This window comes from Puntigrus tetrazona, chromosome 18 (genome assembly GCF_018831695.1).
Source record: "Puntigrus tetrazona isolate hp1 chromosome 18, ASM1883169v1, whole genome shotgun sequence".
Classification (NCBI taxonomy): domain Eukaryota; kingdom Metazoa; phylum Chordata; class Actinopteri; order Cypriniformes; family Cyprinidae; genus Puntigrus; species Puntigrus tetrazona.
Window position 1 is genome coordinate 24,831,042 of NC_056716.1, and position 144,179 is coordinate 24,975,220.

At 36.1% G+C, this 144,179-nt stretch overlaps 3 protein-coding genes across 4 annotated transcripts in view; 1 reads left to right on the forward strand and 2 right to left on the reverse strand.

Annotated features, from left to right (window-relative positions):
- rassf9 (Ras association domain family member 9) overlaps positions 1–3,759 on the reverse strand; it is an 8,627-nt gene extending 4,868 nt beyond the window's left edge. The window contains exon 1 of the mRNA XM_043216681.1: positions 3,542–3,759. Within this exon, the coding sequence (XP_043072616.1) occupies positions 3,542–3,588 (47 nt within the window). The 5' untranslated portion in view covers positions 3,589–3,759. The remainder of the gene's footprint in view (positions 1–3,541) is intronic.
- Positions 3,760–5,205: 1,446 nt separating this feature from the next.
- On the forward strand, positions 5,206–9,115 carry nts (neurotensin). Its single transcript, XM_043216493.1, has 4 exons — positions 5,206–5,509; positions 6,136–6,197; positions 7,388–7,618; positions 8,690–9,115. Exons 1-4 carry the CDS (start codon positions 5,419–5,421, stop codon positions 8,831–8,833), a joined length of 528 nt encoding a protein of 175 aa, XP_043072428.1. The 5' UTR covers positions 5,206–5,418; the 3' UTR covers positions 8,834–9,115.
- A 12,443-nt stretch (positions 9,116–21,558) lies between these two features.
- mgat4c (mgat4 family member C) lies at positions 21,559–113,893 on the reverse strand. Of its 2 annotated transcripts, XM_043263930.1 has the most exons (6): positions 113,312–113,893; positions 73,092–73,181; positions 45,765–45,812; positions 26,567–26,718; positions 25,613–25,760; positions 21,559–25,197 (listed from the first exon to the last, which is right to left on the reverse strand). In XM_043263930.1, the coding sequence occupies exons 4-6, from the start codon at positions 26,693–26,695 to the stop codon at positions 24,041–24,043; spliced, it is 1,434 nt and encodes a 477-aa protein (XP_043119865.1). In that variant the 5' UTR covers positions 26,696–26,718; positions 45,765–45,812; positions 73,092–73,181; positions 113,312–113,893; the 3' UTR covers positions 21,559–24,040. The 2 variants fall into 2 exon arrangements, with proteins under 2 accessions (XP_043119865.1, XP_043119864.1); XM_043263929.1 differs by lacking the exon at positions 45,765–45,812 and having other exon boundaries at positions 113,312–113,892.
- Positions 113,894–144,179: the final 30,286 nt, after the last annotated feature.

The window sequence follows — 144,179 nt, forward strand, 5'->3', positions numbered from 1 at the left end:
GGAATTTGTTCATCTATAATTTGCTTGATTACAGTAAAAACCTTTGCCTCTGATATGTCAAAAAAAGACAAAGAAACCTAATTCAGTGTTTTTTTTGTAACACTAGAAACATATGCACATATTTCATTAAATAATGCCTCACTTGTATTTTTAAACCTAACAACTTCTAATACAACATATGTTTGCAATTATCAATGTAATCAATCAAATAGTTAAGGCAATAACTATTAGTTAATTTATTTACCTTATTCACCTGCAATGTCTTGCCTTAAATATACTTATACAGGTAATATAAAATAAAAATACAGGTCTTTATCTTAGATGGAAAAAGTATACAAACTAAATTACAAACTAAGATAGCTATTTGTTAAATGTTAGTTGACATAACTTACTGTATAATGCTATTTTTAACATTTAATCTCACATTTACACCTGTGCTTGTAATTCAACATGACATCATCAACATGACATCATAACAGAAGTGTACAACCCTAGCATTTACATAATAAGCAAGTAAAAGTATACAGTAGCTTGTCTACACATGTCAGAAACTGAAACAGACAATATGCTACAGTACAATGCAAGAGTTCAAACTGGTGAACAATGTGCTTTCTTAGCTTTCCATTTAAGAGCGTGTTGTCTACACTAGGAATTCAATATTGTTTTCACGAAATGGTCTATTTTATTTAGTCTCTTCCAAAATTGTCATGAGTTCAGGAAACAAATGAGAAGGAATGGAAGCACCTGTGTTTGTCTTGTGGGAAAATCAATGGTGACCAGCAGCATCCTGTTACATACATCCTGCCACCAAGTTCATGTATTGTGAGGCAATGGAACATTCTGAATTCCATTTAATGGATAAAATGGAAAAGAATGGAGTAACAAACATGTACAAGCCTGGTCTGAAATGTAGATTAGCTGTATCTGTTGTGCCCCAATAATCACAACACCAGAGACATTGTCAGAGAACCACTGAAGGTGAAAAGAACAGAACACTCTGCGTCTCAACTCACAGAGCAAACACAGACACGCGTGTGACCACCAGACTTGGGCCTTGTACTACAGAGAACACGCTGTATCCTTCTGCAGACTCAACACAGTGACTGGACAAGGAACATAATCTCCTGAACTCAGTCTATCGAGGGTTATTAGGCTGTCCAAAATGATGCTTGGGATATTAAACACTGATTTAACAAAGATGTGCGGATTACTCAGTGCTAAATCTCATTTCCATTATTCATCATCATTAATAATACAAAGTTGTAGATATTGATTACATCATAAATCTTTAAGAAGCAGATGTAAAATTTGTGACCATTAAGAGCAGATGTGAAATCATATTACATGGGTATTATTGCCTGTGTCGACTGATTCATTAACAGGTATCTGAGAGATTTTAGTGAGCACATGTCAACCAGAGAGAGGCAAAAGTGAGGGGAAGAATTCATAAGTGAAACGTTCACAAAATTATAATGTTGTCATAGACAAAAAATATGAATGGAGCAAGAAGTCTTGCTACTTCTACTTGCTACTTGTTTGGCAAGAAGTCTTTCTATTTTCTACAAAAATGCAGTGGTTATTTTTCTTTGTAATCAACAGTGACATTTTCTAGCAGTTTCTGTGTTTTTTGTGTGTGTAGCCACAGTAAAACAGAGGCAGTGGTAAATTTAAAAAGCATGAAAAATGTTTGATGAAAAAAAGAATTCTGAAAGAACTCCACTTGACATGAGTCACTCAGAAGACAGAACATCTTCGCTTCATGTTTAGGTGGAAGAGTTTGCCTCAATCGCTTGAGCAAAGCAAAATAATGCTGGTCTAGAATGTTCTTATTTAAGCCTCAGCAGAGTGACTTGATGTTTTGGTGCACTAAAATGCCCATACAATTAGGGCAGCTGAGTTTAATAACCACCTCCACCTGTTGTTGTTAGTACACAAACCTTTGTATGTTTGCAAAAAGCATAAATTTATTCAGCACATAAAATGTTATTCTGCATGGACCACATTAAATAAGGCAGACATAGAGTTAGATTACCTTTGATTAGATTTCACTCTGAACATTTGAGATAATTACAGTTGGCTTATGCTTTAAAGGTGATTTTACAGCATCGTAAAAGTATAATGTCCCCTCAGAGAGTCTCCAGCTTAAAAATACTAATTAAAGACAGCTAAAATGTCTGTTTTGTGCAATAAATCGTCTGCATAGAACATGCATATAAATAGATAAAATGTTGAAAGCCATAACCTAAACCCTGATGCAAAGCACTGTGGCATAGCCATCCAAGAAAGACTTCTCTTTAATCAGCCCACAACAAACACTATTGAATAATTAACCATTTAGACAAGCCAACGTGAAAACGCGGAGACATCAAAAAATAAAACACTTAAATGGCAAAGTCAATTACTATGTTGATGACATGAACCTTAAAGAGTGCGAACTTTTAAAAAGAATCGGCAGTAAGTTATAGGCTGAAATGAAGTCCATTTCAACAACCCGTTTTTTCCAGGCCATAGGGCGTAGCTTTACGTCGTACACAATATTTTTGACGCCACTGATTCCCGTCAACTACACAATATTTATAAACAAAAATGTATGCTTTTTGTCCTAATATTCATTAAGTGTAGCCTACGTCTCCAACACTGCCGTAAATAAACACAATATACTTATGTTTGGTTACGTACAGTTCCGTCGTTACTGACGGCGAACTTGCAATCACGGTTGCTATGGTTACCTGCTTACGCAAATTTCTGTTCGCGTGTTTACACATTTTTACTGACGGTTATGTTATTATTTGAAATACATGCTTGCATTAAAAAATGGCACTAGCTTTTAAAAGCTTCAAACCTATTCTTGGACCTCGTTTTGGGTGGTTCGAGCTTTAGTAAGGAAATCTATTGCTTATGGTTCACACACACACACACACACACACACACACACACACACACACACACACACACACACACACACTCTAACAGTATTCAAAATTACATTCCCTAACGTACTCTAAACAAGTAAACTAAATTAGGAAACAAATAATGCTACATGAATTAACTTAATAATAGTAATAATAATAGTAGTTAAGACCTAAACAAACTAAATAGGTCAAACAACATTTATCCTTTTCAGCTTATTTCATCAAGCTCAGGACGCACCGTCACGCACATCCTTCGTCGTGCAGGAATGAATATTTTGAGAAAAAAAGGACTCATTGTGGAGGCACTAATTTTGCGTTACTTAACGCCAGCTACCAGCATCCAGGAGAGGCACCAGTGCAAGCCGAACAACAGCATTAAGTGTAACTCGACTCTCTGCGACCATGCAGCGAAACACTTGAGTGAGAGCAAGTGCTGTTGTTACAGTGACGAGCGTTCACAGCGCACAACAGTAACTGTACGCGTGTAATTACTGAGGAGAAGAAAAAACGCAGGTATAATGGTTTCTCGAAATTTCGAACTTCAAATAAATACGTATTCATATGTCGCACGAACGGCTGCTGTGGTAACGCTGCGCAATCTTAAATGAAACGGATGGTGTGAATCATACCTGTTCTTCAAACGCGCCTTCAGAAAGTTTTTTCCAAAAGGAGCCATCGCGCGTCAGTATGATTACAGGTCAGATCCAAGACATCGCGTATCAGAACCGAGCGCGTAAACCTAATCAAGAAAGTGCCGCTGGAGTGCCGGCGGTGGAAAAAGTTGAACAACTTGCGAACTTCAAAGTAAGAGGAGTTTCGTGCAGGGCCGGCCCACTTCACACGAAGGGAGGCGACAAAACTCGCCTGTCGGGGAGCTGTGTGAAGCTGATTGCATCTCTGCCCTGTTTTCGAGAACGGGGAGTGTTGTTACACATTTTGTTTCAGCGTCTGTAACTCAGTTTTTTTTCTACGCCACGTCTCTCTGAAAATATACGTATACTAACCTGCATCAATATGAATCAGTTCCGTCAAAATAAACTTTCTGTTTAAAATGAATTACAAACTGTTAAAGAGCGTTACAGCCTTATCCACTACTTTAATGGCTTGTAACAACAACAGCAAATATTACACGAAAATGTTTTTTTAGCCTATTTTCATTCTGGCAATGCCATTCTCAATTAACACTACACTCTCTTTTAATTTTAAACGTTTGATTTAATAATAATCAATTTCATTTGTCATTAGATTCATATATATATATATATATATATATATATATATATATATATATATATATATATATATATATATATATATATACACACACACACATACATACATATATATATATATATATATATATATATATATATATATATATATATATATATATATATATATATATATATATATATATATACATACATGCATATCTATATACTGTGTGTGTGTGTGTAATGAATCTGATGACAAATTTAATTGATTATTATTAAATCAAACGTTTAAATTATACAAAATATATTTACACTATACAAACTGGGTACTATTTGTCCTTTAATTCTTTCAAATTTTTAAGCATAATCTAACACACCTCAGGAGTTTGGTGGTCGTGTGATATTGATTTGTCAGTGTCACAACGCTCTCTGGTTTTTAAAGCTGCATAATGATAATTATAACGTATCATAATAATTCAACCTTGACACTGGCTATCTGGATATAATAATTGTTTTTGGAAGAAATCAAAAACACAGACTGTTTCTTTACAAACTGTACCGAGCAAATCTTTCAAGATTAAGCATCACAGACTGTTTTCTCAAAACAATTGACATTTTATCTCAACACAGTATGAGCAACCTGTAAGAACTGAAAGAATAATGGAAAATTAAAGTTATGATTGGATTAGTGTGCAACTGAACAAAACGTTCTAAGACAGGTCATTCTTGAAGACTGTCAATATCAATAAGTTCAGATGAAGGCATTGCGCATCCTCTCCAACTTTAATCATCACGCTTCTCTAAAAACTAATCACAAATCCACTTCTTCGCTCACCCTCCCTCCACCAGAAGGAAGAGAGCAACATCAAATGAGCATTTATGAAAGTTTTTGACGTCAACAATCAAAGTGGTTTCTGAGGTGTTTGCTGATGTCATTGTGACACAGGACAAGGGGGCATGGAGAGAAGGAGGGATGGAGAGAGAGAGAGATATGGAGATGGATACGGGAGGGGTAGGAACGATAGTGCGCTCCTCTGACATCATAGAGGCTCTTATATACCGGGTGGAATGGAGCCCACCATTCCTCACTTCACTTCTGAGAAAGCCAAGAGAAGACACAGCGAACAGGTTGGATAAGAAACCAAGAAGACAGCATCACGACTTCTGCAGGACAAGCTGCAATTTTGTTTCTCTGTCTCTTGTAACGCTCTTACAACTTATCTCTCATATTCTTCCATCCGTTTTCATACCATTTTATGACCTTTAACCTTATGGACTTGGGCCCGGCTTGAATGTGCAGAAAGTGTGGGACTACGAAGAAAATGCAGATGCAGCTGACCTCTGTTATTCTCCTTTTTTTACTGTGTAATGGACTGTGTTCAGGTAGGGGCACTTTTATCAGTTTACACAGACTGATTTTACTTCTCTAAAACAATTATTAATTACCATTCAAAATGACCAATCTTTAACAAAGTAACATTGTATGACGATGATATTTTAATATTCACATATTATATTCTTTTATGGTCTTTTACTATGATGATGCATTATATTTTAATCCAACTAATAGTAAAATGCTCAGCACAATATCAAGATAATTGTATTAGTAACTGAATAAAAAAAAAAAATTAACAATACAAGTTAAATTGATGGAATCTGAGAGACACTTTGCCCTTTATTTTTGGTCATATTTGCTGAAGTGAATTTCTTTATATGGCAGAATCATGATTTTCACTCACTTAATGCTCTAAATGTCTTCCTGACATTTTAACCTTATACATTTAAACATGATGCTGAGCAAGTGATGTATCATATGGTTCTACCCATCTTGGAATATATGAATGTGAAATACAGAGATCCATTTCACATTTTCTTTAGATCTTATTGATTTACAACAGAATCGCTGCTGCAGACAAGAAAGTCTTCTGGTTTCTCTGTACTTTGATGCGTATATGCTCATTCACACCCTTAAAACATGTCAACATTGTGTGTTTTCTCTCTCTTTATAGATATAGACCAGGGAAAAAGGGCAATAGAGGAAGAGGTACTGAGAAGTCTCCTCACTTCAAAGGTACAATCTGGCTTTTAAAAAACCTGAGTGCAAGCCTACAGAGGCAATACTGGCCTTATAAGGGGCCTTAATATAGATATGCCCTTTTACTGAGGCAGCTGAATTTTAAATGAAACCTCATCGTTTCTGGTTTTGAGAATACTGCATGGTTTCGAGAAAAATTATTCTTTAAAATATTCTTTACCAGCTTTAAATTTTACCATCACAATCTGTTCACTAAGATATTTGGAGAGGCACTTCCCCAGTGAAACCAGAATATCATAAGCATTTATAGTAAAATAAGGTTTGCGCTCCAGCAATTCAACAATTCAGTGGCCCACAAACGTAAGTGCTAACTGCTGTTTAATGTAACACAAAATTACATGTTTTTATACTGATTAAAAAAAAAGAAGATGTGCTTCCAATCAGGCAGCAAATCAGAAGCAGTGTACTCAAAAAGCAAAACGGATGAAGCTTTTACGCTCTATTGGTGGACCAAATGATGTGTCATTGCCTGAAAGGACGCTCAGCTGCCTCCATTCATTGAGCAATATTCTGCACTGCATTAACATCCATTATCTATCGTCAGTACGTCTGACTGCTATTCATTATCAGGAGAGAATTGTGTAGAATCACAGTGTTTTTTAACCCCGACCACATTTCTGGCTTTTGTAACTTTCCATACTGGCATCCTCTCTACTGCAGAGTTAATTAAAAATTATGACTTTGAAAAACTGGAATTAAATATGACGTCTTTAAGGCTAATGCCTTTAAAATATCATCCAAGTCTAATAAAATGTAGTGAAACAGTTACTTTAATGGCAGACAGCTGCAAGCCTTATGCAGGTGACATTTATATAAAAAAAATCGTTCATTTTGAAATGTTTAAGTCAATAATTCACAACTCAAAGGCAACTGTGTTTTTAAAGAACAGTATAAGGCTTTGAAACACTTACAGCCAACAGGTTGAAAACTGATTTCCAGATATCACACCAGGCCTTGATCTTGTTAGACTCATCCTGTGAAGGCCAATAAAAACACCAGAGAAAACTCAAAATGCGCTTACCCCGGTATTGGCACCCTGTAAGCGGGCTGAGAATAAAGTAATGGCTGGAGACAGCTTAACTTTTTTATGAGCTGAAATAAAGCTGAGAGTGAAAGCGAGTTATTGAAAGTAAATATTTTTGCTCTCTCACCGTGTGTGTGTGCAGGTAAAACAGAGCAAGCACATCGCCCCCCTGTGGCAGCTGCCGCTCCAGGACGTGTGCAGGATGATGGACCGTCTCGGGGAGTCGTGGCAGGAGGCCTGGGGCAGCGAGGAGCAGCAGGGGGAGGCAGACATTCAGGCCGACTATGAGCAGAGGGTTTCAGGTTCCCTCGCCCAAATGCTTGAGGAAATGCATGACCTTCAGAACCTCTGCAGGGTCCTGCAGCCTAGAGAGGTGAGAGAAGACGCATACTGAGACGACGACATGCTCTGATTGGAAGTCACCTTAGCAGTTAGCTTATATTTATTCTTCAGTCACCTAACGGTTTATTAAGACCGTTACAGTCACATAGTGTGGTCCGTGAATAATTCATGCAGATTTATGCAAAAAGAAAAAAAAAGAAAAGAAAAAAAGCTGCATGAAATTTAACATTTGCATATTCAAAAGAAATGCTGCCAAATTGATTACAACGCAAGCCAAAAAAAGATTACTTACCTAAAGAGGCCAAATGGTTTAAGAACGTTCTAATTTTTGTCATTTAGCTGATAGTTTTTATTCAATAGCACTACAGCACTAATTTAAGACAGTGTGCATTTTAGTGGGCTATATGAGATAATATTGTAGATTTGATTAATGTTTTTTTTTTTTTTTTTTTTTTTTTTTTTTCAGTTATTTTAGTACAAGTTGAAAAAGAGAAATAAATAACTATAAATGGGTAGTTGACAAATAAAAATCGGACTGTACACTATGGTGTGACATAGCAAATAAATGTACAAAATAAACATTTACATACAAATAACATGATAAAAATACGTTTAGTTACAAATAGCATGAGAGAGGTTTATCTTCTCTTATCTTAATATGTCAACTACCCCTATAGGTAGTTAACTACACCCCATATACATTTTTCTTTTTTTTTTCTTTTTTTATTAAATAAATATGAAAAAAAAACAAAAAACAGATGAACTACCTTTTTTCGAAATTAACTGGGGAGTTTGGTAAATCTCCAGATCGTGGGTCACCTCACAGATCATTTGCAAATTTGCAAAAAATTGCCATTGCCTTTAAAGTGTGTCCCTATCATTTTGAGAAGTAGACTCCATCAGTTATACATCTTATTGAAGCACACTTCAGTGAAGCTCTGAGGAGAAATGAGTAGAAAGAGCCGGGCGATGCAGTAAGCATCAGTCACGACATGGCAGTTGATTGACAGCATTGTCCACCCGATTACTGTGATTTTCAGCCCTGTAATAATCTGAGTGGTGCTGGGGAGGAACGGCTCAAACATTCTGTCTTTCATTTCAGCTTCAAGACGACCAAGAATATCTGGAGCTGGACCAAAACAGCGACAGTCCACTGAAGAGGAAATCTCCATATATACTTAAAAGGCAACTGCGCACCAATAAATCAAGACGGCCGTACATTTTGAAGAGAAGCGTGTATTACTGATGCTCAAGACCCACCGACGGAAAGACATTTTTACATTTTGTGAATATGTGTCTGTTTTCAATGTTATAGTGTTACAATAGAGATATAGTAATTGTATGTTCTGTTTTGGCTAAAATTTTATTTATTAATGTGCTTCAGAAGTCAATCCCTTCTTCATTATGGGATGGACGGTGTAAATAAAACAGCAGTCGATTCAAGAGTTATTATATTTATTTATTTAATGTATATTTATTTTTCTTCCAATGTAATTAAATCATACTTATTAAAACTCTTTATGAAAAATCTATTATTATTTCACAAAAGGAAGCCTCTGAAAAGAACATTTCTGAAGTATTTAGAGCATTTAAATACAGAAATCAGTTACTTTTAGTGTATACACACACAAACATATATATATATATATATATATATATATATATATATATATATATATATATATATATATATATATATATATTAAAAACAATGGTTTATAAACTATTTTACTCAGAAATTTCAGAAATAATTATAAAGAAATGGCAAGTAGAAAAAAGTAAAAATATTTGGAAAATATTTTTGTTGCTGAACAAATAATTTATGCATAAACAGATTTTAACCAATCACATAACAAGAAATGAAATTGGATTGGATTGCAAGACTCTCAAAGGTAACACTGATTGTCTAAAATCATAAGCATAAACAAGTTGGAACCAAATTAATTGTGCTTGGACTTTTAGTTTAAGGAAATGAGTTAATTTGGATTGAGACTAATATGAGTTAATCAAAACACATAATTTGCAATTCCATACTAGTACAACATTCTTATGATGATAGCTATGTTTTGGTGAATCTGCTTTCCAAGAAAAGAAAAACTGTCTAAATAATGTCATTTAAGCACTCTGCACTCTAGCTGAAAAAAGTAAAAGCAATTAAAAAATAACAGGGGGATATATTTCATTACTCTCCATTAAGAAAATAAAATTCCTCTAAAAGACATTTGACTTATTTCACGAGTAACAAAACAGTATCGCTCTGATGAATGCACAATGATTTGTCAAACCCTGAGCTGTACGCACAACGCTTTCATTAATGAAATGGAAAAGAGAAAGCTTGTTGGTTTCCATTTCTCTAATTGACCACTGCTAATTAAAAATACTATCGCAGCTAAGTGATTACCTCTGAAAAGTGCTGAACAACTCAAATAGACCAAATATATTTTTCTCTGTGGCCTTTGGACACTAACTGTGGGCTGCTGCATACGTAATGATCCTGATACAATTATCAGTCAATTCAAAGTCCAAATTCACAGTATACTAGTTACATATCAACATAAATGACAAATGTACACATCAGCAATATTTTACAGATAATTCAGCTAGTGATCAGAGCCTGTGCACCAGCAGATGGCAGTACAGTCTAATGCAACACAGGCCCTCACAAGGCAGCAAGTGCTATCTTTCAAGTGATAAACATTATTTTACTGTATTTTATCATCAATTACATTTCTAATATCAAAAGACATAAGTTATACTTTACATATCAGTGTACTTGTGCAATTCATTAGGAGCAATAACTATCAGTTCTATGATTCAGTAGTGCCCAAATTAATCTTTCAGTTAAAGCTGTAAGCACGCAGATGAATGTGCCATTTACATAGAGAGGGATAACTATTTGTCATTCTCCGAAAAAGGAAATAAAGTTGTCCCTTTCAACTTGCATGGTCTAAATATGGTAAAGCAAAAAGTTTTATTACCTTTGCACTACTTACTGTATGCTACTACATAACTGAGATGATTATAAATAGTAAGACATCTGTGAATGTTTTCACTTTAAGTCACATGACATGCTTTTATTGATGCACATGTGTGCCGTCCTGTTTAGAGAGTGCTTTTCTCTCCCCCTTTCTGTGTGTGTGTGTGTGTGTGTTGTTTTTTTTTTTTACCATTTCTGCAGGCATTGATCGCATATGGCTGCTTGTCTTGTTTGTCACTCACTTTATTGCCTGCTGCTGAAGTCTAGGGAAAAACAGCCGTGTCCTTCGACAAGGTCCCACACAATACAGATAGGAAGACAGCCACATATCTCTGTATTTACAGAACACTGATTATTTGATGGTCGTGTTGGTATGCTGCAAAGTGTTTGATATTTGAGCAAAGCGGCAGCTGTTCCTTTCTTCGTGTCCTCAAAATACACGGAAAAAGGCGATGCTTATCAATATAAAACTTTCATGAATTAAAAAAAAGTCTGTACATTTTCTAATTCTATATATATTTAAAATGTTTATTTAAAAAACACAATATATATATATATATATATATATATATATATATATATATATATATATATATATATATATATGCATGCTATCCATTTCAGAAAAAAAATCTTAAATAAGACTTCACTCATGTAGAAAAAGGTCACAACACTTTGAAAAAGGTCATGGATTGTGAATGGACACTGGGGAAATGCAGTCCTCCTAAGCATCATCTGTTGTGTCCACGCTAGTGCTCCTTAATTGTTTTGGCCACAATCCAGTGCTGGAGCTCTCTTTAATTTAGCTCAAATTTTCCAATAGAAGCACAGATTGACAGTTTAACTTAGCCACGGATCTCTGCCGCATCCCTGCCTGATGCAAAATGAAAGTCATTGCCTTCATCTGGGCTGGGCGGTGCATCTCCTACCAGTCGGTTACATCAAGATAATTGCTTGTGAAAGAACGAGATTAGTTCTCTTTGTGAGAAATCTGATTGTGTGGATTGAATCTGATTGTGTGAATTGGATGATGGTATAACAAGCATGACCTTGTTCTCTGCCTGCAGAGTAAATAATTAGGGCCTGCATATGGACAGTATTACCCAGCTCAGAAGTGACAGCTTCTAACAAGAGAAACTGAACTAATCGAACTTACTGTCTTCTTGCCGTGAACCAAATTGAAGTGACCTCCCCCAAAGCAAAGACAGATCCTCATCAGAATCCCCATTAAAAAACAAGCCGTACTTATGAGTTACAAACTAACTTTACATGTAAGGTAATTTAATTACAAAATAATTAATTAGTTATGTAATTAGTTACAGTTACTAAGAAAAAATGTGCAATTAAATTAGTTACTTAAGGACTGTTAAGGACTGTAAAGGGGGTTACATCAGTTTTTTTAACACACACTCACACATACAGATTTAATTTATTTATTTTGTAAACTGCAGTCACTGCACTAAAATATGAAACAGCAATGTTCCAAAAGTGTATAACAGTCTTATCAGGTAACTGCTTTTTTTCCTAAGGCATTGTTAGATTACAGTGTTTCCTGTCAGCTATTAAAGTATTTCTTGTTATAATTTAAAAAAAAAGTTAAATCTCAGAGTGACGTTTATTTTGTGATGGCTGTGCTTCAAAGAGGACATTAGATGCCCATTTTGAAAATGGTTCCATGCTCTTTCACAGCAACTCATTTAGATGCAAAACTTTTACATGCTAATGAGCTCTGATCGTTCTTCGCCACGTCGATTTCTTTTGTGGAACAGCAAAGTTTGCATCCAAAGTCATTTTAAAATTAAAATAATATTTTTTTTCAAAAGTCTGACAACAATCAGTGTTCAGTATTACTGTAAGGTTAACCCTGCCTGGTTTAACATGTTTGAAAACGATTAACAGTTCAAAATATGAAAAAAAAAAGTACTGTAATGTAATTACTTTAATAAAGTAATTGAAAAGTTACACTACTTATTACATTTTCAGTAAGGTAACTTGGAACATGCAACCTATTACATTTACAAAGAAACCTTTCCAACACTGCTTACAAAATGAATATACTGGTGGCCTAACAAAGCACAGGACGCCTGTATGCAGGGTATGTGATCATTATATGATGACACATCTAGAAATTTTGTGTTGAGTTAGGTGTTGACTAGTTGTGTACGGTGCACAAAAATGTCACTATTGGCAGTTTCAATAGTTCCACTTTAGCCTATTTCAGTACATCCTTCATTGTACTTCGTCCATGCTTCTGACACAATTAAGTACAAAATTAGTATTTAGTATATCAGTTAGTATACTTAAAGTGCAATTTAAGATATTTCATTTAGTACATAAATACATAGATGTGTTTACAGTATGCTTTGCGTGAAATAAATGTAATAAATGTTGTATGTAAAAGTAAAAGTAAATAAATGTAAAAGTATTTTTTAAAACTTTTAGGCCATTTTACTAGGTGCAGCAACTATAATTGTATATCATATAATATATGAACATTAATGATATGCATTTTGAGTACAAAGTCTGCATGTTTCTACAGTCATACAGTTTCTTTCTTAGTAGGTGGTTCTTGGCCATGATAAGAAAAAGTCTTGTTAAGAGTTTGGATTATGTGTGGGATGGCTGGAACTTTCACACTGATTTTACTTTACAGTAATGACATATTTTATAAAGAAATATAAAAAGCCTCCTACCCAAATCACCTAAAAAAGCAAAGAAACAAATGTCATTAAATACGCCCATTGACACAGAGTGACAGAGCAAAAAGCAACATTTCCGCAGCAAAAAGCAACCTTATCCAATTTGTTCCTCTCCTGTGCTGGCTCTTTTTAAAGCTCCCTCTAGAAAAGGAAGAAAGAAGCCTGATGGTCTTCGACAGGCTCCAAGCAGAGCCATTAAAGAGCCTGATGGAGACGGCGCCAGTAATTGTCACACGGGAGGAAAGAAAGGTAGCCACTACGCAGGCTTTTAAATGAGCTGATTGCATCTCTTTGGCTGCCAAAATTGAAATGACTACCCTCAACGTCGCACCTCTATTTTCACAGGCTCCGCTCGGTTATTACATGGCCTGCTATGGGAAAGTAGGAAAGGGGATAGGCCAGAGTGCCTTTGTTCTCCGTAGCGCCGCAGTCTCTCCTGTTTTTAGCGCTCCCAGCAGTGCTGTGCTTTTAAAGAAGAGCCTAGGGAAATGAGTTATCTCCACTCTACACGCAGGGAAAACCCTGCCATTAATCTTTAATTAAGGCTGTTACAATGGAGAGGGACACTGCAGTAATAGGAGAGAGAGAGCAAAGGGGTCCGCTATAACAACAGGAGACAGACAGCGCATGAGTACATTAGTATGAGCTCATTCAACCATCATCAAAAACACGTCCTCTCATCATCTAACAGACTTTGAAGAGGACCCGTGCCACTTCAGCAAATACCAGGATAATTCTAGTATTGTTATACTGCGTATTGAACTTTCCCAAATATTGATGTACTACGAGGTTGTATCTGTAATGGATGTATAATATTTCCACGATAGTGTGTTTGTCGTATTGTTTACACCCGCAGGGGAGAAACATGGATTAATTTCTTGCCTAATGGCTCATTGCTTGCAAATTGATCCTTAACACTTTCTATCCTGGCTTAGAGTCGAATGCAACACATTAAATTCACATTTTAAGAAAAACTGTAAAAATAAATAATACCTTAAATTAAAGTCCTGAGACAACAACAACAACAACAACGAATTAGTTCAATTCATTTTAAATGATTTTTTCAATAAGCACGATGTAAGAAAATGTAATCTTAAGAGCCTGAAAATGCCAAAAAAGAAGGAAACATGATCAAAAGAAACACTATCATTAGTGAAATTAACCAGACATTTTAAAAATAAAATAAATAACATCAGAAATATTTAGTAAAGCTAAAAGACCTAATAATTCCAAATAACAATTATGAAAACATCCTCATACTTTGACCAAAACACAAGCTCCAAGCTCCTTTAATGGACCCACTCAGTAACAGATGCAACAATATCCATTTTAAAGTAATTTGTATTTATATACACACAAAAGCAATCTCAAAGTTTCTAATTCAGAGACTAAATGGACAGTCCAGGCCTTCTGTAAAAAAACACGGTTTACTGGTTAATATAGCAATTGTTTTCATCTATATGGTAAATATACATTTTCAGTATTTACATTACATTAATGCATTCAAAAATAAATATGAAAATTTCAAATCGTCCATCAAAGGTTAGCTGTGATACTGCCACTACTATCAGTTTTAAATTGCATCCACATTACTAAGCATCAGAAAAATGAGCATACCTCAGAGTCAGTAACTCCCAAACTTGACATTGAAAGGTCAATTAACCTTTAAAACAGGTGCATTTAAATGTCTCCACACACTTAAACAAAGGTTATTTGCATCATTTTAGGTTTTGATGTTATAATGGTAGTATTTCAGTTATCCCAAAGAATGCAAGATTTTCCCTTTTTTTTTAAGCGCAATCAGTTCAACGATCACGTATCTTCTCGCTCCGTCTCGTGTCAGAGTGCCTCTCTCTGGCACCGGCAGCAGAGGGATCTATCAGCTGCTGCAGAGTGATGGGCACCATCAGTTTCATAAAGCTGCTCCATTGAGGGAGAGTGTCATCAGACAGTAGTTAATACTTATGAAACTTTAATGGTTTACTGATGAAAGCTGCGTAGAGGAGCAGGCAGGAGCCCAGAGCAACACTCCAAGGGGACCAGCAGGATAAATGAGACTAATTATTGGATGAGGGTAGATCCGGTTCCAGCGCCTCTAGCATGATATGTGACAGCAGCTGAGAAGAGCCAGATGTGGGTCTCTACCTTGGTGCATTGCAGTGATGGGATATTAAACCACAGTGGCCCAGGGGACAGTAAGCATAGCCAGAAATGGTCCATTCCAACACCTGTGGCATTGTGTCTCTGGGCCCACAGATAAACACCTGCTTATCGGTGTAAGGAGTGTGCTAACCAGCTAATGATTGCCATGAGACGGATCCTTTGTTCTTATCGGACAGAGACAACAGGTCTTGTTTTACTCCAGGTTTATCCTCCCCCCTCTGGATTCATCTAAACCACTTGCATCCATGCTGTAATTGACTCAGGATTGTCTGTAAAAATGGCACAGCTCTGTTGCAGGGCTTGGTCAGTGATACATAAAAATGTAATGCTGCATCTAATTCTTAAAGGGATAGTTCTCGTGTTCAAACTGACAAACAAGACAATCTGGTCTCATAAAAATATGTACCCCTATGCACTTTTGTGTAATGTTTTTATGTGCCGTAGTGCACGTTTTGCTGTAGTTTCAAAGTGAAATGTCCACTGAAATATCACTTCAGAACTGAAATATCTGATTGGGATCTGGGATTGTCGCTAAAAGTTAATGCTCTATCATGTTGGAAAAATTCCCTACACCAAATCCAGCCCTAAACCTACCCGATAGTCTCAACAAATGCAAAACTGATAAAAATTTGTTGATGTAACCATGTCATTTCAGCTTCCTTTTACACAGATTTGAACTGTTTTGTCAAACCGTAGTTACATGGGATTTGACCCAGAGCTTCTCACCTCTCAAGTATGTCTCTGCACTCTGCGAGCTACCGAACAAAACTGTGAAAACCCACAGATACGAAGCTAGATATGCGTGACGCTATTGTTCAAAAGCATCAGTTTTCAAATATCCCAGCATTTTAATATTGTTTGGAAGCCATAGCACAATATTGTTCAAGTAATTGTGTGAAAATTATCCTTTATTAATCGATATGTAAATTTGTACATTTGTGTGAAAAGGACTAAAAAGGTGTCAGAGTTTTACTGCCTCTATTGTTAATTTCTTTTGGAAACTGAAGTGATATGTACTTGTTGGTACGTATTGTGTGTCTCGCAAAAAGTGCACAAAGGTATGTTTATGCCATAAGACCAGGTAGGCAAAAGAACGTACAGTACTTTCTAAGAAAAATTCAGTTCCACAGAAAAAATAATAGGTTGTTCTTTGTGAGATAAATGATTACAAAATAGTTATGGGGTTAACTACACCTTTAGACTCAGATGCTATTCTGTGGCAAACAAAATGGGAAGCACTTCAGGAGTTGGCATCTGGTTGGTTAAATTCACAATCATTTGTGTATATTCATATTATGCCAACTTCAGCTACTTTAAAGGATCCAGATATTATTATCATTCTTTAAAGTTTATGTAGCACATGTTTGTTCTTTCGAACAGTAGTGCAGAGGTGGTTTGATGGAACGTGGCCCTTCTGTCTCAGCGACTGTTTGTTTCACAATGACACACCCGCCCCCAAACACATCAACACACAGATCACATCCTTGTCATCGCAGCTTCCCCGTGAGCGTGAGAGCGTCTAATCGCAAAGGGACCTTAGATCAGTGGCCGTCAGACAGTCGCCGGCTTATTACAAACCATTCATCACCCACATCTCTGTTTTGAGCTCCTCTGCTCCTTGGGGAACAGCTTTTTACGGCCCTTTGTTTACCCATCAATCTGTTCATGCTTTTCTTTTCCATCCTCTTCATCACATCTTTCTCTGACATCCATATCACTAGGCCCTTAAACCATTCAAAAACTCATATGCATGCCAGCAACTTCCTTTGTTGCTTTTGGATGTTGCACCACAAAACAGATCAAATACAATTACAGTCATGCCTTGATTGCTCTTATAGGGACAGAATAGCTGTTAAGTGGAGAATTATTTTACAGACAAGCTATATAAAAGTTAATAGCTAGCACATTTAATTTTTAGGATGCAATAGTGTTTGTTTCATTGCTAGTAATGTGGTTGCCATTCTAATAAATATCTTCAATATCCACAGATTGGGGGTAATCCAAGCCACCGGAGAGATGTGAGGTGCTGGGTTCAATAAAATTCAATAAAATAAACATAATTCACACGTTCGAACATATTTTTTTCCTCCACACGTTTAAAGTTTTATCTAAGGGTAATGTTTGAAAAAAATCCTGGCTGGCAACCAAGAATAAACCTCAAGCACTGCAGGCGTTTTACTTGGAAATGCTTTCAATGCGGCAAAACTGTTTAACACTCTTTTTGTTGTCAATCATGGTTTTAAACAGCTAAAACTTGTATTAAGGCAATCGCAGTAACACATTTTGGGTTTGTGTGATGTTTCCATGCATTTAGTTTCACAGCAACGTTTGGTTATCCATGGCTGACAACCTTGCAAAGTTACTGTCCTCCTTATAGCTCAATCACAAATGTTTAGGTGATGTGACGTACATGCTTTTATAATCCCTAAAGGGGTCAACTATTTAAAGCTTTTATTAGCTCTTCTGCTTAGACGTCCCTAAGGCAATTGTGGTATTATTTCTATCTTAAAGCGATATATATTTATCTTTCAGGCTAAAGTTCTGCCGGAGAGATGCCTTTCGTTGCAAATTCAACCCCCATGCTGTCACATTAACGGTGTAATATTGAGGTTCTGATAAATCTATAGTTTCACTGTAGTGCTCTGGGGCTTAATCAGCTTGCAGTTTGAGACAGATCGAAGTGGAATTACTTTCATATGAAACTCAGCTGAACTTTTTGAGTAAAAAACAATCGATTGGTTCCCACTCCCTGCCTATTATCTTCTGTCTGCCTCTCTGAAGGTATTAACATCCATAATGATTTTTCTTGGGAATCAGATGGTGTGAGAGATCCTGAGCACGGCGGATCATTTGGGAATAGGATAAGAGAAGCCTCTCCGCCTCAGATGCACATCATCTGATTGTATGGTTTGCTACCTTATTTACGCAGACCGGCTGCCATGGAAACCTTGAATCGATTGGGTGATGCTCCGCGCGGGGCCAGGAGTTATTATGGCATATTGGTTTTTCTGGACCATTCTGACACCTTTTAAAATGCACATTAGCTACGGTTTCCCACATATCTCGCCTGCCATATGGACTCACCTCAGCATTAGTTCCACTCCACTTTGAAGGGCAGTGCTGCTGTGGCCTTTTCTCTACCTGCGCTGAAAATGTGGAAATCGCTGGGTCTGCAATAAAAAAGGTCTTTCTAGTACACTCTGCATGTGTGTTTGCTTAATGAATGTAATGATCTTTTGAGATACAGGTGTTGAGACGTACATAATTATTATGAGCGCTTCCTGTACATGTTAATGTTACCTATGAGTATACGTCGACTGCAATGCCTGCAAACTGTACAAAATATTGTAAGGTTGCTCTGTTGTATGGAAAAATGAATGATTAGGAAGACAACTGTAATAATATCCATCATAAAGCACAGATTATTGCAAATTTGCGGTATAAGAAACATTTGTATGTTCCAAAGGTAAATGTAACAGCACAGTGGTTTAAAAAGAGAATGATTTGATTATAATGTAATACAAGAAACCAAAGTTGCAATTTACAAGCCGACTCTGAAAAAAAAAAACTATTAAGCAAATATGTTTTCATACATTAGTGTTTTGCTAAAATATTCTCATAAAACAAAACAAAACACTCCTTTTTCAGGCAGAAACATATGCTGAATTAGTTTCATCACTCTGATTTATTTGTGATTGAGTGTGTTACAGTTGCCTGGAGTCTCTTCTACTGTACCCATCATTTATCATGGCAAAATTAATTTTATTATACAAGAAAGGAATTTGCTAAGTGCTGCAAAAGCTATTTTCAGTTTAGCTTTCATTTTTTCTTTCAAAAACCTTTGTGTAAAATAAAAGCAATAACAGTGCTAAAATTTCTATGAAATGTGCATTACTTATTGAGAGCCGGCTTTGCTGGTAAGGTGATTCACAGTAGCTTTTATTAGAGTGATTGGCATTTTACAGAGCCTACGCTTTTTCAGAGATCCTTAAATTTATTTCAAGTGTTTTGTGGACGGGTGGAAATAAAAGAACAAATTACTGCAGAAGAACGACTTTCTACCATTATCTATGAAGTGCAACTAAACTTGCTTCCAAGAACCAAATTTTACACTGGACATCAAGACTGAATACAAAATCAGAACAGTCTATCATGCGGTCAATCAATTTAAAAAACAGGCACACAAAGTGAAATTTATCACTATAACCATGAAAAGGTCAGGGTTAACAACAATAAATGTAACAATAAGGCAGAACAGGGACAGCTAGGAAACATATGAACTGCAGAGGCCTAATAATATCCAACATTATTAATTAGGAAACATACAGCATGTCTAATAATTCACTTTGTAGTAACATAAACAATGCCAGCATTGTAATTTAGTTTGGTAATTTACTTTGGTTTGCATCAGTTGCATCAGTTTGTTTTACTGCATATTGAACTGTCAAAATCTATAATTTTTACATATATACAGTATCATTAAAGAGAAAGAAAGTAGGTTGAATGTACTTTTTGTGAAATTTTCCACTGACAGTAATACAAGAAAGCAAATCAAAACATGCACAATCAAATCAGGGCAGAGGCAATTTATAATGAAATCTAAAAAAATCTGCACATACCTGTCAGTCATGTGAGCTCTGGTGAATTCGTCCAGCTCCATTAGGGCTTTTAGTCTTAATTGTTTACCTTAAAAACTTAATGGATTACTTTCCTTACAAAAAAGTATGGTTTAAGTATGCTATTAGTATACTTCTTTTGAACTGAAATTAGTCTTCTTTTTATGTACTTTTCAGAAATGGGCTTTATGTACTTCCAAGGAATGTACTTAAAATGACATTTAAGTATATTTCACTTATTCTTGTGCTACTAGATTGTGGAAGGGGGTGCTATCACACATCTTCTGTGGAAGACGAAACCTAAAAAAACAGACGCTTCCACATTTAACCTAACATGATCTTTAGAATCAAAACTGTAACGGAATTAAAACTTTAGAATCAAAAACTGTTATGGAAGAAAATGTCTAACCAATAAAGAGGTAATAATGACTGTCAAGTGTTTAAAAAATTAATGTCTGAAGCTAGAATAAAATATAACAAAATATGCACAAATTAATACCTAAATAAGGACATAGTAATATAGTTAAGGTATGATGTAACATCACTTAATGAAAACTTATGAGTATACCTAAAAAAAAAGTAGTTTACTGAGATTTTACTTCATAGTATCATAGTAAAAATGCTACTACAAGTATAGCTTTTAAAAAGGTGACAGGTTATCCATGCACAATTACAATGTTAGTCGCATTATATTATTTTAACTTACTGTAGCTTTTTTTCATCGCTCCCCCGAAAGACCTACAAACCAGTTTCTGCAATCCACTGGTTAATGATTTTATCAAAAAAACAATCTAAAATTTATCAGCAATTGTGTTGCAAAATCCTTGACACTCATCATAAGAGGAACACTTCCAAGATTTACTCTGAGGGAAAACACAGCAATTGCACAGCCTTGAGGAAACATTTGTTTCACTATGTCAATGTTTGTATAATTTATATACGATGATGTTTGCCCTTCTTTTTTTAACTCGTGCAACAACCAGAATCATTTTAAAAGAAAATCATATATTGTTTGTTTCTACAAAATACTCTAAGTTGAAGTAATATACTAGAGTAGCCAAATAGCCTAAGCACTGTAAATTCATTATGAATGTATTAACATGACACAAAGCATATGAATAAACAAATAAATAATGCATGAGCCAGCTACTGCTTTGGGCCACGGTTTGATAGAATCTGACATCTGTGATCATTTCAAGACTCTAAAATTACTTTATATATTTTATCACACAAGCTAGTGTTCATTTCCACAGCAGTGAGGATTTTTTGAACAGGGTGGCTTATTTGAACTTGTTTTCACCTGTATACAAACAAAAGCAGACCTATGAACTTATAAGTCAGGGAATATTCAAGTGGATCCACGCTGGCTAATACCATGCATCCAGACAGTTTACTGCAGGAGAGATGTGTGCATCTGCATGCAAAAGTATTTAGACCTCTACTAAAAAATATTTTGTTTTCCCAAAAGTGTTTTTACTTTACAATCTCCGGATTTCCAATGATGAAATGGCATTCATTTTTGTCAACTCAGCACTTGAGTCAATGTATATTTAGGTACAATATACAAGGCAAACAGTTCTAATGATAAATGTAAAAAAATATATGTCATTTTACAATATAGTTACAGTACCATGTGACAAACAGTGTGGGAGAAATACAACAGAACTCTACATCATAACACATTCTCTTCACCTATGCAGCACAATATGTGAGATGTCCATTGCTGTAAATGTAGATTTAGTACAGTAAAATTACAAATCAAGTACAGTACAATGCCAGTCAAGTTCAGAGTAGACACTTGAAAACAAGTCATAAAGCCTAAAACCGACAGGCGTACTAACACTGCGGCATTCTTTCTTAGCTCATGCATGAACAATTATTTAGTCAGTTGTTTTATTAGGAAGACAAAACCTTCCAATATTTTCATTTGTAACATTTTATTACACCGCCAGCCCTAAAATTTAGCTGGCTGTTTGAAAAAAGGACCTGTGCTTTGCTCACAAGAAAGCATTACAAAACTATTGAAAAACATACTGTGACATTAAATAGCCATAGAACTCTGAAATGCATCCAAAAGACCATTCACAAATACAACTGGGCAAGAGGTATTCACTTCCAATAAACTGAATCTTAAAATAAACTGACAAGGAAAGAACTCAGTTCTGACCTGGGATGAAAATTAATGTATACAGCAATGTAACACATTTCTAGCCTGAGAAAAAGTGCTAGTAATGGCTTCTTGATAACTATGGCAAAGTTAACTTTTAACACATGTCGGTGCAAAGCACCTCTTAATGCAACGTCAATTTTGTATCTTACGTGTTGTTAAAGACAACTGCAAAGATCATGCAAAGTATTTTTATGATACTAAAATAACTACTACACACGTTTGAAGTATGCAGTATTATGACAACATGATAAATGTGTTGTTTTCAATGGAAAAAAAGCCTTGTCTTATAATAAAGAAAGAAAATCTGCCGATAAACACATTCTGCAACATTACAGAGTCATGTAAACAGTTGTCTTATTATTGCATTTTTCATGTGACATGTTCAGTCTAAAGGAGTAATTAGATGGTTGCGAAACCAAGTTTTAATGTCTTTCAAAACATCTTGTGACAGAGTCATTTGGGTAAACAAAGAGTAAAGTAGTGACAGATATGGTCTATAGTGCATACACTCACACAAAAACACAAAACTGCATTTCAATGGAGCGGCGAACAATACCAGCCAGAGGTTTGCTCCGAGAACGGTCTGCACTAGGGTGGTTGTTGCTGGTGTAATTTTATGGGGGAATGAGCCAAACAAAATCCAATTTACCCTGGTAAAATTGCACTGAGCAAAAGATAGGAGGAAAATACTGAAAAGGGGAAGGAGGTTTACCTCATTTGTCACTGTACTGTCCAATCACAACACTTCAGAAGATGGGCGAATAGCCACACTGTTCCAATCCATGCCTCTGAAGAAATGCACAAACAAAACGGAACTACACTAAAGAGACCCTTTTGGCCCAAGGTTGATTGAATAACATTTTTTGTTATCATTCAGTGGGGAGATGGTATGAAATGTTGCTGAGTAGATTCATGCCACAATACATTGTATATTCAAGGCAATATTGACCCTGTGTTGGCAGAAAGGAGAGCAGGATAAGCAAATATTTAGAGGTATAGAAGAAAAGAGCAAACAAACAAACAAACAAAAAATTAATTAAATATCAACTTAACCCGAATATTAAGTGCTTACAATTCTGCTTAAGCAACTTTTTCAATGACTTAGAATAGAATGTCTGTCTGTTAAAATATGGAAAACAGCTACACTGTGAAAAATAATTTCTTAGTATGTATACAAACATTTTTTAAAACAGGACACATTTACTTAAAGCAAAATTATGCAAGATTTTAAGAGTTGTTTTTCATGAACTTTTTGATTTAGAAGTTTACTGAAGTAATGAAGTTTATTTTTCTAACTTCACTGGCAAATGCTTCTCTTTTTTCTTTTTAAGCACAAACCAAAACAGAAACCAAAACCTCTGCTTCAAGCAAAAATCTGCATGTGTGTGTATATATACATACATATATGTATGTAATTTTACACATAAATGGGTCTGGGTTGAATCTAAAAGGGCAAAATGAAAACTAAACCTTACATTATTGTACAGTGTATACCTTGGACAAAGGACAGTCAAAACAGTGTAGCTTCTCAGAGCTTTTTTTTTTTTTTTTTGCTGAGGAGTACACATTATGTAATAATAATGGAAAAGAGGGTACACAAATATGTACTCTAAATGTCTTTATATATTAAAAAAAAATTGTCTAAATAGTTGATGTCAGAATTGGCTGAAATGCCGCAGATGTGTGAAATCTTAAATTAGTCTGAATAAATGAATAGATTTGAATAAATAAAGATTTCTCAGGTGAATAAATAATTTAGAATTGCAGAAATAAATAAATAGATAAATAAACAGATACTTGTGCCTTTAGCTACGGTTCAAAAAAGTTCTCATTGACTGGCACCTTGTGTAGTCCAGAGGCTTATGCTTCTAATGATAAGCCATTCTTTCTGACTTGCCGTTACCACAATACGAACACACTCAATATCAAACGCTATCTTGTGGTCCACATCATGAACCTCAATGTTTCCATTTTTAAACTCCCCTAAAGTTATATAGGAGGAGCACTGCCTTCCCTTTTTGGTTCCTACTAATTTCTCCCCCACTTCCAGAGCTCCGTGATGCAAAATATCATTCTGCCGATCATCTGTTCCCGTGATGATCTTGATTTTGCTGATTTTTGTTGCCTTGTTGAACACTATTACATAAAAGTCCCCAGTGGACGGAGCTTTGCCCCAGAAGTACTCATCCACGCTACTGTAAGCTTTGGCAGCATCATAGCTCTCAAATACATTTATGTTTGTATACAAACTGGCAGGTGGGTTGTCTGGGATATCAAGGGAGTCTTCCTCAAAGTCATCATCCTTAAGTTTGTTTTCTGCCCCCTTATAGGAGGAATAGTAGCCCATGTGCTGGAAAAGGGAAGGCTTGAAACGAATCGCATCCTTCTGGGCCAGTAGGCCTCGGAAATGGATAAGAAGCCAATCGCAAGGCATCTCCTGATAGAACATGAGCAGGAAATGGGCAAGTCTGGGAAGGTCTCGTGAGTGGTACAGCTTCCCTATGTAGCCCAGTTTGGAGAATTCCAGCATCACCCAATATGATCCCTCTCTAGATGCCACCACTTTCTTCAGGGCAGTGAGGAAGTTTCGAGAACAGCGCACATCATCCTCCAACATCATGTAGAAGTCTGACAGGTTGGTGCAGAAGTTAAGCAGGAAAGCGTAATCTACATTCTGTTTGGAACGGAAGCGTACTCTGTCTTCTGGATCATTGTAATTTCTCTTCAGCCCATCCAGGGACGGGTAGTACTCCTCGGGTGCATGGATAACTAGAAGACGTCCTGCAATGATATGATGGCCGAACTTTCTGGAGATTTCCTGAACTAGGCTCTCACACCATGCCAGGTCAAAGTCTGCCAAGTGGACAACCACAATGATTTCTTTGAGCTCCTCGTAACTTGACTGATCAAAAATAGACTTGATGGTTTCCAGCAAGTAGTTTCCTCGTTTTCTTTTTACAGATGACAATCCAATAGTGAGATACTCTGCAAGAACACGAAAAAACAGCGTAAATTATAAAAAGTATTCATTTTGTTTAGAAAGTAAACTGATCCAATTTTATTAATGTTCAGAAGTTGCTGTTTACTTTTTTTGACAATTAAGAAGCATTTTTAAACAAATTAATCTAGACAAGTGGGGCCTAATTTATAATAGCATACAGCATAGCATTTTGATTTGTGCATTAATTCTTTCTTTGGCTTCCGTATGAATAGGGGTATATGAGTGTGTGCCTATGCATGCACAAATGAATAATAAAATAACTCAAAATGCTAGATCATAAATAATAAAGTTGTGCAGTTTTGCATATTGTACATAATTATTTAACTTATTTGTTTAGAATTTTTTTTAAACCAAGTGTGTACCGATAATACTAATGTGTACAAAGAAAAGCAGTCTTACTCTTTCGAGGCAAAGGTGTTCCAGCGAGGTACCGATAAGTCACATTGATTGTTCCAGAAAAATTGGTGATATCTTTAAAAGTATGAACATATCGCTCTGAGTTCAGAGGATGCATTGAGGTTTCTCGTAATTGGCGTTTGTCTTCCTCCTGAAGCACAAGACAGACAAAAGTAAGTCAAAGTTTGTCACAGCATTCCTAGAGCTAGAAAGAGTCTCCAGAATATATGGACATGAAATCCTAAGACTCCTTTTGCATCTTTCAGTGTAAGTGCTGCAGGTCATTATTTTTAGATTTGGCAATATTCTTGCACACTCTTGTATAATCTCATTAAATGTAAATGATGGCCTTTGAATAATTAATTGTACACACAATATTACTCACTCAACTTTTTAAATAAATGATCTTGTATTAAATGATGGCATCGTTGCTAAACTTCAATGTCTTTTAGCAGACGTGAACTGTTCGCGCTTATGTTTTTTTTTTTTTTTTTTTTGCTGGCTGTGACGGTGTTAGTATTTCAATTAAATGGGGGTTATTTAGAAAAGTGACTTAGTCAAAATGGGTACAACCTTTGAATAATTCAACAGACAAACACACGCGACATGTTATGATCACAAAGTTTTGATCATAAAGTTGGCCTCATGAATAATAAATATGTCTCTTGCATTTGGACTGCCTCTACATCATGAAATTTTAAATAGGCTGCAGCGTGAGCTCTGATAATTATACATGCACAACACAGCACCAGCAGTCTTACACGCAACATTTGGTAATTAAAGCATATAAACAAAATAACTTTTCAGCACAGTGATAATTAATGCTAAATCACATGCAACAACAGTAGTCAAGTTGTTGTGAAGCCCACTATTGTCTTGTTATCTGCTCCACTGATGTTGTAAATAAATTGACCTCTGTAATTTACCTGCTGGATTTCAACAGGTAAACAAACTCACCAGCACATAGCCATCCTCGATGTAGAGGTTTATGAAGAGCAGGAAGGTAATGAGAGCCACCAGAAAAGGAATGGTGGAACGTTTCCGGAAGCACCTCATCTTGTCCAGATACTTCAACACCAGTCTCATGATGAAAACACTGCCGGTGTGATCTGACAGAAAACAAAGAAATACAAAATACTACATCAAGATTTATCAATAATATGCTACATTTCATAGATAAATAGATATATATAGTCATTTTATTGTGCTTTTTGGAGCTGGACAGTCATTAACATCTCATAATGTATAAAGTAAACAAGTAAATAACAAATCAATCAATAGTTAAATTAGGACTGTGCACTGACAATGAATTTCAAAATGCGGTAACACTTTATTTTGTGGTTACACCTATCAGTTGCTACAATATTAGTCATTTATTAGTGTTATTTAAGCAGCTTATTCTACATGACCTTGTTCTACATTCCTAATCAAACCCAGTACCTAAACTTAACAACTACCTTACTAACTATTAATAAGCGGAATAAGAATAATTAAGAATTTATTGAGGGAAAAGCCATAGTTGGCAGTTAACAAGTGTTATCTATGCTAAAGTGTAATTCCAGTTAAATTCCTCAGTTTTAATTGAATTTCAGCTAAGGTATGAAACATAATGAAAAGACGAATATAAGAAAGTAAAATTAAAATGAAATGAAATTCAGAGATCAAGACACATTAAAATAAACATATTCAATGGAATTCATACAAAAAACTTATTTATTTGTTTGTTTAAACAGAAAAACAAAGTGAAATGGAAAGCACAGGCTTGATAAACTTGGAAGTTTTAAAAGATTTCAAAAAACCTTGTAGACAGACAGATTGGATGACTGACAGCTTATCATATTTTATAAATGTTTTGTGGACCAGGCATTTCTCAGAATGCTGTGTTGATTTGCAATTCAGTAAGCTCCTCTTCCTGTCATTCCAATTCAGCTTCCTGTGGTGTGTGGCCAATTCAAATTCACGGTTGAACTGAATATGAGACAGTTTTTCAATTCTGAATTTGCATAACCCTGATAGAAGTATAGTTTTTAAGTATAGTTTCCTGGCTAAATCCACGTCTTTTTAAACAAAAATATTTCTGTAAAAAACTCTACAGTTCAGCTCACTAAAATGATCATGTCTTTATTATTCAGGAAAAACTGCCACCAATTTCTGGCTGTGAAGCAATCAGAGAAGCACTTCTTTTTGTATATAAGACAGGGCATTCACTATAAGGTCACACTAAAAATAAGCAGCAGGCTTGTGTGCCTCTAAGCCCAGTAATTAACCCGACAACGATGTAGGTATAATACAGACTTCAGCTGAAGAACACGCTGCGAGGTTAATATCCCGACCTTGCTCACCAGGCATTAGCAAAGCATGTACTCAGGGCCTTTAAGTCCTTTTGTTTTGTCCTTTTTGAGGTCTGTGCATCAAGTACAAAGTATGGTTCTTAAGAAGCAATGCTGCAAAATGGCATTTCAATTTCAACCATCTTCATCTGATGAAACATAGTCGGAATGACTGCCTTTGAAACAGAAGAAAAAAAACCCATTTCAGCTATGTGCATAAAATAGGCCCCAGGCGTTCTTTTATATCTGACCTCAAATTACACAGAGTAATCCAAGAATAGAAAAAAGGACGCAAGTGTTTTGGAAGGCTTGCATGTATCAGCCTTTTTGATGGCTCCTGCTAAGCACCTTAGACCACTAATGGTATACGAAATAACTTTACAGCCGATTCTATGACCAGATGCGTATCGATTCTGCCCACCGCCAACCTGTTTCAACTGGGGATTGTCAAACCCATATTCTGTGAGCTCTTGCTTGCACTTAAAAAGCTGTGACCACGCACATTGAGAAAACACACATGTGGTTCTATACATTATACCTTTTTGGCTTTGGAGTCTTTTTTTAAAGAAATTAACACTTATAATAAATACAGTATTCAATTGATCAAAAGTGACGTTTAATAGACAGTTCTTGAACAGCAAATCACAATATTATAATTATTTTCTGTGGGAACAAGTTGAGTAATCACTGCTGAAAATTCAGCTTTGTATCACAAGGATAAATTACGCTTTAAAATATATTCCAATAAAAACAGTTAATTTAAATAGTAACAATATACAATCCACTGTATTTTGACAGATAAACATGCAGCTTCTTTCATAAACATTCCATTTACAATATTGAAAAATAATGGTAGCATCATATCTTTTTAATGCATTTTCTAAACATATTTCATAGGCTAATCACATTCTTGTCAAAGAAACATTTCATTAAGACAAGAAAATGCTTTGCATTTGTACACAACAACACACAGCATTCTTGTCATTTGTTGTACAAATACTACCAATGCAAATACCAATGCACTTACTATAATAGAACTGATAGCACGTTTCATTTTCTTGGGCATTTAATTACACAAGTGGATGGCTTTTAAATTTTCCAGTTCAAACCATTTTGCATTTTGATACATGCAGGTGGATTCATGTAATGTTAATGCAGTGTATTAGCAATGTTGGATTGATTCAGCCTGAAAACCTGCTTCATCCTCCACTGGCGGTGAAGTGAGGAGAACCAGAGCAGACCCCTAACAGACCACCGATGGATTTGCATAACATCACATGCGAAATTTCAGATTTTAATTAAAGTTTTTTGTTGTTATTATGGATGGTGATATGAATGCTAAAACACAGCGAGGCTGCGTTTTTAGTAGCAAGAGGTGAAATAAAATGATATATGAAAAAGAAAGAAAATTATGTCATCATTTACTCACCCCCATGTCTTTTTTTCTTCTTCTGCAGAACACAAATGAAGATATTTTGAGGAATGTTGGGTCTAAGCAACTGTAGAGCCCACTGACTTTCATTCAAAAACAAAACAGCCTTTATTCAAAATCTTCTTCTGTGTTCCACAAAATAAAGAAAGTCTTACAGATTGTAAAACAACATTAGGGTAAATGATGACAAAATAATTTCATTTTGGTGAATTATTCCTAATTTCATCAGCATACCTTGCACAACCATTTAAAGCCTCAGATGATGAAAAAAGCGAGCTCATATAAAAAGCAAGCAAGAAAATTCAATGAAAATGCTTTCTTGAACTGACCAGACAGTTAAAATGGTATTATGAATGTTTCCAAATATCTTGTTGCAAAACTGGCTGCATTTCCCAGGTATTCTTCCACCCCCTCAAATCTCCAAGTGTCCAAACACTTCAGACGCACCCTCAGGCTGAAAATAAAACATCCATTAGAAATGTATTAAGCTGAGCTGACATTATCCCTCCTCCTTTCATGGATGCAGAGAGCGGAGCTTGTTGACAAACACAAAAAAATCAATTCTGAGCTCAGTAACCTAAAACTCCTCAAAAAACGGTAGAAAAACAAAGATTTAATAATGACTGCATTTCTTCCCAGACTAAAGCCTGCATATTTAGTTTGTAAAAGGGAAAACCACCAGCCTGGTACCTTCATCTGTTGCGTAATTACACCTGACAGGGTCTGATTCTGGAAGAGTTGAAATTACAGGCAGACGCAGAGCTGCATACAGCTGCCAAGGATCGCGCTTTTGCCGAGGCTTCATTTGAGGGAGTGCTGACGTAAATAACCTGAGGTTCATTCCCACTTCCTGCCGCTCTGTAGATCATCACCTCCCGGGGTGAGCAGCCCTTTTAGCAGTCAATATAAACTGGCCATTTAGATTGGCACCGGCGTGCTAAACGAAAGCAGCTCAATTAGAAAACGAGTGGAGTAATCCAAAGAGTTGATTTCATAAAAACACAGGCAATCCAGATGGTCCCTCTGACTAACATCAGCTTGTTTGTGCATTTCGCTGCGTTCGCTAATGCGAACTGCCACAGTTTTCTCAAACTCACAGGAAGAGTACTTATAAACACCCATTCATTTTAAAGCGAGAGCATTGTGCTGGAATCATTTCGGGCTTCGCATTTGCAGATATTTATCCACCGTTCTTATCTTTTCACTCTCCTCTTGGTGACGGAGGGAGTGTCATTTCTCCCAGGGTGCCATCTCTCTCTTTGCCTTGGTGACATGAAATAGAGAATAAACTTCAGAATGAGAAACAAGAAGCTCCCTGGTGAGAGGAAGGCAATTACAGTCATGTCTGATGTGCCGCAAGACCCCATGAATAAGAAAAACAAATCAGTTTACAGAGTTGGAAATGGCTTAGAGAGATGTTTGAGGAAGGATGTCTAGTAGATTGTGAGACTGCTATGCAATTTTTATTATGTAAATGCACTATGAGAGAATGTGGAATTAGAGAGCACTTGGTTTGATTTGGATTTAATACAAACACTCGCTGCATCTCGACTGTAAAGAGTGAACCTACAAGGCCATGTACACAAGGGTATTGTGGCTGTTTCACTGGTGCAAATCTGCAAGCAAGCGAGCAAGCGAGTGTTGTGTATTTTCCATGAGCCTGATCCTTCAAGGCAAAAATACAAGCACGTTTGAGTCCCCAAATGTCCTTACAGCTCAGTTTTAAAGTAAATTAAGTCTCTAAAGCATCTTGTCACTGAATAATTCCAATTCTAATTCTTAAAAAGCAAGCCAAAACGCAGCTAAACCCTTTCAATTTCCCTGCCACACACAGCTCCAATGCTAAGCTAATGCTGAAATCATGAGCCACCCATATTTTTTTTAAAATCAAAACAGCTTCATAAAACCTCCCTCAGCTGTAGCTTTTATGCTACTTGGGACGCAGAGGCGTACCTTGACTTAATGCGAAAACCTGCATAGAGGAGAGGGAAAAAAAAGCCATTTTGACTAAGAGAGAAACAGATTAATAAAGCTGGCAGTAGAAAGCAATTCTTCCACATTTGATCTTGTTATCTGTTTTACATTATTTCCCAAGGGTATGCTGCACCTCGCTGATATACAGCTCTGCGCAAATAATCAATTAAGCTAGCAGATTCTACAGCTTTCTGCTCTTGCTTTGTGTCAGAGCTTCAGCCACTTAAATAGATTTTTCTCTTCAACAAAAGGGCTGAAAAGCAGAAAAAGAGTACCGGCTTCAGACGATAAGAAACACCGCCTCTAGATGAACACTGTGAGCCTCAGTTCTGTGAATGAACTTTTGTTAATTAAATGAATTTCTTTGTGTTAATCAATTTGTGTGTATTGCAGCCTTGTTTACCGAAATTTGGCCTTAGGCTTGTTTACAAAATAAAAAAATAAAAAAATACAATTATGTGAAGGATCATAGATCTCTGTGGAAAACGTGCAATCAAAACCCTTGAGGAAAAAAAAAGCCTGGTTCCTCATGTTCCTAGTTGTAGAAAATAAAGGGTTATGATTTATGACTAATGTTATTAACTATGCTCATAGGAAAGCATTGATTAATGATTTGCAACTGCCCAGGGTACTTTAATCACCTTTATTTATATAACACTTTTAACAATACAGATTGTGTAAAAGCACTGAACAGCATCGAATATGAGAATAGAGTAATAGTAAAGTATAATGACAAGATTAAACAACTACTGTATTGATTACTGACTAAACAGTGGCAATTATTAGCAGCTGAAAATAATCAATAAAGCAATTAAAAGCTATAATTCGATTCTATACAGCTTATTATTAACCCCTTATTATTAAAATTAGGATAACTAAACATACAAAAGAATCCAGAGCATAATATAATATTAGTCCAAAATTTGTAAACTGACCTACATATGGTTAATCTATATTTTGATTTCATTTATATCATAATATAATCATTAGTAATCATACATACACACATGCATATAACAGATAATTACAATGCAACATATATATTTTTCTAATAATGTATAAATGTTATGCATATAAATATTACAACAATTACAAAAAATACTTAATAATAATGTGATTTTCCGCCTATTTAAATATTTTAAAAAGACTAATACTCACTATTTTGCAGTTCTGCTCATGAATATAGATAACTTGCTAAGTAATTTAATCCAAACTCTGAATATTTCATCATGTTTTCCATTACAAGGCAAATTAGTTTTACCTACGCGGTTTAAACCAAACTCTAAATGTAACCAAGTGAACTTTAGTGCAATCTGCTTGCTTTGAAACGAAAAACATCTGTTAACGAAAAGCAAAAAATAAAAAAATAAATAAATGATAAAATAAAAAACTGTTAATTAACAAAACCTAAATGCTGATATACAAATTGAGCAGTATGTCAGCATACTTTTATTATGTAGCACTAACACAGCACATCTTTCAATAGTCTGCCTGCCAGCGTTTGTAAGTGTCTGCTGAAATGGCACCTCCTGACATCGGTTTTGCTCATCAAAACATTCTTAAAGCATAAGATGTTCTCTGGAGAGTTTGCAAGCTTGTAACTGCAGAATCTTCACTAAAACACATGAAAAACATTGTTCAACTATTGCTGACGCTGTCAGAGACAAAAAACACACACAGAGCCGCCCACATACACATTTTCCCCCTTTTCTTTCAAGTAGACAAGAAATATCAAGTCATAGTTTTCACTAAACCCTTCTTAGTCAAAATAATTCTTGTTTGTTCCTTTGCAGCAGACTGGGAAAGCTGAGGTAGGATTTCTGTTTCTGGGTAAGTGACAATATGTAAACACAGTGCGGACACTTGTTGTCTAGAACGTGATAGCAGCACATAGAAGGATCTCTTTCCTCACACCCAGGTCTCAAACTTTCCTCTAAAGCATATGACATCTCTCAGTGTTGCATGAAGTTTCGTACTTAAACCTTTCTGTGAGATAAAAGAATATGTTTGTTTATATCCCCATCCCAAGTCTTGGTGAAAGCCTATTTTTAGTGACTCTCCTGCACAGAAGTATTGGTGGTGGTGCTTTGCTGTGAGGATCTGCCGAATGTCTCTCTGTTTTGATGTATGAATAAATCCAGCCCCCCGCTTGGATTTGGGCACAGTCCAGGCTGCAGCAGGCACCAGCTGCACAGGTGGCTTAGCTTCAGGTTGGAAGCTGTGTGAAGAGCTGGATTGATGCTGAATACAAAGCAAATTCTATAATGGTTTACACACGCCGGTTTCCTTAATTGTAACAATAAAGGACCCAAACATGAGCAAGAACTGAGCATGCTAGCAAATGGAAGAGATTGCATGAATTATGCTTTTTATTCCTATTGCATTCCAAGCTTTTTGATCCTAAAAGAACAAAAATAACTTCTTCAAGACATAAATGCATGAATGAATCTATAAATCAATAAATTTGTAAGGATTTACAAATTACACACTTTATTTTAAGGTCCTTAAACTATTAACTATGACTTCTGTCATCATAAACTAATTTGCTGCTTAGTTTGTCAGAAGGAAGTTGTTAGGGCAAGGTATTGGGTATGATTAGGGATGCAGAATATGGTAGTCCAGAATTGTGCTTTATATGTGCTAATAAACAATCAATGTGTTAATAATAGGTATGATAATAAGCAACTAGTTAATAGTGAGAACTGGTCCCTATATTAAAGTGTCACAGATTTAACTTCTATTATTAACCCAAAAACAACTCAAACATAAAAGTTAATTAAGCACAAATATCACTTGTTAAGCACACATATCTTGTTATGGTGCATAATTTGTGTTCATATACATTTATATTGACTCCCTTTAGTATTACATTAATAGTTCATCCAAAAAAGAACATTTTCTGAAAATGCATCACTCAGGACACTAATGAGCTTTTTTCCTCATCATCTCTGTCAAAAGGTAGCCTTACATCACTAACAAATACATAGAATTTCACTTAACGAGAAATGAATAGATGGATTAAAGTCACGTGGATTAAATCTTGAATGGCCCAAGGGTGAGAATTGTAATTTTTGGGTAAATTGTTTCTTCAAATAGTAAATTCATAAATTTAATACAAGGTTGTCTTCTGTAGCTGTACTGTATGTTCTTGATATTGCAAACTGGTATTTACTATACAATTTTAACATATTGTTGTAATCATAAACAGTTATTCACCTACGGTGGCCAATGATTCATAAGTTTCACACCTTTACAGGAAACAGCTTACTTCCACATTAAAAAATAAGGTAAATATGGCAGTGTAATTATGCTTAATAAACAGCCTTTGCATGTGAGCGTATCTGTGATGCTGTAGTTTTTGGAACTGAGCCACTGACCTCACAATATGTGCAAACCGTTCTGGTCTACGTAGTCTGACATTCACACATTTTTAAAATCACAGTGTGGCTTCTTGCTTAATATGAGTGACTAATGCTTACTCAAATCTCTACCTCTCTGTGCCTTTAGTTATGTGGCGCATCTTACAAGGTTAGCCTGTTGAGCGAGTCTCTGTCATTGCCGTGAGGCAGAGTTTTACCTTTAAGGTCAGTCAGAGACACGGAGGCCTTTGAAATTCTATCAGCAGAGAGTGTAATGAGGAAGAGAGGCATGAGAAATGATTCATGTGCGAGCGAGCCTCTCACAGGCGCCTCTTAGCAGTTAGCACTTTGACCCAGATTATAGCACCAACCCAAACCTCAAAGGGGAGCTCTGGAGATGGACCTCAGCGATATGACTTCCCCCGTTTCCACTATAAGAAGCACAAATACACCGTACAGTCTTTCTCATTCTTTTGTTCAATATTATCATCTTCTTTTACTCGCTTCCACTTTCTTCCTGGTCTTCTTTTCCACACTTCGCTTCCATTTTCCTCAAGCACACTCAAACAAAACTGCTCATTGGTTTTCCTTTTCAATATCCTTTCAAATATAACGGCCACTAAATAGAGTATGTATGTGGCATTTCTGATAAGGGAAGTATAGGTAACACCTTAAAATAGGGTACACTTATTCACTATTAACTATGACTTTTACTTCAATAAATTCCTAATTTGCGGTTTATCAATAGGAAGTTGATAAGTTTAGGTAATGGGTAGGATTAGGGATGTACAATAAGGTCACGTAGAATAAGGCATTAACATGTGGTTAATTAATACTAATAAATGGCTAATATTGTAGTTTTATGCATGCTAATACTGTATGAAACTAGCTAAGAGAACCTAAAATAAAAGTGTCTGGTATAAATTCATGTTCCAATTTCAGTGCAATGTTTGCATGCTTATTAATATTAAAGGTCACCTTCTTTTTGGACCATTAGACAACAAATCCTCAGGAAACACCACAGCTTCCATTAAGGCCACAGAGACAGAGACAAACCTTTAATTTCACTAAGTGCTTGCTGAAAACCAGCGTAATCATAGATCATCATTTCATGTAATTTCAAGTTCATTTTAACTCAGATGTGAACTAAAGTGAAGATTGTACCTATTTCCACCTTTTTGATCCATGCAGACTGATTTGTTGCACGAATGTACCCACATTACAACCATGCTACACTTTAGCACTCCAGTGAAAACATAATGGACACAGGGGACACATAAAAGTCGGTGTTTGTCTTTGAAACATCCTCTGCTTATGTCAATTTTGGACAATATTAAGGTGAGCGTGAGCCCACATTAGCAATGTTTCCCAGACAAAAAAGGTTCACCTGTGTAGAGGCTTATAAATTACAGATCACCAAAAACAACCCCAAAAAAACACCTTTACTTTTAAAAAAACATTAATCTTATATTTTCTAATATTTATAAAAATGAATACAACTGTAATAAACACTTTTTTCCCTCTTTTTTTGAGGAGCCACTGATTCATTCCCTCCTCAGAAAACAATCCTGATGATGGTAGTGGTAAATAAAAAAATATATTCCAACATAAGTTATCGTTCAAACTTCAGGTGATTACATGCTTTCTTTTTGCCTTTTTTTTTCAGGCAGATACATTTTGACATCGCAGGGTGCTTATTCCATTGACTCTATAGGGAGAATGACTGTGAAAGCCATACCATTGTGCAAAACTTCCCTCCCTCTCCATTTATGAGAGAGGAATGGTGGGACAGCACTCTTTCCTAAAAGCTCTGTAAAAAGCCAAGGTGACCGCTGGGTCACAAGTGAGAAATGGGAAAATGGCTGTGGGGTGTGCGTCCAGTAGCAGATAACATGAGAAAGCACTATCTCCTCTCAGCACATTTTTGTGCGAAAGAAAATCCAATGCTATAGCATTCGCAACAGAGACTGTTCCTTGCTCTCTGTCTCTTTCTCTGAAATGATGGACAGTTCATTGTTTATCTACTTACAAAAGATACTGTGCATCAAAGTCAAGAGAAATGCTCTAAAGGGGCTCAACAATGCTGTTTCTGCTTTTGCATGCTTCGTTTGCAAAAGGGCGGGTCTAAGCGGACCCACTTGAAATTTTTAATTTACAACCTTCAATAAAAAGTCCACAGCATAAATTTGACTTGAATAAGCAGCCAACATTCTCATACAAAAACATTAATGCGAAGAAAACTAAACTGACATTTACAGATGCAATAAACTTCTGAGTACAAAATATGAAACAAATGGAATTGTATTGTGGATAATGTACAGCTTATATTGTGTAACTCTGCTGTAAAGCAAAGGTAGCAAATAAATATGTAGACAAGAAATACGGCTATCAGTCATAATTGCTGCATTACTTGTATATGAATAAATCTTCCACTAAGAAAAATCTAAATGTTAACTACAACATTGAAATATTACTGTATAGTAGTAGGTCACACCAACATTACCAAACTATTAACTTTTGCCTCAAACTCCTAATTTCCTGCTTATTAATATTTAGTAAAGTAATTGTTTAGTTACTGGGAAGGACTAGGGATGCAGAATACGGTCACGCAGAACAACAGCTAATATGTTATGCTAATTAATAATGAGAATCTTTATACTAAAGCGTCACCATAGTAATAATAATACTGCAGTCTTCTTCAAAGTTGTTTTCCAATACAATCAATAACTGAGATGCAGTCAGTAAATGGACGACAATACAAATTTGGAAATGTCGAACCACTGAATGCTGCATGTCACCAATCAATGCAAACGTTTCAGTATGTGCAACTCTCATAAATAACTGAACTGTGTTTGTGAATGTAATCCAACTAATCACAAATCAATAAAGAATGCACAGTTGGATTCCAGTATAATTTTTTTCTGTATTGCATAACCATCATTATGTATTATGCTGCTTGCAAGTAAAATCTATAATCTCTAAAGTCATTAGCATAAAGTTAATTATGAAATTAACATGAATCTGGACAGAAACGGATAGGTCCAGATTTCTTTTATTAGTATATAGTTCTTTCTTAGCTTGGAAAGCTTTTTTTCCTGTTGAACCAACTGAACTGGTAAGGAAAACATCTTCACATCACAGTGGGCATTCATTAAGTATTCATTCTCCTCAAATCTGAAATATGACCTACCAAAATTATTCATACTAATCCATTACTTTTCATTATTTACATGACATTTTCTCTATTACTTATTTAAATGAACTACACTGATGTTTTTCATTTCATTGAATTTTAATTGTGGAAATACAAGGAAATTAAAAACGATACAGTATGAGTTACAAACTGTTGATTTGTGCCATTTAGCGAAACTAACTGGAAAAATTGGGAGGAAACAAACCGCAATTTATTTTTTTCCCACTGCTGTAGAAATATAAGTCTTATCTACTTCAGTAATGCCTGCTTAGGGAGATGTTCATATGGAGTCAAATGAGGCTCTAAGCCATTTGTAACCCAATCAGTCCTTAATTAACGAGCACAACTCTGCTCACTGACATTTATGCTTGTAGCTGTGTGGAATAACTTTCTGACTTCCACACAACAGTTCAGCCATTTACAATTAAATTCCCCATTCACACTTTTAAAATGAACACTGTCACCGCACAACCTTACATGAAAAGTCACGGCCATTACAACCCAGTACATTCATTAATCACTAGTCTAGTCATAAAGTTCTAGTTCTTCCAAAACTGGAAATCTAATAACATTCAAGTCATCCAAGATTTAGATCAGTTTCTAAACCTTAAAAGATTTGGAGAAACTGCACCCCTTGTATTCTCAGAGTCCGACTTAGTGATTTTGTCTGCTTTGTCTTTAAATTTGCTCCTACTAATGACTGAAATCAATCTTTGATATGCACATATTGCAGAGACGTTGAAGTGAATGTATTGTCAGTGATTCTCTTGTGAATCGTAACACATTGCAAGTTTTTTGGGGAAAAAAGAGAGGAATAAATAAACATTTCAGAATAAACTTGCTGCTGCAGCTGCCTCTTCTTTTGGCTTCCAGTCTCTCTGTCGGCTTTGAAGTTTCCCAGCAAGCCTGAGGTAAAATAAAACGCCGAACTTTTTTTCTTACTTAACAAAGGTAAACTTTCAGCGGAGTTTCAAACCACAGGAAGAGCTCACGCTTGGCATCTTTCTGATGTTTAGCACACGCAGCACATGTTCCCTGGTTGCTTTAAGAATCAATTTTGTGCATAGTCTTCCAGCCTTTCAGAACTGCTCTTCCACACTAATGGTGGGAAAGAAGAACAATGGCCTGTTCTATTGCAAGCACAACAGAATATTGAATCAGATAGCTGTAAAAGCCAAGGTTCTTTAATTATTGATGATAACAGAAAGGATTTAGAAATTGGAGATAAACCCCTCGTTGTGTTTAGACACTCTCATGCACACAAAACACATTCTTTTCTTTTTTGATTCTCCCTATCTGCTCTCATTTCACTGTCTATGTATAAAGATAAATGTTTATATCTTTCAAGCTGCCATATTCTCACAGTAGTCAATTTTTTTGCCAAGATAGTTTATTTCTATGTAACCACTTTCGACCATGTTTATTAGAATTAAAGGAATAGTTAATTTACAAATTTTCTAAAAAGTATTCATCCTCAAGCCATCCAAATTACAAATTTGATCCTTCATCAGAACAGTTTTGAATAAATTAAGTGGCGTTACACCACTTGCTCACCAATGGATACACGGCTGTGAATGGGGGCCGTCAGAATGAGAGTCAAAAAAGCTTATCAAAGAATCACAAAAATTGACGTAATAACTCCAGTAAATCAATTATCAATCAACAAAAATTGTTTGTAAGAAAACAAATCCATCATAAAAACATTTATTTAACAGCCTCCGGCTAAAATACAAGTCTATTACTTCTAGCAATATTATGTCTGTAAGGGGTGAGAAATATGCAGAGATCAAGTACAATTTACAAAGTGAAAAACAAAATTGGCAGTGGATTTTGATAAGACACAACAACTAAGAATGGACTTTTACACCGAAGGAGGCTTTGTTATGGATTATGGTCTTATATTTGAGCAGAAACGATTGGATTTTTCTAAATCTGTTCTAATAAATAAACAAACACATCTTTTAGATGGCCTGAGGATGGCAAACAGGATACATTTCAGAAATACTCTGAAAAAGACAGAGATGTAACCTCCGTTTATTGCATAAGAGCAAGAAAAGATTCTTTTTTCAAAATGTGTTCCCTTTAAGTATCCCAGAATAACAACCTACACAGGCTCTGTCTTGAGGCAAAGCCCAGCATAGTTCAGGATGCTGAAGTTAAGGAGGCCCAGACTTCAGGGAGCAAAAGCAGCGCTCCTGTATTACACATTCTGCTTGTACCCTCACAGCAGCCCAGATCCACCTTTGGCTAATTTCCCACAATTTCCAAGCTTCCTGAAAATGAATATGCATTACAGTTGCAGTGAATCCATTTGCACGGCAGAATAATAATGAAGAAAAAGTGCTCTCAAAAATGCAATTAATCTTATGTAAAACGCCTGCTCAATGCCTCTAATTAGATGCCATTTTAATAACTGCGTATGTTGTACAAGAAAGACAGTTTAGCAAAGGTGGTAAACACCATTGTTCATTTGTTTGATGACATAAGAGCAAAAGTAAATAGATTTTGTGCACCAGAATATAACCAATCACTCTTTTATATGACATAAACCCTCTAGAAAAGTATTGCAAGATGCTAAAACCCACACGAAATGCGGCGAATTGCTATAACAACACAGTTTGAATGTACAACACTATCAAACAGAAGAGATGCACATTCAGAAAAACAAAAACAAATGTAAATAAAAATATAAATGCATTTTAAATGTGAAATTGGATTCACATGTTTGGCATTCAGGCTATGCTTTACACCAATATGAACATGGCACTGTGGGAGTAGACGCTTTTGGCAAAGGATTACACTGAGACTGTGGAATAAACCAAACACATCACCAATAGAAACACCGGTTCATGTTTTAGAAGCATGGTGTCATTATGTTTGTGTTATCCAATTGTAGGTGAAAACAGGGTCCTCCCACGACCGTCTTTGGGACGATAACATCTTCCAGCGTTATTATACTATTACAGGTCACAGACTGGGTCGACAACTGAGGATTGTGGAAAGGTTACTGTTTCTTCGGGCTGTGATGTGAACTGCTCTGTGCTGCAGAATGCTCGATGTACTGATATGGTCTTGGTGATAGGCTGTCAGTCAACATGCATTGCCAAAAGCTGCTGGATGAAGTAGGTTGTAAAAGAATATTCCGGATTCAGTACGGTTAAAAAAAATGTTTTTACACAAAATGAAAACGTGTTAAACATTTATTTAACTATGACTTTTGCCTCATTAAATTTATTATTAATGCTTGGTAAAGTAGTTGTTAAATTTAGGTATTTGGGTAGGATTAGGAATGCAGAATTAGGTCATGTAGAATAAGGCATTAATATGTGCCTAATTACTACTAATAAATGACGAACATTCTATTTAAGAGACCCTAAAATAAAGTGTCACCGTTATACTACGAATGATATAATAATATGAATATAATAGTCAGAAGAATAGGATTGAAGTAAAAGACAAATGTTGTTTTTAATAATGTATTGGTTACAAACATTTTCACAAATTTTCAATTCAGAATTACCTTTAAGCCATCCAAGATAAAAATTCGCATTTTTCTTTCAGACTTTGACAGCATATGTCAGCAATAATCTGGGTTACAACAAGGCATTTATACTGTGCCAATATTTAAATTTAAAATACTTCCATTTAACCATACAATACAAACAGTATGAGTGTTAATATGTTTTTATCGTGATGAAAAATGCTAAATATCTTTTTCTGTTTAGTTCAAATGTGTTTTTGTTTTAATGCAACAATTGTAAAAATCAAACAATACACAAGTTAATCGTCACATTAACCATCTGATGGTGCTCACTAAAACGGACAAAACTTTAAAAGCCATTTTTAAATATGCAGGGAGTCATGAATAATTATTTTTCACCCTTTAATAATTTATTTAGAGATAATAATTTATTACACTGTTGTTTTATAAGTATATAAATATATAACGCTGATAATTACATTTTTACTGCGGCAATTTATTAAGAGTGACATGCTGAATGGCTACAATTATGAGACTGTTAAAATATATGGTCAGTTATCTGGAGCGTGTAAAACAAACTGCGATTGCAGACGAAAACAAATCTGCCTGTTGTGTAGTGGAGTGCCAGTTTCCAGCGTTCAGCATGTTTATTTATTTATGGGCTTCAAGAAAGAAGGTCTTGGCACAGGCTGGACACTGGGCCACTGCGGTTATCTTCAACGTTGGGTGAGGAGGAGGGAGGTAGGCCAGCACATTAATGATGCATGGGGACCAGTACGTTCAGTTTAAAGTTCTCCATGCTCTGTGCAGGACCGCTGAAATATGCATGAGCTACACCGCATGTGCAGGCTACAGCACGTCAAAGTTACTTTCCACCTTGGTGGATGGTGCAGGGGCTCACGGCGCGCTTGCAGGAAAGCTACCGCAGGCTCTTCTGAAAAAGGATGCTTGAGTCGTAAGTTGTCCATTATAATAAACCAGTTCTGCATGCCTGTGTTTATCGTGAGTAATTTAGTGTTTTATAGTTTGTTTGTGTCATAAAGTAGATTTACAAGGCAAGGGACAACACACAAGGCAAAACACCCTGTTTATTATGATGTATGTTCTGTCCATATAGATGTTGCTTTAAAGTTTGCGACTTTAAAAAAAAGCTGCAGGAATTCAGATTTGTCAACATATCATTAAAACAGAAAGTTCGGTTTATTTCTAACCGATTTAAAGGAAAAACAAGGATTTTTAAAGTAGCTTGTTATCCCGTCTTGTTAGTTATAATGAGTTGTTTGTTCATAGACTGGCCTCTAGACAAAGTTGTTTGGTCTGCTGGATTTTCACGAAAGTCAACATGAAATCAAAAGTGACCCTGTTTAATTGTTTTGTTGCATTGGCCTTGACTTATTTTAAACAATTCATTGGTGCACGGTTTTTCTGAATAAATTCAAAATGAAATAACTCTTCCCCTAAAATGACTATAGGATAACTATAATCAATAGCTATTATATCAAGTAGCTATTTAGGTTTTTATAACTAACACCAACCTGGCTCCATTCTAGCATAAAATCTCTACTTTTTATCCAAATGCAGAAAACACTAGTTTAGGGACCGATTCTGGTTTCTTATTAACATGCCTGTTATTAATATATCAGCCTTTTATTAGTGCTTTTAAAGCACATATTATACTGCAAGCGTATGACAATATGCATAAGGTTCTGAGATCACAAGGCTAAAAATATTACATTTAACTTCAAAAACAATGTCACGCGTTGTCTATGTAACTTTAGTCAGCTGTAGCCTCACCTATAAATGTACTTTAAAGTGCTGTGCTGTGTTGCTATTTCTATCACACAGGTCTAACAGCGGCCTCCAGCATGTTAGGATACGCTATCACTTCGTGGCACGTAATGCCAATGAGCTCTCTGTGCAGCCGGGTGAGGAGCTGGAGGTACGGATGACCCTCAGTGAGGAGGTGGAGGAGGATGGGGAACAGGGCAGAACAGGTCTGTGTGGGAGGCAGAAGAAGAGAAAACTCGACTACAGCTCTCATGCAGTGCTCAAGGTCTAGAAGACTCTGTAGGCCGACGTTTGAACATGAATGATAAAAAAATCCTGTCGGTCAAAAGTTTGTGGGAAACCTGAAGGAAGCTAGATAGACAACTTGTCTAGATGACAAAAATACATAAATCTAGTTATGTCTGCTTTATGATGCCTTGATGATACTCTGTTTGATAACGCACATTACAATAACACTAGTGTGCTCTTAAAGGGGTAGTTCACCCAGCTATGAAGATCTGCTGAACATTTACTCGTTCTCATCAAGATATAGATGAGTTTTTCTTCACTAAAAACAGATTTGCATAAATTTGTCATTGCATCACTTGCTCACCAATGGATCATCTGCAGTGAATGAGTGGCATCAAATTCGAGCTGCTAAAAACATCACAGTTTATCAAGTACCTGACACAACTCAAGTACATCGATTAATGTCTTGTGAAGCAAAAAAAAACTGCATGTTTGTAAGAAAATCAATCCATCATTCATTTCAAATTTTTGTTTTACGGCTATAATACGCATCCTATATCCATAATATGCTAATGTTGTCTAGATCAGGAGAGAGATAATATAAACTATCAAGCACTGTTTACAGTCTAACAGGGCATGGGCCTGTTACTGGAAGAAACGTTATTATGAATTATGGATTCCATAATAACTAATTACAATAACTATTTTGGCCAGAAGTGACAGTTAAATTACCCTAATGTAGAACTTTTCACTTTAAAATATGTTAATTAATAGTCTGGAGTCATTTCAATTACTTATAGGCTCATCTACATCTCATGGCCTGAGGGTCAGAGCATTTTAAGCAAAACGTAATTTTTGGGTGAACTATTTAGGGTGAAAATAAAGAGAACAATGTCACAACAGTACAATTTTTGTTCCACCAAGAGTATTTTAGTGAACATTTTCTAAAAAAAAACATTTTCCCTAAGTGTCAAGGACATTTTTTCCACTACAGAGAAATTTTTTGTAGAATGGAAGGGTTCCACAGACATTGTTCTACATGGAACCATAAATGCTGTTAAAGAGCCTTTATGTCTAAGAGTGTAAGCCCTTATGAATTCACAATACCCACAACAATTTAAAAAGCTGAAGTCAAGCATGTAGGAAGGCATCCTTTCAACCTGTCACTTTCAGATGTCTGCCATTTCTCTCAAAACAGCCTCCAACCCCGAGGCATTCTATTTACATGAGAACTACTGAAGTGATCAAGAGGGATTACCCCCGATTGGCTAATCCATCTGGAAACATGGATAATCGTGTTTCTAGACATGCCCGGCCTGAGCCTGGTATCACTGGGATTTCATTCTAGGATCCCAATGGTGGGATGCATCACTGGGACACAATATGACACAACCACTGCACCAAAACCTTTTAGTTAAAATTAGACAACATGTTGAATGAACAAGGAAAAGTCCCAAGAATAGATTTGTCCCAGAAAAAAATACTGATCCATGCACACTCATGCGGTTTACTGTATTAATAGTAGACATGAATCTTATGTGCTTGTAGGTCTTGGAAAACAATAAACAGTGGCGGCTGCTGAGGAACCGCAGCGGTCAGTCGGGCTATGTGCCGTGTAATGTGTTAGAAGAGATCAAACCAGGAGAGCAGCAGTACAACCGTGCTGCTCTTTTCAACAGCCAGGTTAGCAGTCCAAAAAACCTCACAGTAACACTGTTTATCACACAGATGCATTCTACAAAGCACATTCATGAATATGGTACACTTCAGTGTCTTATTACTTATAAATTAAGCAATACATGTTTAATAATAGAAAATTACATCAAATTTATAAAACAAAGTTTCATTGACAGTATTTGGGATACTATACTATAGGATCGGTCAAAATTTACTTTAAATTTATTCTATCACCATCTTTAACACAAACAACTGGCAAATAGGAGTTGGTCAGGTTAAATGCCATGTTGAATTTAGCAAGCTATAATATGATTTTTTTGGGGGTCGTGGGGGGGGGTTCTAGTATTGCTTACAGGGTAGAATTGCACACCTCATGGAAAATGAATAGAAATAGGTTAATATAATATATATCACACATTTTCTGAAGGTTAAGCACTTTCTTTCACTAACCACTTGTAGAAAAGGAGAAAATACTTCATTTTTTAATACTTCTTTTTTGTACCCTATTCATTGAAGGTGCACACATATATTCTCCCACTCTATATGGCAGGGTTTCTGCCCCTCTGTTTTTTCCTGGCTTTTGTTCTATCTCTACAGGCTGTGAATCCTTACAAAGGTACCTCCGCTGCCCCTGTAAATCACGCTGAGGTTTTGGAGATGAATAAATCCTCCAGGGATAAAGATAGTACGTACCTCTTATCTGCTCGCTGTATTTGCTGTGAGATGGAGAGCGGGGAGAGTCTGCCGAAAAAATGCAGAGAAGTGGGAAATGAATTTGGTGTGAGAGTGCTCTTATGTACATAGATTGCAGATTCCCACCAGAGCTCATTGCTCCTGTCTTGGGCAATCTTATTCACTGCGTCTCTGTCCCAGTGCTTGTTTCTCTATCTCTCGCTTATTCTGTCTATTTCTCTAGACCGCGACCAACAGAAGGAGGTAAATGATGAACTGCTGAAGAGAATAACCGACAATAAGGCACAGCCCCCAGCTCGAAACTTTCGGGTGGAGCGCTCAACTACATCCGTGCCCATCACATTTGATTCCCAGCCCTTTGAGGTCCATGCTTGGCTCAACGCAAAGGGTTTCTCTAAACCGTGAGTGACACGTGAGCTGAGACACTTTTACTGATATATATGGGTGGTGTAACCTAGTGGTTAAACTTATTGGCTATTAGCTGAGGTTACAAGTTCAATCCCCACAGGCAATGAACCATGTACCCTTGAGGAAGGTACTTACCCCCAGGTTGCTCCAGGGGGACTATGATTAAGATGTACTGTAAACATACATAATAATATACAGTATGATAATTTTGTAAGGGTCACATTATCTTGCAAATATCTATTTTTAATAAAAAAAATTTTTACCACTGGTTTTAACCTAAACTACAGTTGACAAATAATTCAATGAATACGGTGCTTGTCTCTAATGAGCTAATTTACGCATACTGTAAAAAATAAAGGTATCACTTAAATAGGAAACACTATTAAATACAACTTTTTCTTCAATAATTTTATTTGTTGCTTAATAATTAACAGTTAGTAAGGTAGTTTCACGAGTTTAGGTATTGGGATGTAGAATAAGGTCATGAAGAATAAGGCATTAATATGTGCTTAATTACTACTAATAAATGATATATAATATTAGTAGCTAAGAGACCCTAAAGGTGTTGACAAAAGTTAAATCCAAAGCATCTTGACTATAATAATTGTACTCAGTAACACTTCTATGGTTTGTCAATTTACATTTGAGCTAATTGAGCCAATCCATTCATCAAGACAACAGCAGATTTCCTGTTTAACAAATTTTAATTAAGCAACAGAATAGATTCATTTAAGAAATAAATTTTAATAAATTTAATTTAATCTGTAACACTTTATTTCAAGTACACATTCTACAAACAGTAAGTACCTTTGCCATCATTAGAGTATTAGTAGACTGCCTGCTTGATATCTGTTATCACTTTATTTTGATGGGTCCACAACATTTGGGTGACAGGGTCTACAAACTTTGTAAGTATATGTCAACTGTCAACAAAATCTACTGACCCTATACCTTCCCTAACAGTCTACTCTGAGAGTTAGTAGACATGTAGTTGCAAATTAATGAGAATTATTTGACATGCAGTTGACATGTAGTTAATAATATCTTTTAGTAGAATGTATAAAATGGAATAGCTAAATAAAGTGTAACCTTAATTTCACTCATTAAGCTATCAATGTTTGTGTGGGAACAACCATTCTAGTAAGCAAAGATATATGTAGTTTTGAAGGGCTCATAAACTGAGAAATTGCCTTGATCTTTGGATCATTCAGTCAAATCATTCTATATTTTTCAGAACTCCAAACTATCTCATTAGTCTAAAAAACAGCTTATATTGCCAAATCTGCCAAAAACTATAGCTTGAACTCCACCTAAACACGGCCTCCACAGAAGAAGATCAATGGCTGCTTGTTTAGCCCCTCCCACCATGCAGGTCTACGATAAGCATTATTTGATTACCTTGATAATTAATGAAGTTTCAGGCTACTTCAGTAAGGTGTTGGTTGTCTAAGAAACTGTTTGTAATAAGTGAATTTTCACACTTTTACACCGCAACACAACAAATAGCAATAAAAATGACAAAATAACAACAAAAGTTAAATTCAGCAAAAAAGCATGCTACCATCCATGCTACAAAGTATGCTGGGAACTCAAACTAATCAAACTTTGATTAGTTAGGGGAACATTTGGGTGGATGTGTGTTTGAATGGATGTGTGTTTGTGCTGAAAAATAAAAAATAATAACAGTGACGTCATTTAAATATCCCCACCATTATTTTAGCTCTTTTAGCGTCTGGAATCTGTATCAAAAAAGCTATATGCTTGAATTTGCCAGAGCATATTTTGATCGTATATTATGCATTAAATCTCCGACGATTAAATACAATTGTATAACTCATGAAATGACTCCTTTAAAAGAAGAAGAAGAATATAACGTAATATTCTCTCCACGTTCCAGGGTGGTGGAATGTCTTGGTATTCTGAACGGGGCTCAAATATTTTCCCTCAGTAAGGATGAGCTGAAAGCCGTGTGCGGAGATGAGGGTTCCCGTGTGTTCAGTCAGATCACTGTGCAGAAAGCTCAAATAGAGGTCTGTCACAGAGCTATATTACTGAATTTGTGCAGATTAAACATTCAACTACAGTCCAAAAGTGGGTTTTTAATGTCTTTTTCTTTCTCAGAGGGGTCATGGGGATACAGAACTACAGGAGGTCATGAGGCGACGACAACAGGAGGTGGAGGGCTCATCCTGGGAATGATTACAGTCAATCAGGCCTTCACTCATGGCATTATTTCATCACATTTTCTTCAACGGTCTTGTTCACCCTACAATCAACAGCCACCCAGAGGAATTCAGAACAGATGGACTAAACAACTCCAGTCATTAGTGAAGCCCAGTCCAGCCTATTTCCTTTATGACCCATACAATGTAGTGCTTAACGCTCATGCTGATGAACATGAATGCACTGGGAGTGAAGTCTTTAACCTCCATTTATAGAGAGGAAAATGATTTTGATAGAAGGCATTGACTTATGATTGGTGCTATTAAAGGAATAGTTTATCCAAAAAAGAGAAAATTACGGCATTATTTATTTAATCTCATGTTGTTTCAAAATCCATTTTCAGTTACTTTTAAATAGAATCTGCTTTTTCCATAAAATGCCAAAAGTGGCTATGTCTGTCATGTATAAGGGTGAGTAAATAATGACACAATGATTAATTTTAATTTTGGGGTAAACTATTCCTTTAATCTGACATTCGAAACAAGTCCCATCTGTTTCTGCATAAATAATAAATGGTGAATAAAAAAATAAAATGGTATTAAGTAATGCAGTGAAGTATTGTAATCTATTATCCCGTATTTAATTTGGCTAAATGACTACTTGAATATTAATTTTAAACAATGTGTTGTTTATTTTTTCGATTTCTTCAGTACACTCATGCTTCACACTTCATTAATGCAAATCAGATCATGTTTATTCATGTTTATGGATGATTAGGGCAGACTTTATTTTTTTTCTCTCATAGACCTCATAGATGTTTTGTGTACTTTTGAATTGTGCGATTCTGAATATAGTTTGTCATTAAATAACAAAAATTAAGCACGCGGCTGTATTATTAGTACAGGTGCCTGTTATGGGTCTGTGCTCCTGTAATTGATTAAAATAAAAAAAAACATGAATTGTGTAATGGTCTAAGTGCCAGATGTTATTGTGCTATTGCTTTTCACGTTTCACAATTTCTGGTGCCCCTCTTACCCAGTGTTGTCAATAAAGCCCCCTTTTAGCCCTGTAGAAACCATAAGGCTGAATCTCTAACCGCCTCACTGACTGACAGCTTTGCTACTTGCCCTCACGGGGGGCACATAACAGTGGCTTTCAGTTTGTCTTGTTGCTTTATTTCTGGAATAGATTGTGAACGCATCAGCGAGTATTGTGCTGTGTTCAGGATGAGTGAGAATGACCTCCATCTCTCCCTTTGTATGCACTGTCATAACGCCTCCCAGCCTTAAGAGAGGGTGGATGTGGCTTCGTATTGTCACTATGATTCATGGCATGAATCAATGCCTAATGATGGGATTTACAGAGAGGAACATCAAAGAAAAGATACTGGAGATTTGCAGTGCAGTGGAACTATTGTTATTCACATCCATTTTTGTGGGGATTTTCTATAGGCCTCTCTATCTTCTATATATCATGGATTGTTGTCATCTACATTTAAGTTTACAAATGACGTCAGCCTGAGGAGATATAAAAAGTATAATTACATAACCCTAAAAAAAACAAAAATACATACGGCGCACAAAGAAATGATACTACATTTTAAAACAAACACTTAGTTTAGCTAAGTGCTAAACTAATGACTTATTATGTTTTAATCAGGCATGCAGCTTGACCAATAATCTTTCTAATTTAATGTTCATAACATTTAGGTTTTATTTACCCTTAAGGAGGTTCCCTTATTTATCAAACTGGTGTTAAAGTCCATTCCCAGCAAAATATTACTGCCACAACATTTTTGAAGTTGGAGAATGGATTCCAACATGATAAAAATACAAAGATAAAAACCCCAGTAATATAAATAGTAAATAAATAATAGAAGCACTAATAATAATAAATTGTTTAATAAAGAAAGCGACCTCCTTTGCCTTCCTAACTGGAACATTGCAGCCTAACAAGAAGAACAGGAAACTTCCTTTGTTAAACAATTTATTAGTACTTGTTAGCTTGTTCCCAAATGTTTAATGGGCTTTTTGTCTTTCAGCAGGTTTTTGTAAAATATTTTTAATGATATTACTGCTATACTAATTGGAATGCACACACAGACATACACACACATGCACATTAGTTCTTAATGAATAGATTTCTTGTTTTTTTTTTAATATATAGCTTGTTATAAAGACTAACTTAATCCTATTTTATACCCTAAAGGCTGGAATATACTGAGCACTTTTGCCAGATTATTGTCAGAGCCAGTCTGCAGTTACTCTCCAAGTTGACAGATTTCACAGAAAATCACTTAATTTCTGATTGGCAATGTTTGTTTAATTTTTAATTGGGAGTTTTTCCAATCAGATGATATCAAACATGTTTGATATTTTGAACTAATTTAAGAACATATTGTTTTAATTTGTTGCACGGCACCTAGCAACGTGACACATGTTTCCGAAGTCATTTGTAATGTTACCAATGACTTTAAAAGTCTGTGATCCTCAGTCATTCAGTGTATGATGCCCAGTTTTTTTGTATTTATTTACAAAGTTGGCAAGTGTATGATGCCTAATGTTGTAAAATCTGCTCAGATTTTAAAACTCATGTAATGCATTCCAGTTTTAACTCAACTAAGAAACTTTCTGCATTTAAATAAAGAAGAAAACAAAACAAAACAAATTGATTTACTTTATTTTACAACATTTTAACTGGAATATCCCCACAATTAGTTTTTATTTCTTTTAGGTTTAGTTAGATTTAACTAACTTCTTCTAGAAATTAGCAGAATGATGTACATATCTGACGATCTAGTAAAGTCATTTACAAACCAGTAGAGAAGATGGCAATAACAAGCCTGAAGATCAGAAAACCAGAATCTAATCATGCATAATTCATGAAATGTATAAATGCTAAGAAAAATAAGGCAAACACGGCCCTGATCTGTTCATTTACAGCCAATTATAACTAACTAACATGAAAGAAGTTGTCACAATTACTTTGGTGTTTCACTCCGGTGGAGAGAACTGCCATAACTTCTGACAGATCCGTGTTATTCTGTGTTTGTGTGCAAGCAGGAGGGAGAAAAGTTTTTCTGGACAGACAGATAATACACAATATCAGTCACACTCACACTGTCAGCGCTGCAGGAGACTGACGACTCCAAACTTCTTCTCATTTCACTCTTTGCACCACCCAGTGGGCAGTCACTTAAAATAGAAGACAATAACATGCATGGAGGCCCCTTTGAGGTGGCAGTAAAACCGTGTCAGATGGAGCCTTATGCCTGCAGATAAAAGCCGTCTAATACGGGTTCTGCTTTGTAGAACATGCGGCTGCATGATCGATAAGCTATCGAACAGCATATTTAATGTATACTTGTCTGAACATCCTCTGGAATTTTGCAGGATGCTATGGCGGTGTAATTTAGCAGTGGCGCATCATCCAGAACATAAATCTTAATCTAAACTGAGATGTTATAAGTGATCTGCCACTTTAAAATGCCTGAAGTGACACGGATGATTAGGTGAAAAGGGAACGACATGACAATGCGCATATAGCATCTCTCTAAGCCCTTGCCAAGATTCCTAATTCCCTGTGTTTGTTCACAAGGATTAGTGGGTGCTCGGCGCTCTGTACCGACTCATCGAGTGCTCCCACTAATTCTTATCCAACCATGACAAAAGGCGGACAAATTTCTCGAATGACTGTACTGTTAGTCTTGCATGATTTAGATTCACTCCGCGCCGCCTGGTTACTCAAAGGTGAGGGGAACCACGTTATTAGCCAGTTATTCTGCAAATGACATTTTCCCCCCGCCTTACAGACATTTGAGATTTACACTCTAATTGCGACTAACTAGACAAGTGCCCTTTCTTTTGGCTTGACCTCACTGGCATTAATAGTTCAGATTAAATCAAATGTCATTCCACACTTAGGTAATTGAATTATATCTCTGTGTTCCCCCTGACATCTGCAGTGATTCATTTTCTTTCCCCCTTTTGTAAATCACCCGAGACTTCAATTTAGATTTGTGTCTCCCTGTTTTTGTCGAGCGAAGGGAGAGGGATCGATCCTGTTGCCCCCCTCAGCTTCTGAGAGGGTCTTACCGCTCGCATGGCGCGATCGATTTACAGTGTGGAAAGCTGTTTCTTTTTTAATCCGTCGAGAAACAAACCATGAACGGTCACCGGGCGTAGAGTTCATGCGCGCTTGTGACGCTGACAGTGAGGACTGAACAATATGTGAGAGGGTTGATGGCCATTTAGCTCAAGGCTAATGTATAAGGATAGCCATTTAATCCTTCAGAACAGAGACAGATCAAGTTAATGCACCCTGTCACATCCTCTCTGCCTCAAGACAACTCTGCTCAATGTAAAAAAGGCCCTCGGCAAACTCCATTCGGAGGATATCATGAGACTGCCGGCCCTCTATTGCACCGGTGGCCAATTCATGTATGTTTCCAAACAGAAAATGCCTGTTGACAAAGGTCAAAATACAAAAAGGAGCATGATGATAATTATTTAGAATAAATTAAGAAATACGCGAAAAAAAAGAACATCAAAAAGAATGCTTTTAGTACATACATACACATACACATACACATAAATAGTGACTTACTTTCTGTATAATGTCTGTCTAGCATAGTTGTGAATATGGCATTGCTATAATTTAGTGCAAATAATGCAATGTCTTTAGAGCTCTCTAAACCGTGGAAAAAATAATAATCAAATGATGATTATAAAGCATGAAGACTATGTAAGCATCAAAACACTCTTTATACTGTGGGCGATTTTTTGAAGGAATCTTAGCTTTTCACAGCAAGGACTGCTTTGTGTTGTTGATAAATCTTTTATTATCAGAATTTCTGAATAAATAATATTTTTTAATGATGAATTCTACAAATTAAACCATTTCAATGATTGATTTAAGAGATAAATTCTAAATAGACTCTTGTGTCCTTTCTACAAGAAAAACACGGCTGACCCAAGCCAATGTCTGTGATAACAGCTCTAGGATGTGTCCCCGCCAAGTGTCCCTCAGATCCGTACAAAGGTTTGAGTAAGGGCTGCATTGAGTGGCTGTTGTAATTCTCAGAGAGACAGGCCTGCAATCTCCAGTTTCCCAGACACAAATCCTGCTTATCTGCCGAGGGGAATCCTCCCCTCCAGTCCCTCTCTGCGGTCCAATCCCACGAGTTCCACCAGCTAAGCGCACCCATCCAAGGGGACAAAAAGCATACAGTTATATCACACAGTTGCCAAAAGTGACCAATGAAAATACATGTTTTAGAAATTATCTTTGGATTTGAGTCTTCAGTAAGTTACTGTACTGTATGAAGCAGATGACGATGCATGCATAACAGTGTTGACTTCACAGCTTCCAGCTTGTTCCACGAGAGCTTCTTAAAAACCTTACATGGGCAGAATTTGTAATTTATGGTGTCAGCCACTACCGGTTTTAGAATGCATAATGCAAACATGCCATATCTTTTGTATAAAAGATCTGAGCCACATTGAAAAGACACAGCTTTTTCTGCCTAAACTCTTCCCCCATCCCAGAGGACTAACGGAGGGTGCCAGGAGATGAGAATCTGGATTTTGTTCATCACTTGCAGATGGTGGCCCATAATGAGTTTCTGGCCAAACAGGACATGGTAGATTTAAACAGCTCAGAAAAGCGTTCCCTAAGCAGGACAGTCTGCCAGATTGCAAAGATGTTGAGTGGGAGCTCTTAGCCATTGCATGTTGGCACACCAGGAATTTGCATTTTGTCACAAAAACATAATCTAATTGTGTAAATATCAGATAGCACTGACAGCAACATCCATCTTATACTCATGTTATTTTATTTATTTATTTTTTTACAGTAGCTGATTTAATTCCCCCTCTTGTGTCTTTCTCACACTGAATATGCAAATTGGCACCGTTAGTTGTATTTACGTAAATGTGAGCTAATCGTTTGACAGAATGCGTCATGATGACGCCCATTGAAAGATCGTTCATTTTATTTGCTCTGACAACGTGAAGCTGCATTGTCGTCTCTCTGAATCATTCCATAATCGAATTCATTCAAATGCACATCACTCAACAACTTGACATACACCGATTATTGATTCTACACAACGTCTGCTATGCATGAAGGACTACCTTCAAATTAACAAGATCTCAAAACATATATCATCCCCCAGTCCGTTTGAATTTATAGCACCTCACTAAATCCAAATCAGGTTTCTCAATTTGTTCTCAAGGACTGATGGATTATTAAAAATGAACAGGCATAAATTATAAAAATGGTTCATGGATTTTCATGGGATGGGCTTTGATGACAAATGTGCTACAGCGTGATGATTATGACGAACTGGCAAAATATCATAATTCACACCACCTCCTCAGATCTCACCCCTAATGATTTAAGTGATGATATGTCATCTTAAAGCACTGAGGTGGCTGACGCATATGACAGCTCTTGTTCATTAGGTCTGATAAAATGTCCCACACCGGGGGGAAAATTAAGCTCATTTCAAGGATAACACAGGCCCGTGATTGCCTCACCTTATCGTTGGTTTTGTTTTCCACATCTTGCTCTGAAATACAACACGGTGGTGGTGTTACGGCGAGAGACTTTTTCCGCAAGTATTATTTTCATATGATTTCATGTTGATGTCAAAAGAAATATGAGGTTTATTAGTTTCCTGGTGCTTTGTGTGCTTCATTATTTTGCCGTGACAGTTTAGTCTGGAGGAGGGAGGGGGGTGTTTTTCATTAAACGCTTGTATCGTCTCAGATGCTAATGGCAAACGTGGGGAGAGCAGGAAATTAAAACCTACATCAATACGTGAGAGGCCTTCCACAGTAACACATTTTCAGCCAGACTCTCAATTCATTATATGCTACAGCGCAAAACATAGACTGCCGTATGTTTTTCCCATTTCATTTTTATCGATAAGCGACGAAATTCGCCGTCCAAAAGCCTAGTGTCTTGGTGTCTGTCACCGAGGATATTTCAGCGAGAAGACCGATGGTAATGTAAAGCTTTCGCAAACTATTCGCAATCCAAACATTCATCAACTCACCTCTGTTTTTTTTCCCTTTTTCATTACAGCTGATAGGAGAAGGAACACAAAACACATTTGGGCCCTCTGCGCTCCATAAAGAATATAATCAATTCTTTATTATTGCATTCGGGAGGCTTGAGGGCTGTCAAGCCGGGGAAAATGATATTGCTGGAGACTAAGAGAAGATAAATTCACGCAAGGAGCTTTGCTAATGGCGAATGGGATCAGGCACTGTCCAGTTTGTCTGAGTCACGTTACTGATGATAAATGACAGGCCGACAATGACCCGCGGTGTGCCTGAGATGACAACGTGCCAAGGCTCAACCGTGGCATGATAGCAAGAACAGATATCAAACCTTTTTCCTCTGTTGAGATCCCCTGGGATCTCAGAAAACGCACATTAACCAGCCCTCCAGACAGGTGGTAAATCCTCTTGACATGTTTATACTTATTTTATAGCCACAACAACCACATTAAAGGATGGCAGCTGGAGAGCCAGTATTTCAGCAGGTCTGCCTATATTTGTGTGGTGACGGTCTCCATAGTGACCTGAGAGGTAGCATCTTTGAGAGGATGTTGCCAGAGACAATGAAGCAACAAACATCAAAGGAAAATAGCATTTGCACATCATGTAGGAAATAATCAAGCACTGTCTGGAGACATGTTCACACCGCTATCAATAATTCATCGAACTCGGCTTTATAATAACTGACAGCTCCTCTGTTCTCCTGCATGCTTTCTGGTAATTTCCCGCTTTTTCATCTGCAAAGCTGAGTGATGGCTCAGCACAAAAGAATCAATATAGCAGAAAACAAGGAATTCTGACAATTTTATAGCTGCGCTAAACTAATCTCGGACTGGGAGTCGTTCCATTAAACTCCAATATGACTCCTCCAGGCCCAACTTCTGTCATCAAACGCTAAACATTAATTGGTTTATCAAAGGTTAATTGCTCAATAGATACTAGGCAGTTGGAGTTTAATTGTGCCATTAAATGTTCCCGCCAGAGCCCCGGGTTTGGGTAATGGATTTTGTCATTTGAATGAAAATATTATTTGGTGGCAGCTGGACTGATAACAGTGTTGAGCATTGACAGGTCCATGCCCTCTCACACAGTGTCTGTCACACAGGGACAATACACAGAAGCGCATGAGTACACATGCTCACTGCAAACAGAGATCGTATTTAGCTATGCTTTGTAAATCTAAATGACTCATTCTTCACTGTGGCAGACTTGTCCTTCTGTGTCGGATTTTATGAATGCATTTGCGTCTGCCATTAGGGTGTAACACATCAAAAATGGGATGAGGAAATTGCATGAGCCACGCTTGGGCAAAATTCAGAATTGAACTAGCGCCATTTTCGGTTCATGAGTGTGAATTTGAATTACAGTGGCCGGGTTGACAGGAAGTTGAATTGGAATGACAGGAAAGGGATTTACTGAACTGCAATTCAAAGGAATTCAGTAAGGTATTCAGGGAAACAAAGTCTTTCTACCAAATTCAATAAGTTTCGACCAAAATTTTCTTGACCATTATTCAGATAAAAAAATTGTTCAGTTGCTTAATTTAAATTTAAATTAATTAATCCTCAATTTAAATAAAAAAAATTAGGAAAAATTTCTAAATAGCAATTCAATTCTGAGTACTGCACTGTCTGAGTACTGATATGTAAAAAAAGACCCCCCCTAAGAAATATTGTAAAACATATATACATGCATTTCCAAACCTATTTAGCATGTATCCTTTAAGGGAATTTAACTAGTAACTGTGGCTTTGGCACGACAATAATTTACCCGTTGAGCTATAGGAACAGAAATCCACATGGATCGTTGTTGTACCAACAATATCTCTCATTTTTTACCTCCCAGTTTCTTTAACGATCACTGGGTCATTCTCAGCACAATTATTTCAAATAATTGACCTTGAATTGTTGCTTCCAAACAACCATTCTTCCTTTCCATGCTTAATTAATCAGGACATCCACAGTAATTAATCTCAGAGGAGAACTGATTATGTGGCATAAAGCGATGGGTTTGTATTACACCGCTCTGTGGGCATCAATAACCAAATGTTAAATGAGTGGAAATACAAAAAAAAAAAAAAAGAAACAATGCTTTCATGATTCCTAATGGCTTTGGCTGGGGTCCCGGACAAATAAAGCTTCCTAGATAAATGAATAACTGCATGATGTTTTTATTACATGCAAGTTAAATTTGTGGTCATTCCCTCAGGCAAAACTAGAATCTATAGAGTGATTCCTGACATGCAGTTCTTTATGTTCTAGAAATCCTGATGTTTTTTATTAAAATAGTCTCATATTGAAATTCTATTCTCAATGTAGAAAATGGATAATATTCTGGCAGAAATTTACCAGTGTGTTTCAAAATGCACAACAACACAACAATGTACAATACATAATTCACTAAAACATATGTAAAAAACAATATTGAAAATTTCTTCATGTTAACATTGTACATCAGGCTGTATTTTACATAGACTTCTTCTATTTTGTCTTGTTAAAGCCTACATATAACATAAGTTTAGATTAATCTGATATTTAAAAAAGGTTAAAGAGGTGTTTAAAAAGTGGCCACTTTCATCAGAATTAGTCTCATATAGCCATATATATTAAAACTCCCTTCTGCTTTAAAACAAGCAGTTAAAGTCTTTTTTAAAGTTACAGAGCTCAAAAGGTACTGCACAACAGGAAAGACAAACTACATGAAATGAATGTAGGAAGCCATATGTGTTTTCTGCAATGCCTGTTTGTGAATGCAGTAGTAAAAGTGGTTGCAATTCCACCCTGCCATTTGGTGTTCGAATCAAACATGCCATCCAAATAAAAACAAACATTGGGAACAAAGGCCCCGCGCTTGCAGGAATTAGCATCCTGTGCGAGGTGCCAGCTGTGTTTGCTCTCGCCACAGAGGTGTAGCGAAACGCTTGACAGTGTGTCACTTCTAACCGCTGCCATTCTGCCGACGCTGCAATGCTCTACTCCTGACCCTCGCCGCCACAAAAGAAGTACACGCACTTTCCATCTCCGTAGTGCTCACTGCCTGTCAATCTACCTATTCAAAGGTTTCCTCTCCCTGTGAGAGCCCGTTTCTCCATCTCTCCATTCGGCCCTGCCTATAAGTGTCACTTCGGTTTATATTCCACCACAGCCCCAGAATTGTACAAAAAGAGACCCCATGGAAGGTTCGACGGGGTGGAGCAGACCTGCTGTTTCATTAGCACTCCAGGGAAGTGCTGGTTCAAAAAGAGGCCTTGCGTCACACTGTTGATCCCTTTAGCTACATCAAAGAGCAGTTGTGATGATTGCATGGGGAGATTGAATGCCACACTGGGCACTCTTAGTGTGGAGAGAAGTTGCCGGTTCGTGCGAACATTTAGCATGCTAATTGGAGTAACGGCCATCTGTACAGTACGATATCTGAAGTCCAAGAGATTTTTTGCTTTAAATGCCAGTTTTTTATCATTCAAAAGCCCTGGGAGAGAGGTTCAAGCAAAGATGATTCTTTGGCGAGGTGGAAGGGGTATGAACTGCAGCATCTGTTGGGAAATAAACCAATGTTTGTCAAGGACTTCAGGAAAACAACATCAGTGAAATATAACCCGGCAACGGTATAGATAAGAAATGAAGGGGAACAGACAGGTTGGCGAATGATAGAAGCATCTTTAGCGAGAGCGAAATTGCAGACTGTATGAAATGCTAGCTGTCTGTAGGATGGATCCAAAGCTTGTAGACTACAGCACAGTCTGAAAGAGAAATGTGAGATCCACACACACATACGCTCTTTCCCACTACTGCTGCATTTGAAATTCATTTCCAACTCCCCCTCTCCACAAAGTCTCACATTTATTTTTAGCTCTTTGCCTGGGAAGCATAAGAACGTTGAATGAAAATTCATTTCAACCCCCAATAGTGGTGAAAACCTATTTCTCTGAATATGTTTACCCCTGTACAACACTGATATAGTTAGGTTTATCATTTACCTCCACTTACCCCAGCCAGTGTTGAGGACAAATATCCTATCCCAATAATCCAAACAGTCTAATCCTTCAGTCTGATAGTTTAGATTCTGTAAAAAAGGAAGGCGTTTCTTCATGTCCAGGCTAATTTAACATAGATCACTATGGGCAGCTTGCACATTTAACATGGTGCTTTTTGTTATACACTTGATTGCATTCTGCTGACTGAGCTGCGAGCAGTTCCTTGCCCTATCGCCTCCGCTGCAGCCTCCTTAAAAGACACTGTGACCATGGAGGTCAAAAATACATAGAGAAAGCTATCAGTTAACATTTTTCATTCATCTCAAAGGCAGCTGCTCACTGATGCATGACCATCTAAAATTCACAACCAAGAGCACCATGACTCACTTTACCCTTTGGTGGTCTACTTGCAAAAAAATAAATAAAATAATAAAATAATTGCAGACATGATTAGAAAAAGTGGTAACACTTTATTTTGAGTCCACTTTAAGTTAACCTTGCAACTACATATCACCTAGCAGCCATTAGATTATTAGTAGACTGTCTGCTTAATATGTTCTAATACTTAATTTTAATGGGTCCACAATATAATGACTATGAAAAACATTGCAAGTATATGCCAACTTATTCTCCTAACCCTAAACCTACCCTAACAATCTACTCTGAGAGAAATAGTTGACATGTATTTACTGATAGTTACTGATAGTTAGAAGAATGTCTGAAGTGGACCCGAAAAAGGTTTAATGATCTTGATCAAATGGTCAGCTTTCACATCTTCAGAAGAAATGTGTCCCATAGGAAATGAATAGGAAAAACATTTATTGGGGTACAATGCAGACAAAATGAAACAGTGTTTGATAATGTTTAAATATTTATCCAAATGGTGTTAAAAGTTATGTCTGAAATATTCTTATAAGCAACTGGGAAATTTACAGCCGTATTAAAGAATAAATATCATTAAATACTTTATGCAATTTTGTATATTCAAACTTAGAGGGACAAACAGATCAGAATCAGACAGTTCCTGACCCCTGGATGTGAATGACTAGCCTTCGGGATTTTACTACATTCTCACACTCTCTCCTCATCAATGTCACGCTTTTAGTAGCCTAGGTGAGAACATACATGTTATCTATGCATAGCGTTGCCTAAGGCTGTGTTTCAAAAATGGGTCACAGGCCTACCTAGTCCATGTGCAGCCATCTGATACATGAGCTGGTTTGCAATTTGAGTGGAGAGGATGCAGGATAAGCCAATGACGAAAAGGCAGAAAAGCCCTTTAAACTCATCTTTTTTGACCTGATACTCTTAAAAGATGTGGTTTTGCTCATCTCTCAACACTCGCTCTTAGGAAAGGCGCTTAGGATGTTTTTCTAAAATGGTTGCACAGAAGATGGTGCTAATATAGTGAATCTTAAATGTATAAGCCAGATACCAAACAGGCATTAAATACCGTCACTCACATAAACCATTCCTGCAGAACAAAACAGTATGTGCTTATAGGCTGGCATATGAACAATCGGATAATGTTAAGCCATAATAACAGTGTAAAAATAGTGGGAGGCATAAATGGGAGCTGCTTTTCTGCTAGGAAGACACATAATAATGCATAGCTTGGATCAGCTGAGTTCGTCTCCGCCGCCAAACTCTTTATTATAAGATGTGGGCTCCCTGGGAGCTGCTGTACGTTATCAGCGCTCATCAAAGGCACTGTCAAGAAAATGTAAAACTGGGACTTTCAGAGGCTGTCTCAGACGCTATGCACATTTAAATGAGACAGCCTTATTAATTCTTCAAAAGCTAGGCAGCTTCCTTTTTCTCCCTCCGACTAATTTTGGCACATTTAGGAACGATAAAAGCTTCGTCACCCTCAAAAACACATGCGTATGGTCTTGGTCCTACTTGGAGGTCCAGTCTAGTGAACGGTGACTATTTGTGTATGCACAAGCGGAAAATCTTGAACAGAGTGTTATAGCTGCCTTTTCTTCATTTCACTATATTTCCAAAGAGATAAAATTTATTTAACATTCTAATATTTGTATATAAAAAAGATTTCTAAAGGATAATTTGACACTGGAGTTGTAAATTGTAATAATTAACTTTATTGTATAAAAAATAAATTAGTTATGTAATGGCTTGGTTGATAAATCTAACATGCATATGTCAGTCTATGTATTAATATAGTAGTGGGGAAACATGAAAAGTGCATTAAACATCAAGGTGAGGCTTTCTACTGAGAGTACTGTGAAAGAATGCTTCTAATCTTTTTCTAAATATAGTATTTTATACACTTTTCTAATATTACAATACTATCTGCCATTTCAGTTGCAGATCACTGTAAAAAAAAAAATAAATAAAACATTTGTAGATTAATTTACCATAAAAAGCATAAAAACCAAGGTGACATAGCAACTGTCTCAACCAATGGCATGAGTTTGGGGCGGGGCTATCTGTTTGGCTTGACCAGTGAAAGAAGGTTCAGGGGAAACTTGCTTGAAAACAGTCATTTGGCTATGCTAATATTTTTGAAATTACACACTTTAACAGTAATGATGCACATTAGAGTCGAAACTGTCACACTTGAGTTCCAGGACACTTTCAGGAAAATATGTCATTACATAGACAGGAAATTCCAATTCAGATCATTGAAAACACATTAACCCGCCCGGATTACAAAGCAAATAGAAAAAGTGTGGCGCCAGCATTTCTTCTGAACTCCCAAAGATGCTGAGATTTGTTCAAGCCATCATGGCCATTTAAAAAAATATCTGTCACATTAAGACGTGTGTCCTATTCAATTTAAATGGAAATGGGGCAGCTTGGAAGAAAAGAAAATCAGTGGAAAGTAGGCAGACTTTGAGGAAAGCTACAAATGAGAAAATAAGGTGATTAAATTGGAGAAATCTCTTGTCAATACAAATGTAAATGAATTTTTGCAGTCTGTTTATCATCCATGAAGGACAGTGCAGCGTGTGAGAGAGGGCTATTGCATATTCATTGTACAGTAGCAGCGCTCTTCCAGTCGGATCTAAAAAAAAAAAAAAAAAAGGGAGGTCAAATGAATATGGAGAGGAGCTGTAGTCATGACCTCTTTCTCTCAAACAAACCTTTCCCAATTTCCCTGAAGAAACTTAGTTGATGGTAAGGGGAAATGAGCTGCACAAGGACTTGTTTTCATGGGGAGATAGATGGGCCGCTTTTTGTGTATGTAGTTGCTCAGCTGTGGAGTTGTACTTTCTGACATGGGACATCAAAGCTCTCATTATCTTAATTAGATATACTTCAGAATCTATTAGCATCAGCTGCTTTGCACATCTGAGGAAGATTTTAAATGTGCTATTGAAAACAGATTTTGAAATGCAAATTTTGAGGCTGTAATTGATATAATTTATAGATTGATAGGCTTTCGTGTTTTAGTGTGGTCTGGGTAGCTCATTAGAAATCCCTAAGGAGTCTCAAGCTAATACTTTCATTTTTTTTTTTTTTTACCTTTCTGCAAAACTAAGTACATTTAATCTAAATTAAATATTAATATTTTGTGCGAAACTAATTAAAATACAATTTCCCCTCCAAATCTGAATAAACTCATCACCCCTGACCAGCAAACCTATCTAGACATAACTATTACTGGTATTTATTTCTTCCTACAAAATAGCATGTTTAAAGGGACATTTACCTAAAAATATACTGTAATCACTTATTCACCCTCATTTGGTTCTAAAACTGCTTGACTTTCTTCCTTCTGCAGAACATAAAAGACATCTTGAAGCTTTATTATTATTAAGTCAGAGAGGTCCAAAACAAAACTGACATATAAAAATATCTCCTTAGTTTTCCACAGAATATAGAAAGCTACAAAGGTTAAACACTAAACGAAGGTGAAAAAGTGATGATAGGATTTCCAGGTATCACTGGTTACTGTAAAACCACAGTTTGATTGACGTATTCCAGAGCGTTCAGTTGTTAATAACTGTTCTTAAGCAGTTGGCTAAATTTATGTCTTCCATCAGTCCATGAGCCCTATTTCCAAAGGCTCACCCCCAGGAGCACTTCATTTAAACAATCAATCCCCTAAGACTGGCCCATAGCAAGAAAGGCTGTTTTTTTTCCAGTCAGTGCGTCTGAAGGGCTGGCCAGCGCTGGAGCTTGGGTGGATAATCCGTTGGATCGAGTCTCCTTGGTCAAGGGCCAGCCAGCAGCCGGATGGTTTTGGGCAGCCCGCCCGGTCAATCCCCACACTCTGGAGGTCAACATCCAGTAGATGCCAGAGGTCAGTGTAGAGACAAACTCAGTGGTTTATGTGAGAAACAAACTGTGTGCTATGGCCTAGCGAGAGCAGAATCCTCTTCTAAAATGATCGACACAACAAAGATTTTTCTCATAATTAAAGACCATTCAATGTTCACTTTTATTATTTAAAGCCATTTGTACTAAAGACAAATGAAGCCATGATACACCGTATAAGAGTACTTTAAACAAACGATTCTCATCATTTTTCAAAGAAATTCTGTACTCCTATTATATTTCATTCATTCACTGAGTATGTATAGTAATGTCATGAAGCTAATTTAAAAGTAAAGTCCAACTCTACAGCAAAACCTGTTCAAACATCCCACTAGTTGGCTACATGGTCAATTATGCTGCATTTTGTCATATGATATTGTACATATGCCAAAAAATATCAGTGCATTACAACATGTGACATTTTTGGACATTTCAAATGGTCAACTTAAAATTTATATAAAAACATCTGATATATGCTGATCTCTATTGGCCGGTCTTCCTGTGAGCGTGACTAAGCCTCTGCAGATGATCCAGAACACAGCAGCATGTCTAGTCTTCAATCAGTCAAAGAGGACCAACGTCACACCTCCCCTGATTTACTCCACAGTCGCTGCCAGAATCAAATTTAAAGCTTTGACAGTAGTTTTTAAAGCTGCCACTGGAACTGCGCACCCTTACCTCAGTTGCGGTCACTGAATGAGTGGTATCTTGCTGGGCCTTCACAATGAGGCACCAAGTAACTTTACAAAATCTTCACCCTCACTGATCCTCTCTGATAGAATGAACTGCCAAACTCTATCTGCTGAGACAGTCACAATTTTCAAAAAGCATCTGAAGACAGGTCTCTCCGCAAGCACTTAAACTACCAGCCGCTAACCTAAAAGTAAGACACTTTTTTTGCATTTCCATGCTGCTGTAGGTTGTTTACTAAACCAGCTTTCTATTAAACATGGCATTGTATGTTAGAAATATTACTGATTTTGTCATTAATTCCTGACCTCTATTGTAAATTATGTTGGATTAATGCATAAATGTAAGCAATTTTAAATGCACAGGGTCATTAAAATAAAATAAAATAAAATAAAATAAAATAAAATAAAATAAAATAAAATAAAATAAAAAAATAAAATAAAATAAAATTAAATTAAATTAAATTAAATTAAAATCTGACATATCTAATATATGCCATAAAAGTATTTCAATGACCATGATGTAACCGTGATTCACTGTATGGCTTTCTTCCACATGATTCAGGAATTATTTTCTTCATTAAAACCACTGTTATTGAGGGGAGAAAATTAAAATAATAAATATGATGCCAGTGTTAATGGTGTGTGTGTGTTTCTGGGGTGAATGAAAGTTATTATTTACAATATATTAAACATATTTAAGCCATCTTGCAGCTTCCTTGGAAGTTTGCTGAGGTACTCAGGGTAAGAATGACTAATAATGTCATGATATTTATACTATAATACAATATAGTTTAAAAAGATTTGACAGACCCCTTGCAATTACAGCACAGAACACTAGGTGTCTTAGGACCCCGGAGTTAAGAAACACTGTTTTAATCAAGTAATAAAATGAAAGTAGGAAACTCCATATTAACTCATCTAAATTAAATCACTGTTCTGATTAAACAATCATTAATGTAATTTGTAGGGCTACCTGTTTCATTGCTGCACATACCCATACGGCTATTGCTTTTGTTCCACCAAAACCAGACAGTTTGTCTTTTTTCTCACCTCTATCACACGCAAAAATACACACACAGTCTCTCTTACACTTTCAGCCTCTCCCTTTCTCACCTCTCACTTGCTTCCATGCACTTTCCTCAATGTCTCAGCAACCTTCCTCTCACCCCATGATCCTTGCTGAAGCTCCGTCTCTCGCTTCATGTCATGTCTCATCTCAGGGGAATTTAGGGTTTTGTGCAGAGGAACAGCATCTGCTGGGGGACCGACGAGGTAAAGGAGAATTCCTGGCCTTGAGCATCAGCACTCCACTGGAAACTGCACCCTCTCCTCCATAACAAGAGAGATATGTTTATTTTCATGACCTTTATTGGCAGCCTTCTCGTCAATCCAGTGTGCCGTCGCTCGGTGGTTTGCCATAATTACTTTTGCAGATAGAGGTGAGAAGGGGTGCAGTCGCATCATACGAGGCACTCTCGCTGGTCAGGTGTCTGCATTTTTCAGCATACAGATTTGAATGTCAGTGTAAGGTTAGGCCAAATGACTTCAAACAGTGTTTCCTCTGAGATGGCTCGATTTGTAGAATAAACGCATTAAGCAAATACGCTCCAAAGAAATGAAAGGGAAAATATTTTAACCGTGCCAAAATGAGATAAAGAATCATTTCAACCAAAAATGTCATCAGTTCTGACATTATTTAAAATAACCCTCATGCCATTCCGTAGTATTTATTTTTAAAATACTGCTCTATTTATTTTTCTTTCCAATATTTCTGCTCGCCTTAGTTTTGGGAACAATTTTCAATATTATACAACTATGACTTTTGCCTCAATAAACGAGTTATGATTAATTGGAGTTAGATTAAGGTAAAAAGTAATATATTTATAGTTGTATATATAGTTAAAATGTATAGTATAGTTCAAATCTATTAACATGTCTACTGACAGATTATTACTGATTTTAAAATTATAATTACACTTTATTTGGTGTACTACTTTTGCACTGTGCACATTTCTTAATATTAAGTCTAAAATGTGTTTTAATGTCACTTTAAGTGATCTTTGAATAATATCTGTCTTTAAATGCAAAATATTCAAATTGTACATGCAGTATAATTGCATATAGTATAGTATACTGGTTTAGTTTACTAAAAGTATTGCAGGGCATTTTATTGAGTACATAAATATGAAAATGTATTTGTAGTAGTAAATGCATTTGTAGTATACTGTAGTACACCTAGCATGAAATAAATGTATTCAAATACATTTAAGTATATTTGTTTTACCCTAGGGTGGTCATGCAGAATAAGGCATTCGTATAAGCTTAATGAGTAATAAACAACCACACGAAACGTTTTCAATAGTTGTTAGTCACTAGTAAAATCACCTCTCAAAATAAATATATTGTCTGTGCAGCAGGATGGACGTCACTAGCATCATTCGGTTTTTATAATCAAATGTCACATTCTCAAACCTGTGCCAAATTTGAATTCTGACTCATAGCCAAGACATTTTTCAAGTGAATAATGACTTAAATTTGATTTAGTTCCTTACACAAAGCTGTCATATGGCTTAAGATGTCCTGAAATACAACAAGAATTGTATGGACCGTATTTATGGTTGTTTTCTTAGTCATTTTTTAGTTTTTTTTCTGGGTTCCATTCTGGTTTGGAACAACATGATGACAGAATCATTATTTTGAACAATTCCTAACGGGAATTTCTTGCCATATGCAAACAGAAAGTTTACTGTAGCAGTTGTATACATAATGCTGCTACACCATATTTGAGAATGCAGCAGTTAGTTAGTTCTTAAAACCGAACATTTAAGCACGCCAGAGCCGATTTGTGAATTGGCAATTATGTTAAATACCTGCCTGTCAAAAGATTCACTGAACTGTGAAACACACTTTTAATTGTGACCTGAAAAAATGCTTAGGCAATTCTCTTCACAAGGTGAAAAAAAAAAGAAAATTGAAAATAAATGCATAACAAGACAAAAAAAAAAGAGTGAAAACGCAGCAGCACAACACAACAACATAGGGACCTGCTTTCTCTCCATCAGCACAGCAACAAGCCTTGGGGTGCAGCTCTCGCAACAAAGAACAAGAGTCTCTCTCTCACTCTTCTGAAGAATACGATTTTCTCTCCTTCTTCTCCCTACCCTTGTACCCCGCTCAAATTCTGCCCAAATCCCCTGCTCTGGGATCTACATTCGGCACGCCACAAACCGTACTCCCTGATGTCTCAAAACATAAGTGTGTCTCAACATCACTCTTTTTGCTTTTAATTTTCCAAGGAATGCTAGTGCCATTTCACGCCTCTCTCCCTTCTCCCTACACGCCTAAAGCCAATACCTAGTGCCTGTGTGTCTGAGAAACTGCCTCTACAGCTCCAAGTGAGAAAAAAGAAGCTCTGGTGGATTTTCGAATGCTGTCTGCCAATGAGATCTTTTGATCAAGTGCCAGGTGATGACAGATGATCTGCATTAATCTCGCTCTTGCTCTGACTCTTTCCAAGCAGAGGGCAGTGAGGAAGGCTCGTCGGTTTGAAAAGTGAAATGACGCCACGTGGGATTTCTTTGTTTCTTATTTTCTCCGCTGTCTCCTGTCTTCTCCGTGCCTCATTGTTTGAGAGAAACTCGATGACATCAGCAGAGCTAAGTCAAACTCGCTGCAAAACAACAGGCGAAGGGAACGAGGTCAGACAAAGCTCTTGTTAGGATGTTTGTGCTAAAACTGGCCTATAGTGGGATGGAGGTTGTTTAAGCGAGGGCCTACGCTGCTGCGCGAGAGTTGAAGGAGCAACGTTTGGATCCTCGCGTTGCATTACATTAAACCTTGCAAAATGCTAAACAATGTAATCATTTATGAGAGCGGAGCTGCTCTGGCTTGACTTCACAAGCACCCCATCGATAAAACACTAAAACAAATTTGCTTATTAACTTTTATCCAAGTTTTAATTGTGCAGACAGACACCCTGCGGCTTCTCAAATTACCCAAAGAGGAAAGCAAACTTCATGGCAGACTGTTAGCTATAATACTTTCAAGCCGATTTGTACACTCTGCACAAAAACAGATTGGTATGCAGCTACTGTAATTCTTAAAAAAAATAATACTGTCAATATTTTTTAGAAATTTTCTGATTTGTCAAAAATGTTGTTGTCAGTGGTGAGGGAGGGCAATAGGCTAGTAGATACAATTAACTGGTAGAAATTTGTCAAAAAAAAGTGACATTTTTGATTATTTGCATGCATTCATTAGCATTGCAGTTTAAAACAACATGCCACATTTTTTTTTTGAAAATAGGCTCATTTTCCAACTCCTCTATATTTAAATAGTAGAATTTTACTGTTTTTGAATCCATTCAGCTAATCTCCGGGTCTGGTGGTAGCACTTTTTAGCTGTAGCTTAGCATTGATTATTGAATATGATTAGACCATCAGAATCTCACTCAAAAATGACCAAAGAGTTTTAATATTTACAATTTGACTCTTCTGTAGTTACATTGTGTACTACAGAACTACACTCAATACTCTTGGTATAGATCCTTGTAAAAAATTTCTTTTCAGTCTTAAGCAAAAGCAAGCAGCTAAAAAAAGAAAACACACGCGTAACAATATATTGGATCCAGTCAGCTCTTAAAGTGACAGCAGTCTAATATTCCTGTGATAAGAATAACAAAATTTCTATTATATACAAATTTTGTATACAATAAAGAACTTATTTAAAGCAAAAACAACTATATTGTCATATATTTAATTACATTTAATTAATTGATATAAAATGGTCATATTGCCCACCTGTAATCAATAGTATGGAAGCTTGTTTTCTTCACAGGATTAAAAATAATGAAGGTAACTTTTTATTTCACAATTCTGCAATTTTGAGTTTATATTAATTAAATTGTACTTTTTACTTTTTTTTAAATATTTTTTTACTTTTTTTATTCTTAATTGTGAGATACAGTATAAAATCAGAATTTAGAGATTTATTCCATGACAGAAACAAAGACAGAATTTTAAGTTTATATCTCACAATTAAAACTTTTTTTTTCTCACAATTTGGAAGAAGAAAAGCTAAACTGTGCAATAAAAAGCTCCAAATTACCTTTTTTATATCATGGCAGAAACAAGCTTTCATACAATGGGGTACAAAACAACGCCGAATGAACAAAAACACTGAGATTCTTCAAAATATCTTACAAAAGAAAGTCAAGTTCGGCTCGATGAGGGTAAGTAAATGATTTTTTTGTGAACTATCCTGTGAACACATTCAGTGGCATGTAGAAAATCATCTCTGCTTAAGACAAAAATAAAAACACAACAACATATATTATCGTCTGAGCTGCATAGAGAGGAAATGGCAGAAGAGAAAATGTCTGTCTTCCATCAGTCCCAAATTAGCCTGAGGGTGCAAGCGCTCGGTCTGACACATGCAGACACACGTTCATGTTTCAAACAGGCCCTGTCAGGGCAGACTGACCCCTCGGCAGATGGTGCGTATCACATGTATCACCTCAGAATCATCAGCATGAGAGTTGTCACTATTAAACAGACCCAGACCCCTTGCCCTCGTCTCAAAATCCAGGTGTGAGGGTGACTAGACAGGAGCATCATTTCTGCAGTGTCACGGCCTTAACTTTATACAGTTCTCCTTTCTAGAAGATTTGGTTCTGCACACAGCACACGGATATTATGCCGATTTCTCTCAGCACCTCCAGTCACAGCTAACAGCTGCTGATGAACGAGAAGCGACGGCTTGTGATGGCGCTTCTCCATTAGAAAAACATAACCAGCTGTTATTTCGAAAGGGGACGGTGGCTTATTACCGTGATTTCCAGCGGGAGTAGCTCTCCTGTTTGGCTGATTATTTTGCGTGGCGGAGATTCTGCAAGGGAGGTACGTGTTTTGTGTTGCTGACAGATAACAGCCTTTTGCTTTCACCAAGGTCTAGGGATAAAGGACTAAATATTTCATCCAGGAAATTATTATATCCGGTAAACTCTGAGAAAAGCCATCAGCAAGCCAGTTTTACGCTGGCAAAAAGAAGCATATTGTTTCAGATGACGCTCAATGCTAAATTTGTCAGTTTGCGATTTTGTGAGGGTAAATGTTACTCTGCAAGACCATTAAAGGAATAGATCACCCAAAAATGAAAATGTCATCATCTACTCGCCCCCGTGTTGTTCAAAAGGGCAGAAGGCAAGATTTTCTGTGAATAATAACACTCTATGAATAACATTTAATTTGGGAGCTTTCATTTCATTCAAACCAGTAGTCCAAGCATTGTGCTGAATGTCTGCTTTTGTGTTTAAAAAAAAACACATGATTTTGAAAGCTGGAGAGGATAAGATGATTAATTTTACACAGTTTGTGACAAGTGAACTCTTTCTGCAATCTTGCCACCTTTTTTGTGTACAAGCTTTTTCCATACACTACTTTGGACCCATTTAATTTAAGGTAGTTGATGAGTTTAGCTATTGTGCAGGGTATTTGGGTAGTAGAATATGGTCATGCAGAATATATGCTTTAATAAACAGCCAATATGTTAATAATAAACATGCTACTGTAATAAGCAAATAGTTAACTGGTCCCCATACTAAAGTGTTACAGAATTTTAAGGAATTGTTTAACCATTTTTGTCTGTTCACTGAAAGTCAAAAGAGTCCAAAACAGCATAAAATGTATAAAAAAACACTCTGACGCATTCTTCAAAACATCTCTTTTTATATCTTGCATCTCTATGTTTGCTAGTCTGGCGAGCTTTCATTGCCGCCTCTGTTCTGTCGTCTTTCTCCCACTGACAATGAACTGAGAACTAGTGGTTACACTTTACCACGCAAAACACCCTTTACTCACCTAAATGAAGCCAAGACCACTTACCTAAGGCAACTGATACTGACTGGTAAACAACTGAAAACAGCATAAAAAAAAAAACGCATCACAGAATTAGACCGGAGGGTCGTTTGTTGGCATTACACAATGATAATTAAGGAGTTTCATTTTACTGGACTTTTTCAAATACACACACACACACACACACACACATATATATATATATATATATATATATATATATATATATATATATATATATATATATATATATATATATATAAAGACTACTACTATAAGAAGAACAGACACAAACAGGCACAAATATGGTCTCTCTGTGAATCCTCAGTTCACTCCAACTTTTAGCTTGAACTTTAGTGTGTGTCAGATTCAAGCACAAAATCTTGAAATGCAGCTGTCATAGTTTTCAACTCTCAATCCATGGATTTCATGTTTTTCAGTATGAGGTAAAGCCTTCAATCACTGAAGACAGTGCGCAGACAGATCTCTCGGCTGACTCTGCTGCTTGTGTAATACCCTGAGCTTTAGTCAAATTTTCACCCCTGCTTCCTGCACTCTTCTGTTTCAGAATCAGAGCACATGGTGGTGGATCGTGCTGTCCTGGATAAGGAACAGCTGTTTGAATGAATCTTTAATGTTCACTCACATCGGTGTTTGCCTCTGCCAGCTGTACATCTGTACCATCGTTCTTCAGTTTCAAGTGCCTATCATTCATTAGCCCACCACAGCTCGATCTCATTTGCTGCCTGCCGTATGCATGTATGCATGTTTTGAAATCTGTCTTTGTTCCCTAAAAGTATAGTGGAATTATGCTTCTTATGAAAATGGACTGTTAATGTCTAGAGGTGTAAAGTCTATTCAAATAGAAGTTTCTTAAGATATTTGAGTCTAGTGTACTTACGTGCATTATGGATTTGCATTTACTTTGTTCCCTTTTTATCGAACACTTGATAGCTAGTATCATGCATTTTATATGTAAAAAAAACCCCAAAAACATTAAAGCTGTATTAATATAATTTATATATATATATATATATATATATATATATATATATATATATATATATATATATATATATATATATATATATATACCACCATGAAACTACTAAGCTGTACAATGACTTTTTATTTCTTTCATTCTTGGTTTTTGATGCCTTTTCTGAACCATGACTGCCACAGGGCCCCTCAAAAGAAAAAAGCAAAACTAACAGTCAGTGCGTTAAACTTAATATTTCATCTTTTAGTTCCCAGCATAAACTAGATTATTTTAGCAACTTCCTTTAAAACGCAGGCTATAACTGCACATTTACTGCTAATGAATTGCTCCGGGTATTGAGCAGTTTACTGCACCGTTGAACTTGATGCAAAGTTTCGAAATAATGCTGTAAGACAAGATCTCACAAAACTGCTTTTATGGAAAACCTAATGGCTGCTATAGATAGAGATTTCTTACTTTAATGCTAATACCTTATCTGGAAACCGCCTGCATATCTGTAGAGTCCACCACTTAACCCGACCGCAGAGTTTATAAAGTGTATCGGAACGAAGAGCCTCTTTTCCCTGCATTTACCTCTCTGTTACCTTTTAGCATAATTACTGCACCATGTTTAATGTCAGCTCAAATACCACGCTAATCAGCATCAAAAAAGAGGTCAGACTGTCTTACAATTGTTGCCAGCATTTGAAAGGATAAAAGCCTGTGCTTGATTCTGCATAACAGCAGATCCTCTGGTCTCTTCTCACCCTTCCTTTTGTAAATCACAATGGCAGATTAAAGCAGGAAGTTTGTGGTGTGATTAACACCAAACGCTGTCTGAACAAGTTTGGTCTCCAATTCGAAATGAAACAGCAAGGACAAAAAACGAAAATTAAACACCAGTTACCTGCTTGCAGGACTCAGATGTGCTTGTAGGAAGGAGCCTTGCGGTTTGAGATGTTGACGATCAGTGGATCCATAGAAAAGGGCTTGTTATCTATATGAAACAAAACAGTAGAGAAGAACATCACTCATTTACTGTTGCTGTGACGAGTGAGTAAGCATGAGCTACCAAATCCTCCTGTTGAGAATTCTATTTCCTGTTCTTTGCTCATTGGAGGAAGCAGCCGTGGGTGCTCTGGAGAATAGTGCATTATGGGATTCCACAGTGCTCAAACACAGAGGAGGCCTAATTGGCTCTCAATGAATGGCCATAACCATATATCACAAACCCCATGCCCAAGCTAACAGCCAGCTGAACTATTGCTGCCGCAGTGCGCTCGCGCTCGCATCCCAACTCATTCGGAGACAAATATTAACACAAACAACATGTTTACACAGGAGAAAGAGATGAACAGCTGCATTCACGAGTCACAGACGCAAAAGCAAATTCGTATTTGAGCACACTCAGACATCTGTACACGCAATCCAATACGAACACAGCGAGGAAAAAACACCCATGGCGGCTCATCGGTTGCTCTCCGGCTGTGAATTCACGCTGCCTGCACAGCAGACGGGTCCTCACGTCATTTTATTAGCACTCAAGGGTAGGGGAAGAGGTGTCTGCAGGGAACACAGCCACTTCGAGAATATAGGATCTGACTAATGCCCTTTTCTTTCTGTTAGTGTGTCTTTGTGTGCTTCAACTTGTGTGTTGTAACCTTTGTAGTGCTTATATACTCGCTAGATTACATCAATACACCCAGAGGATGACAATATTGCTCGTTCACCTAATGGAAATCTTTCAATTCATTTGAAGCATCAACTTCATCCCAGTTGTTTCTGCTAATATGCCTTAGGAGAATGATTCAATCGTTGATATTCATTTTAAAGGCAGAATAAGGATTCACTTTTATTAAAATTCTGTCCATTAAGTAAATAAAAAATTAAGTAAAGAAAAAAACAAACAAAAAAAGTTGGATTATACTGTAACTGGTGACCAATAAAGTCTAAAATAAATAGAATATCTAATACCATCCAATATCCAATATTGTGCATCCTTAATACAGAATTATACATTAATGTGCATGGCATAATGCATGCAATTGGATTAAAAAAAATGCAGAATTATGCAGACTTAATATCTTTGCAAATCTGAAGGCATTGCATATTGTTGTTGAGATGCCTTCTGAATTTGAGACACATTTGAGTGATATTTCTCTAAAACTCCAACTGCTCTCAATTTAATGTCATTGCTATCTATAAGAAATACTTGAGATATTTAAGATTTCTGATTTAAGATTTCCCAGTGGAAAACAAAACAGTGCACTAAACAAGACTCTTAGACACCTACTTTGATTCCAGTATGAATGTTCGTGACATTCTGGTTGCAAAATATCTGATCCTCAAATCAATAAATCAGACGACACTAGACACTTATCTAATTCACCTCTCAAAGATCTCGAATGTGATGTGCACACACAGTCTGTTCCTGCCCTGGTTTCCTTGGAAAAGAAGTCACAGATCAGGGCACAGGAAGAGAGAGCGAGAAGAAAAAAAAGGGGGGAAGAGACAGAAACACTCTTCTCTGACTGGGTCTTCACAAGGAGGAGTGAATCCGTGGAGGGGGAAGAGAGAAAGAATGTCTGCTCATTATTCAGCCTGGCACTCGAGGCCACAGAAAATAGCTCTCTTCATTTTTCTTGTCAAGCTGTGGCTCTGTTAATGGTGTGTTCTCAGTCAGTGGTGAGACAAAAGGGTGGCTTTAGCCGGCACCAGGCATGTAGAGAGTCAGGATAAGCACTACAACCCTTTCCGATGACCACTTGCTCTGTCGGTCGTCGCCCGCTCGCAAAGGACTAGAGATAAAACACCTTAAAGAATGCTGGCCTCCTTTTAAAGGGGCTGCATTCTTCCACTGAAACTAAATGAGCTTCCTGCCTTGGAGACTGTCTTCAATTTTCCCGCTTTTCCTCAGTAAATCTTACCCCAAATTTCTGTGAAAACCTTCAAAGTGGCAGGATCATCTGGGTAATAAGAAGAGCTGAAATAGCCATGTTCTATTAGAGAGTAAGACTGATTTATAAGCATTGCATGTAACTGTGTCCGGTCTTTCCTCCATTTGGCTCATGATTGGTCTAATTCAATGAGCTAATAAGCTGAGCAGCTGTGACTCCACTGTTGGGCTTCATGCGCTGAGATGAAAGTGGACCGGCCATCATTATGCACATATATTACCACACCAGTGACGGGAACTTGTCCATTAGCATGCATGGACAAAAATGTGATGCAAAAATTCCAGTGAGAACTCATGGATTATGCATCTGTATTGACAAAAACATCATGAGATTTCTTTTTTATAATGGATTATGGATCCTACCAACCATATGGACAGCTTATATGCAAAAAGCTGTCTTACAGGGAAAATTTATGAGGTTACACAATCACAACAATCAGGATGACAGCAAATCAAGTCATCTATATTTCTTGAATGAATCCAGGACAACCACAACAGAGTCCAGGGTTACAGGCACATATTGTTAGGCATTCTTAGAGCATCTGTCTTCCGACAGTCTCTAAATCCTGCATTAAGCATTTGACAACACTGCGGTTTGAGAACCTACTCTGCATTCGAATATAACTACTTCCCTGCTACATAGTATGGTAAAAGCAATGTGTAAAATGAATACAGCTTACAAAAAATATCAGACCAAAAACTGGTGAGCTGCCTATGAAGGAACCTCCTAAAATACCATGTTTCCTTCACATAACATAACATTGAACATCATACTTCATGACTGCAATGAAAGAAGTCATTCCAATGGTACACTGCAACTGATAATTAAACGGAGAAATAGAAAAAAAAATACTAAAATGTAAATGAAAGGAATTTTAAAATCCATTATTTCACTCTATTAGGGTAAATAACTGTTAGTTGAGCCACATGCTTGAATCGACCTCCACTGGAATAACTATTCAAATCTATAATGAGCGGTTCTATTAATGTGATCCCTAAATATTCACTTATTAGGTTCAGTGACATTCAGGGTGCTGTTTTAGAATATGACTTCCACTGTATGCACAGGAACCTCACCATGTCTTGTAACAAAGCCCATGTGCCTTTCTACTCTGTAGAAAAAAAAACAACCCATTCATGGCCTTTTGATCTCTATATAAATCTCTATATAACAGATCTCGACAAGAAACCTTACATGCCGTATCCCTACATGCCAATCAGAACAGAAACATACCCAACACGACCTTCAGGGTTTGATCTCAAAAAGAATCCATGCCCATGTTAGTAGAAAAACACAACAACATATGTCAACATATAATAGAGATTGAGGAAGTCCATACAATAGCGACGGCAAGAGTAAATGTGTGCCAGCACTGGGAAATAAGGTCGCAGAGCTGATTGCTGAGAGGCACAGATAACCCTGAGCTGCACGGTCAGAGTTCCTCATTTAAAGTGCTACTGCTGGCTCCGCAGACGAACCAAACTGTGAATAAGAGCACAAGGAGTGAGCGGTTATTTTAAACAATGACGGCTCATCCAGGTAAATGTACAGCACCCTCCTACCAGCTAGGACATATAGCTGAACTTGAGAATGCGATACCGATGTGAAGAGAGTAACACGTTTGTTTAAGACAACAATGTTTTTAGTTTATTATATCAGTAAAATATATTATAACGTAAGACAGTGAATACAAAAGAGCAGGGAGCTGTCCATGGTGCTGATCACTAAGCTGCAATTTACAGTATATCTCATTTACTGAATATGCTCTGAATTAGTCTATTGCTAAGTGATTAATAAAAGACACAGGAAGGCTTTAGAAATGAATGAAATGATGAATACTTGACTTGCATGTAAGTGGATACGAAGAGCCATTCATTTTACACTTAACCACTGAAATTTGTGATTTAAAGGGCTCCGTTCCAAAACATAGTAAGCTGTTGTCTAACACTGGATCATAACCTAGCAATTTGTGAATGGCTCTGTATAGAAAATTCAACACACAATTGATTTTAATAGAGTTATTGGTGAAGTGATACTGTAAGGGGAATAAAAAAGTATGTATAAAAATTGTGTGAAAGAATTCACTAAATTATATTTTATTGGTACTTTTCAGTTTAAAATGAAATTAATCCTATAGTTTTCAACACGTTCCTGGAGCACCAGATCAGAATATTACAATCATTTCTGAAGGACAATGTGACATTGAAGACTGGAGGAATGCCTGCTGAAAATTCAAGAATACATAATAAAACACATTATTTCACCAATGCTGTAAAGGTGTTTTTAATTAAATAAATGCAGTCTTGACAGGCAGTGACTTCTTTCAAATATTGCACAATAAAACAATTTTACAGACAGGTTTTGAACGGTTTACTTATTATCTGCATTTCTCTTCATGCATGCATTATCTTGGGTTTATTTTTTTCACTGAGCATTCTGAGATTATCTTCTCCATGAAAGATGCATGTTATAGAATTTGGCTAAAACAAGCTACCTTAGGAGGAGCATTAAGTCGCTTACCTTTTGGAACAGACTATGCATCAGAAGTGCACCTACCGCATAATGCCTAAAAATGCCTCAGGTTTTGAAAGAGAAAATGTTCTTGATAGTAAATGGCTTCAGGATATTTCCACAGCAGGTTTAAGTACAGTGTAGCCTATTTTTGAAACATACTGCAGTACATGCTTTCAGTTCTCATTCTCATTGCACTGTCTCACAATGAGTTCAAAAAGAGAAAAACTTGTGTGACTTGTTAACAGAACTGTTCTGACCCAATTAACTGTCTTTGTTTGATAAAGCAGCACTGACCTCTGTTTACACACTCATCTTCCCCTGATTTGTTTTCGCACTGTATGGCTTTAATTAGCTTTGGACCTTGCTTCAGGGAATTTGCAAATCCATATGGATATTTGCCCAGTGTGTAGTAAGGACAATATCATCCTATTCATTCTTTTTCGAGAAGCCAGATAGTTTAAATCACTTTGCAATTTTTTTAAGAGCTCTCTGTTTACATTGCCCTAGAGGGAGGCGGTTTTATTATTTTCAGCCGACTAAGAAAAACTGCACCCTTAGAAAAAAAAAACAAAAAAAAACATTCCATAATAATTTGTACAGTATAGTTGCTCATAACATCCATTAAGCTTACAATTTTTACAGCATTTAGTTCTGATATCTGTGTAATTTTCCAATTCCATATTCACGTGGAACTATTCCATGTAAGACGTTTTCATGTACAGACCATTGGAAAACTACAACCAAGATACAACTTTAACTACAGTAAAGTTACTCGAAAATTATTATGGCAACACAACTGGCTATTATGAGTGAACAACCATTCAAAACTGAAAATTAAGACAAATAGATGAGTTTTTTTCCAAACCAAATGTAATAAATGTAGCATTAAATCACTTGCTCGTCAAAATGAGAGTTCAAAAAGTTCCATTGGTGAGCAATTGATTTAATGTTACATTTCTTGAAATCTGTTCCGATGAAGAAACATATTCATTTATATCAAACACAACACACACGCATTCACACACAAATACTAATTAATTAAATAAACAAACAGTCATTCTTCAAGCTGTCTTCTTTTGTTTTACACATAAGAAAGAACATCACACAGGTCTGGAATGACATGAGGTTGAATAAATGACAATACTTACAATTTTCTGGGTGGACTGTGTCTTTAGGAGAGCAATATTGTATCTAAATGTCACAAGAGCTGAACAAATTCTCTTCCACATTTTAGGACTACACACTGAACAGCTGTATAGCCTACAGTACAATATGACTATATATATATATATATATATATAAAAAACAGCAATTTAGCATTTGGTTGCTGTACACTGCTACTTGTCGGAAAAGGTAGCTTGTTACAGGAAAGGTTTCACTATTTTGAAAATATCTGAGATACTGTCACTCTACTGGAAAATGTAGTTATATTAGCAAGGCACTGGTGTTCCTGAATACTGCTTCAGACTAAGCCAAATACTTCTAATAATTATGTTTGTTTTAAGTCTTTTCTGAGTCCCATTTTTCCCGGTTAGCATTTCAGGAACTGCACTGCTGCTTTTATGTCAAAACCAGGACAGAATATCTGCCATACAGTATATAATCAAAACTTTGTTTCATTTCCCATTTTCTTTTCCGCAAACCCTACAGTGGAAGGATGTTTGAAAGATTACAGATGAACAGAGAATCCTTTCTTGTGTCCTCTGCTATTGTTTTAGATAGGAAATAGCATTTTCATGCCTCACTCTTCTTGCTCTCTCTCTCTCTGTGATGGATACCTGTTTTAGCCTGTAGATTTCCTTGTGACAGCATGCTCTCCCACCACTGATGAAACTGAAGGAACTTTCTCAAGCTGTCAGAGATTTCCCTCTATCTCACATAACTGACAGGCAAACCGTCATTACCGACTCTTACTCTCTCTCTCTCTTTCAATTCTCTCGTGTGTGAGAGCGTGCACGCACACACACACACACACAAATACAAAAATCAGAGATATAGGTCTGCTGTCAAATTGGGACTAAGGCTGATTTCTTTTGGAAGGAAGAAAAGAAAAAACGCTTTTACAGAACACTGAACTTTACTAAAGTGTCGTACAAAAGAAAAAGGTGCATAATTTTATCTGCTATCTTCTGAGAACTATTATTTGTCAGCTTCAAACCAAATTGACCCTTTTGTCTCTAACAAAAATATCCCATCCATAAACTCGACATGCGTCCTGACGAGATGTTTTTAAAACAGGCAAGTTAAAATAAATTACCATAACACGTCTTCATTTCGGGTGAAACCGCATCGGTACACAGAATTAGCAAACATGTTCAACTATAATGAAGTCAATAACGTATTCATGTTAGACTGAGGTTGAGGTTAGAGGGTTACGCATGAATTATGAATGATATGAAAAGAGATTCTGGGCACACTGTGGGAATACCATGTGTCTGTTTTATGGATTCTGTTAATAAAGGCTTGCCCACAGACATGCAACATATATAGCAGATCAATAGAATTCTAAGACATGCAGCCAATAAGCAAGTGCCACACAAAGCAAGACAGATAAAGGCAGGCAAAGTCAATATAGCTGTAAATACATCCAGCTGCACTCACTTATATGGCTTATCCCGTGTGCTATTACTGCTGGGGGCTTTCTGCACAAATCAAATTGGCATGCATTTAAGATTGAAAGGGAATTATAAGAGAAGACAAACACTGTGGTTAAAATTCATAATTTGAGAAAAGATATAGGGGGAGTTAAGGCCAACAAGAGCTCACACACAAGTCACAAGCATAACGGCAGACCTGTAGAGAGAGAAGCCATTGATTTTTCACAAAAGTGCCAGTTCATCATTCTGGGAGACACTTGCGATCGATACCACCTTTCATTTGTTTGTGATTTTGGAAGTTTCAAAGCTGGTCGCCATGATAAATCCTCGCCGCACATCTAAAAAATGAGGAATGCCCGGATGAAGAGATAGACAGATGAAAGTATGTAAATCTGGAAGAATTATGTACTTTTGATAGTCTTTGGGTGCATGAAAGCAACTTAGTGTTTGAAAAACTAATCCAAGATTTTAAATATATTTTTATATTTTTTTAATTAGCATTTTTATTCAGCAAAGATGTGTTAAATTGGATAAAAGTGAGAGTGAAGACATTTATAATACCAAAGATTCAATAAAAAAAAGAGTTAAAAAAAATGGATTAAGGTAAAGACTGGAGTACCGGCTGCTGAAAATGCAACTTTGCCCTCAGAGAAATTAATTACATTTTAAAAATAGATTAAAAACGAAAGCATTGTAATAATACTTCACAATATTTGTATTTGTTCTGTTTTTTTTTTTTTATATATAAAATAGATGCAGCCTTGGTGAGCATAAACGACTTAAAATCAATTATAAATGGATGGAAAAGTTACAGTGAAATGAATTTCTTTGAATTTCTGTTCATGTTACTTGCTTGCTTTTGTAACGCATTTCTGCATCCTGCTTGCTACATTAATTCAAATTCAGGAATGTAAAAAGCATTCTCAGTTCAATTCTGACTGGCACACAAGCCTGCTATATACATTCAACCATTGTGATACATTCCATTAACATCAAACAAAACTTGAAACTGTTCTAAAGCACATCCCACAGTGCAGCCAGTGTACAGTCTATTACCTTCAGTGGGCACTTTCATCTGAATCCCGTCTTTAATCATTTCCCAGCATCCTTTGAGCCTTGTGGGAAGTAAAAGAGGGGGATGTATCCAGAAACCCCTCTTTCCCCTTTCTACAGCAAAGAAAGAGACAAACCTATGACCTCGACCCACCACTCCAACTGCTATAAAAAAAAAACCCTCCAGTATCTTGGGTAAAAGCTAATGCAGCTTCAAAGGATGTAGGCAGTATGGAAGACTAAAAGAGACCACAGACTGTGACACCTATCTGAGAGAAACACCGCTTCTGCTGTCTGATTAATCTGGATTTAGATGAATCAACCTTAAAAGGTGGATTTCATCTCGGAATGATAATGGAGAAGCAATTTGATTGTGTGTGTTCTGTGGTATTAAGATAAATCTGGTCAAATCGAATACATTTAATCTGGAATGGACAAAAGCTACATCTAATATTTACTTTTACTGTAATTACACTTCATACCTTTCATGATTTTAAATAACCTCCCAAAAATGTGCATTAGCTCCTGTCTGCTCTGCAATAGGAAAGGCTTGCCTTATCCCTCCTGATCCCTCTCCCCAGGCCTTTAAAATACTATTAATACCTAATGGGCTTCCTCATTAGATGCCCTTCCAAACATGTTCTGGCCATTATGAGCTCCATTTACTGTCGGGCCTCATGCCTGCATGAACAAATGCGAGTTGTCTGCCTTCTCCGGTTCCCTCTGCGCGTAGCAAACATCTAATACGGGCACGAAATGCCCCAGTCGTGAGAGACTTCTTGTTTGAGTGGCTGTTTGTAAGTGTTTGTGTATCTGTAGCCCAACTACTTGTTGTTTCTAGTGTAGAGAACAGAGAAGTCTTCGCATCTATCAATTCTTAGCTCCCCAGGAAAGCTCAGGGAATCCCCTGTAACTGTTACTGTAAGTAAAGAGCAACCAGATACTCTCACAATCCACACCGCTTGGCCTTGAAATACATTAGCAGTACATACAGACACAAAGATATATGGATAAAGGCTCTGTGAAAGGTTTACAAATTGACAAGGCTCTTACTGTACTTGCTTGCTATTGCTTGCTTAGGGTCAAAGGTTTGGAATAATAAAAGATTAAAAACTCTTATGCTCACCAATGCTGAACTGAATATACAGTAAAAAAATATTGTGAAATATTATAGCTAAAAATAACTTTTGTTTCCTGTTAATACTTTTATATGCATTGCATTGGTCAAAAAAGACATTTAAAAGAATCCTGAAAAATATTGTATAATAGTTTTGACAAAATATTAAGCTGAAAAACGTATCAAGCATTAAATAATGAAGTATCGAGCAACAATTGAGCATGTGAAAATGAAGACGGGAGTAATGGCTGCTAAATATTTCGTTTTGCAAGCACATTGCCATACATTTAAATGTATACATAACATATATTACAAATAAATGGTAATGACAATATTACTGTTTTATAAGTATTTCTGATTAAATAACTGCAGCAGCTGTGAGAATAAGGTTTAAAAAAAAAATTATAAAAAAAAACCAAAAACAGATTTATTCCAAACATGACAGCGTATTTCCGAAATATAATTTAAATTGACACATTACAGAGGTTGTTTCTTTGCTAAATGTATTTAAATATTCATTACAGTGTTTGCAGTTTGAGCTCTTGTTTAAGTGCAAATGCACTATGATTTGCATTTGATTTGGTACTACCTACCGATCCATTGCTGTCACGTACTGGGGACATCTCTCCCAGATACTCTCTTTTTAAAGGCTGTTATTTGGCAAAGCAGAATTGCACTCTTGCACTTAAACTTCCATTCCAACAAATGTTGTTTTATTGAGGGGAAAAATAACCGTTCAAAATGATTTCCAATTCAATGAACTCAAAATGGAATTTGTTCTAAGTTGTATGTGGATAGGGAATAGCAGTAAGGTTAATATTTCAGCATTCTGACAAGATGTCATGAATTCTGTCTACAAACTTACGTTCACTCACCACCAGATGTCTGTCTCTCGCCGCACTGACTCTTGCACCACACCACAGTTGTATTGCACTCTGGACTTCAATTTCTTACATACACTGTACTGATGACACACACACACACACACACACACACACACACACAAAGTTTTTGAAAGGTTTTGATCTGCTTCAAATGTTGACCAGTGAACATCATTTGAATGCTGAATGAATAGGCTTTCCATTTATGAATTTTTGGTAGGTTTGTTAGGTTAGGACATTTATTATATTTAGCCGAGATAAAACTATCTTGAAATCCAGAATCTGAGGGTGCAAAAAATATTGAAAAAATCTAGGTGTTGTTAGCAAATTCTTAGCAATGCATACTACTAATCAAAATATAAGTTTTGATATACAGTATTGGCATTAGAAATTTACAAAACATCTTCATGGAATATTAATATTCTTTTTTTTTTTGCAGTAAAAATTTGGACCCATGCAGTGTATTTTTGCCTATTGCTACAAATATGCTTGTGCTACTTATGACTTGTTTTTGGTCCAGGGTCACATATGAAGATTGCTTCGACTGGTATGAACTGAGGTGAAACTGACAGTTTCAGTGATGGACCACAAACACACCAACTAAAACTGGTCAATCGCTCTGAGCCATTTAATGACCCTTCCCATAAATCCCCTTTCCAAAGAAAATAGCGAGTAATTAACACAGCGAGTGGATTACACGACTGCACTGATTTGTGGATTAATTTGCACTGTTATTCCTAACATCTCCAAGCTACAATGACTTGGGCTCTTTTTAATCGCCAGTTTCCACTCGGCAAGCACATAGAATGAGATGGAAAATTGCTGGGTGATAAAATTACTAATCATAAAGCTAACTATTAGAGCAGATGAGCCTCTTCCTGAAATGGCTTTGATTTTTGAGAATTGAAAAGACAGATCAATGCCTAATGGACAACAACAATGGATCAGCATGAGCACTACTGTGAACACCACTCCACTGAAGCTGATCAACTTGTACAGCCACTCGTCCAAAACTGCTCTGAGAGAAACACACACACACACACACACACACACACACACAAACAAGCACACTCGCTTTCCTTACGGCACTGTTTCCTCTGGTGACAACTATATCAGCGTAGTGTGAGAGGGACGAGTGCCAGGCTAAAAGGTTCTGGCAGGCCTCCTCCGTGCAGACGTGTCGTTTCAACCCTTATTTCCCTCTCACGTCTCATCTCCACCTTTCTGAGAGGGAGTGCATATGATAATGTCCAGTCCTTGACATCTAACTGTGTCAGACAGTAAAAGGCACAATCAATTAGCACTTTCGAATAGCTGTAAAATGGCAAAAAGCTGCCTCATTTGACATTTGGGCATGAATAATTTAGGGTTAAAAATATTCAAAAAGACGAAAATTTACTATTAAAGATTAAAAAGCATCTTCCCTGTGAACTGACATTAAAAAACAGCACTGCAGCTGATGTCCACAGTCTTGATGTCCAAGATAAATAAAATAATAAAATAAAACAAAATAAACATCATCCTTTAATGAGCATATATCCCTAAATAACAGCAATTTATTATTTAAAAAACAAGACACGGCATCCAGTGTAAAATAAAATAAAAATTGGATTCTCAAGTAAAGGTACCTTCTGATGTGACAGCCACTAAATCTCAAAATGCCAAGAGATAAAACAAAATAAAATACAATAAATTATCTTTTGCATAAATAAAGCAAAATTTCAGTTGAAATGACAACCACTAAATCAAATATGTCACATGAGTGGCATCAGTTACCCACCTTGTTCCTGTGTGCTCACACATATTCCTTTGTTCTATTATAAACCGTTCTAGACTCCCTATCTCTGGCTGGAAAGGCATCATCAGCTATCTGGCCAATCATTTTTTATGCTTTGATACGATCTTTAATCCAGTGCTAGCCAACTCGTCCTAGCATCGTTCATGTGCTCCGGCAGGGGCTGAATGAGCAGAGCGCCTATCTCTGTACCTTAATAATCATCCATGTCCGTCCGAGTCCCTCTTATATCAGAACACAACCTTACCTCGACGTGTCGGATCTGAACCGCAAAGTGTGTGGCTGCGTATGGCGATAGGAAATGTGCATGATTAAAATGTAGCTACTCCATGCCAATGAATCTTTAAAGTGGAACATACAAAAGTCTTAATAATAGTTTATTAATAATACATAAATATCAAATATATACATAACATTCCCCCAAAATTAATACTTTTATTAAACAAGGATATATTAAAATACCCCTATTACAGGTTATGAAAGGTGTATAATTTAGTTTTGGGAATCCCTAACATTTTTGTTGTCTTAGAATAAATGTATTTATTTATACCTTGTTTGCTCAACGAATCCAAAATGATTTCATCAACAATTTATTTTTCCATACCAAATTTTCCAAAATCAGATTGGTCCAATTGGTCTCATTTTCATTTCATCATGGCTGTAATGCTGCTAAAAAAATGTCACTATAGTGGCAAAGAATCAACGTACATTTTCATGGTCAGTGTAATGAATCAGTGTACATCCAGGTCTGCATGCACTAATATTAAGCGGGCAAAATGTCAACATGAAGTGGCTAGCGATTTGTTTAAAAAATGACTCGTTTAAACGAGTCTCTTTTGAGAGACAATAACTTTATACACTGTGCAATTTCTGAAAACATCATGGAAGGTCATTTTAAAATCCATAATAGGGACAGTAAAGGATTTGAAACTGTTACAAAATACTAGTAAATAATTCCTGTTTTTTTCCAATCACCTTAAAAAACGTTTTCACAAAAATATTAAGCAACACAACTGTTTTCAACATTGTTTCTTGTGCACCGTACTAAAATATGTGAATGATCATGTAACACTAAAGGCTGACGTAACAGCTGATGAAAATTCAGTTTTCCCTTCACATGAGTCCATTTTATTATATATAAAAGTATATTTCATTAAAACCTTAGATTTTATAAACATAAAATGACTTAATAACACATTGAAAATAATGACATAACTATATTATATTTGTCTATTCAAGCAATGCAAGAATATAGGGCGAGTTGTTTTTCATCCCTACCAACTACAACCCCAAAGGAAGAAACCAGTTGCTATTGAAATGACCAACATTCAATGTCTGGCATAATGCTTCTGTGTTTTCTGATGCACAGGTTGTAGCGCTGCCGCCTGCCTGCAAGACTGCAAGAGACCTATAAAAAATGCTCTTTGAAAATCAATAGGGTCTCAGCAGAGCATGAAAGAGCAGACTCACCATAACCTTACATTTATTTGTTTATTGCTTTATGTGGCTATTCCAGTGAACTAATGCGCTTAAATTTAGTATTCAGCCCCCAAGCAACTCTTACTATAAAACATTGGGATCCGTGCACTTCACAACAAGTTTTCCCTGACTCTGCTTGGAGACAAAGTTGTTCTTGACTAAACCAGCTGTGGATGCTCTTAGGAAACTAGAGGTTGCCGCAGCTGTGTTGGTCTGCGGTTGATCTATTTCGTACGGCTCCTGATGCGGGACATGCACCTGTGCAGGGTGCTTTACAACCAAAGCTCCCAGTTACTCCATCACATATTACTACGATCAGCAGAGCGCATAACAGATGCTGCGCGGAATAACAATTACGGTTCAGTTTGTTACAGTTCAGCACAATTCTTTTGGCCCATTTATCAAGCCAGCGCTTATGTACAACCAGAGTCAGCTACATCAATATTTCCAATCCTCGTCCTTGACAGCTACACCGTTGCGACAGTTACTAGCTTTTTAAAACACAAGAAATACTAATTCAATTTCGTGTGGGAAACATCGTCTTGGAGGTCCCCGATTAACATTCCAAGGTCGTAATGCGGTGAATTTTGTAAGCAGGTGGGAAATTTATATATGGGATGGCATTAGTAAATGCGGCTGACTCATTGGAAACGGATGAAATAGTACAATAGGGCCAAGAGCGATTTCGCTGATTGAGCTCCCTTGCCGCAGCTGGGGGCAACTCACTGTACTCCACATTCAAGTGTTCGCACACCTACCGCAGAGCATCCGCTAAACATGTCACTGCTCATCTTGCTAATTACCGTCATTACGCACCAACCCGGGCTGCGCTCTTGCCTGACTAACCGCACACAGCTGTCAACCTCCATTTAGGTGCGAAGGGAAAGGAAACAATGCAAGTTTAAGCCAGAATAGTATAAGGAATTGTATAACAAAAGTGCTTTAACAATGGGAAGACATCTCTATGATTGTGTGCAAGGAGTTTAAAAACTTTAAAGGAGTCATATCATGAAAAAAAAACACATTTTCTTTCATCTATTGAAATAAAAAAGCTCTCTGTACTATAAAAATAGACCGGCTCTCAGATCTTTGAAACTAAGCTGTGAAAATGGCTCATTACAAACTTTCGCAACTTACTACATGTCAGCGATGTCTGTGAGGTGTTTAGAAAATTGGCCCACCCAGCCACAGTGAAGTAAAATAAGACATATACTATTATTACTGCACATCAAAAATTTAAAAATGTAATTATTGCCAAATAACCTTGCACTCCTCCAGGCTACATGTAGATTTTCATATCCTTTTGAAGGATCTCAATATAAGAAACAAACAGATGTAATTTTTTTTTTTTTTTCTAGGAAGTCCAAGTTGTCGAAATCTACTTAAGACAACCAGTGTAAACTTTGTTGGAGCCAACAGCAAATCAAAGTAGTCATTCTCTTACAATGAATTCTTAAACGCACAGGATCAAATGTGGCATGCTGAATTTTAAATTGTTGTGGGAAAAAAAAAATAATGGCTTGATTGTTATGGCAATTCATGAAAAAAAAGTCATTGTCTGGTTTATTTTTGATATAAAAGCAGGTATGGCCAACTTGAATAGTGTGAGGCTTCAAGTGTCATTTTCTTATGTTACCTGATACTGCAAACAGGTATTTGTTATTAGCAAATAGTTATTTTCTGCACTTTGTTACTTAACCACTTAGCCTTAAGTTTAACACTTAAGTCTCATGCATTTAAAGACAATAGCTTACTTCCGTGTTGCAAAATGCCAAATTAAGGGTGGCATTCAAACAAAAAAGTATGATATAACACATTTAACTCTGATAATGTCAAAATGTTGAGTATGCATTTAAACCGTTGACATAAAAATGTGCACTTTTGCAAACACAGTAAGTTTGTCTGAAAGAAACCATGCAAGTGCACATTTTGGATGCACCTTTGAGGGTTAACATAAATTGGGGCTCAAAGCAAACCAGTCAGCATCTTTACTGCTGGCACTACAAACCAAAGAGTCAGAGCTGGCTGTAAATTCTCCTCTTCGCATTCATATTCCATTCCTCCTCGGGGGCCACAAAATGCTGTGTCCATTTAATAAAAAAGGGGGAAATTCCAGTGTTGCTCATGAAACAATGTGGACTATATATAATCAACAGAGAGAGCCACGTGGTGTTGTTTGTTTGAAATCCACCAATATCAGCGAGAGTTTGTCTCCACTAATGTGCCATCTGTTTCTTAAGGGACCACTCATTAAAATGGAGGAGATACATAAAAATGTCTTGCGTTTTCTCAAATGAACCCGATTCAGACTGGTCATGCTGGGAAAGGGAGAAGCCCAGGGCCTTTTTCCAGTCCCTAATCCATTAAGTGTCCATTCACAGCGTGAAAGCTGATCTATTGTAATAAGCGTTGGGCAAAACAGAACGTTTTCGCATTATGGTTACCCGATAAAAAGCACAACAGAACAAATAATCTTCAGCTAACCTCTAAATTAATAATTACTGTACAGTTTAAATGATACATGAGGAAAAATGAGAAGAGAATTACTGTAGTGTATGACTACTTGTAACATACACTGTGTACTCCTTGTAATATATGTATAAAATTTTACTGTTTTATACATGTCACGTTAAAGATGAAATTTTTGAAGCTCTCACCGTCTGCTCCACTTCCACAATCCTCTACTGCTAAGCTTCCCATAGAGAATGAATAGAAAATGCCTGCTCACCGCCATACCATTGAACACGTACGGTTAGGTATTTGAACCTCGAGGAAGAAAAATATGCGCTCTTTACTAGGGCAGTTGAAAAAGCCATGTTGTTTGCATATCAATAGGATCGGGAAACCATTAAGGAACGGGATGTTCCTCTTACTCAGAGAAAAGGTACTTTCTGTCTTTGGATTCATCTTAATTTACCACAAAGTCAATACATGGATGTTCCACCTTTAGCCCTAATGTTACCCAATACAAGAAGAAATGTTCTGGATATAACGAACAAACCCATTGGGAAATAAAGATTAAGCCATCAAAATGAAATCAAGCTTTGTAGTTTGTCTTTCGTATTGATTCACATTTAGTTCTAAATGAATGTATTCAAATGCATTTTCTATACATCTCATCTTTATATGTTCTAAAGTGCATAAAACAGTGAATGACTACTTCACTTCATTTGCTGACTAGAGTCAGTATTTTTTGAGCACTGAATGCTGGTGTTTACACAGATGTACATGATGTTGTTCCCATCACCAGTGTGAATCAATCTTTTATCTGCCTGCCATCGTTCGGCCCAGCTGAAGGTCACTCCAGAATGAACACTGGCTCCTTTACAAGCTGACATATGATACACTCTAATGGCTTGGCTTTAACCCTAATGCCAAGACAATTAAACTTTCCATTACATTCGCGGCCTGAAAATATAGTCAATCACTCTCACGGCCGAAGTAAAGTCTTAAATTACACCAAGCAAGTTTTTTTTATCCGCCTCTCAATTCGCTGGATTGTTTCAGACTTTGAGCCGGCAGAGACCTTGTTTTCCCTTCTGCAACTTTTTTGCTGTTATTCCAGCCGCATGCATTCTGATGGTGAATCAGTAGGATCGCCTAGTAAGCTCGATATTTACAGTTCTCCGGACTCAGCTCTGCTTTTCTTGGAGAGTTTGGAGAGCTCTTAGGGGAAGAACACATGCTACACTACAGCACTATGAAAACACTACAGGCTATGTAGGGGAAAGGGGGAGCAGCTTAGCCTAAAAACCCCAGAGGCACCAACTTCAGTCAGCCTCTGCAGGCCTAAGACAAGTATAGCTGACAATTTCTTCTTCTGAAGCCCTTTCTTTTCTTCATTTTCTCTCATTTTTCAGTGTTGGTGGTTTCAGCGGTCTCTGCACGAATGATGAAGATTTAATTTAGCAACTATTACTGAGACTGAATTTGATACAGAGACACGTGTTGCTGATCATCGCTGTAATATTAGTATATTCTCTGATCTTGTATTCAATTAGGTTTATACTTGTCTATTGATCCCTACATATTAATATGGGGCTCCCAAAGCAATCAGACCGCTCAACATGAAAGTAAATGAAGTAATGAAAAAAAACACTGTTGGGAAGAAAATAACTAAAACATAGTGATGTTACTAACTATTCGTTTTATAGGTATTCAGTTTTTATTTTTTCTTCAAATTCTTCAAATTCAAATTTTTCACAAATTTTACCTTTAGTCCACTGTATCCACTATATATATATATATATATATATATATATATATATATATATATATATATATATATATATATATATATATATATTGCTATAATACATCACAGTTCGCTTTACTTTGCTATATCTCACTTACATGAATGAATGAATTGCTATGCACCCACTAGTAAAGAAATATAAAAAAATATATATCTGATGTCTGAATAATTTTTGGGTTGACTGTAGATTAAAAAGATCATTCAAAAACCAGGCTGAAAAGCACGGCTGATTTAATTATACATTATATCATAGTTTTGGTTTCGCTTCTACTTTAGCTTGACTGTATCGTTCACTTATTCATTAAGGCTTTAGCTTTTAGCTTGACAAGCTACAATTTCAAAGTAGCTGTTAAAACGATAGAATCTGATTTCTTTATTCATTCAGCTTATTCCATCCAATCAGCAGTGACACTATATATTTTACTGACAGGCTGTTCTTATGCAGGCAGTGGAAACTCGCACTCATTCACTTGGACTACTGCTCAATCACTTTTACATTCCTATTACCTCTTACTAGACAGACAGCGTGCTAGCGTGTGTTTTCTGAATGCAGGTAGCTATCTGTATTTATGTCATTTTCTCTCATCGGGCTCACACACCATTACTCCTCCACGAGTCTCATTTTGAGAAGCGAGAGTGGTTCCCATCTCGCCGTGATGACCCACTCCCCCCTTTTATTATGACCTTTGAGAACTCACCGTGTCCCGCGCGACCCGCCGTACTGCGCCTGCAATTACCCGTCCTAATTACAGCATATCTACCATTGCGACGAGTTCTCAAAGAAAAATTCTCTCGCTCCTAAATGTGTGTAGAGAGAGAGAGACAGGGAGGACGAGGACTAGAGAAAGGGCCATAGTGAAAGGAGAAGTGATAGAGAGAGAAATCTCTCTGCTTTGTCGACCCCTCAATGCGACCTGCTCCCAGAGGAAAGCAATTTAACGCTCGACTGCTTCCAGAGCAGTATATCTGAATCACAAAATAACCTTAGATAAATTACAGACGGCTACTTTTTCAGCTCCCTATCTTGTGTCTGGAGATCTGTAGACTCACCTCGGTGAAGACACAAAAACCACATAGCAGGGGGCCAGCGGCACACTGTCACTAAGCAACGGTCACCAAATTGAACATGTAGAGACGTGGTGGGTGGGAAGAAGTCGAAACGCATTCCTACAGCGTGCTGTCTGAAGCAGACTGTCAGACTTCTGCTCAACCCTGACTTCTGTTTGTCTGCGCTTCTGCGTATGCGAACACAAACCCTTTACGCTCTGAATTACATTTGAAAAAGGAAATGTTGTAATCTCCACGGAACTTTCACCAAAAAAAAAAACTCTTTCTATGTCTGTCCAGACAAGTGCCTTCTCACAATCTTTGCTTAGCTTTCCACAAACAGCCGCGAGTCTCGATTTGTTGTGTGTACGGAGGACCGGAGCTTTGTCTATTTACCTTCTTTCTACCACTTTGGTCAGCTCCCAGAAACACGGAAGAATTCAATTACATGGTGACTGGGGCCCTGACACAGCCCCGCTTCTGTTTCAATCACCCCACAGTCAGATATAAAGAGGTGCAGGGGAGGTTGTGTTACATGTGCATCTGTGCACGGAGCGGCCAATGAGCCATGCAGTGACACCAACGGGACCAATGGGATCGGGACAGAGACAGATACTGGTCATTGTTGATTTGTATGAGAACTTGGGACACATAAGCAGGCAGGATAAGACAAGCTCTGAAAATGTTCAAATTAATACATATTGGGTTGCAATAAGGTTGAAAATTTTTTGGAATTTTGTAAACTTTTCAAGATTTTTTGGAATATTCCAGGGATTTTTGGAATGTTTTCTGGATATTTTACGCCCCATTGCAACCATAATACATAATAGCAATAATAATAATAATAATAATAATAATAATAATAATAATAATAATAATAATAATTGTTATTATAATTATTATAAATTATTATCAAAATCATTATCATTAAAGACGTGTCCAAGTAGCATCAAAAGATGTTTTCAAAATATGAATGATTAAAATTATTTAATTTTAATATTCTTGAATAATAATATATTACTATAAAAACAATATATATATTTCAAAATATTAAGAATAAAGGTATGACTAATAATTTTTTTATATTTACAGTAAATAAATATGTTATTATTATGAATAATAAAGTTTATACCATTTTAAATAATAATAATCATCATCATCATCATAAATAATTTTAATATTATCATGAATAATAAAATATTATACCATTATTAAATATTAATAGTAACAATAAGAAGAATAATAACAAATATAAATATTATTATGAATAATACATTATTATACCAATATTGTATTATACCATTATTATATTATAAAATAAATGTATTATTAGTATTATTAGGATCAGGATTAGTAGAAAAATATCCACCCAACTAGCTCATTTTCTTATTGTTACTAGTTCATTTTCGTTTGTTATTATTACTTACAATAAAGTAAAAATATTTTTATTTACTATTATTAGTATTAAAGCAATAAAAATAATAATTTTATTAAATTAATTAATTAATTATTTAATAATTACCTGAGCCATAAATGCCATGTAATCCCTCTGGAGCTGCAGGTAAATGACAATGCCATTGATTGGCTGATGGTATCATAAGAACACAGTTTAAAATCTGCAGTTTTTAAAGTATGTCCTAGAGTGTTAATATACACATACACATTTTAAGTAACTTATGTGAGAAGTGCAGAGAGGGAGCAATGTGATGACTAAACTGAAAAATGACTCGAGTTATGTGTGGGAGAGCTGTATGGAAACTCAGTTATGTGCCAATAACAGTTTGTGGATGAGGTTACAGTTAGAGCGTGTGTTAAGGAGCTGATCTCCTGACTGCCCACTGTTTGGATGCCACTGGTTTTAGGGGGTGGAGGAGGAGGTGAGACAGAAGGAAGGGAAACTGTGTTTTAGCTCTGCTGTGGGGTCAAGCCCTGATTATAACCTGTATCATAAGTTTATAAAAAGTCTCAAGTACATTCTCTTATGACATATGATAATTGGATTTCTTGATTTGATTGAAACTTTTTATACTAAGGGTCCACTTGTAATGTTAAAACATATTTTCTATACCAAAAATATATTATCATTTTATATTACTGTGAGTTTAAATTTTCAACCCCCGCTCTGATTTGTTTATATTTTATTATTATTTATTTAAGTCTTCTAAAAACACCCACTTTGTTTATGAAATGAAAACCGAGGGGTCAAAGTTCGGATGTTTAGCACAGTCAAGTCATCTATATTTATTATTTAGTCTGTCCATTAGTTCTAAAACTTTCAAGCATTGAGACTTCTCTGGACTTCTCAAAACTATTAAGACTTTCCAAACAAAACCTTCAAGACAAGAATTTCTTGAGTCAACATTCATTTTATTTATTTATTTGACAAATCTTGATTTTCTAGTTGAATTGGAATTTACAAGGCAATTTAAATGGCATGCGACCTTGGTATTTAGCTTTGTGCATAATAAATAAATAAATATATTAATTAATATATAATATAAAATATTATATATTAATAAATATATTAAAACAAATGCGCCTCTGTGCTTCCCATCACTCCAGCTAAAAGAGTCAATCATGAAATCTGCTTAAGATTCTGAAAAGTTTCTCTGAAAGTTATGAAACAATCTTCTGAAGAAATGTCTTTCAATAATATTGAGTATCCATTCAGTTTTCTGAACAAATCTTCTATTAAGTTTTCTTAAAATGCTATAAAAATTTCTACACATTGTTCCTTAGACATTTTATTGCAGAAAAGTTTTAGATGGAGGTGCATCTAACAGTGCTACTATTTGTTTCAGTGGAAAAGAAATACTATGGAAGTCAATGAGGAACATCAGCTTTTTAATTGACTTTTTTTAACATTAGAAAGAAACTCATACAGGTTTAAAACTACATGAGGGTGGGTAAATGATGACAAAATTTTCATTTTTGGATGAACTATCCCTTTAAATGGGACATCACTTCATATGTAGTTTTTTTCTTTATTAAAATAAATATTTAAAATCGATACCAATTCATTGAAGGAATTTACATGTCCCAGCAATTCCTGTCCTTGCTGTGAAACGCATTTGAATGCACCCCTGTGTGTAATTAACAATCACACCGTCGAGGTGCTTGTGTGAGCACTCAATAAGCCCTTTCAGAAAGTGAGCTGATAAACACCACAAATGATTTACAGGAGGCCCTGGTGGGTTGACAAATTATACCAACAGCACAGAGAAGAGCCACACTGTCATGAAGACAAAGAAAAAGAGGTTGTTCTGTCAAGAAAACTGACTGACAACAAAAAGTATCGCGACAATAATTTATGCAGCGAGAGCTACAGAAGGTTTGTGATATCTGCCATATTACCGTGGAAATAACAGACCCCGTTAATGTATTCCGTCTCCGGCATAGCCTGGGGACAATGTTTTCATGTCACCAGTCAGGAACTGCTGGTGCCACTGCGATTGAGCAGACTGTCTCGTGCACACCAAGACCGAGAGCCATGCATAAGCCCTCCTGGTGTTTTAGAGTGTGTGTATATTCTCCAGGCTGAGGGTATATCCATCAACAGAGGTCTCCAGAGCTGGGCGAAGTGTTAAACCAGGCAGCGCCAGTGTGGACGCTGCATTCCCATGCGGCTGTAATATGCATCACATTTCTTTATTCCCCTGAGGGTCGCTGTCCTGGATGACTGAGCAGCCGTTTGTCTTAAAAGAGGCCATCATTTAACAGCCATTCTTTTAAGATCCTCTAGGGACTCTCTTCTTTTCCCTACGTACATGCCACCTAATTTTTCTCCAACACTCATTTACTTAAGAGCTTCTAATACTAATACTGTCAATTTGAAAAGTGCAAATTCAATTTATAAAAGGCTGAAGACAAACAGACTGACATGTAGGGGACGTTCTTGTAATACATTGTAACAAAACAATACATTAACAACAAGTACAAGATGTTTTTGAAGACTGTTATGCTCACCAAGGCTGCATTCATCAAGTTATTCGAAACAGTAAAAGGTGGAATATTTAAAAACTGGGGTTTATTTTAATATAATTTCCTATGATTGAAAAGCTCAATTTTCAGCAGCCATTACTCTAGTCTGCAGTGTCGTAAATGTCTTTAATGTCATTTTTAATTAATTTAATGTGTCATTCATTGAAGTATTCATTTCTTTCTTACTATGCGAGCACACACACATGCAATAGAGACCTTATTAAAATCCAGGGATTAAAATCCCCTTTAAACCTGAAAATAATGTAAATAATCTAAAACCTTATGAGGTAAAATGGGTATTTGTTTAAGAGTCTGTACTGCTTGTGGGTCACTGGTCAAATAGGTAAGTTTTTGACATTGGCCGTGTGAATTTGTCTTTGTAAAAAAAGAAGTGCAGAAGTAATTTTCTCGTTCCACTGAAGTACATGTCTTTAGTAACCTTCCAAAATAATGCTGGATAACATGGACCATTTGGTTTAACTTGTGGAGTTTATGTCAGCTCAAGTGCTGCTGTCATTGGCTTTTTCGGTTCAAATTACTACACGGATCAAGCAATTTGCAATAATGATCAAACAGATGCTCAGTTAGAAAACTGCTAAACTGAAGCATATCACTAGAGGCCTCAAGTACAGTTACTACTATAACTGTACTGAACAAGAGAAAGTAATAAACGGTAGAGTTAAAATTCAGGGCTGTTTTTATATTGGATGTTACAGCAAAGCTATGAAGCTTCCAAATCAACTCTATCTCTCTGACCCATAGTTATTTAATCCAGTGCCAGACTTTTAGCAAGATTCCAAACTGGGGCTCCTCATATCAGACCTCATTCAGCCTGCCAGACTTCACATTCACACCGGCTTTTCACAGAGCTACTGCCTGCTGACACACACACACACACACACACACAGTTTCTCTGTTTTATTGTAAAGATAAATATGGCCAGGTGCAAAAGATACAGTAAGCGTTCAGCATGTTAAGACCTTATGCCAGTGGAATATTTGGAATATCTCTACATTAGTGCCTGGAGCGTGTGGGAATTCTAGTGTTGACCCTAATCCCATTAACATCGACTTTAATATATCCTTCATTTTTCATCATCTGTCTCATCAATACTTAATGGCAGCTTCACTCTGTCCGCTTTTTCAGACAGAGGAGTTTTATAGGAATCACTCAGAGCACATGCAGTCATTAATTGTTTAAGTATATAGTTTTGAAATAATGGAAGGACATCACTTCATGCCTGACAACTCATCTTTAAATCAAGCTTATAGTGTTTTAAAGTTTGGGATCTGGAAGATTGTATTTTTATATGAAAAATGTCCATTACTTTAGTTTTCAGTGACACATAGTCCTTCAAAAATCATTCAAATACACTGGTTTACAGCTCAAAAACTCAAAAAACATTTATTTTTATCGATGTCAAATACAGTTGTGCTGTTTATATTAATGCATCCTTATTTAAAGAAGCATTAGTTTCTTTAAAAAAAAAATCAGACCCCAATCTTTTACAGTGTATTATAGATGTTATACACAGACATATTTAATTCATGTTTGAAGACTAATCGGACATAAAGTTAAAATCAAGTTGGTATTAAAAAAAACATCAAACGTCTATCTACAATAGAGATGGAATATTTGATTGACGGGAACTACTCTCAACAAAACAGCTACATATAAAGGTAAACATATTGTTTATTTTTCTTATCCACTGACATACTAAAAAATTTAAACTTATTCTACAAAATGTGAATGCTCAATACACAAAACAACAAGATCAATTCACCCATTAAAAAGGCTAAATGTAATACAGAATAAATTCCCAACTCTAACAGAGTGCAATGCAACACTAAATAGTTAACATGGCAAAGATCTTACTTCACGAACCTCCGAAGGGTGCGAAACTGAGCTGAGAAACTGGAGATGCCAGGAGTGATAATGAGTTATATTTTAAGAACATTACATTTGTCAAGAATATTTAACGGCACATGTTGTTGATGAACCATCAAGAGCGTTATCCTATTAATGGTCCATGGAAAAGGGTGTTATCCATCATTATCACAAAGACTTCAGAACAGGAACGAACCATCATTTACTAGACCACACTAAACAGGAAGATACACAAGCTAACGAGTAATGGTGAACCCACACTCTGTAATTGGGTGCATCATAAGAAAACACAAGCTTTCAATCAAATTAGCAATGTAGATGAATATGGGGGTTGGGCAGGAACACATTTGAACTGCAATTATGTAAAATTCTCATCAGATGGGACAATCATACGTCTTTTTCTCATCAGCTGAGCATAAGGAGCCCTAGGCATGAAAAACACACACACGGAGATCAGAGCGGCAACCATTAACAGAGTTTATTTCATTGGGTAAATTCAAGATCCTGCTGCATCTAATCCATCTCCTGCTCATGAAATGGCAATAATTATGTGCTGTATCAATTAAGTTTCATATAGTCTATGTGCTTGGATCTATCAAAGCTTCAGCAACAGGGCTCAAATCAATAAGCGGATAATTATAAGCATTTTTTTTTTTAAACCTGCGAGGTAATGCCCTGTGGCTATGACTTCAGAAATTAAAGAAATGCAGAATATATCTCCATTCATTACAGACAGGTTCTTACTGGAGTATCAACGTAAGCCAACAACATACTATGCAGGTCAATAGGGCTGACTACCAAAGTAAGGCTGGGTGATATATTGAATATTCATGATTTCTTCGCAAAGATTTTCTGCCAATATAAAAGCATGATGAATACTGTGATGATTTTAATGCACTCATTACTTGTAAAAAAACAAGGTATCATGACCCGTCTTTTCAACATATGTATGAACGTGTTTTATAGGGTCTCATTCATTTAGTGAGTCATGTCAAAGTGTCAATAAAATGAAATTAGCCAAAACTCAGATTTAACACGTCACTCAAAATCATTAATTTCTGCTTTTCATTTTAATTCATACTGAAGTGTTTTAGTGAACATACTGTATACGATGCTATTTATATGCAACACATGATTCTGGAAATGACAGAAAAAACTAACTTTTTATGTTTAAGATTTTCATTTCAAACATTTCATTTCATACTCCATTATGCTCCCAGGGCACACACACAAACAATATAGGTGTAGGTGACTTAAAATGCCACATAGTGCCACAAGTGAGTACACTTATAAGACCAGATGTGACCTTACGAATAATTGGTCCAAGGTTCCACTGCTAATTTCTGCTGTTTTTATTAGCTTTCTACTAAAGAATTACTTAATAGCTTGCAGCTTTTAGGAATTTCATGGGCTTGAAAGCATTCAAGTTTAAACAAAACACTGAATGCTGAAATGAGTTCAGTCACATAAGGCTATTGCTCTGCAGTTGAGTAATCTACCCTATTTTCTCCATTAATTTCAATAATTGAATAATTTGAGCTTTAAAACACCCTCTGCAAACATCAAACACCAAAGACCAATTTAGAGAACGCAATAAGAAGATTTGAAATCCCAAACAGGCTGGTTTAAAATAATAAGCACAAACAGGAGAAAAATAGAAGCCAAATCCATGGAGAAACAAAACACTTTCGCCCATTTGCTTTATTTAGCAACCGTGACTCATATGAATAATGCTTCCTTGTTTTCATAAAGATGTGTACCTGTAAAACCGTAACACTATTTGCCAGGAATGTGACTCAGTGAGTTGAAAATGAGTTGAAAGGAAAACGTGAACTTCTGTCATTGTGGAACAAAATATTTGGAGTGGCGAGGTGTCACCACAAAACCGACTGTTAATAAAGGACACTTTAGACCTTTTATAGAGTGATTCGCTTTTCCCCTCAATTCCTCCAACACTTCCTGTGGCGATGGCTGCCTCCCATGAAGCTATAATGTATGAGATTTGTCAGTGTCAATTTTACAGCTAATCTCTCTGGTCCACCTAGGCCCTCCCATTCCCCGCCCATTAATTCTGTAGCCTCATACTCCAGACAGTAGAGCGAAAGAAACGTTTCGAGGTTTGTGATCCTTACTGTAGTGTAAGATTAAGAATAAACAGAATACAAATATACGAAGAAAGAAAGATTTTTACCTATTAGGTGCTTCTACCAAGACACCAAACAGATCTATAGATAAAAATTGTATTTTGCAAATGGCCAAGAAAGTGGGATCAATATCAGTAATATTCCTCACATGAAGACTGTGTTTGCTGAGAATGAAATCGGCTGGTTGTTTCAGCTGATATATTACATACCAGCAAATGCATTGCGCAACCTGATAAAAATACAGGTCTATTGATCTGCAAGCTTGGTGAACGCAAAAAAATTTAAAACCCGCAATTTTTCATTTCCTACCACTTTGAACCCTCAAGTGCAATTCAGCAGACACTTGCAAAATGTCCTCACATACACACACCTTTGCGATAACTTGTGTAGACAGGGTGAACTGGGGTTATCCATCTGGGAGTTACAGTGCTATGTACTTGCCCCAAAAGAATCAGCTAACAAATACAAGACTTGTTTCAAAGAAACCGAGTCTTATTCATGCATAAAATAGAGCTGTAGAATGGCTGTTCATACAATAATTAAATTCATGCAATGATGAGTTTCAATATAATAATGTTGCGCTTTGATTTCAATCAGCGCTCCATGGCGATCTAGCCTTTATCCATACAGAAAATTAAAATTATTACACAATTATTATTGCACTTGTTTCGTTTTAAAAACAGAAGTAAAAACGCAACTGTAAAAAAAATGTTCAGAAATGCTAACAAATTCACTAAATTCAAAATCAAAATTAGTGCTGGGCAATGATTAATTGTGATTAATCACATCCAAAATAAAAGTTTTGCATACATAATGTGTGTGTGTGTATCTATGCAGCATATAAATTCACACATGCATATTTAAGAAATATAATTCTATATAAAATAAATTACATTAATTTAAATATATACATGTAACTATTTTCAAAATATATAACTGTATGTTTGTTTCTTTATATATACATAATAAATATAAAACAGCACAATACAAACAATCATGATTAATCGTTGCCCAGCACTAATCAAAATGTAATAAAACAGTAAAAAAATGTAAATATAGTAAATGCATTATTAAATTTGAATTAAGGCAAATAGGATTCAGAATTCAAATATAAATGTAAAAAAGTACTTACAATTAAAATAAATTTAAACAACTTGGATATGGATAAATGGATAGGCACTTTAATGTACATGCACTTTAACGAACATGTTATTGTGAAGATAGATAGATAGATAGATAGATAGATAGATAGATAGATAGATAGATAGATAGATAGATAGATAGATAGATAGATAGATAGATAGATAGATAGATGTGAATACTGCACTAATAGGATATAAAGCAGGATGCAAGTAAAAATAGACCACCACAGTGTATAGAAACGGTTTATAAAGGCTATATGGAAATGGGTGAATAAAAAGGCATTTTCAGAAAGCATATATCCTGACCCAAGGAGTTTATGTGCAATTTATATTCTGTAGCCACCAATAAATGAAAAATAACACCAGAGGCTGAGGCAAATATGCGCTTAGTGGCCACTGAACTGTACCTAATCCACATGTAAACAGCCCCAGTCAGTGGGAACCACTAACATTTACATGTTCAGCATTCAGCAACCGTACAAGCTTTTTATACCGCAGATAAATTAGCATTTGACTCTGAAAGGTCATTGCTCTCTTCACTCTCTGTGCTGTTTTCCGTTATACAGAAAGACAAATATCAACCTGTCTATGAGATGCCTTAGACCCCCATACCCTGCACCCACCCACCCACACAACAGTTACATTTCACAGCAGATGTACACAGTCTGGAAAATAGACATTAGTTAGCGCTTAACGTCGAAAAGCCATTTGCACAGGAGCATGTAGAAAAGTGTGTCCATTAAAATTAGACGTGATGGATGGTCAATGGTGCATGAAATTGTAGTTCAGTCATTTCCCTGAAAGCTGCAGATACAGTAAGTATGAAGATTTCCAAATCTATAAAGTCCAATAACAGACAGAGTTAGTATAATTATAATGCACATTAGCAAAGAGTGGCACAGTACATTGTCGCACTGCATATTTTAAGAGATGAGGTTTTGTACAAATTTAGGATTCCCGGGACAACCATCAGGACAACTACTAAAGAGCATGTTAGCAAAATAGACCAGCAGAGGATTCCTGTGCCTTTAATATATAATGAATTTGAAGCCCAGCATCGCCTAACAGCACTCGAGAAAGCAAACTATCGCCTACACTGGACCTCACAAACCCCAGGGATCAGCACTATTCCTCACATAACTAGCAAAGACATGCTGTCTGCTGTCCAATTAAGAGAAAACAAGACTCCCTGCACTCCCTTCTACAAAATGTGTTTGTACGAAGGAAAAACGGCAACCTATACTTAATGTATAGTGACATTCAAGAATATATGAGCTTTAAAAAAATCTATTGCCAAAAGAATGATTTAGAAAACCCATTTAAAAAATTGCTGATATGTAGTGGTGTCAATATTTTTTGTAGGCATTATTATTATTTACTTTTCCTAGTTATATTAAACATTGTTAATATTTTGATGGGTTTTTTTTGTATTTTTGGTTTGGTTTAAACCAAATAAATTTTCATGAGTCAGTTTAAACTGTCCATTTCAACAAATAGATGCCATTTTTTACAGCGTTTTTTACAGATTTTTTTTTAATGCATTCATTTGGAAATAAGGTTGAAATAAAATATACATATCCAGCTTATTTTTATGTAAAAGTGTGCCATTTGTAACTTAAAGGCTTCTGGTGTCATTTGCTTCTTTGTTATTGCTCTCATTATTCTGCTCATTATTCTGCCTGATATACCGCAAACTAGTATTTCCTATCATATGACTTTAATTCATAATCATAAACACTAGTTTGTAGTGCAAATGGTTTTACGGTTTACTGCACTTTGTTATTCCTCTAGTTATTAACATAAAGAATTGTGTAATGAATCAAAAGTCTCACATATTCGCAGAATAAAGCTTCTGCATTGCAAAATAAGGTACATGCTGTATATGTTTTAGCATTATTGTTCAGCCATACACTTACTGTATGTTAACAGACTGTGTAAAATAGAGATGTGTGAAAATTGTGGCAGGTGGAGAAAAGCTGACCTGGCGTAACCCACTTCTCACTGATTTATAGCGGTGGCCTGCCCTGCAGACAGCGCTTTGCCCTGGGTGTCATCAATCTCTCCAGATTTCCGATAACAGCCATCAGCTACACCCTGATCCAGCATCAGACCACCACACACCTAAAACACGGCCAACCTTAAGCGAAAAAAGTACCTAAACAGTAAGTAAAGCTCATATTTTCCAAAGATAACTATCAAAATGAGTACAATTCTAGGTGTTACACTACTATACTATGTATACAGTACTAAACATGACATCACTAAACTTTTGAATGAAAACAGAAAATATAATATAATTTCTGATTTGGCACATACACTTTCAGAGTATTCAATGTATCCTTTAAAATAATACACTTACTCAAACACACACAAGTTGGTATATGTGGTTTACCATACACCTAAACCTTTTACAGGAAACTTTATGCATTTTAAGATTTTCATAAAAAAAAAACATTTAGTACATTCTTAAGCCTTTTCAATTATGGGGACATTGGCACTGTTTTTATAAACCAGCTTCAAAATGCAATACCTCTATCACACCCATGTCATTAAACAAATTTGTGTCCCACATAAACCACAAAAACCAGCACACACACACACACACCTTCTGTTTCTTTGATAATGCACCTGGCACTGCATATTACTATTTTTGCATTTTGAAAAACTGCTTTTGATGTTTTTTGAAGTTATTTGGATAAAAGTGTCAGCTAATTGAGTAACATAAATGTATGCATTCTTGTCAAATGATTTGTTCCAGTTACTTTTATTAAAAATGACTACAATTAATTTATTTTAAAAACAATAAACATATACATACGCAAGTAAGTAAGGGACTAGAAATGGCCAAACCTTCAGTTATTTTGTGAAAATCTTTTGAAGAATCAGAATATGTTATTGAATATGCATATTGTTATTGTATGTTATGGTAATTTATGGTACCTTCAGGTTTTTTTACCCGCTTGGGCCACATTTGTGTTACATGGAAAACAACTGATTGAAGACTCTTCAAAATATCCTTTTTTTTCCAACAGAAAACAGAATACAGGTCTGAATGGATAACATGCGGATAGCAATTTTACTTTTGGTTGAACTGTTCCTTTAATCAAACAGTAGAGAAAGAGAAAAGAGTCTGTACTAAGCGAGAACACACAGCAAACCATAACATTCCTCCCATCACAGAGAACAAGAGAGACAAGTGTTTCCAAGAGCTGTGGTTTGTGTATCAAAAAGACTGATGGAGTAAAGGAGTGAGGGTAATATGTGAAAAATGGTCAGAATGCAGGAACATGAATGCATACAGTCTATTTCCTCTCCTGTATGAGTGTGTGTAAGTGTGTGTGTGGAGCTCCCCACCTGCCTAAATGATCTCCATGACTCACACAGGAGCAGATAATTGGCTCACAAAAAAGTGCAGCAAACATTCATCATAATGGCAATGGCCTGCTGAAGCGAGCAGACACTCTTCTCTCGGTCTCTCTCCCCCGTCTTTCTCTCTAATATGCACTCTTTCTGTCTTTCTGACATGTGTGTAAACCCAGCTCTTCACTGACTTTCCTCCTATAGCACATCATGCAGTCTTAAAGATACAGTGCTCATCTGGCCCCTGTGGATTTTATAATTAACCCTGATGGGGCTCTGAACACCAGCGCTTAATTGGTATCAATAATTCACAGGATTCATTTAAGCACCGGCAAATGTGTGTCTAGAACAGGGGTCAGCAACCTTTTTGAGATGAAGGGCCAATTTGAACAAGAAATATTAAAGATTCGCAAAAACGAGACTAATAAACTGCATTAAGCAGGTATGTGTGTGAAGTTCACTTGCACTTGTTTGAGTATATCTGCACTGAAAGTTTTCTGCCGATAAACTAATAAACTAAACTAAAGATAGTTAGGCATGCAAACAACAATCAGTCAATTAAATAAATCAAATAAAAAATAAATACACTCTTGGTGGGACACATACCAAATTGCTGACCTCGACCTTTTTATTTTGTCAACATATATATATTTCTATACAATATTTTATATGATAATATTTTTTATACAATACATATTTGTATACTTTCACTATACTATATGGTATTTACTATATGTAAATAAAAAATTGTGTGTGTGATTATAGAGACCCTAAACACCCAGTGACCCCAGTTTCTTCACGTGTCCAAGAAGCATCAGATGTTTTTCCAGCTAAAGTGTAAATCATATTCAAAATGTATTCCTCTAACAGTAAAGCTGAATTTTCAGGAATCATTCTATCATGCTCAAAAAACATTTCTTACAATCATGTTTATTTTTTTTGCAATTTAATGCATAATTTCTGAATAACAGCAAAATTAATTTCTTGCGAAAAATAAACTTACCCCAAACTTTTGAACAGTAGTGTAAACTATACATTTTGTAAATGTGCATTTAACAAATTAAGTAAAAAATCTAAAAATAAAAAAATTTTTAATAAAAATAAAAATCTGCCTTGAAGGCGACACATGGATCTCCGCCATTTCAGGTAACATGCATCCTGCCTCTCATCTGTCTTTCCACCAGTGCGGATGATTATGAGTTTATTTCTGAAGCGTTGCGATCTAAACAGCTGTTGCCAGAGAGTTGGCTCTTCAATAAATAACCGTTTCCAATATCCCACCCACCACAACAAACACACAGTTTTGCCTTTGTTCTTTCTTTCACTTCGATTGATGCATATTTCATGGAGAACTTTTCCGTGCTTCCTTTGAGTTGAGAAGACGGCTCCGAACTGACAGGCTGCCTATTACCAGTCATTACAATCTTCACTGTCCCCATCGCTCGGAACATCTCTCTGCTCCAAATCCGAGTGCGTCAACTTGTTTTTGTGAAGGTAATGAAACAGCAGTGAAATAGTAATGAAAAGTCTCTGTGCGACAAATGAGATACTAGCATTTGTCATTACATTAGCCTACATAATAATATGGCTACTGATTTAGCACTGACAAGATAAGAAGCATTACTGAAGTAGAAAGGATATCTTGAGGATATGTTCTGTCTCTTCTGCTGACTGTTAGCTAAAGGCACACATGTTAGGATGCAGGAGAGCTGGAAATGAGAGAGCTCTTCTGAGCATGCTCATCTCTTCCTTTCATGTGAGTGCCAATACCCCAAACCCCTGAAGGCTGGAAAGAGTAATGCATGGAATTAATGTGCTCTGTAATGGGCTACCTTTTGTAGTCTGAATACATTTTTTTCCTGATCATGCAAATAAAAGCCTTTCACATGACACAGACTGCACTGAAAGCAAAATCATCTTGAAACAGGAATAACATAAAAGTAGATATAGCGGTATATACGAGTGACACAAAGTGTTTATTATACCTTTTGCACATTTTTGAGATGAAAACACGATATATAATAAACACGTCCCACTTTTCTCCCTCGAGACATCTGAGATGTATTGTAGATGAATTTGTTTCTTCATCAGAACAAATTTGGAGAAATTTAGAATTGATTTACTGTAGCCTCTGCAGCGAATGGGTGCCGTCAGAACGAGAGTTCACACATTTGATGAAAACATCACAAATATCTAATGTACAAGTAATCCATATGATAGTCTGTCAATTAACATACTGTGAATTGAAAAGCTGTGTCTTAGTAATAAACTCATTTATCATGAAGACGCTTTTGACTTCAAACCGTTGCTCAAGGGTAAAATATTTTCTCCAGTGAAAAAAGTCATCTCATTCCAAGCACCATTTACAAGTGAAAATAGTTGTAAACAAGCATTTCAGTGGATTTAAATGTGAAAGGAGAACAGGGGGTTTTTCAGTAGAGAAAGCATTATTATGGATTATGAAATGGTATTTTATCCCCAATTTTGATGGCAACCTGCAAAAAATGTCTTGTTTCCAGCCAAAACATGTAAAATTCTTAAATCAAGAATGATTTTCTAGACAATTAAAAAGTCTTGTTTTCAGAGAAGTTTTTTTTTTACTTGAAACAAGCTAAATAATCTGCCAGTAATCAATAAATTCACTTTTTTTCTTTTTCCTTTTTTGAAAACAAGACAAAAATGTACTTGTCTAGAAAATTCTTCTTTGTTTAAGAATATTTTGGCTGGAAACAAGACAAAAAAGCTAGAAAAGCATTGTTAGCAGTGCATTGTTTACAGTGGACCCATTCTCTGTAGAAGATCCCTTGGTGAGCAAGTGTGCAATCTTTTCCAATAAATGAATCTAAATCTTCAATAGCTTGAAGGCATGTCGATTTTCATTTTTGGTTGAACTATTCAAGAAATGAAAAAAGTATTGTGAAAATACTAAGGTGAAAAGTGTAAAGTGAAAATTCCAACAGTGTATCAATGCCACCAAACTATTGCATGCATAAAACCAGCCAACCAGCGACTGTTGATTTGATATTATTATGCTGTAGCAAACGAGCCAATAACAGAGGGACGCCATGTCTTGTCACTCAAATGAGCAGCACAAAATAAGTCACACTGATGAGTCAGATTCAATGAGTCACCTAAAGTATGACACCACAGCGCTTGACCAAAACAACTGGCAGTCTTTTTCCTCTGCAGCACATACTACAAACCCCATATGAAATTGCTAACGAAAAATAAAACCTGCATTTTAAACAAACGTTTTTCCTGCTATATATCTGTAATACTGAGCCTTGCATAAAATATTATCATGTATTATCAGTGAGCATGCTTTTTTCGAAAATCAAGTGAAATTTCCACCACCCACCTCACCTCTCCATTGTCTTACTTTACAGCTGAGCGTATCTGACTTCTAATCTAACTCATATAATCTCATTTTATCTAATCAAGAGCCCTTAATGTGCAAAACGATTAATTCTCTTACGCTAATAAAATAAACATTACCATCACTTAATAATCGCCCCTTGTGTTTGCATTCAACTCTGGAAACAAGATAACTATGATTAACAAAATAATCAAGGTTTTAATTATTACCCATGCTCAAGAAGCAATAACAATGTATAACATAACAACAAAGAGCAGATTTTTCAGACTATAACAAAACAATTAAAGAAATGAACACTTGTAAAGACAACATCGCTATACCAAACTGCTTTGGCAGCAGCTAGTTAATTTGCAACTTAATTTGTCTTGTTCCTACACCAAGACCTGTTTATTACATCATAAGCTCTATAAAAACAGTAACATGTAGATGCATAATTTGGTGTTTACCTTTATTTAGCCAATAAGCAATAACCTTCAAATGCAGTAGTGTTGAAAAACCTGTTTAAATATTGATGCTGTTAAATATTTAAATAATAAATATTCAATAGCTAAGATTATAAATTATCTAAAATGAAACCGGCAGTAAACAAACACTGGAGAAACTGATGTCTATTTGTTTTAATTTAGAGGGAAAAGTGCACTGTTCGGATTATTCAGTTATTCATTCACAGCATTGTCTTATCAAATGTTAACATGTGTAAATGCTAACACGAGCAAATACTGTATAAATGACTGAAATCAATCACTTTCCAATCGGTCTATCTCCCAGCATTACTGATCTGGGTTTAATGATGCAGCTACAACTATGCTATCTTATATGCATGGCTGGTGCAAACGTCCCCATACTCCCAGAGGTCCCATTTCTATTAAAATGAGGATTTATTTATTCAAAAGCAACAGTTATCCATATGTCATACATTATAAAGTAAGCATATAAAGCTTTTGATTTTATGTTTGAATTTTTTGGAGAAAAAAAATGTGCAAAACATGAGCTTTGTCTTAAATATATAAAGCAGAGAGAAAGCCAAAGCACCTCTCTGACACGAACAAATCAGGCTTTGGCATCAAGTTTCACAACAAAGCCTGTTTGTGAGGTTGAACGACGTCATTGTTGCCCACAAAATATCACTTGCTAACTCTAACAGATGGCCTAGATTCCTCCCACTTTCCTCCTCTTATGACTATACAGTGACTCTGCCTGTTCCTCGCCCTCTCTCAGCCTGCATTCATCAAAACCACCGAGCCAAAACCCTGCTTCTTCCTCCCCATGCGAGGAAAATTAAATTCACCTGTCCTGAGAGTAATTTCACCTTTCACAGAGTGGAAGACAGACACAATTAGCGCCTGCACATGCATCACATCAGTAGTCTTTCAACTGAACTCAATGCACCCAAGCACCACCTTAACCTTGTTAAATCACACTCTTAAGCAGAAAACAGTTCACACTAAGGTTTAAGACAGGCGTCATTGAATAATAACCAGCATTTGTGGTCTGAATCTGTAAGGGTGACGTTGTGGTCATGCTGGACTTTGTGCTATATTCTCTTTCTTTTATATGCATGTGAAGTACTGTATTTTGCTGAGTTTGGAGTACTCTGATCTGTGAACTCATATAGAGAAAAAGCCTGACCATGAGAACGTAAATGTGTAAATCACTGTGAATGCAAAACATTGGCCTCTTGGCTGAATACATTGAATAAACATTTTTAAGATACGTGAAAAGTGGGAAAAGTGCTTTATTTTCCTATTTTAAATAACCGATTATGTAAACTATAAATTATTTGTAGTATTGGTAGTTATTTAAATATATAATAATCATCATAAATGTTATAGAATTAATATTAAAAGCAATTATGATAATAATTACAGATTAATAATTTGAATCACCATTAATTCATTATTTAAATATTTAATTATTGTTAGTAGTTGTCACGCGTGTGATTAGCAGGAGAGCACACAACGAGCATAAAGGGAAAATAAAACGCTTTAATCTACTCAGAGATGAAATAAACAATATAAATACAGGCACGCAGGCAGATAGGACAAAATCACACGCACATAAAGACGAGATCGGACAAACAGAACTGAAATCACAGGACTTAAATACACCAGGTAAATCACTAAATTAACTACACACAGGTGAAAACGCTAAGACAATTAACTAAAGTAGGTCAGACGGAACACATGGCACACGACAAAAACAATAAAGTCCAGAGAACGTGACAGTAGTAGTCATATAAATGTATTTAATATTATTATTATTATTATCAATCCTCATCATCATTATTGCTGTTGTTGTTAATCACATATATGATATACTTAATAAAATATATAATAATAACAACACTAATAATGAACTATGATAACAATAATTGCACACTTACAGTTTTATTTGTTATGCATAACATCAAATCCTGTTGCTGATTATAGCTGCAGAAAAAAAATTCTCTCATTTTGACATATAAATTGATTTTTGTTATTGTTCATAATAATACTAATTAGAAATAGTATTACATTATTACAGTTAAAACCGAAGTCGTGAAGCATGGCATTGTATGGCTTCTAACATTGTTGCTATATGTGAATTTTTAGTATTATTTATGTTCTTATTTATTTTAAACACCAGTTGTTGCCATTAATCTTTGCGGAGAAACTTAACGTGCTTAAAACCAGTGTGACCGCACCTTTCTTCGCAGGATAACAGCTGGTCAGGGTGAAAGTTCTTAGCACTGAAGTGCCCAATCAGAGGTCAGCGCTAGAACAGTGATGAAGACTGTAGATACACACGAGAGCGGGGTGAGACAACGCTGACACACCTTTTTCCACCTGCTACACTTATTCACGGGCACCTTAATCCTCTGCCACAGTCAAAGCCTGGCATCCTCATGTCAGAGCACATCTATAGTGGATTAAAATAGGACAGCTAATTACCTTTTACCTCAGCAGGATCACGGCTGGATGTTGGGATTCTGGTTTTCGGAATGCGTGTAATTGTCTGTTGAATAATGCCGACCCACGCTCCTTATATCTGACTTGGCTCACTCGCTCATGAAAAGACACTCATGAGTTGATAAGCGGGATGTTGCAGCTTAAGCCTTTGGAGAAACACTAATGCCAAGTGCTGCTGTGGGTCCCCCTTACTGTGTGAAAAGCAGTTTATTAAAACTCCCTCAGGAGTCCCAACGGTACAATTAGAGTTGAACTTTGCTATAAGGTAATCATACAACAATTTCTGGATTTTTCACAATTTGCAACTTTTCTTTTTAGCTAAAATAAGCAGCAGTGGCAACACAGAAGCATCCTGATAGCTACGTTTGCTGATACACTATGATTAAAGGTTGAAATTCAACATGCACTGTTGAGGTCTTGAGTTTAACACAAAATATACACGGTTTATTTTTCCTCGAAGGGCTTTGATTGTTACAGTGCCATGAATAACCTACAAGTTCCTCCAACCTGCAATATTGCTAGTTTTACAAATATTAGACAAAAAAAACTGTCAGTTACACCTTCAAAATCAGTTACTCATCCGCTCTAATTTGTCTTCTAAATGTTGTCCAAAAAAATTGTGTACAGAATATCACTACACACTATTAATAAAGGCTTTGCAGATTTGATAGTCAAAAGTAAGCTGTACTGAGCTAAGTAAAATATACTGAGGGGATTCGCTCTCTTGGTAAACCCTTCTTTTATTTAATCTCAGTCTCTCCTAGACTTCTCCTCTCACAAAAGGGCTTTACTGCATCTAAAATACTATTCTCATTAGAAATGTTCGCTCTCTCTCTGAGACACTTCTCCACATTCAACAGTCTAGGAGGGTAGAGATGCATTAAACATGGACACTGGTTCCCAATCTAAAGCGCATGGAGTGCTGCTTTATGTCTGAATCGGTAATACTGCCCACAGGTCAAAAGTACTGAGGACAGAATAGGGAGACGGTAAAAGACATGTCTCGCAAGCCCCATCTGTTCCTTTAATGATATCCATTCATCACACTGTTGTTTTTTAACTAATCATATCATCTTAATAAACATTTCAGCTTTTCGTTATAAGATAAAAATTGGGAAATATACATCACGTAGCATTGTAGCATAAAAGTGTTGAACGCAGAATATAAAAACACTGAACTGTTAATAAAAAAAAAATACCTGACACCTGAAACAAGATCTCTTGAATTTGATCAAATATAGAAAGCCTTCACAGTATGATTGTATCTGTTGCAATGAATGATTTACCCCACTAGGGGAGGAACTACTGGTCCAAATGGCTCAAAGTATTACAGATGCTGCTCTGAGGTTATGACAGGGCATTAACTACATGTAAGATATTGTGAAAGCTGGGTTTATCTTTTAAAACCGCTCATACTCTTTCAAGACTGTAATTGAGTGGCTCCATATATTTATTTTTATACAACATTAAGTTAAAATGTACATGTTCATAGCAGAAGGTTCTTTTCTAACCGGACACTATTTAAAACCAGTTACTAGCTCATTTTAAATGGTCTCGCAGTGTGAAAAAATAACTGTAAAAAGTACACATATTCAATGTAAAATCTTGATTGATATGTTCATGAACACTGCATGTAATAATAGCTGAGAAATCATGCCATAGCACACCCATTATCAGAAAATTGCAATTGTATTAAGAACAATATTTTCACTGTTGAATAGATTATTGTCATCGATTATTATTTATTTATTTTTGTTTTCAATATTGTTTTATGAAATATAACTATTTTTCATCAAATTTACATTCTTCACCTTTGTGCCAACTACAGGTCACTCCGAGACTGAAATTATTACTAGAGAATAGGATATCATTAAATATAAAAAATACTTTTGCCCAATATTATAATTTTTTTCCCAAGCCATGAATCATTTCTGACCCTGGTCACGCTGCGGGACACTTCTAAACCTGCTTGAAGATTCAGCTTCCAAAATAAGACAGTCATTTTAACTCCAATTCAGCCAGATCTTAAACTAACCCACGTGAAAGTTAAGCCCCTGTTAAGCCACATGCACATCATTTCCCTGACAGATGTTTGTCTGAAATCGTCTAAAACATCCACGACCGAAGCAAGCGCTTCTTTGACAACACATTCAGCTCTAAAAAGAAGAAAGACTTCTACAGAATTTAAACAAGAATATAAATAAACAGCAGGATGCAAAGCCACAACCTTTCATAAAGTTCACATTTTCTAAATAGGCTAAATCTCACCCATTACAGTCATACCAAGATTTCAGTGCCTTAAGGGCAATATGACACATGTAGGTTATATCTGTCCTTACTTTATGCCAGTTGAGTCACCTATTATTTCTCTTAAAATACCCCAGATGTCAACAGCGTGCAGAGGAAAAGACATCTGACAACTTTGAGGCTCTGGGCACTAAACACAACACAGAGCCGAGCAAAGCGACGGAGATGTGGAAGATTGTTTTGATAGGAACAGGCTGAATGCACAGGTGCGAGTCCCTATATGCTCCTCAACAAGATCAAGTTGGTAACAGTATTTGAATTCCCCTATAATAAATACGTGCTCTTACCGTCGATCCAAGCGCCCAAACGATTCAGAGTGGCATCTTCAACTTCTCCGCACGTTCACACATACTGTACATGTGTGTGTGGACAGCGACAGTGAATGAATGCTGCCCGGAGCGCGCACGAACGCGGTGTGATGTCCAAAAAAGCTGTCTATGTAGGCAGTTCACTAGATAGTCTGACGTCTTTGCAGACTCCCTTTCCAGCCACGTTGTCTGCCCCGTGTTAATTTAAACAAACAACCCGGATCCCGGCGCTATTGACTACATTGGTAGAAATCTGCTCGTAATTATCGCGGCGCAGTCGGTTCTCCGCAGCCGCGGTGTCCTTCCTCTCATGCCGACTGAGGATGTGAGCGCAGCCGCCGAGATGCTCGATCGTGGTGCGACCCGAGGCAGCCTAGAGCAGTCACCCAATGTGGCGAAACGCTGAAAACAACAGACTGTTAGATCGGCACAGCCAGTGACATGACAGCATGCTTGCGATTAATTACAAAGGTGAGGGAAAGGTTCTTAGGCTACAACGGTGATTCAAAGTATTTTAAAACCATAAAATGGCATAGGCTATACGCATTCTCATATGCAGGATGTCTTTTAATTAATGGTGTATTTTACACATGCATATTTATATAATTCATTTTTTTTTTTTTTATGCATTTATTTTATTTTTTTTATTTTTTGCCTTTTTGTTTGGAGGGTGGGGGGCTCCTTCAGGTCAGAATCCTGGCTGGTAGCAATATTTTGTGAACTGCAGATGTCTAGAGGTCTTTCTGGGAAGGCTTCAAAAGGAGTCCGTTGCAGTAGTCCACCTGCTGGTGATGACAGCGTGAATTATTTTTTTACATGGTTTTAGCTAAAGGAATATGTCAACCAAACAAAAAAAAAAATGATGAAAATGTACTCATCCGAGGTGTAGTTAACCATGTTTTTTTTATCAGAACAAATGTAGCATTGCATCACTTGCAGTGAATGGGTGCCGTCAGAATTAGAGTCAAAATATCTAATAAAAACATGACAACAATTCACAAATAACTGACACGATTCCAGATTGTTTTCACGTAAATAGTTTTTAATCTGTGCATATTTCTCCACTGGTTCAGTCAACATTTTGTGGAATTGTGTGGTGTTATTATCTGCTGTTGGGTCTCTTATTTTGTCGGCACCCATTCACCGTAGATGATCCATTGTTGGGCAAGCGATGGTGGGTGAGGGTGAGAACATTTTCAGCAAATTTTAATTTCTGGTGAACTATTCATTTAACACAGCAAGCACAGAATAAAATGATCATTGCATTTGCCAGAGTTTGCAAGGTTAGTGACATTAAACCTTTTGGAGAAAAAAAAAAGGTTTGAAGCTGTTAAAGCTATTATTTAAATGGGTTTTTCCGCACTTCTTTGGTATAGCATATCTTAGATAACCTCACTCGTAATGACATGCATGAACAATACAAACCGCTTTTCCCATCTACGTGGGTGGTTCATGGCCAGAATATGGACCAGACCTTTTGCAGTCTAGTCAGAGGTCTGGCTACATGAGACTACTATGCATCTAATCATTAATCTCACTGATGCACAGCCATAAACAGATAACAAATGAAATGGTTTTATTTAGTACATCTGGGTTTTGTCAATTCATAGCATTTTAAAAATATTTCAGTACGCTGTGACAATTCATTTGCATAATGACCTCATTGTGGTGATGCATTATAAGATCTCAGTGCTTGACAACCTTCTCAGTAATGTAATAAACAATGTCATGCTCTGAAATCAAAATAGAAGTAATATAAAGATGCTGAAAACTCAAATTTGATTACACAGTTTGACTTTCAATGTCTTTTCCGTCTCACCCTCCACCTTGGGATTATTGCGTCTCAACAGGTGAATCGCAAAATGTACTGGCCACCCTTGCAAAGTCCTGTCATTTTTCCCCTTACAGCCTCATTTGGAATGCGTCCACCAAAATATCTAATCAACAGATCAGTTTTATTCTTGGCCCGAACTACGCATTTCCACAGGATATCACATTGTCATCAGTGTGAATCAAAGATCTCTCTGAATGAGGAACCTTAATCATAAAACTTGTCTCTACAGTCTGGCCATATCAAGGTCATTCACTGCATGAAGAATGCATGATTCAACCTCCGTAGAACTAATGAGTTTAATCTAATGAGCTTATCAGACAAAAATAGCCTGTCCTCTAAAAGATACAGAGGTCAAAGATCAGTTTTGTTCAAAATACGATTATTTCCTTCCTATATAATAGGCTAAAAGATAACACCAAATGAGTACGATATGTAGTATTTATGAAACAGACAAACAATACCTGGCTGACACACAGCATCTGTTATGATTCTGAAGTGTGCAACCACTGCTCTCCCATAAGGCCACAGGTGCAGAGAAGCTGTCAGATTCGAATATTTTTTTTTAATGCCAGAAAACTATGAGCAGAGCAGAAAAATTTTACCAGAATGAATTAAACAGCGTACTACAACAGTGAATAGTGAAGTTCAAATTCAAGCACATAATCTGAAAGAAACAACCTTAGTCATTTTAGTATGGAAAGTATGCTTTGCCCTAAATAATTTCTCTCATTTTAGGCACCTTTTATCAGTTCGTGAAAATAAACAGTCTTTCTAAGACAATCTTTTATCAGCTTCAAAGCCACTTTCCAATTCCACGTTCCCAAGTTTTTTAGCAAAACTTTGCTGTTTGTTTGTTTGATGTAGTCTTGATTTGGTTTATATTCATCCAGAAAGCTACAGAAAAAACTGTTTGAACCTCTGCTTGCTTAAGAACAGTCAGGGAAGTAAAAAAAAATGGCATGTATTCTCCCAAAAGACCGTGTTCAAAGTTTCTTTGTCCCATGAGTATATAAACCCAATTCAGATTAAACCCAGTGGGGGTTTAAATAGAAAAGAAAGTTTGTTAATTTATTTTTATAACATTCTCTTTTTCTGCTTGAGAACAATGTGCTATTAGTCGAGTAGTTTTGATCACTATTTTTTTAATTTTTTTATATATTGACACAGGTATGTTTCGTTCAGTTTTGCAATTTCAATCTAAATACTTAATGATCTGTAACCGCTATCTGGATAGTGTTATTCTACTGATTTGCAATTTGCTTTCCAATTACGTAAACCAAATCCTGAAATGGTTGAACTGAAGTTTAGTTTAGAAAAGCACATCCATCATGTTCTTGTGCAGATCATATCCTTCATTTACTCAATATTTTTAATGACTGTGACCAGAGTGCAGGATGTCCTGCTCCCTTTCCACCCTGTATTTCTGTGAGCATCACCCACAGCGGGGGAATGGATGTCAGGAAGGTCGGGGTCAGAGGTTGTGATGGAATCATGGGTATGAAGATAATTGGCCTATTTGTGCAATGCTTACAAATTGCAGAGTGAGCGGAAGGCAAAGGACACATTCTTTTGGCATCCGATAACCATGCTGCTGTCAAAACAAACACAACCAGACCTGTGCAAAACTGCTCTGGAAAAGACTGATATGATATGCTTTATTTTAACTAAACCTAAAATGAAAACAAACGAACCAAAAAAATTGTATTAAAACTGATTAATATTAAATTATTTAATAATTGTGAAAATTGGATCGCCAAAAATGTTTGAAAAGTATTTGTCTGCTCATTTTTTTACAGATTAAATGAAAAAGAGTACAGCTATATGACATTATAATCATCCATGACAACTCGTGTTGTTTCCATTCTGTTCGTCTTAAATATCGGTCTATAGCAAATCACTCTAGTGCAGTGTCGGTGTAAAACCTATTAAATTGACTCTGTCCTGTAATACAGCTAAATATATGTGCGCTTCCTGTAGGATGACACCGCATTTTGATTTCTGATGAGCTCATAGTTTATGTGTTTTTATACAGAGAAGGATTCACTTTATACTCCAGAATGTTCTACAAGACCGTGTAGCTATAAAGTTCAGGTACAGATATGTCTGCAACTCAAAAGGAAAATACAAACTGTTACTAAAATTAACAAGAAGCAGAGGATGAAAAGCCCTTTCAACACATCACCGGCAACCTTGACAGAGTCAAAGAACCAGAAAGAATTGATCCCAGAGGGAAACCATTGAAAAGAGTGTGAATATGTGCTATAACAGGACCATCCAAGAGGTGTTACCACTCGACTGTACTTCATCTATAAGTTTGTCATTGATGCTCTGTAGCCAACATTTTCCCTGACAACAAACCCAATGAGCTCGTGGTCCCAAGGGTATGTGTGTGTGTGTGTGTGTGTGTATATACGCCTGTCTGGGCAGGATTTCCCAGCATATTTAGAAAGCTAATGAATACATTATAAATCACTAAGAGCGTAAAATCTACAGTGGTGAGCGTATCCCACTAGAGGGCTATTTTATTTGAGATATGCAGCTCATATTGATTACTCACAGCCGTCGCTTTGCTCAGTAGCACAGCTGGATAGTAGAAATATCATCTTACAATGTTCTCCATAACTACACTGAAAATAATTGATGTACTTTAAAACATTTTAAATTCAGAAATTGCTAGCGCAATTTGCAATTAATTACATAGAAAAGGGTAACATTAAGTAACATTAAATTAAACATAAAACTAAAAAACAAAACCATTTTATTTACAACTTTGATGAACACACAGATATGAGCACTAAAAAGTTAATGCTTTTTGCACTTTAAAATAACATAAAACCTACTCTAAAATCTTTTTCAGTTATTAGATAAACATTCATTTTCTCTATCAACCACACCATTTTACCTCGTTTTTACATGGCTTTAAACACTATGTGTTTTACGTGACTCTGCATTATTAGTGCAATGCTGTACCAGATGAGCCACCGAGCGAGTTTACACTGGAAAAGTCATATGAAGGTGAATATGTGAGACATTCAATGTGGCAAAAGTGAAATAACACTATTCTACCTGTAACCATAATTCGCGTGAAATGGTTTCAAAAAACTGCAGTCAATTGTATGTAAAAACATGACATTTTGACAGATGCGTGTTCTTCCAATGAGCTTGGGTTGCACATGCAGTAATACATTATTTCCTGACAAATGGGGTTGTTCATTTGACAAGCAGATAGGTGATGCAGATCTTCATTTTCACCTGATCCGGGCGGCTGTGAGGCTTTAAATTAGTAATGCAGTGAAAACACACCTTCTAGCGAGTGAGAGAGAATATTTTTACCAACTTTACAAGGAAAACCTTGTGTTCTAATCACAGTTATACAGCAATCAAGACACATCACTGATGTTATTGTCTGTCAGTGTGTGTTCTCTAAAAATGTCACCGAGTGTGAAACAGATCTCATGCTGGATTTAATTGGGGGAGTTGTAACACAGCCTTATTGGATGTTTTAGCTTGTGAACAACTGCAGTACATTTATAGGCACTTAACTGCTTTAAAGAGGTTATGGTTTTTACTGCGAATCACTTCTATTTGGCGGTACACCCCAGAGTTCACAAAATCATCATCGTTATCTAGGTCTAAAAAAATGGGAGTGTGCTAGGTCACATCGATTCGGGTTTATCTAACCCTGCTCTCGGCGGGCTTGAAGATGAAGGTAGAAATGTTCAGGATTTGGTCAGAAACACAAAGCCTATTAAATCCAGTGACACGGGGAGATCGATACGCTCTTAAAGTGTTTACGCTTGTCCTTTGAGGTTGATATGCTCTCTGAATGCATTTGCATTGAATCGTGGTGGAGAGATTTGGAACCGTCATTTGCTTGTCATTATATGGATCCCTCCCAAACCCCGAGTTCAAACACGTGCTAAGTGCCAAGCAGGCGCACTTGGAGTTTTATTCTCTAGCTTTAATTAAACAGGGATGCTATAAGGCGAGATTTGGGGGAGATTCTATATGGCGAGGATGATGAAGGTGAAACATCTGTAAACAGGGTTTGATGACAACAGTGCTTAATAAATAAACCAAACACTTATCTTGCTGCTTGCACATTTGCCTCTAATGGGATAGACTGCAGTTTTATTCATTTTGAAGTGAACTCACATAACATTCTCACTTATAACAACAAGCTAACTATCAAAATTATTTTGTCTCACTTCATCTCTCCTGCCAACAGGGACAGGATTTCATGCCAGATATTTGTTTGTCTGAGTTCCTTGACTCAACTCCACGTTGCTCAAGCCAATTCAGCATGCCCATCTGTGCACTGCAGTATTCCACACTCTGCAGCAATGTAAATCAAATGAACTAATTGTCTTAATTGCCAGAAATCCCTGTTGTCATTAAGTTTCTCCTCTCTTGGAGAAACCCTTTGCAATTTTATCTAATTGATTGATGTGCTGGAATCAGTACTCTGAGTTTTACCCGCATATCACTATTTTTCGTTTTAAGGAAAAATAGTCATTTTGTTCTAGAACACTTTTGATCATTCTGCTGCGTTTGGTGGAAATTTGACTTGCGAGTTACGAAGAGCGACCGCCTTCATGAATTTTATCTTTCACTCAAGAGATTCATTTAAAAATAATGATTCATACAAGAATGAAACAAATGAGTCGCTAAAACGAATTCACCCAATAACAAGCCTATTCATTCAGACATAAAAATGACATTGTATTTGTTAAATCCGGAAAAAAAACAGCGAGTGAGTCATTGAATAATTAATTCAAAAAAAGGTCTAAACACACAAGGAAACAAATGAAAGAATCATTAATTTTCTAATTTAACAGTGTGCACTGTACCTATGAATCACAGATAACATACGTCTTGAAATATATGACCCTAATACGATTTTTGGCCATATTGTTACTTGTCTGGACAAGTAACAAGTATGCCATGTTTGTTCTGTCCAACTGAGGTAAAAAGCATTACAATAAATCGCCCTACCAATGGTGATCGATTAACTCATATCACATCAAAACTCTTATAGGATACTTTATTCTTAAATGATTAATATAAACAGCATCAATATTGCGTGACTATAAGGATAATGCGTATTAGTGTGTAGATTTCAATGAGTACAGTTAATCTCTAATCGTCATACCATTTAAAATTATTTTAACCCAAAAAGCAACAGGATGTCTTTAAAATACAAATATTGTGTAATCCCAGGCTATCTGTAATCAGAAGCACAGTTAAAACTTAAATATAATTTCATTTCATTCACATGGGTTTCATATAATTAGAAAACATTATTATAAGCTAATTGATGTGAATCGAACTATAGTAAGGTGATAGTTTTGAACACTGGCTGGTTATGTATTGCTCAAATAAATTTTAACCAAACAAAAAGTTACAGACTGCAGCTTTAACTGATTTGTTTAAAAATACTGATCTGTTTCAGGAACAAAATGACTGTGTGAATCATTGAATCAAAAACACTGATTCTGTCAGAAATATATATATATATATATATATATATATATATATATATATATATATATATATATATATATATACTGTAAATATATATATTTAGATTATATAAATTTTTAGATTAAAAAATATAACTGCGATTATGGCAAAAAAAAGACTCAACATTATCTTACTCACGTCCATGCTGTTTTGATTCCTCAATAATGCTCAGCACGTTGTTGGTTTTTCCCCCACATGTGGTGAAGTTAAATGTATACAACAACAGTGCGGCTGTTCTGGGGATTGGACACTATTTACATAACATTAAGCACCGTCTCAAGTTCTTTTGCTATCTACCTCAAATGTAAAATAAATATTACAGATATCAAAGCAAAACTTCCCCTGCTTCTCTCTATTTTTCACATGACAGACTCACTGAGACTCAGAAAAGAGATGTGAATCAGCATCTTTACAGAAATAACCTAAAATGCCATTTTTTCTTTTCACTCTTTCTCTTTTTGAAGTAAGGTGTTTTGAAGTTAAAAGGAAGAGACAGTGTTGGCTCTGCCTGCTGTGTACGTGGCCTGCTAAAGGGACAGTAAGGAGACAAACAGACATCGGAAACTGGGTGTATTTGTCTGTGATTCACATTTATGTCCTTCTCTCCTAGCCAACAGATTGCGATATTATTAAGCAGATTTTTTCAGGTCTCATTCAAGATTGCTGTGCTTTGTTATAGGATTTTACACCATCGCTTTTGTTACACAGTTTGTAATTTATTACTATCGTATAGCCCTATTATGCATCTATTCCTGTCTATATTGACACTAATAACTGACATTAAATGGAAATAAACCATGCTGTTATCACTGTGATACTCAACTACAATCTGTTTTGGAGTGAAAAACAATATTAAATAAAAAGCTATACTAAAATAATACTTCTGATATCTTTCGTGGTTGACGTCAAATTCATCTGTCGCTTGGTAATATGGCTAATACTAATGCAGTGTTTGTTCTGTGTGTTAGACTGGTAAAAATCACACTTCTGCTGTTGTTTATGCATTAATAATGGGCAAAATGATAATAATTTATCATATCATTGAGCTTATTCTGTTCATGGAAGTACATTTCAGCATCTAATTTAAATGAGATTCTGTGTTCTTATGAATGTTAAATAAATTCTTAAACTTGATGGGAAATCTGGGACCTAAAAAAATAAAAAAATAAAACCATTTCTCTAACATGATCCTGATCTAATAAAAACCAACGCACAGACAGGGCTCAGTCAAGAGGAAATGGAGTAAAGTGGACGTCACATGTGCTCTTGCATGATGGATGGGACTCACCCAGGATGATAGCTGACTTTGAACTCTATTGTTTTCTTGCATGCAGAGTTAGGTAGCAAGACAACACAGCAGCTCTGGCGGCCCCTGTGCTCTCTGACGATGGGAGTTTTGCCCTTGAAAGGTTGATGGCGATAGACAGAAAATCTAAAAGAAATTTACTTCATGTTATTCCAAAGCCACTACCCATTTCTCCCCACACCCCAAACATGAAAAATGGCATTTCTTTCTGATGAATTCCAGCACTATCTTTTGTTTTGTCTTCTCAAAGCTGAATCCAAACAAACAGACCTAATTAAACACACGGAAAGCAATTAAAATCCCTCTATCAGCTATGAACAGCTTTGAGAGCTTTGTGAGACATGACCCACACAAAGACTGTGTATAGTGTTCAAAGCCTGATTGAATATTTGTGTCACATTTATATGAAGACAAAATATCCTCGGTTTCACAGAAATTAGGGGGTATCATTTGACATTATTGCTGCAATGAACTATAAAATAGATCCCATTTTAATATGTAAAGTAAGTTGGGGGAGATGGAAGAACGTTTACTTTTATTCAATTTAATTTATACATATCTTCATTATTAATGGTAACATATGGGTCACTTTAGATGAAAAAATCCCAGCAGTCATATGCAATCTTTACAGAATATGCTAAATACGCTTATAATGTTTTTAATGTGGTTTATTTATTTTTGTAAAAAAAAAAAAAATGAATAATGTAAAATACTAAACCAAATATTTTCAATAAATTCATTGGGAATGTAGTTTAAATTATTTGAACAATGTCCCCATTTAAAGAGACACATCTGAATTACATACAATTCATATAATTAGATATAAGCATGTGTTTGTATTGGGTGGGGTTTTCATAATAGCAATGATAGTTCATGATAAAAAATAAAAATAACAAAAATGTGCATCTCATAGGAATATAAAACAATAACTATAATAATAATTATTAAAATAAATTGTTTCCCCTTACTGGGTTGATTACATAAAAGGTAAGACATTAAGGTAAGACTATTTTTTATTCAATTATTTTCTTCAATGGATTTTTACTTCATGATCTCAGGGCATTATGCAGTCCTGATTCAATCCTGCATTCCTATGAGCACATGCACTGACCTATGTACAACTGCTCCAACATTAACCGCCATTGTTAAATTATTATATACGAACGGATTAAGTATGGCCAGCATTTTATAGCGTAACTTGGCATGAAATGTCAACATGATGAATGTGGCACAGCACTGTGCTATGCCTGTGGCGGTCAGGTAAGCATTAGCCATGGTAGGCAGCCATATGAAACACTCTATAGCAGCAATCTAGATGTTCATTTACCCACTCAGAGTTTTTTTCTCCCTCTCTCTCTCTTTGTCACTGCTGTGATGAGCTTACAATGTATAAGGGTCTGTTTTACTTGAGGGAGACCTATCTTCTACAATCCTCAATTCAGTTTATTTGCTCTTATATTTTCTAAACATAGAGGTGCTGTGAAAAAGTTTAAGTTTGTTGGAGAAAAGTAATACATCTGTAGTCAGAATAGCAGCATTAACAGCAACAATTTTGGCAGTATTTAGTGATAGAAGATGTCCTTGCATCTGTCTCACTGTCTTTGCTGCCTTACTTATGCTTTATATAAATCTTGCCTGGGGGTTTAGCCTGAAGAATGCAGAAAACATTTACTTAGTTTACTACTTGTATAGATCTGGGTTCAAAACAATGACATTGGTAGGCTTATGTTCTGTTTGCGTCATAGGCTACTGTTATTTCCCCTGATCTTTGAGGACTGATTTGCATATTACTATGCCATTCTAATGTCATTGTTGTTCGTATCTCTCAGCTCAACCTCACTTATGTAACATCATAAGAAAAGACCATTAACAAAACATAACATTGGTCAAGACGTGGTCATAAAACATATCTGCCCTCAGCTCAACTTCAAACCCTAGAAATAGCATTGCGTAAACGTTAGCTGGGTTAGTTAGATCTTCAGTCACCACTGTGCATCAACCCTCATCAGATTAGAAGCTTTTCTAAAGGAGGCTTGTCTAAATGTCAACAAACATGCAGAGTTTTTAATAAAACCCTGTGACCTTTCGAATTAAAGTTTTAAGCAGATTTTCAGAGCTGTGTTTACTGGTATTCGTTTATGCCAATATAAAAACACTTTTGTTGTGAAATTGTTTTGAGGTTTTATCCCCCTATAATCACATTTGCTAATACATACGAAACCTTTAATCTTCAAAGTCCCCCTGAAATCAAAATTAAAGTTTTTTGGGTGTTACTGTCAATATGTTAGTCTCACACAATAGTCTTTAGTGCTCCAAAACAGTGATAAGATTTGCATTTAGAAGATATAAGCATTCATCAACATTTTTTTGTTGTTGTTTTTTTGACATCACATCATACTTCTGCTGCTCATCAAATCTGACCAATCAAATGCTATCTAATGATCCAATGATCTTTACTCTGTTACTGAACTGAACAGAACCAACAACGCACTGATTTGAACTAAATAATGCTGTCTTTTAGAGCTGATTTAAAGCAGAATTCATATTGTCTCCATAACTGAATTTGCATAACTGATTCTGCTCTTTTCTTGCTTAAATCTTGCTTTTCTTCCTTTCCTGAGCCTCTTTGTGGAAAATGTAAATGATGTTCTGATCAAAAATGTTAAATAGAATTGTACTAAAAATGTCTGTTAATTGGATTGCAGTGGTTGGAATGTTATTTCTTGTAGGTGGCACATTACTCTTAATGCAAACTGTAAACTCACATTCACAACTCATGAAAATATGATTTCTTTCACCATGGTGCTGAATATTTAGTGCTTATCCTGAAAAGGCAGAAAATGAAACCTTTTAACATAACCTTGACACTTCTAAAATAGTAATAATACTAAGCAAACAAAAAACAACGACTGGGCCTAAATGCAGCTAGTGAGTTAATTCAACAGAATGCAGTGACATCTACAGTATGGACATTTACTGTACAAATACGTTTTCAATAGGCATGGAGTAAAAGATCAATCTTGTACATTAAGGAATCATTAAAGGGATTGATCAGATGAAGATCTCAATTAATTGAAAAATCTATATCAATACTTAAGGCTAGACATTCCAGCCAGGGGTAGCCTATAGCTGCAGAATTGCCCATACAGCAGAATTTAGGCTTTATGTTTTTAAGTTTTCACGGCAGCTTGCAGTATGAACACTGACAGGACACTGTGTTTTTGTGAATAAAATGTGTGTTTGTAAAAGTACTTTGTACGAGGCATCTATTTTACACTGGCTTCATGCAGTAATTACTTCTCTCTCCTCATTGCGATAAGGCTTAAGGCCATTTCCTCCAGATTCGTTTAACAGTATGTCTCCATCAATGGAAAACCGCACTTGAGAGGTAAATTGAGTGAAATAACAAAGACATTTCTAAGAAATTCCGTGGGTATAATGCAGAGAAATATTCTCAATTAAATTTTTAATCCATTAACTTCCAATAACTTGAATTCTTGGAATAATAACGGTATTTAAAGCTTAGCGTTTTACTCAACTTTGCTTTAATTCGGAGTGCCTTCCCAGCACTGAAGCGAAATACTTGATATATACAAGATCACAACGGACAGTCTAATCTTCCAGTAAACATACACTTCACTAGCACCCCGGAAAAAAAAATCTCTCTCATTATTTGTTTGCTCCTGGCAGCATTCTGTCGCAGTTTTCATTTTTATTTTTATTAAAGTCTCCTCGCAAAATGCTAGCAGCAGCTCCACAAAGACCCGACAGCATGCTGGCACAATAGCTAATGTCATAAAAGCACTGCGGAGGGGGTTGTCTTTTTGGACTTAGGATGGCTCTGGGGGGTGACGGGGCTGAACTAATGTGAGCTCGTAGACAGGACGCAAATACCTGACACATCAGTTAACGCGTTTCTCAGCAGGGCGCTGTTCCAGTCCTGACACGGCCAATCACATCTCCGTACGTGCTGACTTCCGGCACTGGCACCATTGCACCCATCATCTATCATTTACTGGACTCTTTTCCGAATCAGCAGCACCAGGATGAGTCCACCGGACCTAATCAAAGAGTTGTGTGCCAAAGAGAAAAGGAGATAAGTTGTCGTGGTAGCCTAGTAATGTAATCAGACCAAACCTTGTCTAATTGTTATGCCAGGCTTTTAATGACTTCTTGCGCTTTCAAACTGTTGCTTAAGAATGAAAAGCAGTTCACTAAGTTTTAACTAATAATCTGACTCCATATTGAAGTTACAATTAATGCTGTGACCAGAAATCATACTGAGAGAGGGAAAATGTGCTCTATTTAACTACTGTAAAGAAAGCGCTGAACCTAAGATCTTACATATTGCATAATGAGGCAATGAAACTCTTGTTAACAGCTTTAAAAACACTAGCGTTTAGTGACACAGATGCAAAGAGAGTAAGAGAAATAATTATTCGTATACTAAATGGTTTAAGTCACTTCTAAAATAATACAAGTATTAAAAAATGAAAATTAAATGCTGATGCTTAAATTGCAAATTAGAACAAAAATAGAAGCACACACATACACAACTACATAAATACACACACTACACTTCTAAACGGATTTCCTTTTATAGTTTTTGTCTTTTAAATTGTTTTTAAGGTTGTTTTTGTTAAGCAAGTTAATCGATTACATTTCAATTATTTGGACATTTTATAGTGTTACATATGATTTCTGTTTCAAATAAATACGCACTGAACAAAATCATAAACTCAACACTTTTGTTTTCGCCTCTGTTTTTACATCTAAAACTTTTTCTACGTACACAAAATCTGTCAAATATCGTTCACAAATCAGTTTAAATCTTTGTTAGCGAGCACTTCTCCTTTGCCGAGATAATCCATCCAGCTCACAGGTGTGGCATATCAAGATGCTGATTATACCACATGTGGTCTGATTATACCACACAGGTGTGCCTTAGGCTGTGTTTTCTCATTCGTAGCAAAACATTTGATAGGAAAGTATGTAAACAATATAAAAACATAATCATAAAAGACACATTTATGAAGAGGTATACACAATATTCTGTAGAATGAAGCAAAAAAGATCAAGCCACATACACAAAAATATATTTTTTTACAAGCATATATATACGATGAAGAACATGTGGAAATAATAACAGACAAATGTATACGATAAGACTCTGCAAGAACTTTAAGAATGCACTTTCAAAAATGTTTTTGAAAAAAGGTATTTCAGTGGGCCTTGTACTTTGTATCTGTAATATTAAACAGGTTATGGTTCTTTCTCTTTTACACTTTTCGTATAATGATATACTGCAGCAATTTTTTTTTTTTTACAAATTTAATATAGAAATGCCCTGGTTTAGTCATTGTTATGCTGCCCATGTTTCCTAACTTGAAGTGTGTGGAGGTCTAGACCTCCTGATGGTTCATTTGCTTTGCCCTGTACTCTGATTTGGCTCAAAAAGTATTATCTGCGAATCAGCATCTTAATTAAACTGGCATTTAATTAAAGGAGCCAAGGTGTTTACATTATCTCTCTCCTTCCTATGATAATGAGGAAAAGCAATTTAAAGGAGGATGAATGTTGGTGTGTAGTTAAATGGTTGAATGCAAATCACTACATGATTCTCAACTCAATACTGTGCACTATTGGCTGGCATTACATTATGAGATGATAGATAGATTGGATGAATGTTTTCTGAAAGAAACCTTGGCAGTCTGTCAGGTTGTAGCCTTTCTGTTTTCCTGCACACATTAATGAACGGTTACTGTAATTACTGTAAATGTAATTTGACATGTCTCAATAAAATATTGTTTGAAGGCAAAGGGGACTAATGCAACTTGCATTACAGGTTTATGCCTTATTGGTGTCTTTAATAGGGGTCAATGAGCTAACATTAGCTGCACTATGTAAAGTCAGTCAGAACATACTGGAACTCGCGTTGCAGCTTTAGGTAAATGATAAAACCGCCCATCAACATAATGGACACCACTGTTGCCAAGTCCAAGCTATAGCTTTGGCCTCATTTTTAATAGCTGTTTTTGTCTCACAGATCTGGCAACCCTGATGTACCTACTTTACCAGTCATGATTGAAAAAAATGATTATAGCAAGGCATCTACCCAAGTAGTTTGTAGGTACTGAATGCATATGTTGCAAATCAGGGGGATTATTTCCACCCTATATGGTCCATAAAAGAACTTTTGTTGGTTAACCTAATGAAGACCGGTTGAATCAGTAATATTTTATAATATATGACATGAATGAATTCAGTTAATTTTGATGTTACCACATGAATCCCATTTTCAGGTTTTAAGTGTGGATATCTTTCCACTACAGAACGCAAAAGAAAAAGAATTGACTGTAAAAAGATTCTTTTCCATATAATCATGATGAATAGGGCCTGAGGCCTTTCAAGCCTGAAAACAGACATTAAAGCACCATGAAAGTATCATCAAAGTGGTTCATACAACTTTTGTGCTATATACGTCTTCTGAAGCCATATGACAGCTGTGTGTGAAACATAATGAAATTCTTCCACTCTAGCTCTCCTTGGTGTGTTCATGACAATTCATATAGTGTCAGATTCATCTGACTCTTCATTTTAGTTTGGATCTTTTCAATGAATGATTCAGTCTACTAAAAAGGTTCAAATGATTCATTCATGTATCAGACTGCTCCATTTCTCAAAGTTCAACTCAATGGTCTGGTTTCAGCTATTAAGATAAGGGAAAATTATCTGTGAAATAAATTTGCCTGATTTCTCAGACTTATCTCTCTTGAATATAGGGCCTGTCACAAAACACAAAACCCGCACTTGCAGACTTGGCCAGTAAGTAAGTTTGCAACACTGTCTAGAACATCAAAGCTCAGTGCACTTATCGCACAGTAAATTTGTACACTGTAAATAAAAAAAAATTGAGCCAACTTAAAATTTTAAGGCAACCAGCTTCAGCAGATTTTTGTGTATTTATGTATTTTTACACTGTCCTTGTTACATGTGCTTATAACAGTAAATTATGCATAAATACAAGGAACTAAAACTTGACCTTCAAGTACATGTTGTTACTTAATATTAATCAGTGCTTAACTGTATAATTACACTGTATATGACCTTAAAATGAAAAGTAACCAAGCAGATTTAAATGACTTAATTAAACGCACCACAAATAAATTACATAAAAGCTACTGAAATGACATTTAGAGTTTTGTTTTGAAGTGCAAAGTTTTGAAAATTAAAATAAATTTTATTAAATAAAGCTCTGTAAAAATATTACTTGCATTTTTTACAATACTAAGTGTGTCCTATCAGGTAATGAAAAGTGCTACACACACCTGCAGTCTTTACACCAACTTAAACACTTAAATACAGGTAAGAAAAGACTACAAGAGGAGAATTATGACAAGACCATAGTCTAAGACCATGTGTTATGTAAAATTACAGTTTATTGATATTCTTTAGTAAAGAAAGTATATCTAAAATAGCTACTACAGAATCTTACAGTCACATATACTTCAGTGATGACTAAGACTCTGCATGTGTGCAACTCGACGAAAAGGTAGAGAAAATGCTAATGAGATTCTAATGAGAATGGCAAGGTAGCGAATGGAGAAAATGCTTTTGTTCTGGGTATTTTATGTAGCCAAAAGCAATGTCAAGGAAAGTTGATGTTGAAATTCGGAGAAAGCTGGTTTTCTGACGCAGTGCCACTGCCTCAAGCTCAGAGCAAAGAGAACAACAACATCACGCCACATTACGCATGGCTTCGGGTCAACTGCCGGGTGTTCTACATCTCATCATTATGAGTGGGTGTGATCAGCCCCACCAAAGGGCACAGGCACCCAGCCATGAAACTAATACTTCACAATTAGTGGGAGTGCCCCTTCCTTAAACTGCAGTAAGAGACTTTAAACTGCACATCACGATGCAGCTGATGTGTGTGAGTGCATTTAATAGGGGCGGTATGACCAAATTTTAAACACTAAAAAGTTAGAAAGAGTTTTTTTTGTCTTGAAAGAAATCTCTTATGCTCAACAATTGATGAATATTACAGTAAAACAGTAAATTAAAATGAAAATAAAATATATATTTTTAAATAACTGTTTTTATTTATTTATATATTTTTTGTAATTTATTCCAGCAGCCGGTGATATTTTTTTATTATCAATGTTAAAACAGTTGTGTTGCTTAATAATTTGTGTAAACTGTGATACAGTACAAAAATAAGCAATTATGCATTACATTGATCAAAATGACAGTAAAGTCACTTATAATTGTACAAAATATTTCAAATTCATGCTGTTCCACCAAATCAGCATATAATCTCTGAAGGATCATGTGTCATTGCAAGAAATGAATCCCCAAATTAAAATAAGAGAATAATCTGCAAAAACAGCTTGAAATTACGTGACTCTGAAGGTTGAAAACAAGCCTAAAGAACGTAACACATTGTAAATCCGATTGATGAGACACTTTTGATGTCATATGCCACCGAATCTTTACCCGTCTTTTGACACGTTGACCACGCGTTATATACAGACAGTCTTGCTGTCTAGCCCTAGAGTGCGGTTATGTCTGAGTGCATGGATGAGAGCACCTTCTGTCAGTTAATGTGTGTCAAAGACATTTACCTCTGCCCTTCACAGTTCACTCCCTCATCCATCTGTTTTTCATCTTGTGTCCTAGTGCTAAGGACTGATTATATTCTTTAACAAAGTGAGAGGCACACATAATGCACACTTCAGACTCCCCACTGAGAATCATTATCTGAATCCCCATGATAATGCAAAAGGTCAGACGGATTCCACCAGACTGACACAGCACTCTGATGGGTCACTAAATCGTCGACATTAATCTCTCTACTTTGTTGTCAGCCATTGAGGCTTCTTTTGTACCGGTCTACAAAAGTGAACGCATTAAAAGCATCTCTCTCTTTTTCTGTCTCTCTGAGACTGTCTTACTGATAGCTAAAAGCATCTCTTTATTTGCAGTCGTAATGGATTCCCTTGAGGGCAAAAAATAAAAATCACTATCATCAGAGATTGAAATATGCATAAGCATATAAGGTAACTAGGAGTGCATTGAAATTTCATCCGCTAACATTTTTGCACAAAATACCATTAATTGTCATTAAAATCTTGGTCAGAAATGTGAACAAAAACCGTTAACCATTACACAGCATGTTAAATGATCCAAGTTTAATTAAATCTAATGGAAATTAAAATGATGGATGATATATTCACAGAAAAGACGACAAAATCTCATGTAACACGTGAAAGAAGACAGAAGATTCTTTCAAAACCTTTCCTTTAGCAATAGAAAATTTGCCTTTGCCTTTTGTTGTTCTAAAGCATTTTTACTGGTAAAAGCAATGCAAAATAAATCGGATGTTACACTTAATACCATAGATTGTGTTTTCTTCAATAGTCTTCTACTATCAGGGAGGTTAGCCTGTCTCAGAAATGAATGCTTGGTTGTGTTGCCCTTTTGTGTTGTTGAAAACTACTAAGGCATTAATAGCCAAGTGAAGACATAAATTGTGAGGGAGAGCACTAAAAACGCATCACATCTGAAAAACACAAAACGTGGAAAAAAAATATCATCATAATTGTTGGTTGAGTCTGAGCAGACTGAAAACATATCTTAGTTTAAAACATCAATAATGAATTCAGTCCTAGCATTGTAAACATCAGAGTCAAAGGGTGTTATTCACCAAACACAAGCACAATGATTTTTTTTGTGTGTGTAAATGGCTTGAAAACTCTCTCATGTAAATAGTTTAATGCAGTTTATTTGAGAAGGGAATTATAAATGATTTGCATGGCTCAAATTTCATATAAAATTTGAGTTTCTGAGTGAAACATCTGTTTTAAAATGGCAGACATTTATGCGTTAGATAAAATCGAATTAAAGATTTAAAAGGTCAGATGAAAACTTCATATTAACCAAAAGCTCTCCTTTTGTACGTAGTATCTCTAACATCAAGTGCAAACAATATCTCCCCTCCAGTTTCCAGCTTTTGTTTATGATTTATTTAGATTTTTTTTAATGTTCTCAATTTAATGGCTTCAAAGCAGCCTGTCATTATCTCTAAGAGAACAGTATGCAAAATTTGATCAAATAAATCAGACCGATAATTTGCATTAGTCATTTTTGGTATCTTGGTCTTTTTATTTTTAATAGCTGTTTTTGAGTTTCTTTTCAACAGAAAATGTTATTGTCGTAACTGATCTGACTTCATTTGCAGCATCTGTTTTCAGTTTGCTTTTACAAGACAAACAAAGGCATCACCTGCACAGTAAATCTATAAATACTTACAGCTACAATTTAACCTTTGCAGAATATAGACCTTGAAATAACACATGGGATTCTCCTTTACTGTCTAATTTCTCACATAAAGCATTTACTGTACAGTGATACTATGAATCATCTTGGTTTCTTCATGAACTATTAACAAATTCTTGCTTTAACTCACAGCTGCTTTGTTGCTCACCGTGTTCCTCTGTGAAGATAGAATATTGCAATTCTTCAAGAAAATGTTCACTAAAATGAGTAAGAGTCAATAAAACAGGAATGAAAGGATGAGACAAGTGAATGTTAATTTGCAATAATGAAGAATATTATTCAAAGCATCCAGAGCTTAAAATCCTCAATAATTCAGGACTCCGCTCTCTTCTAATTCCATATTGATTTCTCGGCTTTCTCTGTTAAAGAGATAAAAGGCCAGAATGTATAATGAGAGCAGTGTTTCACTGTGTTCAAAGGAAGGCTCTGTTCGCCTCCCAGTAACTTCCTTTAGTTCAAATCACTTAATTGGATTAAATACTATGGCCTAAACGGTGTCATACTATCCTCGATGTGTCATCCCATTCAATTTATGCACATTTTCTAAAGCTTTAAATTGCCCCTCAGGTAGTGTTGCCAAAGTACGAAAATTGCGGTAGTCCCAGTAAAATTTCACAGTACAATTTCGATAACGTAAGTAAAACTGTTGTAACTTTATTATTACTTTTTCTTTTTTATAGTTGCAGGGTTAATGCACATACAGCCCAAGACCTACTACACAGATCTATTTAAGGATTTTTGTCATATTCATTGCTATTGTTATCGCTGTGACAGACATTTCAGATTCACTTCCGCATTTTAGTATGATTGTCACTCTCGAAATTTTGCAGTGTGTACTTAGCAACATGAAAAACAACTTTTATACAATTGATTAAATGATTTAAAAAAAAAAACAAGCAAAGAGTGCTCCCTTAATAATCAGTAAAGTTAATTTCCTTCAGTCAGCAAAGCGCGAGCTCAAAAACACATTACAATCAGAACAATCTGTTTATACTCAGAGGCGTCCTTTGCAATTCGTAGCCCTATTTCAAAGACACCGGTGGTGACATTTGCAATTGTGTTGATATTTGGGAAAACTCTTGCTCAGTTGCTTAACTAACTAGATCTGTAATAATTATTAAAAACAAAAACGTTTTGCCACATATCTTGAATTTTTAGGCAGTTTTTTGGTTCAATTTCTGGTCCAATTCCTTGTGTGTGCAACATAATAATGTGCCAGTAAACTATAAAAAACTTGTTGTTTCAACTTGAAATAACTAAAAATGCCTAAAAATAGCCTAAATGTTTTGTTGAGTCAACTGAAATATTTTAATTACATGCTGTTTTTAATGTGTTGTGAAAGGAATGTGATAGGAAAGTTATAGGATAATAGAAATTCCGTACCATCATCAGAGAGTGCAAAAACGAATACACAGAAAAACAGGTTCAAAGCAGGTTTGGACTGAGTGCTGCAAAAAAATGTTTGATAATGTGGGTTAAAACTAAGAAATGTTGAGGAAGAGGCATGGATTGAAATGCAGATTAAGATTTATCAACACAATACAACACAAAAAGCAAAATCCAAAAAGAGCCGAGGAACACAAGGAAAGACTAGAAAGACTACATATTTCACTACCGTGTTTCAGGGAAACAGTAAGTGAACAGTGTAGTATGTCTGAATTTGCAGTTTTCATATCAGGAGGCAGAAAGGCAACAATTTAATTTCATACATTATATACTTTTATATCTTAATTCATGAGAATGTATGACTTGACAAATGTAGTACTATCAGATTAAATTTCATACTACAAACTTTCATACTATATATACAGCCTTTTTTTACAGTCACAAAGTGATTACTAAGTACCTACTCTACGCAATTTTGTATACATCTGAGGGTTTAAATACATGCATCCCCTATTAAAGAGAATGGCTACGAAACGACTACAAACAAAGTCGGGAAACAGAAAAGTCCTAAATGTCACTGAAATCAGGATACATGTGACAATTAAGTTTTTACAATTCAAGTATCGACTTAAAACCGAAGTAACAAGGTGCCAGTGACAAAATTCTCATCTGAACAGTCGGCATCACCATTGTATAGCAGGTCATAAATACAGCAGCAGGCTTGTGAGCTCTGTGAATATGTTCCTTCGGGCTCCCTGTGGGAAGAACAGCTCCTTGAGGACTGAATTAGTCTTTCCGATCTCTTAATCAATTTTGAAAGTTAAGAATAAGTAACAGAATTCTACTTTCATACTCGAGGAAAATAAATCAGGTTGGTTGCCGGCAATTGGGTGTCAGTGAGAACATTAATTTGCTTCTGAGTTTATCAGGTGCACACTTACACCACATCTATGCTTTTGATCTGCGTTGCCACACAATATGCTCATAACGCAAACTGTAAGCTGAATAATCTATAACTTCAGGAGACCTTAATGTGGCAGGTGATCTCGCTCTGCCTGGAGGATTTGTTCACAAGTAGAAATATGTGTGCGGAGGTCTGTTGCAAACCCATATAAATCATAACCTAGGGCAGAGTCAGAGCATTTGCATATAGGTAATGGAATATTCAAATGTGCCAGAGCACTCGTAGTTGGAGCAGGTGAGTGTGTAATGATGACACAAAGCCCTGCGAGGAACAGAAGTGATTAATGAGGACTGAACGTAACTCACACCAACCTTACGCACATAGGCCAGAAAACTGGGTCAAACTCACAGGTTAACACTCAGTCAAGCAGCGGAGCAGAGACTTCTGCGCGCTCTTTACGTTCCACAAGTGAGCGACGGTAATGACATCAATCGATGTCTACTAGAGGCATAAAAGAAAAGAAGAAACAGAGAGAAAAGATAGGAGATAAAGAGGAGAAAACCTTTTGCTATGTTGGCGAGAGTAGGAACTGTAAAAACAACATTGAAATGTTTTGATGAATAACTTGAAGGGTTGAATTTATTTATTCAAAATTACATTAAAAAATAGTACTATTGTGAAATATTAGTGCAATTTAACATATTAATGTTCTATTTGAATATATTCTAAAATGTCCTGTAATTAATGTACAAAGCCATTACTCCAGTTTTCACTCCCTAAAACAAAAATATTTATATAAAACATATTTATTTCATACTTAGTTTAACATATTTATACTGACATATTGCTTGAGACGTACTGATATAAAAATTACCATTAAACTTTACTATCACTTGTACACATTATCACTAGCACATTTCTTAATATTAAAGCTAAAATGTGTTTTAATCTAACTATTGATGAGGATTATATAATCTTTTTAAATGCAAAATAGTTAAAGTCTACCTTAAGTATACTTGCAATAGTTCCACTTTAACACAATGAAATATACTTTGGTATATATTTAGTTGGCTTCAGCACTACTTCCGCACAATTGAATAGTTTTCTTGCAACATGATGGGTGTAAGGCATTGGTTCTTTATGTTTTCAAAATGTGCTTGATGTGCTTTAAATCAAAGCAATGCAGAAATCCTGGCAAAGACACATCTGGCACATATGGTCACCCTATAGTATTAATCACAAAATCCTCACATTTTTGCAATTTTCATGTATTTTAATTAAGTACATAATATATTTACAGCTATTTGTAGTGTACTTAGCATTAAAGAAAAGTGTTTCAAATACTTTGTCATGTAATCCTTGAGAAATCTTTTTAAAATGCATAGCTTTGTGTTTATTTAGGAAACAGTAGACATTTCTTAATTGCCATTGTCAAATCTGTTAATTTTTTTCATTTTCATTTTTTCAGTTTTTGACAAATAGAATTTTCACAAGTATAGCATTCATTTGAAATCATTGATTGTTGAATTGTTAATTTCTTTTTAAAAAAGTTATGTATAACTAACAATAGTTTATTTATTTTGCCTAATTTCACAGTTACCCTTTTGATTTACTACTGTTAGGATAGTAACTATAATACTATTTATAGAACTGAATGACTACCATATTCATATACCTCAATTTTTACATGGTACTACAGTAAAGGCACTGAAGAGTACAAAACATGGTACAAAACATTGTACAAAACATGGAATTACCATAGAACCAAGTCAAGAGACATTTCTGCTTACTTTCATTAAGTGCATTAAGTGAAACAGATTAAATATAAATATAAATATAATAGATGAATAAACCTTCTCTATCTTTTGATTTGAAAAAAGTTTGTTGTATTGCAAAAACATACTGTACCTTTCAGAACTGCAAACTTTGCTTACTTTAACTTAGCTCAAAAAAACATTACATCTACTTTTTTAGAGAAGTCATCGAATTTTGTTTCCAGCGGGATTCATTTATAACACTACCAACTCATTACAGGGTCTCTGCCAAACAGTGACAGCTGTCATGAAACTCTGACAAAACATCTAAACGTCTTAAAGTACAGCCTAGCTACAAGCACACCTTGCTGCATTTACAGATCTTGCACTTTTTAAACTTCTGGAAACTTTCTGAAAGCACTGAAAAGAAGAAATCACTCCCATACTAGCCTATTCAAAAACTAGAAATATTTATTTACATAATATCTATGCTACATTAAGAGCCAAAAAATGAAAAGGCCTTGGCTAAGCTGCTTATATGCTTTATTGGCTAGCTTGATTAGACAGGAATTAATTTTTACCAAGACGGCAGGTCTCTGCAGAGCGTCTTAGTGGTTTTCCCTTTTAAAACTGTCGAGGATCTCCAGACAGCAATTTAGCGCTTTAGCTCTTATAGCCCCGCTGTCTGAGATATAACTGGAGTCAGTCGCTGGAGACACCAACATTAAAGCCCAGCTCTTCCAGAGAGTCTCATTGGCTGCCGGTGTACCAGCATGCAGATGAGGCCAGATGGCAGGAGGCCCCTGCTGAGGCCCTGTCAGGTGAGCACCAGAATTCTCAATGAGGGCGGAGAGGGACGAAACTGAGGGGGAGACAGGTACCGCTGCTGCCCAGCTCAACCAACCTGACAGTTCCAAGAAAAAAGAAAAAGCCTGCTGCCAGAAAGGATGTGGGGCCCTTGGACGATGCAATGTGTCTCCCTCTATTTCGCCTCTCGGCAGAACTAACAGGGCATGACTGGAGAAGGTGTGTGTCAGAGACCTCCCCACAGCCCTGTGAGCCGGGAATCCAGCTCTGATGAGTAAAGCTCACCGAGGTGCCTCGTCAGTTCACTTCACCTGCTTTCAAGCAAATGCAGCTAATGATAAAGCAACAGATATTTTATAAGGGTCACTGATTACATAGAAAATTTCCTTTGCTTTTCTTCTCCAATAAGACAAAGTAAAAATCACCATAGGATTTTCAAGTGTGCTGTGGTGTCCTGACAAAGATAAAATGCTTAAAGGAACATTTTTTTGAAAATAGGCTATTTTTCAAACTAAACTAGAGTCAAACAGCTGATTGCAGGGTCTGTCGGTAGCACTTTTAACTGCAGCTTAGCATAGATCATTGAATTTGATTAGACCCTTAGCATAGCATGAGAGTACAGTTACTAGTTAAATGGTCCTAGAAAATCTCAACTTTTCATTTTCCGTTGGCCTTAGCACACTATGCATTAGAAAAGTCAAGTTTTAAGTATGAAAAATATTGAAACTCGTTGGTCATTTTCAGTTACCTTAGCTAAATTTAAATAAACTAATTTTGTTGACTAACTTTTTCACTAAATTATTTTATTTAAATGTAGCTAAAAATTGTTTACCTATTAGTAGCAATTTTAGCATTGAAATACTTTGAAATGTATAGCTTTTGGATGTAAAATTAGGAATTATCATCAACAACAAAAAAGTTATTTTATTATAAAAGTGCAAAAAAATTATTACAATTTTTTGTTACAGTTTATGTTATTTATGTTTATTGGATTATTTTGAAGGCTTCTGTGTTATCCATTTAGGTCAATTTGTTACACCCTGATGGTGTTTTGTCTGTTTATTCAAGTACAGTATTGCCCATGGTTTATGGGTAGACCACTCACCATTAACTGTGATTTATGATGCTTGTGGTATGATTTTCTTTTGTACCACAAGTATTATTATAGTGGATATCAGTACATCAAAATTTTGGTACTTCACATGCCTTAATGTATTAACATTATATCCCTTAAGTTGTCAGGTATGCATGCTATCCTGCAGTACATGCAACACTGTCATCAATGTCTACTGTGAATTACTGGCAACCACAGTTACCAGCTTTTTACAGTAAAATTAGTAGGATATTTTTCACAGTACTGCATTAAAGTTGTCAGTCCAACTGTTGGCGTTTTTTTAAAGGTTTGTAAATTCAGAGCCATTATTGTCATCAAATGGAATTACAAAAATAATTGCTTTTTCCAAATGGCTTTCCCAAACACATCACATTATTGGGGAAACATTATCTGCATAAACCAAATGTCCAAACATTCCAAACATGAATGACTAATTCTTTTGTGGAACAAGTGGCATTTTTAGATTTACTTGCATAATGGATACATTTTTGTAGAAGTGAAATTACTTAATGGATCCGAATATGTAAGTAACTCCAACGTAATCCGCTCCGAATGTATTTTTACCTTTGAACATGGAGTCTAGGGCACTGGATCTTTATCTCTTGCTACTGATTTTGTCAGGGAATTTTCATTATCCAGGATTATTTAGACAGAGGTGACTGGCCTTTCATCCACCACCCCTGCAATTAATCGAAAAGATTTCAAAAGGCAGCGAGGCAGATCCTTGATATAGCCATCCACTCTGTCTTAGCCAGCTAAGAAACTCTGCAACAGAGACAATGATTTAGTGGCTGTTCTTAAAGGAAAGGTCATAGCTTTCTGTATCACTGCAGTGGACCCCCCTGTAAATACCTCACAGCTTCAGCTCACACCGACCAAACTACCATGACTCACACAGGTGCCTCATATTTCATTTTTCCCAAGCAAACAGGCTTGAGGGTGTGTGTGTGTTTGTGTGTGTATTTACACCTTTCTTCACAACTCAGCTCATAAATTATAACTATTTGACAACGGGTACAGATATTTATAATGATCAGAATAATGTGCATTGTGAAAAGTCATTATTTTTGTTTATCATTTGTCAACAATACAAAAATATAAAATATAAAAGTGTAATTCAACTGTAAATCAATTATCAGAACATTTTAAACCTTGCATATGTCTTAAAGCACACCAAAGTAGAACACCAATGTATCAAATAACAATTACACCGACAACAATAACTAAATCATAAAAATATATACTTTATATACTGAGTGAGTATCTTTAATATTCGTCTAATTCTGTGGTCCAAAGTTTCCTGTCACAATAGATCAGTAGACATATAGGGCACATTCTTGTCTACAATATGACTGATGACAGCTATGACTCTTAAAAGCAAATGAAAACTGCCTACAGGATATTTTGTATAGTTACTGATATTCATATTTCAGGCCCTTTGAGATCTCTTGTAGGTAAAGACATCTCTGACATCAGAGGTGTGTGAAGTCCACTATTCAGACCTCTTATACATTTTTAAGTACCCAAGAGAATTTCTATCTCCGTGTAAGTTTGAATCGATTAGCGTTTCTGGAGTTCCTACAAAAGTAGACTGGCACATGCTGGGTTTTTCGTGAACACTGGTACCATGGGAACAGAAAAAGGCTCTGAGGAGCACAGAAAATCGTATTGTCCTGTTTGAGTGACAAGTGATGTGGTACCCTGTCAAGTACTACTGTTTGTATTTCATTCACGCTAAGGATGTGGGAACATAATGGATCCATACAACTGGCAGGTATAAAAAAGCAATGTATTAAATTATAGCCTTGTTCGTGGTCTTTTTAAAATGTGCAGCTGGTTTAGATGTGGAACTGCTACTGAGAAATCCAAAATCATAATACATTTTACAGATATTTTGTATTAATTTCATGTTATCATGAAGGTCTTAGATATAATGTTTTACGTAAAAGCAATCCTCGCGATGCAAGAGCATTTAAACTAACGATCAATAGAAACATGCATTCTCATGAAATGGCCATGCTTGAAACAGTCAGAAGAATGTAAAAGTGCCTTGAAAATCTAACTGTTTATTCCAACTGCCAAATAAGTAGTGCTACGTCAGTGCTGCAGCCCAGTATGCTTAAATAAAATAAAAATAAAGTATGCAAAAATTGTGTGCAACATATGCTTACATTTATCTCGCTTGCTTATTTGGAACGTTTATACCAATGTTCGCATTGATGGATTTCGATATATTATGCAATAATGCTCGCATCCACCCGCCTGCGGTGAGCTGATAGCCCCTCAACAAGGGCTGTCCGAAGATTGCAAAACCGGCTTTAAAATATGCCTGAATGCTGTATGAACTCAACATTATCTGAGGCCTCATTGCATGCTCTACTTCACAGACTCTGAAAGCTCCCAGTCAATCAATGTTCTTCCTCTAAACAGCCTTCAAAGGACAGCTTTCAGAGGGACATTTTAAAGTTTTCATAGAAGGACAAATATGTAGGACAGAGGTTAAACATGTCAGTCCATTAGGCTCACTGCAAATATCATACAAATTTCATACTTCTAAAAACACTCTAATGGCGTCTAATCCAAAATATGTTTCAGAAATGATGTCTCATAAGGGCTGATCCTGAAACTGTCTGCGTTTAAATAGGTTTTTTATGTTGTTCTAAAGAAGGGAATAAACCTAAAATGTGTTTTCACTAAGCCACAAACATCTCAACATCTTTACCTGTTAAGTTAAATGTTTTTTAAAGAAACGCCACTATTTATTCATCAACGGGGGACTTGCTCAGAGCCGACTCAAATAAAATGCAATTTAAGCATAAAAACTGCAATGTGCTTGAACAGATCGATCAACTGAAAAAACAGTCAACATAAAACTGTTGTTTTATGAATTCTGCTCAATGGGAATTGCTCACAAACAGTGTACATGATGAGAAAGCCCTGAAACTGACAGCAATGTAACAACTAGCCGTTTACATCTCTTTTATTTTCTTACCACTTCAGTTTTCACTATCACAGAGCACAAAATAACTCTGTCCAGAGAGCACACAATGAGATTATGAATCTTATGGGAAAAATGTGCCAGCATGTGCTCTGCCACACAATGAAACTCAAATAGTCTCCACCAACACATTGTCCAAGCCAATACAAAGTCTTATTTAGCAAACACAACACACAAAATGGCTTAATTCGTGCAAATCATAACATTAATCTTTGATGGCACAATTAATGCAGTGTCATAAAGTGCATAGATTATTGTTTAACAATATCTAATAATGGTCAATGTGGTGTGAATTAGTGTGAGATTGGAAAGTGCATAACCCACAAATCTCTCATGGCAAATTTCTCATAATGTCCAGTTTCATTAACATTATGCTGAGCCAGTATCTATCTAATATGACTGCAAACCCAATGGTCATTTTTTACCTTAAGTGTAAGGAAAAGTCAAAAGATTTTCATGAACTGAAACCTAAATTCATCTGATACTGCTTTCAGCTTTCTGACATCCGTCTAAAATAACCTATTATGAACAGCAGTGCTTAGTTGCAGAAAAAAAGTATATATATATATATATATATATATATATATATATATATATATATATATATATATAGATAGATAGATAGATAGATAGATATAGAGTTGTAAGTATATTATCATTAATGGTTTTCCTGATTTAAGGGATTCGTTGCATCCAAACAGCTCACCACATTAGGTTTGAACATAATCATCACAAGTAAAAAATAAATAAATAGCAAAGCATCTATTTAAAAACTCACAACAGGGACCGATGATCCAATCAGCAGTGTCCTGCCCTTTAAGATCCCTATCAGACAGGCAGATTCTCAGAAATCCAGACAGGCCGGCTGAAATATCAGTGTTCTCACCTCTCTGATTGTTGGAAATCATTAGTATCTTCTCACAGAGCTCACAAGTGAAAAGAGGCACCCATGTGCAGATTTCAAATGACCACTATATGTGATTACGCTTGCAGGGTATATAGCAGATATATAGACAGAAAATCAAAAGTATCACAGCAATCCAAAGCTGGAAAGGTCAAAACCGTGAGGGTGCTATATATCCCACCTCTCCTACAATCAGACACCAAGTAGTGTTCTAGGAATACTCTCAAATTCCAGTGTGATTTTAATCATATTTTAAAATGAACTCAATTTTGAGTGAGCTTGGCGGCTTTTTATATACATCTCTACATGCAATTATTCCTTCAAGTTCGCATTTATCTTTCGTTTAATTAAACAGCTGTCTACAATGCTAAGTGAGGCTCAAGATACATGGGAAGGTCTCAAAGATATTTTCCAAAGGTGGTTTTCCAAGCCAATGGTTGAATTTTTGTTAGATCCGTAATAATGTATTTCATTTTAGTGATTAATATAGCACATCAGTGAAATTATGATTTTAATCTGACCATGTTTTTAAACCCCTGAACCCCCCCACCCCCACGATAACTGCTCCTAAAGGTGTTTATACCATTTCCAATGCAGACTATTTGGGTGCTTTTGGTTTCCACAACACAACAATTATCTTGAAACAGGCATTGCCATAGCAACAGTGACAGTTTTGGAGCGATACTGTGAGAGGAGGTTTGTTTTCAGAGGGTTGGGACGAGGTTGAGGGTCGCTGACATGGACACAGGTCTTATATGGTAAATGTCATGGGCAGTAGCTGCACTAATAAGGGTTAGATATAGAATGGACCCTTCAAGCTTTTCCAGGAAGGGTATTGATTTTGCTGTGTGCAGCTGATGGGCAAGTTGTGGATCAGCAGCAGGAGACAATGGCAGGCTGAAGCTCTAATGAGAGTAGGGCGTACACAGGAAGTGATGACATAGAATGACGGCTGGCAGAGTGCGTAGGATACCATATCTGATGCATGTCTGCTCTGCTCTTTTAATAGAGGGTTGAATAATGATTTGCGAAGACGGTTGGCAATTAAGACGAGATAAGAAGAATAGAGGGGGAGGGAACACAGGATGCTTCCGATAGCTGTTGCTTGCGATCAATGTCTTGCAGAGATGCCTGTTCCATATCACTGGGTTGGCAGCGTTTGAGCATCTAAATGCAAGGCTTTTAGAGTTTATTAGGATCATCTAACCAAGCCACAAGGCTTCATCATAGGCGAAAGTAAAAATAAAGAAAGAAATATATATATAGTGATTTTTTTTAAATGTCTAGCTAGCTTAATTTTTCATTTATAAATATGTGTGTGTGTGTGTGTGTGTGTGTGTGTGTGTGTGTGTGTGTGTGTGTATGTGCGTGTGTTTGTAAAAGAAAAAAAACTGCCAAAAATACAAGAACACAATACAATTTTTTACTAAAACTAATAAACAAAAATGGATTCAAAATATTAATTAAAATAGCATCTCAAGGATTCTATACTGGCTCTGAAATATATAAAATATCACTCTTTGCCGATGATATTCTCTTATTCTTAACCAACCCAACAGATTCTCTAAAACATCTGCAGCAACTATTACATATGATAGTTAACTATAATAACCTTGTTATTACACACATATATATTTGTGTGTTTGTGTGTGTGTGTGTGTGTGTGTGTGTGTGTGTGTGTGTGTGTGTGTGTGTGTGTGAACTCGTTATATGGGTATTAAATTTAAAATACTAAAATAACATCCACTATTAAACCAAACTGTGACTGCATAAATATGATTCTCAGGTCTCTTTTTTTTGCCTCCTCTGCATATGTATCCCCTGGAGAAATAGACAGACACGCAGGATCAATTTTTGAAAAGTGTTTGTCAAACTGCTGTCACAACATATTTGCTTGTGAATATTTGCTTTATCATCAGTCTCTGAGACTGGCACTCTATTCTTGCCCTGTGACTTTTGAATGTCAGAATATTATGATG

Coding starts and splice junctions, on each gene's coding strand:
- mgat4c (XM_043263930.1), bottom strand. CDS start 26,695: ATGAGACTGGTGTTGAAGTATCTGGACAAGATGAGGTGCTTCCGGAAA. Junction 25,761..26,566: donor TCGAGGATGGCTATGTGCTG/GTGAGTTTGTTT, acceptor CTTGTGCTTCAG/GAGGAAGACAAACGCCAATT. Junction 25,198..25,612: donor AACACCTTTGCCTCGAAAGA/GTAAGACTGCTT, acceptor GTGTTCTTGCAG/AGTATCTCACTATTGGATTG.
- nts (XM_043216493.1), top strand. CDS start 5,419: ATGTGCAGAAAGTGTGGGACTACGAAGAAAATGCAGATGCAGCTGACC. Junction 6,198..7,387: donor GAAGTCTCCTCACTTCAAAG/GTACAATCTGGC, acceptor GTGTGTGTGCAG/GTAAAACAGAGCAAGCACAT. Junction 7,619..8,689: donor GGGTCCTGCAGCCTAGAGAG/GTGAGAGAAGAC, acceptor CTTTCATTTCAG/CTTCAAGACGACCAAGAATA.